The sequence below is a fragment of the Pinus tabuliformis genome, chromosome 5_1, assembly GCF_031772625.1.
Source record: "Pinus tabuliformis cultivar Carrire ecotype Pingquan chromosome 5_1, CPIR1, whole genome shotgun sequence".
Taxonomy (NCBI): Eukaryota; Viridiplantae; Streptophyta; class Pinopsida; order Pinales; family Pinaceae; genus Pinus; species Pinus tabuliformis.
Window position 1 is genome coordinate 896,861,365 of NC_142305.1, and position 144,179 is coordinate 897,005,543.

Here is a 144,179-nt window from a genome sequence, read left to right on the forward strand (position 1 = left end):
TATTCCTTCCTGGGGTCCCCCTGCTCATCCTTCTTGGTCTATGCCTCCTCCATGGTCTTGCCCACCTCAGTACCATACTCAGCCCACTACTCATTCGTTTCATTCACATGCCCAGCCATAGCCTCAGTGGAATGCACCTCAACCGGGGTGGAGGCCCCAGTACAATACTCCTCCCGCCATTTTGCCTCCACCACCAGCTCAACCACAACCATTACCTCCTACTCCTCCAAGACAACCCCAAATGCCTGCTCAACCGAACCCGAACCCAACAACCGACAGGCCCAGCAGGTATATACTGGGGAAACAACATGCCCTACCTATGCTGTGGAGATCCAAGAGATCAACCTGCGATCAGGAAAGACTCTTCCGAATCGTCAACCTCCTCCCCCAGAGGACGAGGAAGATAAACAGGAAAGTGAACCAAAAGCCGTTCCACCCTTTCCGGAGAGACTAACAGCAACCACACAACCCAACCCGGAGGAGGATGAGCTTCTGGGAGAACTCAAACAGTTGTGTGTGAAAATACCCCTTCTCCAGGCCATCAAAGATGTACCGATATACAACAAACTGGTTAAGGAAAAGTGTTTCAGATACCCAGGCAGGCGAAAAAGAGACGCCTCAACCATCAATGTCATAGGACAACTGTCTGATCTTATGTTGGGGCAAGTAATCTGCCCAAAGTATTTGGATCTTGGGAGTCCGGTAGTTGATGTCCACATCAATGGCACCATCATACCACACACATTGATTGATCTGGGGGTTGCCATTAATGTGATGACCAGAGATACCATGCTCAAACTCAACCTTCAGGGTTCCTTGAGAAAGACCTCGACAGTCCTGCAACTAGCAGATCGCTCCACCGTGACTCCCAAAGGGATTGTAGAGGATGTCTTGGTCTCTGTTGACTCTTGGGAATACCCTGCAGACTTCTTGGTTCTTCAACCAAAGGCAAAGCTTACTGGATACCCCCTTATTTTGGGAAGGCCTTGGTTAGCCACTGCGGATGCTTACATAAGCTGCCGTGCAGGAAACATGACCATCAAAAATGGTCCTATGTCTAAGCAGCTAGTCCTATACCCTCCTGCCCAACCCTTATTAGAGCATGACTTACCACTTTAGTTGGAGGAAGGAGACGAGGATGAGGTGTACTCTGCACCCTTGTGCACCCTAGACACCACTAGGGGAGGCCCCCCAACCGAGGATGATTTGATTGAGACCTTGATTCAGAATCCACCTCCCAGTGCATTGTCCTTAGAGGAATTGGTGGAGGATGCCCAAGCCAGCACCTTACTGGACCTTTGTGTGACCAACCCAGTCGCTCCCAGAGTCAAAAATGTGGAGTTTGGCCCCGAGAGAACGTTAAATATCAGCTCCTCCCTATCTCCTTCCCAGGAAAAGGAGCTGTGTAGTCTGTTGGCCAGTCATCTAGATGCTTTTGCTTGGAGCTATAAGGAGATGAAAGGAGTCCATCCTTTGGTCTGTACCCATCACATCTACATCAAAGAAGATTGTAAACCGGTTAGGCAACCCCAAAGGAGAATGAATCCAGCCCTTAAGGACATCGTCAAGGAAGAATTGCAAAAACTTTTGGATGTCGGATTCATTTACCCCATCTCGGATAGCGAATGGGTGTCCCCTCTGGTGTTGGTTCCCAAGAAAAACGGGAAGTGGAGAATCTGTGTGGACTACCGAGAACTAAACAAAGCCACCAAGAAAGACCATTTTCCTCTACCCTTCATAGATCAAGTGTTGGATGGACTGGCGGGAAAGAAGTTTTTCTCTTTCCTAGATGGGTTTAGCGGGTATAACCAGATCCAAATCAGCCTGGAAGACCAAGATAAGACCACCTTCACTTGTCCTTGGGGTACCTTTGCTTACCTAGTTCTTCCCTTTGGACTATGCAATGCTCCTGCCACCTTCCAGAGAGCCATCTTGAGCATCTTTTCTAAGCTGGTCCATGATTCTGTGGAAATCTATATGGATGACTTCACTCCTTATGGGTCCCACTTCCAGGAAGCATTGTCCAATCTGGGAAAAGTCCTAACCAAGTGCATTGAGATGAACCTGTCCCTTAGTCCTGAAAAGTGTGAATTCTTGATGACTGAAGGGACCGTGCTAGGACATACCATTTTTCGCCAAGGGTTACAGGTGGATCCTAACAAAATTACTCTCATCAAGAAGGTTCCACCTCCTCAGAAGGTAAGAGATGTTCGAAGTTTCTTAGGTTTAGCAGGGTATTATAGGAGATTCATTAAAGACTTCAGTAAGCTAGCCTCGCCATTGTTTGGCCTCTTGGCAAAAGATGTTGAGTTTAATTGGACTGACGATTTTCAGAAGGCTCTGAATGAATTAAAGGATAAGTTGGTGTCTGCCCCAATCTTGAGAGGTCCAAATTGGGCCCTACCTTTCCACATCCACACTGATGCCTCGAACAAAGCCATAGGGGCAGCCTTAGGACAAGTTGAACAAAAACTTCCATACGCCATATACTTTGTCGGCAAAAACTTATCCAAGGCAGAACTGAATTATACTGTAACTGAGAAAGAATTCTTGGCCGTGGTCCATGCACTGAACAAGTTCTGACATTATATCACTGGCTATCAAACATTTGTACATATTGATCATGCTGCAATTAGATATTTAATGAATAAACCTGATGTGAATGCTCGTATTATTAGATGGCTACTTTTGTTGCAGCAGTTTGATTTGACTATCGTTGACAAACCAGGTAAAGAAAATGTTGTTGCTGACTTCTTGTCTAGATTGGATTTACCTGCAGGTGAGGATGGAACGGTGGATGACCAGATGCCAGATGAACATCTGTTTGCGATCTCAGTACTCTCTCCATGGTTTGCTGATATAGCAAACTACCTTGTCTCAGCACAGTTCCCTTCGCACCTATCCTCAAGAGAGAAGAGCAGAATCGTAAGGAAGAGTGCCTCATTCACTTGGATCGGGGGTAACCTATTCAAGCTTGGCCCCGATTAGATCTTAAAGCGTTGTGTAAGGGAGGAGGAAGTCTTTGATATCCTCCTAACCTGTCATGACGGGCCTTGTGGAGGACATTTTGCAGCCAAAAGGACTGCCTTCAAAATCCTACAGGCAGGCTACTATTGGCCCACGCTTCATCAAGATGTCAGAAGGTATATCAGCCAATGTGACCGATGCCAAAGGATGGGGAAACCGACTCCAAGGGACGAAATGCCTCTCCAACCTCAAGTGACTCTTGAGCCATTTGAGAAGTGGGGTATGGATTTTGTGGGTCAAATCAATCCTCCTTCGAGGCAAAGGTATTACATCATTGTGTGCACAGACTACCTGACAAAGTGGGCAGAAACCAAGGCAATCAAAGTAGCGACAGAAGAAAAGGTGGCCGAGTTCTTAAGAGAAAACATCTTCTACAAATTTGGCTACCCAAGAGAGCTAGTCACCGATCAAGGAAGCCAGTTCACCTCCAACTTAATTGAAGACCTACTCGCTCATCACAAAATCAAGCATAGGACTTCCACCCCCTATCATCCTCAAGCAAATGGGCAGGTGGAAGTCACCAATAGAGCATTGGAAGGGATCTTGACTAAGGTGGTGAGCAGCAGTAGAAAAGATTGGGCAGATCGCCTGGTTGAGGCCACTTGGGCTTGCAACACCACTTGGAAGACCACAACCGGCTTCACACCTTATGAGCTGGTCTATGGGAAGAGAGCTTTGCTGTCAATTGAGTTCGAGTACAACACCTTGAGGATGGCAGCTCAGCTGGACCTAGATCTCAGCCATGCCCAACAAGAAAGGTTATTGCAGCTGAATGGGTTGGACGAGCACCGAATGCAGGCCCTTCTCCACTCAGAAGTGGTTCAACTTCGGAGGAAGGTATGGCATGACCAACACCTCAATGACAAGAAATTCCAGCCAGGAGATTGGGCGCTGTTGTACGATTCCAGACATAAGGATTTCAAGGGGAAGCTGAGAACCAGATGGTTGGGACCATATGCAGTGGAAAAGTGTAATGACAATGGGTCTGTTCTTATTCGGACCATTGATGAGGAAGCCATCCCCATGCTCGTCAATGGGCATCGACTAAAGATCTACAAAAAACCTCTTTCAATGCAAGAATTCATCAAAACTGTGGAAAAATCAGTGCTGGTCATAGAGAAGGGTTCTACCTCTGTTTTGGGCATACCCTGAACATTAAAAAAAAAAAAAAATAGCTCTTGTACTAGCTGATGTACTAGTACGTAGGTACCGACCTACAGAAGGCTACAACCTTCTCTTTCTTCCTCCAGGGACCACATTTGATAAATTTTCAGACTGGATACTCCTGAAGCACAACACCATAATATGAAGGCCACGTTTCATCCAATTTTCATACTGGACCCATCAACAACATTGAAGCACAAAATTAATCATCACAGCAATACACCCATAAACTACACCCACATCATCAATCTTTGAAACACCCAATACTGAAACACTGAAACCCTGTCAACAACACAGTCACCAGAGCAGACAACAGAACTCTGCAACTCCAAATATCATACTTCATAATGTATACGCTACTACGATGAAACAAACCCGCGTACATACGCGCTTTTACCAAAGCTAACCCGCATACACATCTGCAAATATTAACTCAGAGCTTTGCAGCTGTTCCAGACATCAGTCATACCCAAATCATAACATTTACAGAACATTACATGCATCAGTATACAGATCTAGACTAAACAAGATCAAACCATATAGAGATGATTCATTCCAAGCCATTAGATCCCGATCTATCCTTAGATCTTGTTCTCCATCAACCGGTGAGATTCCTCCTTAGCTCAGATCAAGCAATGCATCATAAACCCATAACCTGCATACTGGATCTCATACTTCATCAGATATTCAAGACTTTCTCAATGCCTTTGCCTAATGATCTTCTTCTCCTTTTATAGTCTTAGGCCTTACTCAATACCATGGTCCAAAACCATTGAGAACCAATACTAGGGACCCAATACCTGGGTTCAACACTTCGGACGCAATACCAAGGACCAAAACCATAGGTCTAAATACCACAGACCCAAAAATAAGCTTTCCCACATGTACGTGCTTTTCCGTGCATGAAAGTGCGTGCATACGCATACACGACTTTTGATCAGCAATCCCGCGTGTATACGCGTCTTTGTATATAGAGAACCTGTGTGTATAACCTGCGTGTATACCCTACTTGGTATATAGCGAACCTGCGTATATACGCGACTTGGTACATAGTGAACCTACGTATAAATTGCCTATGTACGCGACTTGGTATATAGTGAACCTGCGTATATACTCATCTTTCTTCATTCTTTGTAGTCTAATCATCAATTCTTTGCTACTGACCTGCTGCACTATAATCTGTCATCTTGCCATCAAGGACAACACTTGTATCATAATGCCAACATCGCTGGTGGCTGAGTTGAAGGCTTCAGAATCAGATGCATGTTCCGACCCTGAGTCAAAACCTGACAAGGGGAATGACAAAGGGAAGTAGATCATTGATGCAAAGCCTAGCATCATTGTTGCCACTGCCAAGGTCCAGAAGAATGAGCCCGAAGATCGAGAGGAGGGGGAGCGTCTTTTCCACTCACATATGTGGGTGAAGGGTTCGCCGCTACGATTAATTGTTGATAGTGGGAGCCAAAAGAACCTCCTTTCAGCTGAGGTCGTGAAGCAGTTGAGCCTACAGACTACTCATAGGTGTGGGTGAAGGGTTCGCCGCTACGATTAATTGTTGATAGTGGGAGCCAAAAGAACCTCCTTTCAACTGAGGTTGTGAAGCGGTTGAGCCTACAGACTACACCACACCCACATTCATATAGTATCGGGTGGCTTCACGAAGGACGAGATCTCCGAGTCCGCCAGCAGTGCCGCCTTCCCTACAACATCAAGCCCTTCACAGATGAGGTATTGTGTGATGTTGCACCTCTTGATGTTTGTGATGTATTATTAGGCCAACCATACTTGTGGATGTGACATGTTGTGTATGAGTCAAGGCCTCATGCCGTTATTATTTATTTGGGTAATACATTATACAGGATACCGGAGGTAGTCCCACCTACCGCCACTTCTTTGATCTTTGCTAAGAAAGGCAGTAAGATCATCTCCCAGACTAGGAAATTTATTTTCTGTCTGGTTCACCCCCAAAGTAAGGGGAAGATCGTCACCACATCCATGACCCCCACAAATGGTTCCTCCATGCAGCAGCAACAGCAGATGGATATGATCATGAAAGAATATAGGAACAACTTCTCCTCACCCACAAGGGTATCGTTGCACTGTCAGGTCAAGCATTCATTCGATCTAACTCCTAGAGCACCTTTACCCAATGGGTCGATATATCGTCACTCCATTCTAGAAAATGGCAAGTATAAGCAGCGACATGATTAACATCAAGTACCAAACAAGTTTCAAGTGGGCGACAAAGTTTGGTTGCATTTGCAGAAAGAACGCCTTACAAGAGCCCATCAGAAGCTCATACCACTCTGATATGGTCCTTACACCATTACCAAGGATGTGGGAAACAATGCTTTGGAGCACAACATTCCCCCATTCCTTCGCTTGCACTGAGTGTTCAATGTGGACCGCCCTTGACCATGCTTCCCAACATTACTGGACACATTAGAGGTTGCAGAACAGCTCACTAGGGACCAAGTTTAGCAGAAGTTTCCTCATCTCATGGAGGAACTCAACACAATGGGGACCATTGCTTCCTAAGGGGGGAGGAATGATCTAGGTGGATGTTGGTGGCCACCCACCTAGCCCATTTGGACCCCCACAACTGTTTCTTTCAGTTTTTCAGTTTCCTTATTTGTAGCATAATTTACTATTTTTGGCAGTTTTTCGGGTCCTAAACTTCCGGAGCCATTTTGAGGCCCTAAACGACGTTTTTTGGGAAAACCGAGAGCAACATAGTGGGTTAATCATAGACTATGTTGCTCACTCAAAAGTTGTAGTCCTCGAATAGATCTTTCTAACGAGGTATTGTGCGCGTCAAACGGAGACCGTATGCCAAAGTTATGACCCCGGGAAGTTGATGTACCAATTTACCCAAACAGGGCCCATAGTTTGGTGTTTCATCTCCTAGGGTTAATTTTTTGGATGTTTAGGATTTCCATTGTTTCTCAACAATAAATAGGCCTTTGAGCCTCATTGTAAGACAGTTCAGAGGCATGTAGCCGCCACATCTCTTCTCGGAGATAAGCTACCATTGCCCTAGCTGGTTTATTTCCATTTCTGTTTGTAAGCATATTTCGGTATTTTACATTAATGAAATGAAGTATTATTTCTGCTACATCTTTGTATTTATGGTTATTTATGTAATTTGTTGCGTTCCTATTTAAATATGGATCACTAATCAAGGGAAACCACCTCCAGGCTTTACTGTATATCCCACTATTCACATGTTGAGGATTTCTAGGCCCACTGAGGCAACACAAAATCTGGCTTTACCACAACCCACAGTCCAGTTCAGGGGTTACTAGGCCATGTGTTCTATTATTCAGAGATCCACCTCACTTAGCTTCGAATCCATATGGCAATCCATCTCAACCAAAACATGAGAACCCCATCACACCATAACTATCTAGAAATGGAAAGGCTAGGTTGAAAACACTGTCACACCTGGCAAAATCCATGCCATAACAATAAAGAACCACATGCAATACCATGCATTCCAAATCTAGCAAGGAAAACACACATATAAATCGACACTTGCAAAGAATCTTGTTGTAGCTGCTTGATCCTGCTCTTCCTTGCTTGCTCCTTCCTTCCTCTTGCCTTCTTTGCCTTTCTTGATCCAATGCCAAAGTGCTCCAAGAAAACTCTAAGTGTCCAAGAGTGAGTGAGAGAGAATGATGAGAGCTCCAAAACTGAACTGACAAAAGGCACCAAATGATCCTTGGAAGCCTTTTTATCAATTAGGCCTCTATTTTCTTCATTTTCCATTATTTCCCTTCATTTTCCTGCTCACACACAACTTGTGACCTTTCACCTTCCCTTTCTCCTAATTTCCATTATTTTCATAAATAAATGTGCCAAAAATGGCATTTTGCCTTTCCAAAGCCTTTATCATTGCCTTTGCCAATTGCCTTAACCATGATAACTGAAATGAACACCATTAGGATGTTTTGCCCAACATTAAGCTTGGAATAAGTGTCCCATCAACCATGGTTATTATTTTGCATTTATTAACTTTTATTACATGGAATTTTTCACCAGGCTTGTTACATTTCTCTTCATATAAAAGGTATGATCATTCTTCTTTGAAAATTTGCCTTATATTACTAACAACGTTATGTCTAGGGTTTTGAATCTCAAATATTCTTATTTGGGTGATTAATCATTAGATTGAATCTACCCTCACTATATTATCATTCTTGTGGAACCTTAAAAAGGTTCACTATAAAACCCTAACCTAAGGGTATGTCGATGTTATTTATGAAACCTTAGTCTACTTAGGGTTATTTATAAAATCTATAAAACCTATTCATTTTGCATTTACGGTTTTGGTAGTACTATGGAAACCTTAGTTCTTTAGGGTTTGTTGTTAATATCTAAATTATACCATAAATACTTAAGGTTTGGTAAATTAGGGTTTATAAGCAAAACCCTTGTATTAGTTAAAATGAGGTCCTAGGAATGAATCTCTAGGTGTATGATCAAAACCCTAGCCTAGAGAAAATTTGTTGTATTTCTAATTTTGATGCTTGTGTCTTGGGTTTACCTAGTAGACATTGATGAGAAATGTTAGTACATGAATATGTGAGTATGCGAACCTAATTATTGATGCTCATGTTTGTGAACTCTAGGGTTTGTAACAAAAACCCTAGTAGAGATTAATATTCTAGGATATGATGATATTGATTTCCGATATGATTTAGTTTTGATGATAAATCCCAGGGTTCGCAACAAACCCTAGTAGAGTCTAACATGTATAGTAGAATTGTTATTTGATTGAATATCTTGAATATGAAACTTAGGGTTTAGTAGAGTTTGTCATATATCTCTTAAAGTAATATTGAGGTCACAAATATAATGAGATTGATATCTTGATTGATTTTCTTTAATTCTTAATGATGTGGTCTAGGGTTTATGACAATAACCCTAAAAAAGGTATGTGTCTCTTACTTATTATGAACCTAACTAGGTTTAGGTATTTGATGTTTAAAGTATTTGATTGTTTTGACGCTTCCATTATATTGACATAACTTTGCTATTGTTAACTTCATGCTTCTATATATGTATTTAGTTGTACTTGCATTAAAGTTTTGCAGGTACACAATCTTCAAGATAATGAAGATGTCTGTATGAGCATGATGAAGAAAGTTATAAGGATGATGATGATCAAGATGACCTTGACATCGTAAGAAGTGTAGAAATTCTCACTGTAGATTAAACTGATTATGCAATGTACTAAAGAAAAATACTTAATCTACTTCTACAATCAAACTTGCGATAGCTTAATCGATTTTGAGCAAGATCAAACAGAACACATATAATAGAGAAGAAGAAAAAATCACACATGAAACACAGAAAATACTCTGGGGAAAGCCTTAGCTAAAAACCCCGATCTTTGTATTATCATACAAGTGGGAATATCTCTGGATTACACAAAGTTCTAGCTCACAAGCTATCCAGCTCTCAGTACAATCCCCCAATGCTGCTCATAGACAGAATAGACAACACATATGCCTTCCTTCATTCCTCCAAGCCTCCTATTTCCTTGCGCAGTTTCTCCTGGGTCCTCTGGCTGCCACCTATGTGAATTCACCTCTCACACAACTCACCAAACTCAGAAATAACTGCGCAATCCTGAAGGAGATAATTCCTTCTGCATGGATGAGTTTCCTATATAGAAAAAATCCTCCAACTAATAGTACACTGTCCCTTCCTCTGATCTCGACTGGGTCTTTGACTGAACTGACGTGCAAGAGTTATTTATGAGAGAATATTCAGTTATCTGAAGTACACTAGTTACATGCATGCATGCATTAACTAACTGAACTCACAATCAGTTCCACAAACTGTTGGAACTAATCTAACTGGACTTAACTCAGTTAACTGAGCTAACTAATTACAACTCAAAGTACAACTCATCCTGATCTCCTTAATTAAGGTATAACTTCCTCAATCAAAGGGATAACTGTTGCATGTCTTCACATAGACTTCATGTTTGATTTTCTCTAACTAATTAACTCAAGATGAATTAATTAATTATTTTACAAACAGCCGTTGAGCTCAAATTCAAATTTCAATTCTCAATTTTAGTTCAGGGACTAACTAAAATTGGAATCTATCATGAAATTCTATTTATAGCAATGCTGTTTTTAGCATTTCTATTTTATCATTCCTTGTTGCTATCTTCAACTCTGGTACCTGAAATGCTATTTATAGCATTTCTTGTTGCTATTTTCAACAAGAAGGACTGGAGTCATGAAAGACTCTTTGATGTTATAGAAAAAGGAAGTAGTTGATCTCCTTAATTTGAGAGGGAGTGTGGATAGAAGAAATAAGAGAATAAATGAAAGTACCACAATGTATTGAGGATGTCTTGATGCTGCTGAAGAAATGAAAGAAGAAAAGCTTTCGACTAGTTGCATATGAATAACTTGATATAAGTGGCATCATGATGATTAAGGACCCCAAAGGTTTGTGTTTACTTGTATATGTATATTTGATAATTTATTGCTGATTGGGGTTTGTGTTTGTACCAATAAATCTCTCCATAGGAAGGATGAACTCTCTGGAAGCATGCTTGGACAAATGGATATATCTAGTTTGTTAGGGAGAGATGAAGCATCTAATGACAGAGGCTTGGGAGGACATCTGGTTGACGTATGTGTGTTGATGTCTAGAGCCTTAAGAGGGAGGGTGGCATTGGTCTTGGAGCTCTGACTTTGGATGCACACCTAGATCCATGGGTTGATGGTTAGTAGTAAGCCTGATGGTACCTAGACTAGTTGAAAACTTTAGTCCATCTTAGTCCCAATCGGATAGATTATCCTGGTCAGTAATCTAGTCCACAACACTGAGTGTGCACTCTTCGTAGTTCATTTTGGAGACCTTCCATGTACTTATATATATATGTAATTATGAATACCTCCCTAGTTAAGAGGGAGTGTTGAAGAATGTAGCTAATGTCAATATTCATAATTGTACTTGAGTCATAATGAAAAGTATTTATAAAAAGAAAGAAAAAGAAATTTTATTATTAAATAAATTGACTTATTAAAGCATGGGTTTCATGCTTATGTCAATTGTTTTTAGGTAAAATCCTCCATTGAAGGCTTCTAGGGTTTATATAAAGTCTCATTGTCCATGTCATAATGTAAAGAGCCCTTCTTGGGATTTATTTGTCAAAGAATAAATTTATTTTATTGTAAAATAGGTCAATTAGGTCTCCTCCACCAAGATGGCCTCAATTTGGATAAGTCAGCCTAAACTAGGCAGCAAAATCACTATATAAAGGCAACAAATCGACGTAATTTGTCACTCACTCACAACAAGTTCGCTCTGCACCTTCTGGGGCCAGAAAAAGTGTGAATTCCAAGGAAGAAGAAGAAGAAGAAGAATGAAGGAGAAGGAGGTTTCTCATAAGCATAAGAAGTCAAATTTCTCTCTCTTTTTCCCACACGTATGAAGCTGCTGGTAGGGCTGAAATTATGCAGTTGCTGGGAAGGAAAAAATTCTGAAGCTGCTAGTGAAGCTGAGGTCGAAATTTCTAGGTTGATGCTAGGTGAAGTTGCTGGACAAGAAGAGACTATTGAAGAGAGTTAAAACATATTGGAAGGTTGACTTGGTGGAGGAGGAAGGTTTGTTGGTCTAGGGTCTTGGTATATATCATTTGAATTACTTAAGGAAGATTTCTTGACTCGGTTTTTCCCTGGTTGAGTGCCTATGTCTAGTGTCCCTGATCTTTGTGTTTTGGTTTTTGGTAATTACTTTATGAACTAAGATAAAAAGGAACATAAGAAATATAATAAGAATTTAAAGATATCACAAGTAACTATCAACTAGAGAAAATATTTCCATCTTTATGATTTTTTAACATCCTCTTGGGGTGAAAAAGCATGTAATGACTTGGATATTCAAAATTTACTTATCATTATAACCCATGTTAAAATGAAGAAAAAGATTGTGATTAAGATCACATGGAAAGCATGTGAAGCCATCAAGCATAAGCTTATTTAGGAAGGTGATTCACTTGGGTTACACTCAATTTGATGGTTGCCTATACTATGATATGATGTCAAAGATATAAATGCATATAAAATTTTGATTGATTGGTGGGGATAATAAGTAAAAACTAAAATGCATGTATAAGTAAACAATTCCTAAAAACATTTGTATCTAAGATACATGGAAATCCTCCATATCTCTCTGATAGCTCTGGTCAATGACGCTCTAGGTGGTGCAACATGAGACTATTTGGCTCCTCTAATGCAATCAATGTGGTTGGTGGGATGGTAACTAAATTTGAATTTTGGAATTACAAGCTTTTAAAGATTGGGACAATAGGGAAGCGTCGTCATTGTGTCTTAGTCTTGGAGGAGAAGAGACAAGTGGTTGGTCACATATCAGGTGAAAATGGTCAGGCTCTAATTTGGTCGAAGGGAGCCTTTTATAGACAAGTGCCTATAGATGTTAAAATCTGATCAGAGTATATTTCTAAATCTTTATTATACAACATACAATGTCTTTTTGGATCCTACCATCCAATAAAGATTCATCGGTGTAAAAAAATTGGGCTATTTAAATGTTCATTGGATGTCGGGAATAGAAGTTCTGAAGAGGCGATCAACTAATCATGATTGGACATTGACTGCGGGGTCAGAAACATATCAGACCCAATTTTACTTGTCAGTGGCGCTACCAATCTCTATCCTGGTCCACATGTTGATTTCAACATTTGAAAGGCGGGATACAATAACTTGTTCTGATTGGCAGGTTCTTAGCATATAATCAGGGGTAGGTTGTGTTTCTAGATCACATCTCCACATGGGCAGTCAACAAACACTTTTTGATCATATATCCAACGTGGAGAAACTCATTGATGTCATAATAACAATAGAGAATGAGTTAGCCTCCTAGGATAGGAGACTCAAACCAATGATTGAAAATCAAGTCCACTTGGATATATCTCCTCAGGCTGAAGATCGAGTTGTCATGGGAAATACTTCATCTATTGATTGTCCCCAGACACAGAATGCTAGAAGAAAAAATAAGAAGCCAATAAAGGCATAGGAGGAAAATTCAAAAAATCATCCCGGGGGTCGACGTATACTGGGAAAGTGTCATAATACTGAAGAAGAGAGTTTTGGTGGGGTGATGGGAGTACGTGTCCCTGAACATGGTGCAGATGAAGGAATTGATTCAGAAGAATTGGTCCTCTCTACTTGGCTATAGGCTTAAAGTAAGAGTGTTGTTGAATGGCTGGTTTTGATTCCATTTCTTAAAGGAAGAAGATGCCATTAAGATGTCAAATCTACCATGGGTGAAAGGACGTGGCTTACTAGTATTACAAAAATGGAATATTGGATTTGATCCCATAATGGAGTACCTAAAGAGGAAAATACTTTGGGCCAAACTTCCTAGAATCCCCTGGAACTATGGTCAAAGAAAACAATCATGGAGATCGCAAACTGGATCGGAAAATTTTATTATGTGGAGGAGAGATGTGCCGATCTTTTGGATAAAAGGACAATGTGGTTCATCATTGAAGTGGAACTTTTACGTGGGCTTCCAGAGGTAATCAAAATTTACTAGGGGAAATTTTCTATCAGACAACAAGTGGATTTTTGGGGTATTCCATTTAGATGTATTGGTCGTCACAAAATTAGACATCTAATTGCAGGGTGCCCTCTTCGGTTTAAAGGAGGACATATTGAAAGAGACTAGCAGTCTACATGAGACAATAAATATCCTCTGGGGCATGAAAAATTGGAGGGGAGTAGAGGAAACATCACAACTTCATAGGGGCTTGAATCAAATAGATCCTCGACTATTCAGATCCATCACAATCCGACTTCAAAACAGTACAACAAAGCCCCATATAACATAGGATCTAATATGAATATTGAGGCTCTCAATTCCTATCAAAACAAAATATCACCCTAGACCCAAACTAAACATCAATCAAGTTCTATTCAAAGTCGTCTGAAACCCTCCTTATTATCTCCCATATGACATAGACCCAAATTGAATGTGGATCTCTCCCCACTGTCTAAGGATGTTGATTTAGAGAACCTCATTGGCATTTCTTCAATGGGGCTTGAACCTATGTTTACAAATGTTTTTTTTTTAAGAAAGGGACCCAAAGGCTGCCTAGGAACAAAAGAAAAATGGCCCTCCTAGAAGAAAAACAAGGAAGGAAAGTATAAAAAAATCTCACTTTGTGGTGGAGTTGAATATGAGTTGAACGGTCGTTTCTTTGAGACTTTAGAGGAGTCATTATTCCCTCCTTTTGACCCCAGGCCATCCACTGAAGATAATGCATTTTAGGAAGGCACATAATTTTGGGACCTTAAAGAAGAGTTTCTCGACCCTTCTACCTCATAATGAAGATAATGTATTTCAATATTAGGGGGTTGGGATCTCCCCAAACAATCAAATCTCTAAAATTAAAGGACCCGACTCTTGTTCTTTTGCAGGAAACTACAATAGTAAAGGAAAGGGCTTGTGAATTACTGTTGAAAATGCACCCTTTTTGGATTGCATGTGCTACTAGTTCCTTTTGCATATCTAGTGGGCTCGCAACCATGTGGAACCCTAAAAGGTGCTCATTCAAAGCATACAAGACATGTACTAGCATCATTTTATCAAGTCATTGCAAATGGACATGTTAGTGTATTTGGATTTTGAACATTTATTCTCCCTACAACAATAGGAAATCCTTTTGGGATAAAATTGATGGTTGTCGCATTCTGGACATTCAACATCTTATTGTAGCTAGGGATTTGAATTCCATTATGGAAACCATAGAATACTAGGGACATAAGGTCATGATGGATCCACTTGATGACTATTTTAAGGATCTCTTCAACCGTACGCTGCTCATGGACATAATCCCTAATTCTTTTTCCCAACTTGGAGAAATGGGCTCACTAGAAACGAAGCAATCACTAAAAGACTTGATCGGTTCTTTGTCCACTCTTCTCTACTTTTGAGAATGGAGAATCTTGAGTCCACAACTTTCTTCCTAAAAGCCTTTGACCATGATGTTATTTCGCTACAATGGAGTGGGGCAGAGGACTAAATTTTACTGCCTTTCAAATTCAATCACTTGTGGATTAATGAGCCAGAGTTCATTGAGTTGGTACATAATTCTTGGAGTCAGTTAATTCTACTAGCTAACATTTCGCAGATGGAAAATATCTGTCTCAAGCGACTTAAGCAGAAGGTTCGGTTATGGATAAATAAGCATAAGGAAGAACAAATCAAGGACCTTTGCGAGATCGAAATTGAAATCACTTCTCATATGGATCCTTCAAAATATGATATTTCTTGGAAAAATTCAAGAAAATCGTGATGGATCTAGTGCAAAGGAAGAATAAAATCCTAAAATCCCAAGAAGAGGAGTGGCGCCTAAAGAGCAAGTTGGCATGGATTAAACGAGATGATAAAAGCACCATATTTTTTCACAAAGTTGCTTCCAAAAGAAAGGCTACAAATTCCATTTGGTGCATTCGAAATGATGAGGGCAGGTTACTTAACTCATTCAAGGATATTAAGAACGAGGCCTTAAGATACTTTAAACAAAAATTCAAAGAGTCGGAGGAGGATAACATATTAGACAAAATGGAGCTGAAAATTTTATTTCTTCATGTGGTCAACGATGAAGATATCAGCCTCATGGATTGTCCAATCTCAGAAGAGGAACTCTTACACACTTTGAAAGAGATGGCGAAATATAAGAGTTCGAGCTTGGATGGATGGCCCATTGAGTTATTCCTCTCCTTCTTCGACATTATGGGCTCTAAGCTACTTCAAATGGTGGAAGAATCGCAATGTACTGACCTCATATTAAGTGCCATCAATGCCACTTTCCTTACTCTCATTCCTAAAAAAACACATTCTTTTCGCTTTTCTGGTTTTAGACCTATATCTCTTTGTAACTCTGTTTATAAATTGATATCTAAGCTAATAACTAATAGAGTTAAAAAGATCCTTTCTCCACATATCAATTTGGAGCAGTTCGGTTTCCTTCCTGAAAGAAGAATTCAGGATGTTGTAATGTTTGCGCGAGAAAGAATTCACTCTATTAAATCCTACAACCTAAATGCTTGTCTCATGAAAATATACCTTATGAGGGCTTACGATTGAGTTGAATGTGATTTTCTTCGTATGATCCTCCACAAAATTGGTTTTCCTCATAGACATTTCAAATGGATAATGACTTGTGTTACCTCGACATCCTTGACAGTCTTAATCAATGGTGTACAAACAGATTTTTTCAAGATCTCCAGGGGGCTAAGGCAAGGAAGTGCCCTTTCCTCACTTCTCTTTATTTTGGTTATGGATGCTCTTAGCCAAGGTATAAGAGCAATGAAAGAATCTAGATCTATCTCAGGTTGTAGGGTCTCTAATAATACCTCCACCACCCACCTCCTGTTTATGGAGAACGTCCTTTGTTTTGGAGCAACCAAGATTTCATAATGGGAGGATTTCTATCAGGTTCTCATTAAATTTGGTAGGGCCTCTGGCCTTATTCTCAATAAAGACAAATTATAAATCATATCGGATGAGAAGGACTTAAAGACAATTTAGCAAATTGTGTCCTTTTTAGGGTCAAATCCAATTCTCTATCTGTTGGATTTAAATACTTGGGTTGTTTTATAAAGCCATGAAATTATGGAATCTCGGTCTAGAGTTGGATGATCAATAAATTTGAGAAAAAAACTTTCCCTTTGGGACCACATATGGCTCACTCTAGGGGGCATATTGATTATGATTAAATCGATCCGTTAAGGGATTTAAGTTTTTTGGATGCATTTATTCCTTCTTCCTTCAACGATCGCCCGAAAAATCGATGCCATCATTGCAAAGTTTCTATGGTCCGGAGTTGGAATCACTAAGAAATATCATATAATTAGGCTTGATTCTCTTACTAAACCTACTGAGTTGGGTGACTGGGGAATGAGGGACACCAAATGCTTTAATTTGGAACTTCTTTCTAGAAATTTATGGAGGGATTGTAACGATCATGGCATCTAGCATGAGATTATATATGGGAAGTATCTACAACACTTTCGATTGGAGGAATGGGAAGATAATCTTACATCTGACATAGTCTGATGTCGACCAAGCATTGACTTTGTGGAAACTTGCATTGGCAAGTAGGCAATGGTGAAAACATTCTCAATCGATTGGATGCGATTAAGGGCCTGAATGGAGATCACATTCTCTTGCCTCAAATCATCCTTTCATTACATCAACTGGGTGTCCACAATTTAGCTAATTTGCGTGATCGGGTCCCATTTCCACACTCCTCTTCTTCTTGGCCACACTTGTGGGAGATCGATCTTTCAACAAAATTCGATTTTGAATGGGAACATTATTGTCACAAGCCGTGCAAAGCAGGGATTGCTCTATCTCACAGACCAAACTTCCTCGCTTGGGGAGGACGTGCTGCCGATGGAAACATCTCTGTTAAAAAATTCTACTCTTATATTTATGGAATTTCCCAACTAAGCCCTTTTTCTTATTGGACCGCACCCATGTGGAAGTTGGATGCTCCTTTAAAACTCAAATGTTTTACTTGGTTGACCCTTTACAATCACTTCCTCACTCGGGAGAATCTGATGAAAAGGGGTTACCAAGGTCTAGGTAGATGTCATCTGTGTGGTTTAGGCTTTGAAGATTGTGTGCACTTGTTCTTGGCTTGCCCATTCACCAATGCCATTTGGGAAGTAGTCTTTGATATGCTGAAGCTTAATGTCGAAAGGGATTGGTCCACCATTATTTTGTGCCTCCTGTACTAGTCCACAAGGTAGAGATCTCACAGAGTGATCCTTCTTTATGTTTTATGGGTGATATGGTGTTCCATAAATGCCTCTGGTTTTGAAACTAAGCCTATAGATATTATGTCTACTGGTCTCAAAATAGTTAGCCACTTCCTTGAGATTGGCCTTTGGGTCCCTAGACCTCCCCTGCACGTTATCTCTTTCAAGGATTTGGGGGACTCCTACCCTATTAGATTCTTTGATGGGGCGTCGACAAGGGGTCTATGTTGATGTGGAGCTTTTATCAAGCTCTGCCTTGCTTGTGCATATCGTTTCTACTGGCACAAAGGTTGTGGGACCAATTGCCACACTGAGGTTGTGGCTCTGTGGCGGGTGCTCTAGTGTGCGGTATGGCTTGCTATTGATAAGATCTAGATCGTCATGGATCCAAAAAAATCATCGAATGGGTGCAGGGGATGAACTCTCTCGAGGTCCCTCTCCTTCACCATTGGATGACCAATATAATGTCTATTCTTCCATCCTTCCTCAACATCTCTTTTCATCATGTGGATCGTGAGAAAAATATGGAGGCATACACCCTTTCTAAGCATGGGGTTCCTCTTCTCCGTGGACTGATATTTTTTGAATTCCTGCTTGACAGATCGGTTTGCGAGTCAGGCTCCTTCACAACCTAGAACAAGATGGTTTTTGCCTCTTTTTCTGGTCTCTTTTTGTCATGAGCCCAAGATGTTTTCTTTTGGCTTTCCTCTGATGCCCCTCTTTGGGTGGGCTCGGGTCCTTTTTGTTTTTTCAATGTATTGTAGCTACATTTCTGTTTTAATTTTGGTCTTGTTTGGTTCTTTGTAGATATACACTTGTAATTCCTGAGATGTATGCTGTTGTTGTCCCTATCTTTTTCACAAATGTATGTAAACTCCTCTTTAAATTTTAATCAAGGATATTTTGTTTTTGTTTTTGTTTTTGTTTTTGTTTTTGTTTTTTGTTTTTTTGTTTTTTTGTTTTGTTTTGTTTTTTTGTTTTTTTTTTTTTGTTTTTGTTTTTGTTTTTTTGTTTTGTTTTTGTTTTGTTTTTTTTTTTTTGTTGAAAAAAGGTGGCATAAAAAGTGTCACAAACCTCTTAACATTTAGGGCGAGGACTAGAAAAGCTGGCCAAATTTAAAGGTTGAGTTCCATCTAACCAACCCTATAATGTTAATTTGGAATAAATAAAGAACTTTATCCTTCAAGGTTTCAATGACCTAGTGGAGCGACAAGAGTTGTAATCATAACAAGGACTTAAAAAGTACAAGCCAACAAATGGTCGCATATGTTTGAGCATAAAACTTGCACTAAATGTAAGATTGAATAAGTTGTAGAGGCTCAATTTGAAATAGAAAGTTGGTAACATAGGCTTCAATCGATTCAGAAGCCCATTTTGGTGATGAGAAGGCTTTCTTCTCTTCATCATTGACCCTAGGTGGCCTAGCTTTAGGACATAATCTCTAGTATCTAGGAGCGCCTTAGATCAAGTGCATATTATATAGAAAAAAATGAATTGTAAAACATCTCTTCGAGTTATGCGACTTTACTGAAATAGAATATGATTGGGTATAGAAATTCTGCAACTCTTCTCTCCCTCATTTATCGAAAAGGCACCCTATGAGAGAATATACTTCCTTAGGCCATTCGGTGCAGTGTGACATGACATATTATTATAATTAAAATCCTCTTTTACCAATGGGATAGAAGGAATGCATGCCTATTTAGGCATTTTTAGTGTAACAAGTGCTTTATTTGCCAAAATACACTTTAATTTGTGCAAACCTCCACATATGGATCCAGGGACATGTCTAAAAAGTGGAAATAAAGATGACTCATCTATACCAATTATTGAAATTTTGAAACAAAGTACCTTCCACCATAAACATGAAACCCCTTACCAACTCCTTACATATTTTGCTCATTTTCATTAATTAGAAAACCTTCCTTGACATTCAATTAGTCATTTTTCTTTTTATTTATCTATGTTAAAGCTATTTTTAACCTAGTGGAAGTTAAAATAGTTTCATTCATTCTCCTATAATGTTAGAGTTCACATATTAGATATCTTTGTTGTTCCACCCCCAAAAAGACATTGCACCATACATATATATGGTTTTGAAGGAGATTTCGTTAGAGTGCAAAATGCCACTCATTACTCTTGTCATCATGGGAGGATTTTGTGAAGTTAATAGGTTAAAAAATGACGCGAGATATCGCATGGACACTTCAATGTTTCTATACCTGCGTGGACCTCGTGCATCACAATGGCACGCTGCAATTTGGGCATCGGTTGTGTGTGACCCCACCATGTTGGTGCACATAAATCATCGCTGTGCCAAAGCAAAATCGCTGTGCCAGAGCAAAAGCCAACCTCATTTTGACGTGGCTCAGTGGAGGGGCGACGAACCAGAAGGAAGGAGAAGGTGAACCAGAAGGAAGGAGAAGGCGGGGTGTTGCCTTAGACTCAAATTGATGCCACAACAAACTGGAGACAACATTGCCTTTGGAATTTAATCGAAGTGCAGCATATGCTTGTCCATCAATTGCTTCTTCAGTTTCAATTTCATTTGGGCGAAAGCTTGTTTAATTGAGGATCAATCAGTGAAGGATGCTGGGAAGAAGCACGGAAAGGAAATTTGGGAGAAGGGCATCGATTCAACCTCTCCCTTCCCTCAGGGATAAAGATAAAGAGAACGAAGATCCCTCCTCTCGAGGAGTAGGAGGGCCGGAATTAGATGAGGATGGTAGTGAGGAGCAGAGGGTGGTGTTGCCACAATCGAGTTCTCGCATAAGTAGAGACACACAGGAGCCTTTCATGGGCATTAAGGCGCGCCGCAAGACTTCGATGAACCGCCAGTTCCGGGGAGACTATCTCAATGTCGCATCCAATCAGGTCATCCTCAAACTCCTCGAAAAGCAAGGTTCTCTTCTAAATTCTCTTCAACCCAATTTAAGTAAATTCATTCATTCATCTTTTCTTTTGAAGCATTATCCCTATGACTCTAGAATTTCATATTTTCATACAGCATTCGTGGCAACTATCAAAGAAAATAAGCTGACAAGAGACCAGGCAAACAAACTATGTTCATCCCCTATGATGAACTGACTAATAGTATTCTTCTAAATGATCAACCATGGAAATTCCAAGTATTGCCCAACCAGGTTCAAATTGTCAATTGAAGTATGAATTACCTAACCCAAGAAGTATGAATTGATTCATCTGCACTCTCATCTTCTTCTTTTATTGGAAGTGCTTCAATAAACATGTCCCAACAGGCTGCACCACAAGGATCAGACTTCCGGATCTAAGGGTATTCACTATTTAGTCTACCCCTTCAAATTTTCCCAGAACTAACATCCTGCCTCATCTCGTTGAAATTTATGTATTCAAGCGGGGCAAATCGCAGTACACTATATTTGTTCCAGCATCTTTGTTTAATTTGTCCAAAGCGGGACTTAAATTGTGTCTTTCACTCTGGCATACAAGTCCATTATGTGGAGTCAATAATATTTTCTGATCTCGTCCTCTAGTTATGCTTTCTTTCCCAAGAATTAATTTGTGTATTTACGAATTAGGTATCATGTCTAAGTTCCCAGAGACTTGTTATTAATTTGTGGCCTATGGCATCTTATGTAGCGTTTCTAGGGATTTGTGATTATAAACCAAACCTTAATTTTTTTACTTTTGGATCTGGTTAGTTAAATATAGCTCAACGATCATGTGTTGACACCCTTCCATATATGAGATCTGACATGCAAGCATTTGAACCAGCATAATGGTTGGTTACGGGACTTGGGGGCTGCATATTCCTATAAAGCAGTTATCATGTATTCATATTGGATCATCTTGGGTCTGGTTATGCATAGCTCGTATGGGGATATGCTGAAAGGCAAGGACGTTTTTAGAGTCTAGACATTATATAAGTGAATTTGAAATTTGTTCATATTTCATGTACAATTATTACACTAGACAGCTGTGTACTCTGTTATCTACTGCTAGCATACTTTGCTTGTTATATTCTGTTCTCCTGGTATATGCTTCATATTATGGTCATTTTCTGTTCTAATTATATATACAATATCCAAATCTCGGGGCTCATACTTGAGTATTTTAGCAAGAGATCTTGCTACTACTGGAGAGTAAAGTAAATATAGAAAGCTGCAGATATACAGAATTTTATCACCAACAATATGAAATGTACTACTGTTTTTGTCCTTTAAATCTCTCTTTAGCTTGCTGTTGTGATATGTTATCTTCAACTTCAAAGTGATGGTTGGTTGATGATTGATTGGATGCTTGTTACATTTTGTCTCTCTACGTTTACAGTTTTCCTTAAGAGTTTCTTGCACCTTTAGATGGATATCACTAATATGTCTGACAAGTTTCTTTGTAGTGCAACTTCTTCCTCTGAACGCTTGGGCTGAGTGTTCTATACGACCATGTCCAATGGTGCTTGAGGTTGGAACCCTAAAGATGCCCAGTGCATTCACAAGAGATTTGTGGATGATTCTGTTGTTACTGTGCTCCATGTATGGTGAAGTCACACAACTTGGAGTTGCATGTAGAATCAACGACTCAGGAAAACTAGACATAAACATGACTATATATTGGCTTCTAAAAAACCATGAATGATGAAACATAAATAAAAAACAGGGAAGGTAATCTCAAGAAAACAAAGTGAACTTATTGACCAAAATCAAGTCTGACTGAGTTTGACTAGTAGTTTTGACTTGGCTTGCGAGCTCAGAGTATTGAGTCAACTTGGTAGTACTCACAGAGTTATAGAGTCTGGTTTCTATGATATATTTTAGCTGTTCATTCCATGTCTTTAAGTGTTGATGATTGTATCTTTAGGGCAGTTGCTCTATCTTCCCTACCACTTTTGTCTTTCTGTTATTTTGTAGAGGAAAGGTAGTGCTCTTCTTGATCTTCATATCCATGAAAATCAGTTTTTTTGAGAATGACCTAAGGACCTGCTTTCCCTGTTTGATATTATTATGTTAGCAAACTGAATTTTGCCCAGACATGTGTAAAGAACAAGTTGCAGTTTGCTGCCTTGCTATGGTATTCCTGATTGGAACTAAAATTGGCATCTGTATCAAGAATAACCTGGATGTAGGCATTCTTCTTCAGGGCAGTTGAGCATGGAGATAGATTCCCATAGTTGGCAGTGTCAACAAAGTATCTATGGCCAACTTTTTAGTGGCTGATTTAACAATGCTACAGAATGTATCCCTTCTGACTGATTTCTCTATTTCTATTTCTGTTTTAGGCAGTGTTGCATGAAGTGGGTCAAAAGTGCCATTTTCCAAAAATCTTCGGAAGCGAAGTGTGTGTGTATATATATATATATATTTATATATTATTTTGCATTTATATTAAAAACCATCCAGAATGCCAAATTAGTTGCAGAAAATACGAAAACATGCATATTTGTACATAAATCAAGATAGAAATGACATCCATAGTACATTAATGATTAATTATTCGAGAATCACCATCTAGATTCTAGCAATTACCAACAAACATCAATTTTTAAAGCATATCACAGATAGTAAAAGGTAAAAAGTATCAAAATTTCAAGCATATAATAAAAAGCAGACCATTAAATGTTAAAACATTCAAATAACTTATCAAGCAACTGTCAACATGGCCAAGTAGTAATGCTTACAAAATAGGCCACCACCATCTGCACACTGTGAATCTATTTACTAATCTCTGCTCCTTGGTACACCACCACGACTGCTGTGTGGGCCTCCATGTGGTGGCAGTGAAGTAGATTGTGGCCATGGAACTAAAGATGAAGCCCCTGCTACTGATGTTGAGGGAACAATGGCACTGGATGGGGTTGACATCTCAATGTGATCATCATCGTCTTGAATAAGAGCATCCTCTAATTGCTCTAAATAAAACACCTTGTCGTCCCAATTATCCTTCTTTGGATTTTTATCCCAAACCTTTAAGTCTTTATTTGTCGTTGCCTCCTCATAGTAGTGGGACAACAATCTCAAGTTGTAATGAACATAAACCAAGCTCTTTGCTTGATTTAATACAACTTGTTTCCTTTGACACCGTGGATGAAACTATAAGTGCTCCAACACCTCTCAGTAGAAGAAGTGTTCACCACCTATGAGAGCACCCATATTGCCAAGTAGAATTGGAGCAGCATTGCCATGCATGTTACACCACTCAAAGAGAAGACAAATTGCCTTGATCTGTAACTACATGATTGGTCCCAAAGGCACCAGTGCCAAGGATGTAGTTGCTCAACTGTCTCTGTATGGGATCACATTCTGCCTCCTCAGGGACTAATTTATCCAATGCTTTTATATAATCAACCTGAACCTCTAGATCTTGGTGTCGTTTTCTTTTGGTCCCCCCACTAGGTGTTGGTGATGAAAGTGATGATACATGAGAGTATTTAGGTGTAAGAACCCTATGCTAAGGCATGCAGTGGGATGTTTAGCATTTCTTATCGTTTTTCCACCTTTGAACAAATATAATTATACAAGTTGATATCTTTAGGCTCAACAATGTCTTTAATCTGCCCCAACATGCCATCCATCTGCCTGTACGCCTCCCCAATTATTGGCTGATCTGAATCTGTAGATTTAATCATGTGATAAATTGGCTTGGTGAATTGCAAAACTTATTTAATCTGTGACCAAAAGTGGCTGTCAAGAACAGTGTCCTTCACTACATTAACACCATCTCTATCAGTGCTCATGTCATCCCAAGAATTACATGTCACCATAGCACTTAAAGCTTGTCTCACCTTCAATAGGTGCCTAAAAGTGAGGTAATAGCTTGCAAATCTAGTTTTTGCAATCTTAAGTAGCTGCAACTTGGAGTAAGTGCCATAAAAGTAATTAACCCTTGTATGCCCTGTGACAAATTGAATGAGTTGCTTCCCTTTGTTGTACAACTGATTAATCCATCCACATTCTTTATGCTTCACAATATCATGCATCAAAAGGTTCAATGTGTGCACCAAGGACCTCGACCGAAAGATGTGTGGTTGACACCGCTCAATGATTTTTCTTGCTCCCTTACAATTTGCTGCATTATCGATGATTACTTGAACCACATTATTAGGACCAACATCATTAATTGTTTTCAATAGGAGATTTGTGATGTTTTGAGAAGACGTAGTGATGGAGGAAGAGTCATGACTTGCAAGCAACACTGCACCGTTAGCAGAAACACCAAGAACATTTATCAAATGTTGGTTTCTAACATTTGTCCAACCATCTGATATAATGGATACTCCACAATCCACCCACTCATCTGTAAACTGTTGATTTTTGTAGCTGTGGTTGGTCGTCATAATTAAATATTTTAGCCCTTCAAATATATAAGACATGTTCTTCATGTCAGCGTCAAAAGAGAGGGAATTTTGAATTTATAAAATTGAAATTTTGGCTCCAAAACATAAAATCGACCCTCCAAGAAGTCAGGTCAGGTGCCCCTATAGTCACACCAATTCTGTTTTTTTTATCTCTATATAAAGGTCATTTCGTCCTCCTTTTGACAGACCAACTCGGATCAAGTAATATCTTCTGTTTATTGCGTACTGCGTACGAAGGAGAAGAAGGAAGGCCAAGCTCATCTGAAGAAGAAGAAGAAGTTTCTGTGACAGCAAACCAAAGTCTCCTGAGGCAGACCTAGTTTGAGAGAGAGCCAGTTGAACAAGTTTATGCACAGTCTGAGGCCAAACCAGTCTTTGAAGCAGACCGAATTTCTGAGGCTCTAAGTCAGGCCTAATCTCTGTAGAAGGCCGAATTTCTGTGACAGGCAAAAGGCCAAATCTCCTGGACAGTTTGACCTCTGTTATCTAAGGCCAGTTATTGTCAGTTTGACCAGGTGTGACCTGGACTTTGTTTTGACTGAAAAGATTGTTTGTATCTCCTGTTGAACTGAACAATTTCTCTAAGGAAAAGGTTGCTGGGTTTTTCCCCCATGTGGGTTTTCCCAGGGTAAAATATTGGTGTCTCTTGTTTTGCTCTCTTTATGATCCTACTGTCATAAATGTTATTGTTGATGTCTACTGTGTAATTGCTTAATGATGAATAAAAAAATATGAAAAGGATTAAATTAGTAGAAGTAATTATCAGTTTATGAGACCTATGAAAATCAACATGGTATCAGAGCATGGGTGAAAGAGCAACCTTACCAAGTCTTGAAGAAAACTAAGGAATCCTCAGTCAAGTAAGGAAGTTTGCCCTAGAAGTAATCAAGCTACCTGTCTGCTGTTCAAAGCAAATCCAAGCCTTTATCTCTCCTTGAAGAAGGGCTGAATGTCATAGATAGGAAGCTGAGAGACCTTAAGATTAAACAAGGCTGAAAATATCTGAGGTAAAGGCTCAGCCCGAGCCTCAGAGGGATGAAATTATCAGAAGGCTGAAAGGCCTTAGTTTGAATCTTAGGTAGGACGTAAAGGCCTCAGAAGCTGGGTGCAGGAGGCTGAGAGACTTCAGATTGTCCTTAGGAAGATTGATCAAGGCCGAAAGCCCTCAAGGATTGGGTATATTAGGTTGCAGATCAAGGGAACTCAAACTCTTGACAATTCAAATCAGTAATGCCTTAGAAAATTATGGACAGAAGGTGCAAATGATGATTCTTTGAAGATCATTCAAATGTTCCTACTATTGTTGTAATCAAGAGAAGGCCTGAAGACATCATTTGAAGCAGTCTGCAAGAAGATCAAGAATGCTAATTGGAGGTCAAATTCTTTCTCCAAGATCAGGCTAAGTACACCTTACTCCTAGGCATGATTTCTTCTATCTGGCAGACCAATATTGTTTAGATAATCCTTGTTTGATAGAGTGAAATTCTAGGCGAAATTCCTTGCATTTCTGAACTGAGACTCGTGGCATTTATGGACAAGATTTCTCCTTGATTGGAAGGCCGAGAGCAAGAGCAATTATGGGTGTGATTATCATTGTTTGAAAGGCTGAGAATTATTACTTTTTCTAGACATGATCTCTTGCTGTTGATAGGCCGAAACTCCATTTGTTTGAGCAGGCCAAGAACCTTATATTGCTGAACAAAGACTTGATCATTGTTTGGCCAGAACTTAAAGTCAAATTTTGGGCATTCATTCACAGGAGGAAGTTAAGAAGGAATGAACATGAGCAAGCAGTATTGTCATAAGACTGACTGAGCCAATAGGACAAATTGTCAAGTATGGATGTTGCATACTGTTATTCAGGAAGATGTTGCAAGGAAGCTAGTCAAGCATGTCACTAATGTAAGGGATGAACTATGCAAAATTCCTATACCTATGCCAAGAATATTTGGCAACCTGAAGTGAGATATATTGGATTGAAGTTTTGAGGACCTATGTTTCCTTTGGAAATGTTGCATTACATTTCATAGTGTGTTCAGAAGCAGGATGTTGTGAACCTTGAAAGATGCCATGCATATACTGCTAGTTGAGGTTATGTTGGAAAAGATATGTTGTAATGGACTATTAACCTTGATACGTCCTTGATTGATTCATGACAATGATGGATTTCATCACAGGCATAAGGGATTTTATGGTTTTGGGCATTTGGATATGGAAAGAAATCTTGCATATGACAAAGGTGTAGATAAAAATGGAAATCTAGGGTTTGTAAACCCTAGCAGACTAGAAGGCTTGGATAAGAAAGCCCTAGGGTTTGTAAATAAAACCCTAGAGCTAGACCTAGATCCATGTTTCCGCTGAAAGAAGAAAAACCTAGCTCATGCAAGGAAGGAATGACATCATGCTGATGATGAGGACGAGGTTGATGATAAGTTTGTAGATGGATTTCTGTGATTTCTGCAAAGAAGGCAATGATCAAGAGGGAGCTGACAAATTCCTTTCAATCCTCAAAGATAAGTATTTTATATCTCTCTTCCTTGATTATTATTGCTTTATTATTAGTTAGCCTCTTGTCTTTGTTTCTTTTTGCTGGGTCATAATCATTTCTTCCATGACCTCCTAGTGAGGGTTGCAGGTACATCATAAAGGCTGCCAAGGCTTTGGCAGCAGATGAAAGCATTGGGAAGAATGAAGCAAAGCTTGTGACAAGAGGATTCTCCTAGTATGATTTGTGTTCAAGAGGGAGAAGTTGTACTAACATCTAGAACTATGCCTAATAACTGGAAGAGATCCTAGTTTAGAGGGAGTAGGCAGGCCAACAAGTTTGAAGGATGCCATAATGAAGACTGTGTCGAGATCCAAAGAAGGTCAATGGTGAATTCCAAGTAGATCTACAAGTATGCAGTAGATGGCAACATAGAGAAGTACAAAGAAAGATTCGAGTATTCTCCCAAAAAGAGGGAGAAGATTATGACAAGACATTTACTCCAGTTGTCAGGTACACTTCTGTTAGAACTATTATTATTACTTTGAAAATTGCACCAGGTGGGTGCGGAGATTGCTTTCCTCAATGGAATAATTGATGAAGAATAAGTGTACATGGAGCTACCTCAGGGCTTTAAGGTACATGAGAAGAAGTCTCATGATTGTAGACTAAAGAAGGCTTTGTACAGACTTTGGTTATGGTATTCTTGGTTTGATGGATATCTGATGAATCTTGGTTGATCTTATATGACTTGTTTCAGACGGGAGCAGAAGGACTCACATGACATAGGAGCAACAGTGGCAGGAGGATTTTCTTCCGTGATAGAGGGAGCTGTCAACCTCCGCTTCAGTGTGAGAGAGAGTTGACCTCTTAGTTTGATATGAAGGATCTTTGTTGGATACTTTACTTCTTAGAACTAGTAGTATGGCAAAAACAGGAGGGAGTAGCCAAGATTGCCACAATAGGATATGTTTCAGTGTGAGAGGAAGCACCCAGTCATGGTGACCAAAAAGTAGTTGTGGCACATGTGTTGAGGTACCTGCATGTACAATTAGATGTGCATTTAGGAGTACAACTGCAGAGATATATAGATTCAGATTGGGCAGAGAGTGCTGAAGACAGGAAGAGGAACATCGGGATGATGATTCAGTTTGGATTTTGCTTAGGTAAGTAGCAGACATCTGTCGCACTCAAGACTGCAAAGGTTGAGTATATTGCAACTAGTTTGGCGAGTTGTGAAGCAGCGTGGCTTCAGTAACTACACAAGATTGTTTGATTAGGTGTAGGAGACGACCATGATGATAGGTCGAAGCGCATTGAGATCAAGTATTCAACATGGTATAGAAGGGAGTAGTGAAGTTCCAATGCATTTCTACTATCGAGCAGGTTGCTGACATTCTCACAAAATCTCTATCCCTGGGTGAAGTTTGTATACTTCAGGGACATACTTGAGAAGTTTGTACGCTTCAAGGACAAGCTTGAGAAGTTTGTACACTTTAGGGACAAACTTGAGAAGTTTGTATACTTCAGGGACAAGTTGGAGTGGTTAAGAATGTTTTTCTTGGTTAGAGGGGGTGTTGATGTTGTTGCATCAAGGGGCAAACATTCTCCCTAGGTCAGAACATAGACAGGTCAAAGTATTGACCAGGTGCCACAAAATGTGGTTAGGGAGAATGGCCCAAAGAGCATCAAGGCCTGGAGTGCTCCCTAGGTGGGCGAGTGAGTGCCTCTAGCATCGGGCAGGAGGGTTACCATTCAGTTAGCATGTAGGACTAGTAATAGCCCAGGGTTTCACCATATGTCACAGGTGTTGACCAAGTTCCAAGGGACGACTTGGATAATTGGTGAATGGCAGGTGACGACTTGTTGAGCATGATGCTGATGCTGGATGCTTTCCATAGGTGGTGGATAGATACATCAACATAACTAGCTCATTCAACCTTTTCCTAGAGAATTATTTCAACAAGAGAACATCTGATGAAGTCATTATGAATACCTTACTAGCTAAGAGGGAGTGTTGATTTTTTTGTAGCTATGGTCGGTTTTCATAATTAAATATTTTAACCCTTCAAATATATAAGACCTGTTCTTCATGTTAGCTTCAAAAGAGAGGGAATTTTGAATTTATAAAATTGAAATTTTGGCTCCAAAACATAAAGTCGGCCCTCCAAGAAGTCAGGTTGGCCTGCCCCTATAGTCACACCAATTCGGTTTATTGGATCTCTATGTAAAGGTTATTTCGTCGTCCTTTTGAGAGACCAACTCGGATCAAGTAAGATTTTTTGTTTATTGGATATGAAGGAGAAGAAGGAAGGTTGAGCTCATCTGAAGAAGAAGAATTTTTTGTGACAACAAACCAAAGTCTCTTGAGGCAGACCGAGTTTGAGAGAGAGCCAGTGGAATGAGTTTATACACAGTCTAAGGCAAAGCCAACCTTTGAAGCATATTGAATTTCTAAGGCTCTAGGTCAGACCTAATCTTTGCAGAAGGCCGAATTTCTGGAATAGGTAGAAGGCCAAATTTCCTGGACAGTTTGACCTCTGTTTTTAGAGGCCAGTTATGGGCAGTTTGACCAGGTGTGACTTGGATTTTGTTTATGATTAGTTGACCTTGTTTTGACTCAAAAGATTAGATGTATCTCTTGTTGAATTAAACAATTTCTCTAAGGAAAAAGGTTGTTGGGTTTTTCCCATGTGGGTTTTCCTAGGGTAAAATATTGGTGTCTCTAGTTTGGCTGTCTCTTTATGATCCTACTATCATAAATGTTACTGTTGATGTCTTCTGTGTAATTGCTTAATGATGAATAAATAAAATATGAAAAAGGATTAAATCATTAGAAGTAATTATTAGTTTAGAACACTGTTTTAAGATTCGGCCCGCTCGGAACCGACTCGGCTGAGTTGGTCCGAGTCTCACCGGGTTGACTCAGCCTGTGAACCGGTTCGGTCGGCCGGGTTATTACCGAGCCGGTCGAGTTGTCTAACAACTCGATCGGCTCAGTAATAACCCGGCCGGCTCGGCCGAGTCCGAGCCTACTCAGCTGGGTTGGAGACAACAGTATAAAAGTGATATTTATGACATATGTTTATGACAATATTGCTTGACAGCAATATAAAAGTGATGCATGGTTATGATGTATGGTTAGTGATCCATGGAAGTGATGCTTGGGCAGTGACTGTAATGCAAAGGTTGAGGTATGACAGTCATGTTTCTCTTTTGAGGTATGATACATCATACAAATTGATATGGCATTGACCTTGTTGACATAGCAATGACCTTGACACATGATTGAGTGTCCTTGAAACTTAGTAGTAGTAGGTCAATCATCCATGACTTGGCTTGACAATGATACATAGGGCAGTAATCTTGTATGTAACATAAATTTTGTGATATAGCAACAACCTTGTGATATGACAATAATCTTGGCAGTAATTTGTATGATATGTAATGACAAGTATGATAGTATTGTGTGATTAGACTTGACAATGAAATGTAATGGCAGTCACCTTGATATATGACAGTGCTCTTGATATGACAGTGCCCTAGACATATAACAGTGACCTAGTATATGACAGTCATCTCTATGTAATCTTGAAATGATATGACAACAATGAATGGCTTGTCCCTTTGACTTGATAGTGATAACAGTAACCCCATATATGATGGTCACCTTGTTATATGACAGTCACCTTGGTGTATCTAATTAGACTGTTGAAATTTTCTGACTATAGCAACTTGGTAGCTGATTGCACATCTAGGGATACATCAACAATGGTTGGATACTTAGATTGTCTTGAAGTTTGCATTGAAGGATATGACAGTGAAGGTGTATTATGCTACAACTAGGGTTTGAGTAGGGTTTGTTCTATAGGTTGAGATGATGAGGCAAAACAACAGAATTGTTGATAGCAGTATTTGAGCATTGATAACAAGATGCTAGGGTTTACATGTTGAGCAAAGCTAATGCTGTGTGTTTGGAAACATGAATGAAAATCTTTAAAATTATGTTTTTTTATAAAAAAAATAAATATTTAATGTATTTTTTACAACGACCGAGTCATTGAAATCGAGCCGGCCGAGTCAATACCGAGTCGGAGTCGGAGTCAGAGTCGACCCTCAGCCGAGTCGGAGTTTTAAAACATTGGTTTAGAAGACATATGAAAAATCAACATAAATTGTGTCAAAGCTCTATGAATTTTTGCTTTTTCTCTGTCTAATAACAAAGTTCTAGCTTTCTCATAGTTGGCGCTCTTATATCCTTTTGGGGCTTCAATGATGGCCTTAACCAAATCATGCCAATAGGGAGAGCAAAGCACTGTAATGTCCACTATTGATTAATTGCCTAAGGAAGGACGAAATAACCTATCCAAACCCATAGGCTATTGTCACTGATAAAGGGGGAACCCATTATCCAATGTTTTGGGGCAACATTGGGTAAAAATTGGGGTAGCTAGGGCATAAAGCTTAAATTGGGGGCTACACATGTAACCCCTCACATTAGATTAAGGAAGAAAGACCCCATGAGGAATTTATAAATAAGAGAGAGATATAATCATTTTATCATCATCGTGGATTGGATTATTTCTATTTTGTGAGCCCGAGGCTCTGAGGGTGACCCCTTCGTCTTGACTCTTGATTAGTTTCAGTGGTGATGTTCCCACCCTAGCTAATCCTTTCTCTTTGATCAGCTTCGGTAGTAGGAGATTCCACCCTAGCCAATCTCTATTTCTCATTTTTGTTGCAGCTTACGTCTTGAGGTATCTCTTACCTGGTTTGACAATAAAGATGTGATCTCTCTGTGGGTTTTATTGGTCAACAAGCCCTGTTTAAGAGCAATGAAGGTCTCTTTAGAGTGTGTTTGGTCATCAAAAGCTTGTGTGGCAACATATGCTGTAGGTCGCAGGTAGGGCTGAGGGCCCCAGGTTTGACATTTGGTCACAGGAGTAGCGAGCTGTTTGCATTCGTTTTGCCTCCTTGAGGCTCGTAGGGCAGCAACAAATACCTTTCTTAAGTTGACTGAGGTTAAATCGAGCTCTTAAGATTAAAACAATTGTTAGATTTGAGCAACATCCAGTGGTTCATTGAGTGAGGAAGCAATAAGGTTAGCACACGCAAGGCCAAAGGAACCTCTCCAACTGTAGTTGCATATGTGGGATTGAATATGGCTATCACAAGCGCTTAATATCAAGTAAGTTAGGTGGCAACACAGTAGACAATGAATTAATTATTATAGTAACAATAATATTGAATAGTGTTAGAGGAGTTATAGTTGGAATGTTGGTCTATTGAATATTGACATTGCAATCAAAATTTTATTGGTGGGTTATTGGTTGAATACATGCACTGTTCATTGGGCAGTCAACCCTAACTCATTGTGGTTCGTTGAGGAATCATATTGCCATTGAAAATATATTATATTATTCGTGTATTACATAGATGAATACCTACTGTTAGATAATGTGCATTGCTGTTATATAGTCCCTTCTGATTTATTTGAAAAACCCTAGTCAAAATAGAATCCTAAGGCCAAAAATCCCCTTAAGATATTACAATTGTATCAGAGCTAGCTCATCTTGCCAACTTGTGATCAATTGGGTTGATGCCACTGACCTAGGATCTTCAGGGAGGCTTCAATGGAGGTTAGGAAGAAGCAACCTCTAGAAGAAACCATGCAAACTATGAGTACTCAATGGCAGCAACACCAACAATTTATGACTCAGCTTCTTGCCCTGTTTGTGAATAATGCCGGTAGCAATTACCATGTTTCTATTAAGCCTAATACACCTGGATAGACTAGTGCTGGGATAGCCAGTCAAAAGACTCTAAGACCTTGGCTTCCCAAATTCCTAGATGAGTGGAAAACAAGGAATTGTGGGCCACCAGAACAGAACAAAGATACTTCAGATTATTGGGGGAGTATCAAACATTGGGAGAGGGCACTCAGGCAGCCCTGACCTTTCAGAAATTTTGTGACATTAAGTACTAAGGTAGGCCCAAAAATTGTGTTAAGGGCACACAATAGAAAGCAATCATGAGGAATTGGAATGATTTTTGGGCTAGATGCAGAAAAGATAGATTAAATAATACTAATGATAAGCCAAAGACGAAAAAACAAAGTGCAAAGGTAGCATCATTAAGTGTGAAAGATGGCATGGAAATTCTAGGTGAAGGAGAGGTTGCTACAAAATTGCAAATTCATGAGAAGGATTGCAAGGATCAAAGACATGTGACTCCCAAGATTGATCAAGCTCTTGAATTAGAGAATGAGAGACACAAGGGTGAAGAGGTAGAAATATATATCTCTCGTGGTAAAGATAAATTGGGTCATGTTGTCAATGCTCGGGCTCCGCACTCAAGCCATTTGGATGGCTCTGTGACTCAACTCATTAAGTGATCCAAAATGGATCTAGAATAGACTTCTAAGTCTAAAAATCTTTCTCACAGAGAAAAATGAAAGTCAAAGGATGCCCTTGGGAATAGTCTCATTGCATAGATTTCTTCATTCTGAATCTAATGCAATTTGAATGGGCTAAAACGGACTTTGGATGAAGAAGTTATTGTAAAAAGAAATTTGCCCATTATCCTTAGAAAATGAGGCAAATTCTTATAAAAGTGGACTTAAGGCTTTCTATGGAAAAATCGCATCGGAAAAGTTAAAAGGTGCACAAATGGCACAAATGCATGTAAATCCGAGTTCGGATAAGCATAAGGGCAAAGCGGAGGATCATGGAGATAAACGCTTTTACAAGCAAACCTTATTAAGGCTGCGGACCAATCGACGGTGCGGAACAGGGGCTTGTATATATATATATATATATATATATATATATATATATATATATATCGCATTGCAATAACATAAAGGGCAGACAACAGGTCTGAAGCACATGCGACATGCGATTGCGATTTCCGCTTTATCGCATTGGAGAAAAGCCAGCGGAGTGGACTGGACCTTAAGCCTTGAGCGATTGCGATATGCGATCAACGATGGTGCCGATATGCGATAGCGCCGAAATGCGATGGGGCCGATAGCGATACACCGATGCGATCGGCGAATCCCCAATACAAGGGCCAATGCACGTTGCGACTTGCGATATGCGATGCGCCGATAGCGCGATCGACAATCAATGAATTCCAAATATAAAGGGCCGTTGACACAGTGCGATTGCGATTAGCAATCAAGGCATGGACCCGATAGGTTTATGGACGCGATTTCATATAATTTGAAATTCGGATTTACGGGATTTTTGTGTATTTCTGTGTATTTGGGTTTTTGGCCATACGCAATGCGATTTGCGATGAGCAGAGCTGAGAGCCAGAGAGCCAAACGGCCAGGGATAAAAAAATTGGTATTTTAAACACATAGGTTCAGTTGTAAACCAATGGAGTTGAGTGTGGAACTTGTAAAAGAAAGATTACCATAATCCTAGAGAGCCTAGTCGAGTTGACTAGAGCTCACGGAGACGTAGCCCAAGAGGTTTGGGTGAACTCCTAATTATATTGTTGTCTTATGTGTTCGCTGATTTGATGCTTTATTAACTGTTATGTGTGTTTAAATATCAACATAAGCAAATATACATAAGCACTTGAATAATCTAAAGGCAAACACAAGCATACACCTATTTCAAGTTCTTTTAATTCTGCATTTATCAATCATATGCATAAATCTTGGGAATATATAAGCTTTGGAGTGGGAGAGGTTCTTGTAAGCATGACAAGAAGCCTTTAGGTGCCCCATTTTAGATCAGGTGGTATCAGAGCCATATATCAGAGCATCAGGTTGATTAACCCCACCTTCAAAGAAGGTGGTATCAGAGCAGTTATATCAGAGCATCAGGTTGATTAACCCCACCTTCAAAGAAGGTTATATCAGAACTAGTTATGCTAGAGCAGTTGGTATCATGAAGCAGATGGTATCATGATGCAAGTGGTATCAGATCAGAATGCTTGATTGACAAAGCAATCTATTTGCTTGTTTAACTTGAAAGGTGTTTAAACAGTCAAGGATTGATTATTTGATTGTTTGTAAACTGACTACTGTTTGAGTTTGCAAAGGTTCAGGGAAAGCTATTGATAAGCTAAGTCCAGGAGAGGAAAAGAAGCAAGAAGGGCTGAAGGCATTCTTCTTATCCCAAAGGACCTCAAAGCAATCCTTGAAGCACAAGAGTTTTGTTGCAAAAGGTTGCTTGAATAAGCTCTTTGTTAATCTTGTTTGAAGTTCTTTTGTTCATTCTGATAATGACAACTTCTACAAGTGAGTCCTCAAATTCTTCTTTCTTCACAAGATTCTTTGATGAAGACATGAAACAAGACTTGTTCATCATGATGGACATGGTGAGAGAAATGTATGAGGATGGAAGGAAGAGCATCATACATAGAGAGCAGTTGAATTCCATGAAGGAAGAGAAGCTGTTGCTTTTTGACAAATTGTAGGAAATGGAGAGACAACTTCATATTGCAAATATGAACCTGGAAAGGATGCATGAGTTGGAGACACAACTCTTTGTTGCCAAAGAAGCCTTAGTCAAGTATCAGCTTGAAGAAGAGGTAAACAATTCTTGTTTGTCTTCAAATTCTTCTAAGAATGATTATGTTGGTTCTTTTGAAAAACATACTAGAGGCATAGGGTCCAAGTTAATGTCCAAGATGGGCTATGAAGGAAAAGGCTTGGGCAAACATGCACAAGGTATTGTTGAGCCAATAATGGTTGAGGAAAGGCCTAAGTATTTGGGTCTTGGCTATGGACAGTCTTATGGAGAAAGTTCCAAAGCTGCCATGAAGGCCATTGAAACAGTTCCAAGAAGGAGTTTCATTTCAGGTCTTCTACCTCAAAAGTGTAAGGATTGTATTCATGGGGAATGCAATTGCTTGAAACATCATTTTCAGAAAGAAGGTGTTCATAAGCATACACTTGAACCAGAGAGTTGTGGAAACTCTGAAAGCCTTGAAGAGGTTGATGGTGTTCCAAAGGGAGCTACTTCTTCATTCAATTCACCTCCTCATGAAGGTAATAAAGGTGAAAAAGAAAGGTATAAATCTGGTTCTAATCATATTCCTTTTGATTATGTTAAGCATGGTAAATTTCCATATAAGTATGGGAAAAGAATTGCATGTTCCTTTTGTGGTTTGGATAACCATAATGTTTCTAGATGTTGGAAGAGAATGGCCACATACAAGAAACTTTTGAAGGAAAGGAAGCAAAAAGCCAAAGGTCCACTGGACAAGGCAAATCATGCTGTCAAGAGGATGCACATGTGTTGCACTTACTGCCATAAGCAAGGACATATTGCTGCAAAATGTTGGACTCTGAATCCAACAATGCTTCCACGAAACTTGAAGAAGGTGGAAAGAGAGAATGGCAGGAATGGAAAGAAAGATTCCATGATTGATGTGTTTCAGGATGATTCACATGTTGATGCTGATGTGCAGACAAAGGAAGGACCTTTGAAATGGATTGGTAAGAAATGGTTAGAGTTCTTATCCAATTAAGATTGCATGTCTATTGATATAATGCATCTATTTGCATTTCTTTGTTAATGGAATGCAAGTTGCAGGTTTTTACCAAGAAGGTGAATGGAAAAAGTTGAGTAGGAGACTCACTTTATTGCTGCAACATTATATTCATTTCAGCTTCGAAAGTACAGTGTACTTAAGCGAAAGTTGAAAGATGAAATGCATGCATGAGAATGATATGCACGAACACAGGGATGTTAATGATTTCCTTGTATTTAAACATGTATGTGTGATTAACTTGAAGGGTTGATTACTTTGTTGTAAACATGCATGTAATGCAATATTGACTTGAGAAAAGTTGATTTGGTCTCCAAGATGGAGATGATGATGAAGTGTTTCATCTTTGAAAAAGAACTGTATTCTACATGCTTGACTTGAAGGGTCAATTGTTTTAAAGGCATGTTTTGTTGGCTTGTTATTTAGTCAATCATTTGTATGCAGATGTAAAGACATGGAGGTAATTCACAAGATGTGAAATCTGTTTCTTTTGATGAAGCAAGAGTTTAGACCATCCAGTTGTTGTCTGTAATTCTGTTGTTATTGACAGTATGTCAAATAGATACAAATGAAAATTTCGTGATGTAGATGTAACTTCACATTGGTTTGAGCCACCTTGGATCAATGATCAAGGCAGAGAAGTTCAACTACCTTCTGTAACCTTCTCAGCAGGAGTTCTATAGGAAGTCAAGGAGGAAGACAATTCTTCCCAGGAGGACAAACACATATAGGAAGGAAAGTGTTTAAAGGCTTTGGTTCAGAGGCACTATGCAAGGCAAGTGTATGGAGGCTGAAAGAAGAGGGTGAGGTACTCTCAATTACTGTTCAGATTAGTATATCAGTCTTTTGGAGACCAAAAGCTTTTTAGTGGGAAGGTGTGATCCAAAATGGATCTAGAATAGACTTCTAAGTCTAAAAATCTTTCTCACAAAGAAAAATGAAAGTCAAAGGATGCCCTTGGGAATAGTCTCATTGCATAGATTTCTTCATTTTGAATCTAATGCAATTTGAATGGGCTAAAACGGATTTCGGATGAAGAAGTTATTGTAAAAAGAAATCTGCCCATTATCCTTAGAAAAGGAGGCAAATTCTTATAAAGTGGACTTAAGGCTTTCTATGGAAAAATCGCATCGGAAAAGTTAAAAGGTGCTAAAATGCCACAAATGCATGTAAATCCGAGTTCGGATAAGCATAAGGGCAAAGGCGGAGGATCATGGAGATAAACGCTTTTACAAGCAAACCTTATTAAGGCAGCGAACCAATCGATGGTGTGGAATAGGGGCTTGTTGTATATATATATATATATATATATATATATATATATATATATATATATATATATATATATATATATCGCATCGCATTAACATAAAGGGTGGACAACAAGCCTGAAGCATAGGCGCCATGTGATTGCAATCTTCGCTTTATCGCATCGGAGAAAAGCCAGTGGAGTGGATTGGACCTTAAGCCTCGAGTGATTGCGATATGCGATCAACGATGGCATCGATATGCGATAGCGTTGAAATGCGATGGGGCCGATAGTGATACGCTGATGCAATTGGTGATCGGTGAATCCCCAATACAAGGGCCAATGCACGTTGCGACTTGCGATATGCGATGCGCTGATAGCACGATCGACGATTGGCGAATCCCAAATATAAAGGGCCATTGACACGACGCGATTGTGATTAGCGATCAAGGCACAAACCCGATAGGTTTATGGATGCGATTTCATATAATTTGAAATCCGGATTTACGGGATTTCTGTGTATTTCCATGTATTTGGGTTTTTGGCCATACACAATGCGATTGGCGATGTGCGATAAGAGCACGGAGCCGAGAGGTTTATAAATGTGATTGCATATTATTTGAGTTCCGACTGTAACGCTCATGATGGTGTTTTCGTGAGTTCCCTGTGTATTTCCATTATGTGGTCTAATTCGGGAACCATATAGGAGGAAGGCCAAACGACCGGGTTGCCCGTGCCCATCGGTTCATTTCCATTGGGAAACACCCATCACACTTGTGCCACGCTATGAGCGGGCGTTTCTGTAACAGGAATGCGTACGAAGCACGAAGAGACAGAGCCGGAAAGGGAATGATTCCTCATGATTGGGGATAGAGGAACGGATGGAAGCCGCAGAGTTGGAGGATTCCTCAAAGGCCAGAGAGCCAAGCGAAGAAGCGAGGTCTTTTCCCTTCAGAGAGCTGATAGAGGCAGAGCCACCAGAGGTGGGAGGCAGAGCCGTAGTTCCAGAGAAAGCCAGAGAAGCCACCAGAGGTTGGGGGCGATGGCAAAGGGGTGATTCCTCAGAGAGCCAAGAGCCAGAGCGAGAGCCGAGAGCGAGAGCGAGAGCCGAGAGCGAAAGCGAGAGCCAGAGCCGAGAGCTAGCGCTGAGAGCCACAGAGCCAAACGGCCAGGGATAAAAAAATGGTATTTTAAACCCATAGGTTCAGCTGTAAACCAATGGAGTTGAGTGTGGAACTTGTAAAAAAAAGATTACCATAATCCCAGAGAGCCTAGTCGAGTTGACTAGAGCTCATGGAGACCTAGTCCGAGAGGTTTGGGTGAACTCCTAATTATATTGTTGTCTTATGTGTTTGCTGATTTGCTGCTTTATTTACTGTTATGTGTGTTTAAATATCAGCATAAGCAAATATACATAAGCACTTGAACAGTCTAAAGGCAAACACAAGCATACACCTATTTCAAGTTCTTTTAATCCCGCATTTATCAATCATAAGCATAAATCTTGGGAATATATAAGCTTTGGAGTGGGAGAGGTTCTTCTAAACACGACAAGAAGCCTTTAGGTGCCCCATTTCAGACCATTAAGTTACCTCTTATTGGAGGAAACTCAAAGGACAATGATGGGATGACTGATTGTTCCTGTTACCGCTCAAACTAGCAGGGGTCCTAGGAGGGGATCCTATGGAGCAACTACTAGGTCAAGGGGCAATGATGGAGCAATAGCCCACTGTCACCTCAGCCAAAGCTCCCTGCTCTTTACGGACTTTCACTGATAAGAGGAGACTTGGTATAAGGGGAACCACTAGATGAATGGATCAATAAGAGGATAAGGAGTGATTCCCAAGGCCTATTCACAAGAGAGACTCAATTAGATAGCTTGCTTGCTTTGAAAGCAAGGTGATGGGCTCTCTAGGAAGGGCTATGAGGATTCTCGAGGCTAGGGTTTGGGAATATATCTTGTTAAGATGGTTCCTAGACCGGAAAATCCTTATGGAGAATTGGCCTTTATGTGATCTTTGTGAAATTAGAGTTATAAAGTTGCAGAACCACAAAGGACCAAGTGGACCTAGAATTAGGTCAAGGGTATGGAATTGGTCAATCAAGGAGGGGTTTGACCTAATTAGGGAAGAGGAGAGGACCAAAGGACAAATTTTCTTTTGAGGACTAAATACAATGATCCAAATGAGGACACTAGCCAAAGGAAACCTAGGGCAAGAAATGGTCCTTGAGCTATAAAGTTTGCTATATATTGGGATCCCATTTTCGAAATTGCTTGAAATTTGGAGGGCCTCTAGAGGAAACCCTAGCGCAGTTATGGACCAAAAATCAAGGTGTTTTGATGGCTACAATGGGATTTATGTGATGCCCTAGGTGACCTATTAGGGCTAGGCCTAGAAAGAGAAAGAGGAGGCAAGAAAAATAAGTGTTTAGGTGACCACCAATGGATGGATTAGTGCCTTGCCTTTGGGAGAGATGGAGTCAAGGTGAAATTGTGATTTGGAGAGACTATACCTAATCAAGGAGGCCTTTAGGCAACTTCGCATGGCAATTAGGGCATGAGAGCAGCTACCTAAGGACTTTATACTTCGATGTGCAATGTTTGATGACTTATCAAGATGTATTCAACAAAAATAATCTCTAGGAACATTCACCCATTCATACATGACACATGCAATGATGCAACGCTTCAAAAGATCAAAATTTCCACAATTTCACATAGAATAACAATAAATTTCAGACCTAGATAGTGAAAATCCCAGCAACATTCATGTGACAAAGTAAATAACAAGAATAAGCATGAAAAAGATCACTTACATGTACAAATGAGTATATCCAATCATCAAATTATGCCAATAATGAAGCTCCAAGACAAAGAAGATAGAATCTAAACATCAAAATTCATCCATGAAACGAAACTTGTCCTCCAAAAGGGAATGCACAATTCTCAAGTAGCCACTAATTCCAAATCCAAGTGATGATCAGAGAAGTGAATCACCTCTCATCAATTTATATGATATCTAAAGAGTTCGATTTGCTTAATTAGCCTAATTAAGCCCTAAATAATAAAATAATGTGCAATAACAACATCACTTGGTGACAAGCCCACCAAGATAGCTCATTAACATAAAAATAACTTCTCAAGAGGGCAAAATAATCAATATAATGAGTCCTTGGGCCGTTGAGAAAGCCTAATGAAGTCCAAAGTGTGCCATGGTGAGAGAATGGACTCCAAACATAGTGGACAAGGGGTTGTCCCCTCGTTTCCCAAGTAAGTCACATGTGGTGCTCCCAAGTGGGTGTGGGGACACAAGGACATCCTCATGGGTCTCCAAGTGGTTTGATAATGCTTGTAAACCATCTGTAATGGCTAGGATGATGACATAAGCCCTCCCTTTGTCTCCCGCAGTGAGACATCCTCATTTGGACCCTGGAACATCTGCCAAGTGTATAGTGCAAGTGTGGAGCCGAATGGGCATGGTGAACCAGGTGCATCATCCTCATCCAAAAGGTGGAACACACGCAATCCCTGCATGGTGCTGGGGATCCATGAAGTACTCTCTGCTATGGTGGAGGCCCATGGCTCTCAATGCTCACCTTACAAGTGCCAATGTGGCCCTTTGGAGGGCTTGGACCTCGTATACAGAGACCAATCCCCAAATGGAGACCCACTTGCAATCATGCATAAGATCCAATGTGTCCCATTGCCCTCCAATACAACAAATCATTAGAATAATCAGGTAAAAGAGCTCACAACTCATGGAATCAATGGGGCACTTCATGGTGGCATGCCCTTCCATAGTGGGCTTTGGCATATACAAGTGTCTCCAAGCTTAATAAGGGGGTTAACCATGGACCCTATTAGGTGGTTTCAAGCTTTAAAAGGGGTGACATGTCTAGGGTACGTCCAACAGGTGGGAGGTGGCAAGCGATATAGTCATGGAACAGAGTGGGGATTAGGGGAATGCTCCATGCCATATGTCATGGTACAAGGGTAACTATGATGAGGGAAGCCCACACTTGGGTATATGCGTGTAGGAGGGAGAAAATCGTGGTACATGAGTTACCCTGACCTTTGTTTTTCCACCCTTCTTCATATGCCTTTTGCCTTTAATTGATTTTTCTTCATAACTGCTCGGGGCTCTAGGGGATGAGAGCATGATGTATAGAATATAGCATTAGATACCCCCTTTTAGGTGGGGCATTTCATTGCCCACCAGGGGTTGGGACAATCATGGGCTCCTTAATGTGGAAGGGGGCTCATCTAGAGCCCATAGGAAACAGGGTGATGACCATAGATAAGGGGTAGAGCTCATGTTTGGCTTTTGCCCACGTGCTGAATTTGTATGTTTCGACCATCTTTTGCATTTTGTGGTACATTTTCCAATTGAGATGTCAAATTATGCTTTTCCTTTTCTTTTTAGCTGCATCAACCTCCCAGGCATTGTTCCAGGTCTGACCCAAGGTGTGGACAAGGGCAGGGGGAGGCTAACCCTATGTGGACCCGAATGGGAAAAGAGATGAATGGAGCTAAATTGAGGGGAGGGGAGTGATGTATATGGTGTCGGGAAGCGAATCACGCAACCAAAATTGAGATTTCCCTTGTAGTGCCAACCCTAAAGCTAGTGGCCAGTAAAGGAGATTCCACTGGACTAGGATACAAGGCTAACCACCAAATCGGGCAGAGGAGACAAGAGTACAAACCTATCCCCAATCTTTCTGTTGAATCCCCCCACCAATCCATGTCCAAAAGTGTCCATGATAAGTAAGCAAAAGTTGTGTTGCAGGAACTGTCCCCCCCTAAGGATCCAAAGGCAGATCCGCGTCCCGTACGGATCCGCCACTGCTCCTTCGGCGGAACCGCAGATCGGAAAATCGGATCCGCAGTTCCTCCTTTTTTTGACGATTCTTGCAAATTTGGATTCGTGGGGGCTCGATCTGCGACTCCTACTGCCCGATCCATAGTTCCTATTTCCCAATCTGCGGATCCGGAAAGGATCGGGTGTGGACCTATGGAGGTTCGGGCGTGTATCCACCGTGGATCGCGGGCAGATTCGAGAAAAGGTGGACGGTTCTGCGGGGCTTTTTTTGTTTTTTTGTTTTTGGAAATTTCGAACTGTTCTGTGAGGAACTACACTTTCTGAATACTCCCAAGGTGCCCCTTGATGCTCCCTAGACGCTTCCTAGATGCTCCCTAATGGTAATGTTAAATTCTTAAAGTAAAAGTGACATTCTCCTTTATCTTTCATTTCCATCCTTTTACTTAAATTTTTAACATTACCATGAAATGACTCAGAATGTTTGAGAGGTTCCAACGTCATCAGAATTAATATGGAGAAAATAGAATTTCATATCCCATTCAAAATTCAACAGACTTAACAGTTTTCAGGATCAATGAGATTGTGGTGTTTCATTGGATTATATCACGTATGAAGGCATGTGATTGACATTTAATCAAGAGCAACAAGCCCTATATGTACCCCAGTGTTGGTGTTATTGATTGTTGAACTCCTTTGTCATGGCCTTAGCAATTATGTACCTTTCACTCAAGTCAAAATCATTGATTAGGCATGTTAAGCTTTCTCTACCATATTATAAGGCTTGGATTAAGCTGTTTGATCAAAATTAGGCAATGTTGACTAAAATCCCTATAGAATTGAAGTAGAGGCAAAGGCTAGACAAGAGAAGAGGAATTTAGATTGTAGATGGTTGATGTTGGAATAATTAATCATTGATGTACAATGGATGCCATATCTATCTTGATTTATGTAAAAATATGCATGTTTTCATGTCTTCTACAACTAATTTGGTATTTTGGATGTTTTTTTAATATAAATGCAATATATATATAAAATAGACGCTTTTGAGATGCTTCGCTTCCTAGATTTTTGGAAAATGACGCTTCCGCGTCCCCGCTTCGTGCAACATGCTGCAAAACCATTCAACTACACCAATGAAAAGTCATAACTTTGGGGTCGGGAGGCCCACCTTCAAACATACGATCATAAAAAATGGGCAAGGGACCACATGGTTGGCTCAGGTGGTGGAGATAATGGCACATCGAGCTATCTGGTGGCTGCAATGGGTTGTCGGCTGACGACCATCTAGGAGAAATTTTTCTCCAATGCATACTACCCACAGGTAATGGTTAACAGTTCCGAATCTTTTGACTCACCCCCTGCCACAGATCGAGACAAAGTTGTCCCTTCTGAGTCCCAAGATGTTAAGGAGATAAGTAATGGAACTTTTCTGAGGCTCAAATCTGCTACTGGAGAGGAGGACGATCCATCAACCATGGGTAGTGGAAGAGAGAAGAATTTACATGAGACCAACGGGGGTGATCCATCCAAGCATGTATTGTATTGTTAGACTCGTGGCAATTCCTATAGTCAACATAGAAGTGTTACTAAAAGATGTCTGAATCAAATAATGGAGCACAAGTTTCTCAACCACACTCACTTTGGGAGTATTTCAGATGTGGAGTCTATTTCAAAAAGACACATGGGAAAGTCATGTTGCCAAGTAAAGAGACAAGAAACAAAGGAGGAAGTGGAACAAAGGGCTCTAATTGCTTCTAGTGAAGACGAAAATAAGAAGCCAACCGATTCCACTTTGAAAGAGTTTCCCAATTCAAGGAAAAAGTAATTTGTGGAACATTTTTTGAAGATATTTGATGTTATGTCAAAGTAATATTTTGACGGAGGTCTCCCTTTTGAAGAAGAGAAAGCTATCGGTGGCAAGTCCTGCAACCAAGCTATAGAGCAAGGAGATGACATTGTTCTAAGGGCTGATCAGATTGGAGAACACATTGCGGGAGGAGAATGCAGGGGAAGAGTTTACCCACAATTTATTGTGCCAACCCTGCAAAAGATCAAGACAAAGAAATTCACTGGGGGGAGACAAAGAGATGGAAATGGAAAGGGTGCTAGAACATTATATACAGTTGATTGCTCAGTACAGGGCCGAGGGAGAAGTAAAGAAATAGGAAGAAGTTCATGTTGATGGGTTTGAAAAATTTACTAGTGTCTCAATCACTATAAAGAAGAAAGCATGGTGAAGCCTTGTGAGTCCACATCTGCCAAGTCTAGTTTTTATGACACTGAGAAGTCAGTTTCCAACCAAGCTCCTAAAGTTGGAAATGAAGCCATACATGTAATGCATGTAAATGAATAAGAAACGTGTTTTGTTAATAAAAGCATGCCTTCCATTAAATTCAATAATTCTTATGGACAAACTTGCAGTTTTGGTTGCTCTTCTTTGGACAAGGAAGACTCTATAGAAGTGGAGAAATTCTCAGTTAAGAGTGATAGTCATCCACAGGATATTCCAATAAGGAATATGCAAAAACAATGCCCAAGAAATGCATGTGTCGAGCATACAAGAAAATAAGAACAACTAAGAAGGACATTTGAGAATGATGCCCATCATCCTGTAATGGGCTTAGAATGTGCTAGCAAAGAGAACTTAACAAGAAAGTGTGACACAATTGAGTGACAAGGTAGCAGTAAATGTGGTTGAACCTTTCTATTAGGGCAACAGGCGAATGGTGACAGGAAAACCAAGTCATATACCTGAAAAGCCCATTTTTAGTATAGCTTCTTCGAATGCCCATTTAGCACCATCTGCTTCTATGGTTCATGCAATACACACAATATGTTTGTTCCCTGCAAAGGATACTGCAGAAAGATTGCCAGATGATATGCAATCTAGTAAGATGATGAATATAGGACCTGTAACACAACCTCTAGATACAAAAAAGCAATTGACAAAAGAAAATGATCAATCCTCAAATGAAGTACTGGAAAACAAAGTTATATTTACAGAGATGGGGAGGTTTGAGTGGAATTTACAGTTTGATGAAGATACTCACAATATTGTAATTGAAGATGTCTTTGAAAAGGACAGTGAGGGTCCAGGTCTTGTCAAACAAGGTAATGTTGCTGAAGCCCTAGATGGTTGGACTGAGGTGACGGAAATGAATATAGATGTCGGTAATAAAAAAGCAGATGCGATGTCATTTTTTGTTGGTGACTCTGCAAAGTTTACAGAACGAAAATGGATATAGATAAGGCTAAAAACCTAACAGTGAGGAAACTTCTCTACACTGAAGCTATGGAAGTTGCTAAGAAAATATACCAGATACAAAATAGAATTGAGCATGAGAGTATGTTTTTATAGGAAGAGAAATAATTGCTACGTGATATGGAAGGGACATTTAGCCACATTGATAAAATTCAAGAACGTAGTAAAATTCTGGATCAAGGATTGAATTCCCTGAAAAAGTGGATCTTTCAAGCAGAAAGGAATGTGCAGGCCATTAAGAAAGAATTGGGGACCTTGAATTTTGGGTTAGGGAAATTGCAAATCAATCCCACGGTGCTACTTCTATTAGGAAAGAAGCATTAAAGGCTCCAAAGAGGCAAGGGGATGAGGTATTTGCTGAATTTGTTCGCAGAATTGGTGTAGCATATCAAAATTGCCTTACAAAAGTGGTTAGGAGAAAGACTCTCGCGAAATTGCATATAAGGCAGGCAAGCTACGAAACTAGAAGGATGACTAGAATAAGAGGGATTGAAGTGTAGAAACAGACCTTAAAACATTTGCTTACATATGCCCTAGCAGCTGACAAATCGAGGCTGGGTATAGTTAATATGACATCATTTGGCACCAATTTGACCAACATCAATATTGGTACGCTGAAGTACTTGAATGAAGAAGATTTGGCAAAACTGTTGCCTTGTTGAAATATTGTAGCTGTGGTCGGTATTTAACTCATCACAGTGAAAGGAAAACAAATTATTATTGTATAGTTCATGTAGGCTCCAAAACTATCAGGTCGGCCCCACCAGTTGAAGGGGATTGACCCTTGGTCAAAACCCACATGATAAGACACATATAAATTGACATTTTGACCTCCTCATTTTGGCATCATATCACCAATTCAGATCTGCTCAAGAATGTTTCTGTTCACACGTGCAAAGGAGGAAGAAGACACTTTGACCAACGAAGTTTGACCTATTCTACTTCTATTTGACAAGCGTTAACTTGTCATTTTCTGGATTGCTTTGACCAAATCTTTGACAGGTTATTGGAGCGAATATTCTGCCATCTTTGACTGAATCTGTGGTTGAATTATGGATGTTGACCAAATTTGTTTGACCAGTGTTGACCATAGGTCAACTATGACAGTTTGATTGAAATTTCTGAGGAAATTGCAGGGCTGAAATTTGGCCTTTTTGACCGTAGTTGACCAGGATCAGTAGAGTTCGAAATTCGGCATGTTTGACTAGATTTGTCTAGCCATACAAAATAATTTTCTCTCCTTTGACTAGGTTTGACTTGGAAAGTGGTGTGGTCAATTAGACTTTATATGATTGGAAAATTCATATGTATTTGATTGAATTGGACAATTTTTCCTAAGAAAAGATTTGCTGGGTTTTTCCCTGGTTTGGGTTTTCCTAGGGATAAAATTTGTTGTGTCTCTTGTGCATCATTATTTGACTATGATCTCTACTGCCCTACTATTCCTATTGTTGAAATTTTCCCTTAATGATCTGGAATGTGCTAAAGATATAATTGTATCCTTGGAAGTAATTATTTCGCTGAAAATTGTCCTCATCTTATTTGCACCTTAAAAATCAACATGGTATTAGAGCTTTGGTGAAGGGAAAAAGGGCATTGAGATCACTCTTGAAGATATCTACTTCTGCAATCTGATTGTTTGACCAGATCTATGACCATGGGTTCCTATACTAAGACAAAAAACAAGTTGGAAGGTGCTACAAACTTCAGGGCATGGAAAACAAGAATGGATCTTATTCTTACAGAGAATGATGTTTTGGAGCATGTGAAAGGCAAGGTTATTGAACCACAAGATAATGAAGGAAAAGCAAGGTACAAGAAGAATGAAATCACAACCATGAGGATTATTGTTGAATCTATCAGAGATCATTTGATTCCATATGTTTCAGGTTTGGACTCTTCAAAGAAGATGTATGATGCCCTAGTTGGATTGTATACCATCAACAACATTGGTTAGAAAATGAGTTTGAAGAATGAACTTTGTGATGTTAAAATGACAAATGACGATACTTGTGCTTCATATTTCATGAGGATCTCTCAATTGAGAGATCAACTTCAAGCTCTTAATGAAGTTATTTCTGATACAGAACTTGTGACAACAACATTTAATGGTTTTCTGACTCATGGGATTCTTTTGCATCTAGTATTTGTGGCAGAAAGGATATTCCAAATCTTGAGGAATTATGGACCTTATGTACTTGAGAAATCCAGATTTGTCTCAAAGGGGAAGATTCCAAGACCTCAAGATGGTGACTATCAAGCTTTTGCAACCCACTCTAGAGATGGCAGAGGAATGAGAAAATTTGGATGGCTTCAAAGAAATGCAGGAAGAAGACCTTTTCCCTCTCAAGGAAAGAAGGATATGTCGAAAATTCAATGTTTTCGTTGCAACAAGTATGGCCACTATCAAGACAAGTGTATTGAAGGAAATAATAATAGGAAGAGGAAGGGAAAGCATCATGCCTCAGCTATAGACAATGATGATGATGAGCATCCACATCAGAAGAAATCTAAGAATGACACTACAAAAACATTAGTAGCTGATGATAAGGACGAGGATATATTCTACTAGGGTGATCAAATTGCAAATATATTTTAGTAATTTCTGCAAGTAGGCAAGGAGCAAGAGGGAGTTGACAATTCCCTACAATCCTCAAAAGATAAGTAATCTATATCTGTCTTCCTTGATTATTATTGTTTTTGATTTGTTAGCCTCTTCTCTTTGTTTCTTTTGCTGGGTTATAATTGTTTTTCTATTGGCCTCCTAGTGAGGATTGCAGGTACATTGTGAAGTCTGCCATGGCTTTGGCAATAGTCGGAAGCATTGGAAGAACGAAGCAAATTTTGTAGAAAGAGGATTCTTCTAGAAGTGATTCGTGTCTGAGACGGAGAAATTGTACTAACCATAAGGGCTCCAGAAGCAAGCAGGCTAAGAAGTTTGAAGGATGTCATTGTACCAAGATCTGTGATGACTTTAAGGTGGATTTACAAGATGAAGCATTTGGGTGATGGAGAACGAGTCCATAGCCATTCCCATGGTATCCAATCTGATGAAGTTGAGTGGCAAAGGGAGCAACTTGGATTGTCTTAGTAGGATTTGTTTTAGCATTAGAGGGAGCACCTAGCAGGGTGACTAGAAAGCAACCGTAGTAATGGATTCAAGCTAGTTAGTTTATGATTGAGCCAATGTATGTGGCACAACATGTGTTGAGGTATTGGCATGGGATAATTGGATATGCATTGAGATGTGTCTTGTACAACTATAAGGATTCACAGATTTAGATTGGGTTGACAATGATGATTTAGCTTGGGGGCTGCTATGATGAATAGGAAGATGATAGCATATGAAGCATAATATATTACAGTTTGGCGAGTTGTGAAGTATTTTGGCTTTGGAAGCTACTCACAGGATTGGTTGATCATGTGCAGGAGGCGGCCATGATGACATGTCAAAGCATGTAGTACAAAAGGAGCAGTGAGGCTCCTATATATCTCTATAGTTGAGCTAGTTGTTGACATTCTCACAAAGCCTTTGTCCCCGGTTGAAGTTGGCATACTTTTGGTACAAGCTTGGAGTGATTGAGAATGCTTCCCTTGGTTGAAGGGAGTGTTGATGTTGTAGCATCAAGGGGCAGATAATCTCCCTTAGGTCACAGGTATTGACCAAGAAACCTTGTAATATGGTTGGGCAGGTCTCCCTTAAGTCATGGGTATTGACTTGGAAACCATGTAATATGGTTGGGCAGGTCTCCCTTAGGTCATGGGTTTTGACTGGGACACCATGTAATATGGTTGGGGAGATTGGCCCAGTTAGCATCAAGGCTTAGAATTGCTCCCCCATTCAGTGGGGTTCTGACCATATTGCCATGGGGTTTGGCTAGTGGATTGAGCTTGTGCCTTATAGCATTGGGCAAGTATTTTTTCCATTCAAAAACATGTGATGATGTTGAGATTGCAACAAGATGATGGAGCTTAGTGAAAAGAGTCGCCTTCACTAAGTGGGCCTGCAGGCAAATTATGGTGCAAGTTCTATTTTTGGATCCCAGCAGGGATGATCACAGCAGGAGTGACCACAGCAGGAGTGATCACAGCAGGAGTGACCACAACAAGGATGATCACAGCAGGAGTGGTCAAAGTCTATTTTTAGACTGGCTGTCCAAAATAGAAAAGTCAAATATTATTGTCTCATAATAATATTTGGACTATAAACTTGATCTTATTCTCTTGGAGCACTTTAGTTTGAGCTACAGATGTGGCCCATGCAGCTGTCAGAAGGAAGTACGCTTTTCTTATGAGTCAGTTGAGTTGTTGCATGCATGACTTCAGTTAGAACTCAATCAGTTGAGTTTGGTGGAGTTGATTGTGGAGTTGATGGAGTTGTGTTCAGTTTGACTTGGTTAAACTAGTTGTAGTTAGTCTAACTGCAAATAGACTAATGATGAGTTGTTAAACTAATTATTAACTCATAATACAACTATAGAATACATCAGTTAACTCAGTTGCATGTCAGTGCATGTTCAGTTCAGTAGGGACAGGTGTTAGAGAATCAGATTGCTATCAGTTGTGACTATAGTTGTGCATCAGATCTTGCACAATCAAGGGATTGAGTATGCCAATGAGTTTGCTCATGTATTTGCCCAGTATTATAGCCTCTGCTCACGTCTAACACAGTGTGAGTGATTCTTTGGAGGTGAAATACGAGTTTGGTAAACCATTTTCATTCATTCTTGAGCAGGTATTGAGCAGTGGAGGCAGGCAAGCAGTGGAATAGATTTGGAGATCAGATCTTAGCTGTATTGTGTGTAACAGGTGGAGCTGGTATGGATTGCTTGTGATAAGCATTGTACTTTGTAATGTTACATGGTCTCAATCATTAATATACAGATAGTTGGGGTTTTTAGCGAGATGCTTTCCCCGGGTTACATACTGTGTTAATGTGTGAATGCTCTTGATGTTTTATTGTTATTGATGATCAACGTAGAGGAGCTTATGTATTGTGTATGTATTCCGCAATAGTACATGATCAGGATAATCTCCATTGAATATGTGTTAAATTATTCAAAATTTCTACATGGTATCAGAGCTAGCTGATTTGTAGAAAAAATTTCTACATGGTATCGGAGCTGTTGATCATCAGATCTACTATTCAGGAAGTGTTTACATTCTATTTCTTCAGGCAGAGTCTGTAATCGGGCCAGGTAGCCTCTGGATTCATCCTTCCTTTGGAAGGTGAGATATTCGGTGAATGCCCATACAGTCAATCTCTGTACGAGAAATATTGTGTTCTCACGAATCTTAGATCCGAGGCGGTTGAGTTGGTTGCTGGTGGAATTCGAATTTGCAGCAGTGTTTTCTTGGTGGCAACGCAGTAATGTCTTTCAACGGATTGCGATTGGAGTATGCTCTTGAGGGCAACTCAAACTATATTCCATGGAAGGACAGGATGGAGGCAATATTGGATGATAACGGGCTGAAGGAGTTCATAGATACCGATATCCCAAAGCCTACTGATGCTAATCAAGCTGATGCTTGGTAAAAGAAGACCGCAAAATGTCGAAGGATTCTGTTGGAGGGCGTGAAGGATCACATTGTGTCCAGCCTCCATGGAAAGGCTACTCGATATTTGATGTGGAAATCATTAACAGAATTATTCCAAAGCAAGAGCGATTAGAGGAAGCTGGCGCTCAAAGAGAAACTCAGAAACATCAAATGCGAGAAGGGTGATAGTATGCCCAAGTATCTCACGAAGTTCACTTAGTGTCGAGATGAGCTGGGAAGTGTGGGGGTTACTGTCGATGATGAGGACTTGGTGAGCTTGGCTCTCCTTGGTCTTCCGAAGAGTTGGCATTCCTATCAGGACTCTGTCAATGGTCGGGAGAAATTGCCAGGATGGGAAAGACTATGGTCAGATCTTGTGCAGGAGGAGATCAGGCGGAGTACCAGGGACGGATCTTCGTCAAAGGGAGCTGATGAAGAGAATTGCGCTTTGGCTGCCAAAGCAAAGAAAGGGAAGAGCAAGAAAGCTTCTCAGTCTGGTGTGAAAGGCAAGAAGCTGGATATGTCCAAGGTGAAGTGTTTTCACTGTCACCAGCACGGACACTATGCCACTAATTGTCCGCAGAAGAAGAAGAACAAGCAGGGTGGTGGATCGGTAGCAGGAGAGGCTCTAGCCTCGCAGTTTGAGCTTGATTTTTCATTGATCGCATGCTTGGTTTCAAGTGTGATGGGATCAGTGTGGTTCTTGGACAGTGGTGCATCTTTTCACATGACGGGAGATAGAGATTTGTTCTCTGATCTGGAGGACAAAGATCGTGGAGTGCACATCGAGATGGGCGATGATGGTAGATACAGTGCGACCGATATCGGTACCATTTCCTTTGAGAGGGAGTCTGGTAAGCCCTTCGTATTGAAGGAAGTCATGCATGTTCCAGGATTGAAGAAGAATCTTATCTCAGTGGCAATGTTGGAAGACAAGGGGTATGATGTTGTTTTCAGCGAGGGAAAGGCCTTCCTGCGCAGCAAGACAACTGGTGAGACCCGCAAGATAGGGGTTCGAGTGAGGAACCTTTATCAGTTGCATGTAGATGGATGTGCAACAATGGCAGGCAAGGTAGAAGGATTGGTGAGCCAGGATGATGGCGAGTTGTGGCATAGGGGATTGGGTCACCTTCACCATGGAGCCTTGAAGATACTGCAGCAGATCACTACAGGGCTTCCTAAAGGCACACTTGCGTAGTCAGATCAGTGCAAGGGGTGTACTTTGGGGAAGTTTGTGAAATCCACCTTTCACGAGAAGGATAGTCGCGCCATGACGATCCTTGAGAGAATTCACACAGACATGTGTGGACCTTTCTCAGTTGCTTCGACAGCAAAACACATGTATTATGTGATTTTTGTTGATGATTTCTCTCGTAAGTGTTGGATCTTCTTCATGCAGAAGAAGAGTGAGACATATTCAAAGTTCTGTGAATTCAAAGCACTGGTCGAGAAGGAGTCGGGGAAGAAGGTGAAGGCTCTTAGGAGCGATAATGGTGGTGAATACATCTTGGACGAGTTCAAGGATTTCTGCAAGGCAGAAGGGATTCGTAGAGAGCTTATAGCTCCCCATAACCCACAACAGAACGGGGTAGCTGAGCGGAAGAACAGAACGATTGTGGGTGCTGCACGGGCAATGTTGCATGATCAGGGCCTACCCCTTCACTTGTGGGCGGAAGCATGCAATACAACAGTTTATGTGCAGAACTGTTGTCCTCATAGGATACTTGGCATGAGTACACCCGAGGAGGCTTATTCTTGTAAGAAGCCTGATCTTTCTCATTTGAGGATTTTTGGTGCTAACGTTTACATGCATGTGACGAAGGATGCCAGGAAGAAGTTGGAGCCGACCGCAGAGGTTGGGATATTTGTGGGGTACACTGATACGCCCCACAACTATCATGTGTATTTGCTAGACAGTGGTAAAACTGTCGTGCGACGGGATATAAAATTTCAGGAGAAAGCCATGAAGTGTTCGCTTGAGAGGGAGCTACACTTGCATGCAGATGAGGAGCTATTAGTTCCTAAGGATGAGCTTCAGGATGTGGATCAGCCACAGGACAAGGTTCAAGGAGTGGAAGAGACCACTCATGCAGCGCCAACCATCAGAGGGCGAAAGCGCTTGACAGAAGCTGAGCGACTGGCTCAAGATGCAGAGAAAGTTGTAGGACCACCTACAGCCCAACGCAGGGAGAGACAGTCACCTGATCGGTACACTGGATACATGGCTCTTATGAGCAAGTGTGTTGTGACTGAGCCATCCTCTTTCGAGGAAGCTGTGGAGGATCTCGCATGGGTAGACGCCATGGTGGAAGAGTATGATTCTATTGTCAGAAACAGTGCATGGGAGATTGTTCCTAGACCGAAAGGGAAATCAGTGGTGGGTTCGAGATGGATCTACAAAGCTAAGCAGGCAGCTGACGGGAGTGTGGAGAAGTACAAGGCAAGATTTGTTGCCCGAGGCTTTTCACAGATAGAGGGGATCGATTATGAGGAGACCTTTGCACCTGTCGCAAGGTATTCTTCCATACGGACGATTCTTGCTCTCTCAGCGCAGATGGGATGGCACATTCATCAGATGGATGTGAAGACTGTGTTCCTCAACGGAGTCATTGAGTAGGAGGTGTACATTGAGCAACCCGAAGGCTTTGAGGTCTTCAGCAGCGAGTCGCATGTGTGCAAGCTCAAGAGAGCGCTGTATGGGTTGAAGCAAGCACCACGTGCTTGGTACACACGGATAGACAGCTATTTCACAGGACTTGGATTCTCCAAGAGCGAGGCAGATCCTAACCTATACCAGATTGTGGTGGAGGGTAAGTTGCTTATCATTGTACTGTATGTTGATGATTTGATTCTAACGGGTGATGAGCTGTTGATACTGTCATGCAAGAAGGATCTTGCTACAGAGTTTGAGATGAAGGACTTGGGCCTCCTTCACTATTTCCTAAGATTGGAAATATGGCAGCGCAGTGGTGGACTGTTTGTTTCTCAGGGCAAGTATGCTCGGGAGATACTGGAGAAGTTCAACATGCATGGCTGCAAGCCTGTTGATACTCCTCTTCTTGGAGGTTGGAGGAAGGAGGATGCCACTTCGGGAGAAGAAGCGGATGCCACTGTTTATCGACAGTTGGTGGGGTCGTTGATGTATTTGGTTAATACACGACCCGATATATGCTATGCAGTTAACCAGCTTTCACAAGCTATGGTTAAGCCTACCAAGCTCTTCTGGAAGGCGAGCAAGCATGTATTGCGCTACTTGAGAGGCACATCGGGATATGGATCTTGGTACAGACAAGAGGATGCAGATTGGGCAGGGAGCTCAAGAGGCCGAGTATATGGCAGCAAGGACATCAGGTACCATCATATCAGAGATTGTGTGCAGCGGAGGATCATGTTGCTTTCATACATTCCAACGGAGGATCAGGATGTTGATATTCTGACGAAGGCTCTCACCAGGAGCAAATTCGAGTACCACCAAGGCAGGATAGGGGTTGCTGATAATCCATATCTTGTCGAGAGGGAGTGTTGAGATTGCAACAAGATGATGGAGCTTAGTGAAAAGAGTCGCCTTCACTAAGTGGGCCCGCAGGCAAATTATGGCGCAAGTTCTATTTTTGGATCCCAGCAGGGATGATCACAGCAGGAGTGACCACAGCAGGGATGATCACAGCAGGAGTGACCACAGCAGGAGTGATCACAGCAGGAGTGATTACAGCAGGAGTGACCACAGCAGGGATGATCACAGCAAGAGTGATCAAAGTCTATTTTTAGACTGGCTGTCCAAAATAGAAAAGTCAAATATTATTGTCTCATAATAATATTTGGACTATAAACTTGATCTTATTCTCTTGGAGCACTTCAGTTTGAGCTACAGATGTGGCCCATGCAGCTGTCAGAAGGAAGTACGCTTTTCTTGTGAGTCAGTTGAGTTGTTGCATGCATGACTTCAGTTAGAACTCAATTAGTGGAGTTTGGTGGAGTTGATTGTGGAGTTGATGGAGTTGTGTTCAGTTTGACTTGGTTAAACTAGTTGTAGTTAGTCTAACTGCAAATAGACTAATGATGAGTTGTTTAACTAATTATTAACTCATAATACAACTATAGAATACATCAGTTAACTCAGTTGCATGTCAGTGCATGTTCAGTTCAGTAGGGACAGGTGTTAGAGAATCAGATTGCTATCAGTTGTGACTATAGTTGTGCATCAGATCTTGCACAATCAAGGGATTGAGTATGCCAATGAGTTTGCTCATGTATTTGCCCAGTATTATAGCCTCTGCTCACATCTAACACAGTGTGAGTGATTCTTTGGAGGTGAAATACGAGTTTGGTAAACCATTTTCATTCATTCTTGAGCAGGTATTGAGCAGTGGAGGCAGGCAAGCAGTGGAATAGATTTGGAGATCAGATCTTAGCTGTATTGTGTGTAACAGGTGGAGCTGGTATGGATTGCTTGTGATAAGCATTGTACTTTGTAATGTTACATGGTCTCAATCATTAATATACAGATAGTTGGGGTTTTTAGCGAGATGCTTTCCTCGGGTTACATACTGTGTTAATGTGTGAATGCTCTTGATGTTTTATTGTTATTGATGCTGCTATATTGATGATCAACATAGAGGAGCTTATGTATTGTGTATGTATTCCGCAATAGTACATGATCAGGATAATCTCCATTGAATATGTGTTAAATTATTCAAAATTTCTACAGATGACATGTGGAATGGTAAATGGGCCTTGGGTTTCACCATGGGTTAGGTGGGGTTCCTAACAAGACTCCAAGTGGTAACTTGGCAGATTGGTGTGGCTTCACCATGGGTTAGGTGGGGTTCCTAACAAGACTCCAAGTGGTAACTTGGCAGATTGGTGTGGCTTCACATGGGTCAGGTGGGTTCTTGGCAAGAATCCAAGTAACTTGGTAGATTACTGACCCAAGAACTAATGGGTAGCTAGTTCCTCTATTTAATGCTGATGCGAGGATACTTTCCATATGGTTCTGGTATAAAACATGAGGTGGATGGATTCATCAACATAGTTGAACGCTTTCAAATCTTTTCTTGGAATGGAGAAATTTTATTCATCAGATGTACATCTGTGGAATTCAAGGAGAAATATCTCCTTAGTTAAGAGGGAGTGTTGAAATATTGTACCTGCGGTCGATATTTAAGTCAACAAAGTCAAAGGAAAACAAATTATTATTTTTAGTTCATGTAGGCTCCAAAACTGTCAGGTTGACCCCACCAGTTGAAGGGGTTTGACCCTTGGTCAAAACCCACATGATAAGACACATATAAATTGACATTTTGGCCTCCTCATTTTGGCATCTCATCACCAATTCGGATCTACTCAAGAAGGTTTCTGTTCACATTTGCGAAGGAGGAAGAAGACAGTTTGACCAATGAAGTTTGACATATTCTACTTTTGTTTGACCATTGTTGACTTGAATTTTTCTAGCTTTCTTTAACTAGTTATTGGAGTGAATATTCTAGCATATTTGATTGAATCTTTGGCTGAATTTTGGATGTTGACCAAACTTGTTTGACCAACGTTGACTGTAGGTCAATTGTGATAGTTTGACCAAAAATTTTGAGGAAATTGTAGGGCCAAAATTCGACCTCTTTGACCGCAATTGATTGGGAGCAACAGAGGCTGAAATTTGGCCTATTTGACCAGTTTTGACTAGCTATATAGAAGACTGATTTTCTCTCTTCTTAGACTAGGTTTGACTTGGAAAGTGGTGTGGTTAATCTAACTGGAAAATTCAAATGTATATTTAATTGAATTGGACAATTTCTCCTAAGAAAAGATTTGTTGGGTTTTTCCAGGATAATTTTTTTTGTGTCCCTTGTGCATCATTATTCCGCTGTGATCTCTATTGCCTTATTGTTCTTATGGTTGAAATTTTGTTGAAGTGTAATTGCTTAATAATATGGAATGTGCTAAAGATATAATTGTATCATTGGAAGTAATTATCTAGCAGAAAATTGTGCTTATCTTAATTGCACTTTAAAAGTCAACATGCCTAATGGTGATTATGGTCGGTAAGTAAAAAGTGCAATCTGCCTAGACAACAACCACCGCTTAGTCCCAGAAGAAGGGGAGTATGAACCCCAACTAATTGGTGAAGGATGTGTTAGTGAAGAAACTGTTAGAACAAGAAAAATGGAAGGGGAAGATGCATGGCTGAGAACAAAATTTGCCTCAGCAGTGGCATGTATTTGTCCTCTTAACTCATATTTGATCTATGAATCGATGAATGAAGACAGTGACTATTGTAGGATGACATCTCTCACTAGCATGTTTGTTATTGGGTTTGCAACAACCAAAGAAGAATGTTGTAAGGATTGAAGAGAAGTTCTCATTCTTGAAGATAAAAGGGAAAATTTTGCAGCATCCAGGTTTGCAATTGCTTGGCGACAAGCAATGTCAGGAAAGGGGGACTGCAATGTCCCCTTTAATTAATTGTGCAAGGGAGGATGAAATAGCCTATCCAACCCCGTAGGCTATAGTCATTGATAAAGGGGGAACCCATTATCCAATGTTTTAGGACAACATTGGGTAAAAATTGGGTAGCTGGGGCAACAAGTCCAAATTGGGCGCTACACTTGTAGCCCCTCACATTAGATTAAGGAAGAAAGACCCCATGAGGAATCTATAAATAAGAGAGAGATAGAATCATTTTGTCATCATTGTGGATTAGATTATTTCTGTTTGGTGAGCTTGAGGCTCTGAGGGTTTTAAGACCCTTTCTTCTTGATTAGTTTTGGTGGTGATGTTCCCACCCTAACTAATCCTCTCTCTTTGATTAGTTTCGGTGGTGAGAGATTCCACCCTAGCTAATATCCTCTCTTTCTCATCTTTGTTGTAGCCTACGTCTTGGAATTTCTCTTACTTGGTTTGGCAAGAAAATAAGTGATCTCTCTGTGGGTTTTCTTGGTTAACAAGCCTTGTTCAAGAGCAGTGAAGGTCTCTCTGGAATGTGTTTGGTCATAAAAAGTTTGTGTGGTAGTAGAGGTTGCAGGGCCACAATGCCTAGGGCTATAGGTGCAAGGGTCGTAGGGCCGAAGTTTGGTTGCAGGAGCAATAGGATGTTTGCATTTGGTCTGCCTCCTTGAGGCTCGTAGGGTAGCAACATATACCTTTCTTAAGTTGGCTAAGGTTAAACCGAGCTCTAAAGATTAAAACACTTTTAAGATTTGGGCAACAGCCAACGGTTCGTTGAGTGAGGTAGCAATAAGGTCAACACAGGCAAGGTCAAGGGAACCTCTCCAACCGTAGTTGTATACGTGGGACTTAACAGTCACAAGCCCTTAATAACAAGTTTGGTGGCAACATAGTAGACATTGAGTTAATTAATATAGTAACAATAGTATTGAATAGTGCTAGAGGAGTTACAGTTGGGATGTTGGTCTATTGAATATTGACATTGCAATTGGAATTTCACTGGTGGGTTATTGGTTGAATACATCTACTGTTCATTGGGCGGTTAGCCCTAACTCATTATGGTTTGTTGAGGAATCTTATTGCTGTTGAAAATCTTTTATATTTAATGTATTCAGGCTTCTGTGATCCATAATGAATTAAGCAAAGTCTTTCGGTAGAAATCACATAAGAGAATTTTTTGGCTAATGTGTTTCGAACCAACAAGTGTGGTTCATCATCAGGTCCAGATGAAGAGGTAGACCATCTGTTAGATAACGTGCACTGTTGTTGTATAGTCCCTTCTGATTTATTTGAAAAAACCCTAGTCAAAATTGAACCCTAAGGGCAAAAAGCCCCTTGATATATTACAAGCACATTGAATGGTATACCACAAGCACAAAGAAACCGCACCACTTCTGTGTCCACATCATCCCTCCCACCATTATTAAGGAAACCTGCTATTGTTTCTCTAGATTCAAAGGTTCTAGAAGTTCCAAGAGGAGATGAAGTATGGCCACCACTACCAAATCTAGAGGTTGCATTTGCATTAGACTAAAGGTTTTTTTTTTTTTGGTGCATCCTCCTCTATTTGGATGTATGTTTGCCTTTGTTCCATTGATACCATAGGGCAAACTGAGATGCCTATGGCACCCTTATTGTCATCACTCTCTTTACCCCACAAATATGTCTCCTCACATGAGAATATAAATTGTTACAAGGCTTTTCACCATGAGAATCACAAGGGCATATAAATTTGAAGGTTCCACCATGTCTTAGCCCCTCAAGTTTTGTTAGAAATTTCCACAAGGTTGTTAATGAAGCTTTTCTCTCATGCATTTCATTGTGCTCTTCATCCCCTTCTCCTTCAAATCCTTCCTTGTCATCATAGATTGGGTCACTATGAGTGTCACCACTATCCTCTTCTTCCATTTCTCCCCTTTGATGCCTACCCCCTATCAACACCATGGAATCCAAAAATGGAATGATAAACCAAAAGAACATCATTTTTTGCAAAGCTAGGATGGACAACTTGCAATAGAATGAGGAAGAAGGAGGAATGGGAAAGAGTAGGAGAGGAGGAAAGAAAAACACAATATAAATACAAGAAACTGAGGGAGTTGGGGTTTGCACTTACCTCTTTAGTTCTTCAGAAGTTGAGGTAGATGGAAGCCCTTCAATCTCCTTCTTGTTCACTCCTCCAAGCTCTCCTTTGCTCTCTTCTCCAACCTCTCACAAATTTGCTCTCCACAACCTGCTCTTCTCTCTTCTCCGGGCTCAAGCCAATGATGCAAGAATGAAGAAAAGAGATGGGGAAGAGGCCTTTTAATCTTATCCTCTCTCTCCCTAACTCACCCTAGGTCCCCACCCAAACCTTGGTTGAGGCAGAAAATATTAAAAAATTATGGTCCCGTGGAACTGTGCGTGTTCCTTCGGAACTGATTGAGAACCGTGATGGAAACGTGGCAGAACTGTGCACGGATCTGCAGTTCTGGCTTGTGGAAACGTGCATGGAACCATAAAGGTTCCAAAAAACTAGGAAGTGTCTTTTTTTTTGTCAAAGCACGGTTTTGAATTTTAGCCATGGATTGGGCACAGATCCACACGGTTCACAGTTCTGTCCTTTTAAGCTGGGGTGGGGGGGAATGGTTCCTGCAACACCGGTTTTGGGTTAGTAGAAATACCTTTGGAAACTTGCCAATGCCGTCTCCATTCCCAAGTAAGGCATGACCTTAGAGTGGTATACTTCTTGTATCAATTGGATTTGATTTGTCTAGGGTCTAGACTCTAGAGTACACAGTCTGTTCAGTATGCCATTCACTTAAGTATTGGTCTCTATAGTCCTTTGCACATTTTGCAATCAACGTCTTCAAAACAATGACCACATTGACAAAGTGCTTGTCCATGTCATTGGCTTATAAAAAGCATGTACTTAGTTTTTCTATTTGTGATCTTTAGAGGAAGTTGGCAACCTTGCTTTGTGTCCTGTTGTTAACATAATTATGAAGTTGAACTGCTTTAGGTACATGACCCATTTCAGGTTTTGACTATCCTGCAACTTAGACTGTGCCTGAAGATATTATAGTGGTTTGTGGGTTGGTGTGCTTTCAGTGCCCTTATCCAGCATATATTGTTGCCATTCCTTCATTTCTTGCATAATATGTTCGAATTTTCTAATACAGGTTAGGTACTTGACCATGGCGTCAGAGATTTCTTGAAAGTTTGAAACAAAACAACCGTTCTGTCTTATTGAGTGAACATAGCCTCCATGGCATATCTTAATGCCTCTGTTGGTAGATCAAAGAACCGCATAAGATTTGGTTGTAGTAACATTTATGATTGGTGCAACATGGATTTGTTTCTTTAACTTATTGGAGGAGTTTCTATTGCTTTTCAATCCAGATGAAGTCAGTATTTTGCTTTAGTGAAAGTATTAAAAAGTAAAGTAACATTGGAGTAGTGAGATATGACCTTACGCAAGTAATATTTCTTTTCCAAATTTCTTAACTCAAATAGATTATTTAACATTGGCCATCTTTTCCAGATTGATGTGAACATTGTGAAGTCTGTATTTTTCATCCTTTTGCTGAAAAAAACAAGAGACTTGTACTTGTTGTGTTCTGTCAATTTCCCTTGAAAAATATAACTTCATTCTCCATCTTAGAAATCTATTTTACAGGGTATTATATAGTTTTTTGGTTGGTAGCTTGGTTCTATCCAATGTTCTAAAAGTTGGAATGAAACTTGGGATCCACTAAGGGTTAGAATGGACTTGGATTGGAATCAAATTGGAGTTGGCCTATGATCCAATTTATAAACTGGTTCATCGAAAAACTATAAAATATTAAATTACAATAAAAATAGTTGGTTTTGATCCCTTAGAGTTATTAGTATCAGTAAAGAAGAATTTTTTCTTTAGCAACTGTGCACCTCTCTTTAGGAGTAAGGTGCATTGCTTGGAATGTAATTATAGGATTCAATGGGTTATGAGAGGCACATTATATATGATCCTTGGACACTCCAATACTTGTTAACGGTAAAACTTCTATATTGAAAATGTTTTGGTGAGATATCCACTACATATCCATGTTCCAGATCCATGGAATGGAAGGTTACCATAGATATATATCCATATGAATCTATAATTGAAATAGAATGAATGGATCAATATCCAGCGAGCTATATTAATCTCGATATACAACAACCTATATATATGTGTGTGTGTGTGTGTTTCTATTGAGATATCTATTGTTGATATATATAGTAATGATAGCTTCAAAATAATAATAATTATCATCATCATCTAATGTTAAGGTCACGGCCAAGCCAGACACCAGATTGGTGTATGAGACCACCCTGGTTTGTGGGACAAGGGACCCTGCCCTCTGTGCATCGATTTGACTTGGAGGAAAAATTGGATATTACACCTTACCTCAAAGCTAAGAAGTTGGACAACTGGGTGAGACATTAGATGTATATTTCGATGACATAGGTATATGCCAAAGTCCACAGAACAGTGTTTGCAAACTAAAATTTACCAGCTAGTTGTGCCAAGAGGTGCTCTACAGCCCAGTATATGAGGGAGATGTTGTCACTTAACGTTACATTAAAACAATTAAAAATATATGTTGGCTGATTAATGATTAATGAAAAATTAAGAATATGAGGGAGATTTTGTCATGTAACGTTATGTTAAAAAAATATATATGTCTGCTAATTAATGAAAAATAAAGAATATGAGTTACATGTTGTCATGACAGTATGTTAAAAAAATTAAAAATATTTGTCGGCTAATTAATGAAAAATAAAGAATATGAGAGAGATGTTGTCGCGTAACTTAATGCTAAATTTTTTTTGAAAACATATGTAAGTTAATTAGTGAAAAATAAAGAATAATGATGAATATGTTGCTCAATTAATTTTTTTAACAAAAAGTGCACATATAAAATATATTGTTAATCACAAAAGGAAATTAAGTGTGGACAAAATTCAAGAAAACAAAAAGAGTATAAGGTTCATTTAGCGAAGCAGTATCTTGCCGAAAATTTCAGTTAAGGTATGTTTTATCTTCAAAAATTCTTAATCTATATAATCTGTAACCTATAGTAATGAAATGATATTATTTATTTGTAAATTTTGCCTTGCTTCACATTGGGACAACAAACTCACCAGACTGTAAATCTTACCAACACCCCATTCCTCATTCCAATTAGATTAGGTTTTGTCTGTAATGTAAAAAATCAATAGAAGATTATTTGTCAAAACGTGAAACTAATAAATCACAAGTCAACTCTTATTGCATGTAAAATGTTACGTGAAATTGGAATGCTTACACAACTAAAATGCCAGCTCCTATTATGTGTAAAATGTTGTATGAGATTGGCATATATTTATAGAATTAAAATGCTGTGTGTTACATGTAGAATGTTACATGAAAGTGGAATTGGAATGGTTACAAAAATAAAATGTTGTTTGAAAAATTTACGTTGGTGTGAGGTAAAAAATAATTAGCATATCATAGTTAAAAACGTATTTGTGTGAGTTAAATTTTCTCAAAGTAAAAAATAAACCAACATAGATCCATCTTAACTCCGGATCTACCAAAGGATGAGAGGGATCAGATACCTTAATATGCAAACCTATTTTTGAGTCCAAAACTTGAGGAAATGCTTGCATGTCAAAGTATTTGATCCCTCTTGGTGCTTGGTAGATCTAGAGTTAAGATGGATCTATGCTGGTGTGAGAACTTCAATGGGAGATAAAGGCAATACACCATTAATGCTCAGTGAGAATTCGAACAAGTGATGAGAAAAAATCTTATTCTCTGAGGTGCAAGCACAACCTGAAAATCAAGTGACAATTCCTAAGATAGACAATACATCAAGAAGTTCAACCAATATGGAACAACAATAAGTTTGACCAATATATCATCAAACTAAAGAGCCAAGAATTTAAGGACTGCTCTGTGTTGAACTACATTAACATACTTAACACCCCAATCCAAATAAAACTAGAATTGTTTGAGGTAACTAACATTAGAAGATGCACACGGAAAAGCCATGGCCTTTGAAGCCAAAATCAATTAACAATAGAAGACAACCTGTCCTAACCCAATAAAGTCCAGTGACTCAAGAAGAAAGACAAGTGAACAACAATGACAATAGGCACCAACTAGTCAAGCATTGACAAGTTGTCCAACAAGGCAATACAAAAAGAAATCAAAGAATATCAACCCCAAAGGCAAACACTGCAAGAAGGTGGGACATGTTAAAGACACACTCTTGTTCTTGTATCTTGATAACAAATGTCAAAGGCTCAACAAGCTGTATTCACCATTGAGTAGGCCAACTTTGATAAAAGGTTGCTATAGCAACAAATATTGAGGCAGATGATCAACGAATGTATCCAAGGAAGCAAATTTTTTGAGATGTTCATATAAGTGAAAAGAACCTTGTTCCGGCAACTGTCCATCTCGTTAGTTAAATGAACCTAATTAAAGAAATCCTGGCTGGGCAACTTGGTCTACCAACATAATGATGACAAACTCTAGTTCTTTTATCCTGATAACAAATGTCAAAGGCTCAACAAGCTCTATTCACCGTTGAGTAGACCCTGAAGTAGGCCAACTTTGATAAAAAGTTGGCTTTAGCAACAAACATTGAGGCAGATGATCAACGAATGTAACCAAGGAAGCGAGTATTTGAGAGTTCATATAAGTGAAAAGAACCTTGTTCCAGCAATTGTCCATCTCGTTAGTGAAATGAACCTATTTAAAGAAACCACCCTGGTTAGGTACATGGTCTACAAACATGACTGCATCTAATTTTTTACGAATTAGGATGGCTATACGAACTAGAGATGGTCATCACTTAGGAATTCTCACTTACACTTGCAATTTTCTCAGCATTAATGGATCAGGTAGAGTGCAATCATTTTTTTTTCTGAATCAGGCTAATCTATTATATTACAAAAAGTCAAAAATTACATCAGTATTACAACAGGGTCTTAGCCCTGTAATTCCTGTCGAGTGATTGACAGTTTGCCCAAGTTTAGACATATCCAAAATTGAACAGGTACAGAAATTGGGACGATAACAAACTAACAATACGACACATGACATTGCTTATGGCCGACACATAGAACATATGGATAGCTAACACATAGATTTTGAAATCTGGACTGAAACCAAACACATATAGATAATGATGAGCGAAAACAGAGATAAGCTTTCCCTTCCCGGCCACTGTGAGCGAACTGTTGGTGGAATTATTCATCGTCGGTGGTATATGGCTCGTCCTCCGCTTTGCCCCTGAAGTGCTTGGGGTCGTCCGAATCAGAGAGCCGGGTCCTCTGAGCCAATTCGCTTGGGCCCGCAAGGGCAGCCTGAGAGTTTGGGGAAGAGCTTTCCTTAATTGGGCGTTGCAGATCGATAGTAGGCATCTGCATATCAATTGTGGGAACATTCCCTAGAACCGGAGGAGGGTTTCTCTACGGAGCTTCCACTTGACCTCTAGAATTACCACAATGCTCAACAGAAACCGAGACGATGAATGTAGAATTTGCCAGAGTGCAGGGAATTCTATACCTGACAGCGGGATGCGCTGTGTGACCACATTCCATGATTTCGCCATACCCAGGTGCCCTGCCACGGCCTGCTGCCCGACCTGAGGAGCGGTGATGATCCGAAGTGACCTCAACTGAGGAAGAGGGAGAAATTGCCGACCTCTGAGCAGAAGCTCGACCCCTTGAGCTTCCACGACGGCTGCTCATTCTCAGACGCTCGCGCTGCATTATCAAATTTGCCAAAGAGCAGGAAAGTCCTTGCGCAGTCCCCCACAGAACCAGAGGATTTTCCAGAGCTGCCGCCGAGTGCCCAAACTCTATGAAAGAATGCGGGAAAATGACAGAGGTTTCTGGCCTTTGAAGCGCCATCTCACCAATTCGCAGGAGAACCATTAAGACTGAAAGGACTGGAATTAAATTTCGTTGAGGATCGACCACCGTCACCCTTAAGAAACCGACTGCCAGGTACTGCGTGGCTCGTTCGGGCTGACACTTGCCCATGTGACGAGCCATTGGGCTGCTACGCGTAAGAGGTACCCGCATCCGGGAAGGTAGAGTGCAATCATTAGTCAAGTGTCCATTCTTTATTGGATAGAAAGGTCAAGTGTTGATGAAGACCAGATCAACTTAGATCTGTCAAGGATGGTGGGAGCTTCATAATAAACATATGGAAGAAGCAAAACTCAGGGACTCTCTTTAGGGAATCCCTAGCAAAAACGTTGATCAATGCATCTTAGAAGTTTGTATTACTCGAGTTTAAACATCGAAATGACAGTCCACCTACCGTGGAGAGGTTGACCATGCAAACATTTGACACGATCGGCAATGGTGAGGATTATTGTAGAAGTGTTATGTCTTCAAAGAACCGAGGAGTACTGCTGGTTAGAACAACTGAACATAGTATAGACTTTTTCTATAAAGCAATGCCAAAATAGGTTTATACAAGAGTTCCATACTTCATCATACAAAAATAAATATGCTAATAAAATGGGTCACATTTAACCAAGCTCATGCAAATGTGCATAATTTGTTGTGTTAGTTCCCAAGCATGATTCTAGAATGCATATGTGCATGGAAGATACTCTATAGAGCTTTGAACAAACCCAAAATTGAGTACTAGTACTCTATTCTGTGCATTCAAGACCTACTGCATCATTTGCGGGAGAGTGCAATACTGTGAGTGAAGGAAGAAGATGTGAAAGATAACCTTTAAGGCTTAACATGGTTACAAGTGGTTGGTCAGAGCATTCACCTTTGTTTCCCTCCAAATTCACACCTGAGCTAACGTGGATACACTCTTTAAATCCACTTGGTGTGGCCTTGGGGGCAAGTCTCGAGTTGAGCAACTGTCATTCAATTCTCAACTCCTCCGTTTAGGCTAACTCCTAGCGAAGCCAAGGGGGGTGGAGCCTATGAGACAACTAAGGCTTAACAAGCTTTAGCAAAAAAAAAGGTATTAGTCTAAGAAACCAGATTCGACCTTAACCCCTTGCGTGTCCTGAATCGCAAATCAGACACGATTTAGTTGGACACATGTTCGATCGGGACACGATCGTGTCAGTCGTGTCTCGATTCTGGGACACGTGCCCCCTTGAAAGACGTGTCATGCGGCCCATAAAGGGCGGTTTTGGGCCATTTCACCTTCACTTTTGACTCTCTCTTGTTGTGGGTGTGTGAGAGCGAATAACAAAGGGTTTGGGAGCATTTTGGAGTCGATTCAAGCAACAAGTAAGTGAATTTTGTTTCTATTTTTTTGCATTTTTATTACAGACAATGTCACATGGTTCGGGTTCAAGTTCGGGTTCGGCAATGATTAGGTTCGGTTTGAGTTCGAATGTTTTGATGAGGTTCGCCATTAGGTTCCTCTATATATATATATATATAATGAATTATAGGATAAAATAGTAAGAAATCAACATCAGTAAACATTAAAAATGCTATCACGGACATGGAAACTGCAAGGATAAATTACAAGCTTAAGTCGTGACATGAAGTTATGAGTTTTGATCTATGGACTTGGTCAATGGCTATGAGGTTCGATGAGATTCGTCAAACCTCAAATTTTTTTTAAGGTTTGCCAAAATTCGAACCTCAAGGTTAAAGTTCGACGAACCTTGTGACATAGATTACAACAGTTTGCATCTGCATTTTTTCTTTATTTTTTTACAGTGTTCTCGACTCAATTAAAGGCAGCAGGGAAGGGGCAAAGGAAGGGGAAGAATGTCCCCATTGAAGATGCCCCTCTTGTTCCAATTTCATCAGGGTCTGCAAATGTTCCCTCTATTGGAAGAGGGGCTGCAACAACAACTTCAAATGTTGAGGGAAGACAAGAAGCTCAAGATAACAAATATCCCTTGTGGAAGTATGTCACAAGAGAGCAAGGGTCAGGCAACAAGTTGAAGGGAGGAGGCAATGTTGCTTGGAAATGCAACTATTGCAACAATCATTTCATGAGCACATATTACCGTGTGAAATCTCATTTGTTGGCTTTACCAGGTTGTGGAATTGCAGCATGTACACATGTCTTTAGCTAAGAGGAAAAAAATGGAAAAATAGGTCAATGTTGGTATGGCAAAGGTGGCAGCAACATCTAAAAAAACCAAGAATGATGATCCCCTTCCATTCTTGAGGAAAAACAACAACAAATTTCCATTTGAGAGTTTTGGTGGGGGACAAGCAGCAAAAAGAAAGGCAGTGGCACTTGGTCCAATGGACAAGATTTTTCAGAAAGAGAAACAGGAAGAGCTTGATCTCACCATTGCATTCTTTTTCTATCAGAACTTCATATCCTTTAATGTTGCACACTCACCTTTATTTATTGAGATGTGTCGAGCTCTAACTCAAGGGGCTCCATCAGGGTATGTGCCTCCTGGGTCAAAGAAGCTTAGAACCACATTGTTGACTAAGGCAAAGAAAGAGGTGGACAAAATGCTTGAGCCTATTAAATCAGCATGGCCAACATCTGGGGTTAGTATTGTTTCTGATGGATGGACAAATCCAGCACGCCACCCACTCATCAACTTCATGGTGTCTTCCTTGAATGGTCTAGTTTTCTTGAAATTAGTGGATGCACTTGGACAATACAAGGATGCACAATATATGGGTGAGTTGTTCATTAAAGTTATTGAAGATGTAGGTGTTGATTCTTGTGTGCAAATCATTATAGATAATGCACATGTTTGCAAGGCTGCTGGCATGATTGTGGAAGCTAAATATCCACAAGTATTTTGGACACCTTGCATTGTCCATTCCTTGAATTTAACACTTAAATCTATTGCTTCTGATGTGCTTTGGATTGGAAGTATTATTGAGGATGCACGACATATCCGCAACTTTGTACAAAATCATACAAATGCCCTCACAATCTACAAGGAGTACACCAATCTATCATTTTTGAAGATTGCAGATACACGATTTTCCTCTTCATTCATCAGGTTGAAGAGATTGAGGGAGGTTAAGACTGCTCTTGGGGCCATGGTTATTTCAGAGTTTCGGTCTTTTTGGAGAAAGATAGATCAAGCAGCCTCAAAAAGAGTGAAGGACACAATGTTAGATGATGCTTGGTAGGAGAGGGTAGATCTACTTATTAAGATCATGGACCCTATCATTTTTTGCTACAATTTGCAGATATAGAACAACCCATCCAAGGAGAGGTTTATGAGGGGTGGGATTCCATGATTGAGTCTATGAGGAGCATTATTTTATAGAGTGAGTGCCCCGAGTATGAGACATCATCAGAGGTCTTCTTCACCACCATACATGATATTCTTGTCAGCAAATGGGACAAGAATTGCACACCTTTACATTGTTTGGCTCACTCAATGAACCCAAAATACTATAGCCATGAGTGGCTGAATGGTGGACCTTCTTGCAAATTCCCTCCTCACATGGATGGTGAAATTTCATAGGGGAGGAAGGATGCATTGAGGCAGATTTTTCAGGATAGAGCATCCCTTGATGAGGTGGAGGATGCCTTTGTAGAGTTTTCCACTGGTACTGGTCGATTTGCAGGAGATGATGTGATTAGAGACAAGGGGGCTAAGAAGCCTTATTCTTGGTGGGCAACTCATGGGGAAACAAGCCCTCCTCTACAATAGTTGGCCATGAAGCTCATCTCTCAGGTGACTCCATCCTCATGTTACGAGAGGAATTGGAGCACATATGGGAATTTGTATAGTGTCAAGAAGAGTAGGCTTGAGCAGTCCAGGGTAGAGACAATGGTGTATGTGCACACCAACCTTCGTCTTATTTACAAGCAGAGGGATGAGTGGTTGAAGGGAAAGACAAAGATGTGGGATGTCTTTCCTGATGATATGGGTTTGGACAACAGTGTTGAGTTGGCATTGGCCAACTTGGATCTTAATGAGCCAGTGCTAGAGCCTATCACTTTTGATGATGGTGATACTGTAGAGGGGTCATCCTCCACACCAGCAGATGCAGAGATGACATTGGATACAGAGGAGGAGGATGCAACAAAGGAGAGTAGTGGTGACCATGATGATGACAATGATGCTGATTTTGATGATGATGATTGATGACTCATGAGCTACCTACTGCCTTGAGGCTTGTAGTTGTTTTGTATTTTCTATTTCTATTTGCCATTGGCATTGCTACTACCTATGTAACACATTTTGATTTTGATGACTTAATGAGAAAACTGCAGTATCTTGTCTTTCTCCTATTGGATCATTGATGAATATGTCACAATTGTATTTGTATGCATAATGTTACTTTGTAAAACTTACATCTAGATGAAGATCTATGTTTGAATCAATGAATTTGTATCATGAATGAGAATTTGTGTAAGAAATATCTAATTTTTAATATATATATATATATATATATTTTAATAAAATAATATATAACGTGTCCTGTTCCGGGGGTTCAACGTGCTTGTGTCGGACACTTGAATCCTCGTGTCCTTCGTGTCTCGTGTCCCCTTGTCAGGTGACTTAGATATTAGTTCTAGGAGTTAATTGAGATTGATTAAGACACATTTAACCATCAATATTTAAATTACGACATGTTAATTCAAAGCATGTAAATAAACTCCATGAGCATAAGTAATCATAATCATTAATAAACAAGAGATATATCAATGATGATCAATAAATGAAGAACTCTCAAAGCAAAAGATGTAACAAGTAGAGACCAGTGCCAAATAAAGAGTACTTGAATGTTCGAAGGGAGAAATAACGCTTGAAAGTAAAGTGCTTGAAAAGTAAATACTTGGAAATTGAAAGCTCAAAAGTAAATGCTTGAAGAAAAGGATGATTGCTTGAAAAGTAAAGTACATGAATTCATAAATGTAAATGCCCCAAAGTAAATGTGCTTTGAAAATAAATGTGGCAATTGAAGATGACGAAGTACCCAATGTTGTAAATGAAAGTGTTGTGAAATGTCTCTTGGTTGATTTTAGTTAAATTAGATTTTACTTGGGTTTAGGTTAGCTTAGTGTGTGGGTGCACAACAAGAAATGTTTGATTGCAATAATCAAATCTAGCTAAGGTTTGTGTCCTCGTCGAGCCTTATTCTTGTTGGGTTAAGGAAAGCCACAAGAAGATCCAACCGGAGGAAGCTTTGTTTCAATGAGTACTTCTCGTTTTCACAACTCGACTTGTTCGCAAGGAGGTCCAACACTAGGGAAAACAAGTCCCTAGCCTTACTTCTGTTGAAAAATTGGTAGTTGTGGTTTGTATTTTCATTGGCAAAGCGAAGGAGAAAATTTGAATTTTACTTGTTGACCAAGTTGGCCTCACTTGCACAAGTCGGCCCCACTCAATGAAAGGGTTTGACCCCAAGGTCAAAACCCACCTCCTAGCACATGTATAAATTGGAGTTCGTTGACCTCATTTGGAACACACATCTCACACATCCATTCGATCTGAAATAGAACAACAACAATCCACACGTGTGAAGGAGAATTTTTTGCGTTGACCAGCTGTCTTGTTTTTGTCTTTGACCAATGTTGACGTGGGATTTCTTGCTGCTGTTTGATCGAGATTTTGACCTGACTTGGAGGTAGAATATTCCTTGGTTCATTATCTGTTCACTGTTTTGTTGTTGACCGAAGTTTGACTCTGTTTTTGGGCCGTTGACTATGGGTTAAACTCAGAGCTTTGATCGAAATTATGAGGTAATTACAAGACCAAATTTTGGCCCCTTTTGTTCAGCTATCTCAGGCCAAAATTCGACCCCTTTGTTGCAGTCTTTAACTTGGACCAATGTTGACTATTTTCTCTCTCCTTTGACTGGTTTGACTTGGAAAATTTTGAGGTCAGAAATTGGAATCTTGTTGGGAATATTTTGATGTACATTTTGATGAAACGAATCCTCTCTCATAAGGAAAGATTTGTTGGTTTTCCCCTTGTGGGTTTTGCCTTGGCCACTAGCCTAAATTTTGGTGTCTCTTGTCTTATTGTCTACTGTGATCTCTATTGATACTCTATTGTTATGGTTGAAATTTTTCATGTATAACTTATATCATTGGAAGTAGTTATCAATTTGAAAAATTGTACTAGTCTTGATTGCACTAGAAAATCAACACAGTATTAAAGGTTTGGTGAAGGGAAAAAGCATTGAGATCACCTTGAAGAGATTTTGGATTCTGGTTTTTGTTTTGATTGGTCATCTTCATCATGAATTCCTTCATGTAGACAGAGAACAAGCTTGAAGTAGCTACAAATTTCAGGGCATGGAAGACTAGAATTGACCTTGTGCTTGCAAGGCATAAGGTCTTGGGTATTGTATTGGGAAAAGTTACTGAACCAGCTAACCAAGCAGGAAAAAACAAGTTTAAGGAAGATGACATCTTGGCTAGTAGCATCATTGTGGAATCTGTTAGGGATCATCTAATTCCCTATATTGCTGATCACAAATCTTCCAAAGAGATGTATGATGCCCTCATTGGATTGTACACCATCAACAACATCAATCAATATACAAGTCTAAGGGGTCAACTTCATGAGGTCAAGATGACAAAGAATGATATTGTGGCATCATACTTCGTAAGAATATCTCAAATAAGAGATCAACTCAAAGCTATTGATGAAGAAGTATCCGACAAGGAATTGGTAGCTGTGGCAATGGGTGGTTTGCCTGAATCTTGGGACTCTTTTTGCAGCAAGCTTTAGTGGCAGAGAAAATCCACCTTCCTTTGATAAGCTATGTGCTGCTTACACTCAAGAAGAATCAAGGCTCCTTTCCAGAGGCAAGATTGCAAATCCAACTGAAGACTCTCAAGCTTTTGTAGCTCACTCAAAGAATAACAAAAGTTGAAGAAATTTTGGAAGATTTCAAAGAAATTAAGGTAGAATACCTAATTCAAGACCTGCCCTATGACCTGCACCAAGAAGAGGATCTGCTTCACAAAGAAGATCTCCTCCTCCCTCTTAAGAAAGAAGAGACATGACAAATGTTCAATGCTTCCGTTGCCAAGCATATGGTCACTATCAAAATAGGTGTCCTCAAATGAATGATTATCAAAGGAATGAGTATTAAAGGGATGATGATTGAAAAAGGAAAGGGAAGCACTATTCTTCTGTCACTGATCCTAATGAACCCTCACATAAGAGGAGACCTAAAAAAAGAGATTCTGATGATGAATACTCATTCTATTATGCTTTTACAGGTTCCATTGCAGGTCATGATGAAATTTGGCAGCTGGATAGTGATGCCTGTAGGTACATGATTGGAATTCGTGAACATCTCTCTGAGTCAGTTGAAAAGAAGATAGCACAAAGGGTTGAGCTTGGCGACAATGGCAAGTACGAAGTCAAAGGCATTGGTTCATCATCCTTCCAATTGGAATCAGGAGGTAATGTCTCTATTAATAATATTTTATATGTTCCTGGTTTAAAGAACTTGTTATCTATTTCATCTCTTGAAGACAAAGGATATAGAATTACTTTTGTTGATGTACAAGTTCTAATATGGAAAGACTCCTCCTTTGAATCTGCCAAGGTCATTGGTGTGTGAATTGGAGGCCTATATCGTCTCCTTGGACGCTCAATTCAAGCCTTGTTACACAACACCACTGATCTTTGTGAGCTATGGCATCGAAGGTACGCTCATGTTCATTATAAAGCCTTGTCTAGAATGAAATATTTTGTTAAAGGTGTACTTGAAATCAAGATTGAGCATGATGGAGTTTGCAAAGGATGTGCTCTTGGGAAAAATAGCAAAGGACTATGTATGAGCAGTGATAGTAGATCTAAAGGAATCTTGGATCTTGTGCATTTTGATGTTCGCGAGCTTATGTCTGACAAATCCTTGGGTGGTAATTTGTACTATGTCATGTTCATTGATGATTACTCTTATAAAACATGGATTTGTTTCTTGAAATACAGGGATGAAGTATTTGAGAAGTTTTGGGAATTCAAGGCATAGGTTTAAAATGCTACAGGAAGAAGGATCAAGGCTTCGAGGTCTGACAATGGAGGAGAATATGTATCCAATTAGCTGATTGCTTTCTGCAGGGTTGTTGGAATTAAGAGGGAGTTGATATTTCCCTACTATGCTCAACAAAATGGAATTGACGAAAGGAAGAATAGGACTATTATGGAAGTTGCCAAGGCCATGCTTCATGATCAAGAGCTGCTGATGCTTCTATAGGGAGAAGCTTCAAAGGCAACTGTTTATGTTCAAAATAGATGTCCACATCAAATCTTGGATTACAAGACTCCTGAAGAAGTCTTCATAGGTGAGAGGCCCAATGTTGAGCATTTGAGAATCTTTGGTTGTCCTGTTTATGTCCATGTGTCCAAGGAGAAAAGGACGAAGTTGGAACCTTTCGGGAAGAAGGGAACTTTTGTTGGCTACGATGAAAATTCAAAGGCCTTCAAAGTTCAGGATCTGTGTACTAGGATAACGTTCTATTGAAACTTGCATGGATGTCATTTTTGATGAAGATGTTGCTTTCTAGAAGTCCAAGGGATGGCACTTGGACTATGATGATGAGATGCAAGTGGCTCCTAAGAATGTGGAGTTGAAATCCAGAGAACCTAAACTTATGGAACAAGATCCCCATGAAGAATCTGATGATCCACATGAATTTGTTGACTCACCTAGAGTCACTATACCTGAAACTAGAAAGATACCTGCTTGGCTTGAAAGAACTTTGAAGGAAGCTGAAAGACATGCAACACCCCGTGGGACCTTTAGGGAAAGCAAGACGCCGAAGAGGTATTCAGGTTATGCAACAATGATGTGTAAGATCATTGAGTCCAAGCCATCTACCTATGAAGAAGCAGTTGAACATCAAGTTTGGAAAGATGCTATGATTGAAGAGTACCAATCTATATTGAAGAATGATGTTTGGGAAATCGTGCCAAGGCCTGAAGGGAAATTTGTTGTGTCTTCCAAATGGATCTACAAAATAAGCATGCAACTGATGGAAGATTGAGAAGTACAAGGTAATATTTGTGGCCTGACGATTCTCCTAGAAAGAGGGAGAGGATTATGAAGACACATTTGCTCCGGTTACCAGTTATGCTTCTATTAGATTTGTTATTGTTCCTGCTTCTATTGCAGGTTGGAAATTGCATCAAATGGATGTCAAGATTGCCTTTCTGAATGGAGTCATTGAAGAAGAAGTTTATATTGAGTAACCTCAAGGCTTTGAGATTCATGATAGAGAGACACATGTTTGCAAATTGAAGAAGTCTTGTATGGGCTTAAGCAGGCTCCTCATGCATGGTACTCTCACATTGATAATTATTTGTCGAGCCTTGGTTTCAAAAAGAGCGACGCTGATATGAATTTGTACTTCAAAGTTGTTGAAGGTGAGCCCTTGATTTTGTTGTTGTATGTAAATGATTTGTTTCTGATAGGGGCTGAGGTTCTCATTGTCCATTGTAAGAGGGAGCTGATTTCTGAATTTGAGATGAAGGATCTTAGTCCTATGCATTACTATTTGGGGTTGGAAATATGGCAAAAGCCTGATGAAATCTTTGTTGGATAAGGCAAGTACATTATTAAGATCCTTTAGAAATTTGGCATGATGGACTGTAAGTCCATGGACACTCCCATGGTGACAAATTTGAAGAAGATTCTGATTTGATTAATCCCTCTATGTATCACAAATTGATTGGCTCGTTGAACTATCTGGTGAACATAAGACTTGATATTTGCTACGTTGTTGACATGTTGAGCCAATTCTTGGTTGATCCCTGACATGTGCACTGGGTTGCAGCGGAACATAATTTGAGATATCCGCATGGCACCATTGACTATGGTATGAGATATGTTTCTAATGGAAAATGGTAGCTGCATGGTTTTACTGATGCTGATTGGGCTAGAAGCACTGATTATAGAAAGAGCACCTCAGCTTTTTGTTTTAGCTTGGGCTCTGCTATGATTTCATGGTCTAGTAAGAAGTAAACTTTTGTTGCTCTTAGTACGCCTGAGGCTGAGTATATTGCTCCCTGTTCAACCTATTGTGAAGTTGTGTGACTTCGAAAGCTATTTGCTAGTTTGTTTGATTAGGTGCTGGAATCGACCATTGTATATTGTGATAATCAAAGTCGTGTAAACCTTTGTGAGAACTCAGTTTTCCATGACAAGTCGAAACACATTGAGATCAAATATAATTACATCCAGAATATTGTATAGAGAGGAGTTGTGAGGATCGAGTATGTGCCTACTGGTTAGCAGGTTGATGTTTTGACGAAACCATTGTCCCGGATGAAGTTTGCTTATTTTAGAGAACAACTTGGAGTTGTTGAGAATCCTTCTCTCAGTGAGAGGGAGCATTGATTGGATAACATCATGTGATTGACAATCTTCCTTGGGCTTAGTTGAGAGACCAAGGTTTATGGTCGGGAAGATTGTCTTGGTTACTCCCTTGGGTCATTGAGATTGACTAAGAAACCAATATGGTTGGGGAGTTTGGTTTTGAGGCTTGGAGTGATCCCTTAGGTCATTGTGTTTGACTGAGAGACCAGTGGGTTTGGTCGGGGACATTGATTTTGAGTTCTCTCCCTTGGGTCATTGTATTTGACTGAGAGACTATATAGTCAGGGATTGAGATAAGGATTCCTCCCTTGGGTCATGGACTGAGAGACCTTGTTTATGGTCGGGGAGATGGACCCTGTGTACTCTCTTGGGTCATTGTGCTTGACTGAGAAACCATTGCATATGGTTGGAGAGTTTGGCCTCATTGATTGATCCCATGGTCAGTTGGGCACTGACCTTGATGCCATTGGGTTTTGGCTTATGGGATGAGTTTGATGCTATGTATCTTTCCTTATGATGAGACTTGTACATCTGATCTCTCCCTTGGATTGTTACTGAGAGACCAATGGATTTGTTAGGGAGATTGATCTTGACTCTTGAGAGACAATGAAAAGTACCTCCCTAGCTAAGAGGGAGTGTAAAAAAAGTGGTAGCTGCGGTCGGTATTTTTATTGGCAAAGCAAAGGAGAAAATTTGAATTTTTACATGTTGACCAAGTTGGCCTGACTTGCATAAATTGACCCAACTCAATGAAAGGGCTTAACCCCAAGGTCAAAAACCCATCTCCTAGGCTCTAACACATGTATAAATTGGAGTTCATTGACCTCAATTGGAACACACATCTCACACATCCATCCGATCTAAAATATAAGAAAAATCCACACGTGCAAAAGGAGAAGGAGAATTTTTTGCGTTGACCAACTCTCTTGTTTCTGCCTTTGACCAGCGTTGACTTGGGATTTCTTTTTGCTGTTTGACAAGGATTTTGACCAGACTTGGAGGACAAATATTCCTTGGTTTGTTGATTATTCATTAATTGGTTGTTGATTGAAGTTTGACTTTGTTTTTGGGCTGTTGACTGCAGGTTTGATCGTAGGTCAAGCTTAGAGCTTTAATCGAAATTCTGAGATAATTACAGGACCGAATTTTGGCCCCTTTCTATTTAGCTACCTTAGGCCGAAATTCAACCCCTCTGTTGCAGACTTTGAATTTGATCAGTGTTGACTATTTTCTCTCCTTTGACTGGTTTGACTTGGAAAATTTTGAGGTCAGAAATTGGAATCTTGTTTGGAATATTCTGATGTACATTTTGATGAATTGAATTCTCTCTCATAAGGAAAGATTTGTTGGGTTTTTCCCTTGTGGGTTTTGCGTTGGCCGCTAGCCTAAATTTTGGTGTCTCTTGTCGTATTGTCTATGATCTCTATTGTTGCTCTATTGTTAATGGTTGAAATTTTTCATGTAGAACTACTTGATGATTGGAATACTCTAAAGAAGTCGAATTGTGTCATTGGAAGTAGTTATCAATTTGAAAAATTGTACTAGTCTTGATTACACTAGAAAATCAACAACTTCATGAGTCGAATATTTACCAATTTCTCCCATTCTCGCAATAAGAAGATATAGAAGAGGTTTTCAACTTTTCCCTATTTCGTCTAATTCAACCAACAAACCATAGAGCCGGATGGAGGTTCGTTACTTTGTAAAATGAAACTAATCTAAAGTATATATATGAAATCTATTCTAGATAGCACAAAAGGAAATCAGATTAGTCTAAGTGAAATGAAAATTGAACTAATCTAATTGCATAAATGAAATTAAATATAATGAAATTGAAGTCTATTCTAGTTATGTGATATAATTAAGTTATTCTAAGGTTAATTTTAATCCCACAATAGAAGCAAACCAAAAAGGAGGCACAACCACAAGAGATCCGCATTGGGTAGGGGGGATGTTTGGGAGACTCTCCTAACTCCCATGATGATTACAATGCTTGATGCGTCCCTCGTAAATGAAGGGATCAAAAAGATGGATTCCCTTATGAATAAAGGGATCCAAAAAAGGATGGATGAAGTTACAATGGTGAAATTTTATGGTTCTTTACAAAGGGTTCAAAATCGATTGCTTCTGAGTGCTTGAAATATTTGATTTTGAGCGAATTTCGGCAACATCTCCCCTTGTAAAAGAAAGGGTATGCTAAAAACCAGTAAGCTAATTAGTTCAAAAGTGATGAAAGTGACTTTAAAACAATCGAGAAATGTTAGTACTTGCAAGCCTAAAATGCCAAGTGCGTTGAGAAATCTAGGACATCATGAATTAGGTGATTTCTCTTAATTAGTAATTGCTTGTGAGTGCCTTATACTTCATTAGATTAGGATCTTTTGCTTAAGTTATTAGTATTCTTCATCAAACAACTACCAATGCATGAACATTAATAGACAAGAGACACAGGATGTAGGCTATCTGCCAGGGCCAAAACCTCTCACGCTTTGAGAGGAAAACCGGCACAAATTCTTCTTATAGAGATTCCAATCGACAAATACCAAGACCAAGACCCTTGACCCATTTTCCACTCCATTACCAAGACACAAGTCCTCTTCCATCTTCTCATTTACTCTCTCTTGGTTCCTTCTACTTTATATTTCTCACCACAGGAGATCACTGTGGTAATGTGATGACACCAAACTGAGGTCACTGTAATGATACTGAATTTTGTGGTCACTGAGTTTATCAAGGATACCAAACCTCTCCTTCAACAGTAGCACCGAATCTTGAAGTCACACCACTGAACCATAGTCACTGTTCTTTGAGGTAGCACCGAGACCTTCTTCATGTAATAACACCGAATCCTTGTCATATACTTGTGACCTTCTTCCTGTGGAGGCACCAAATCCTCTTTGCTGTAGTGGCACTAAATTCTCCTTTTCTGTGAGACAGAGATTACTCCGAGATTGTTACTGTGATATAGCACCAAGACAGTGAGGGGATGTCACTATGGTATCATCGAAACTTTGTCTAACTTCTCTGCTCCAATCCACACTATGATCTTTGCAATTACACCGAGATTTTGTCTACCCTTATCCGAGCTTCATTCCTGAATTGATATCCAACTTGTCACTGCACTTGTCTACCCGAATTTTAGAGAGTTATCTGAACTTGTTGACTCTGGAAATGCAAATACCCTTTACACACACACGCATATCTATATCTATATATATATTGGTTTTTCTATATAAATAAGCCGACATGTGTATATGAATAGATGTGTCTCCTTAAGGTGAAGCCGACATGAGTTCTTCACTTCATCTAGAGGCCAACTTGAAGAGGAGTGACTTGTGCTTGTCTTGGAGGGCTTCTTGACAATTCTATAGACTCATATACATTTGTAACATGCCCAAGAAGGGTTCTTCATACATGACATTGAATCTTTTTGACTTTTAAGACAAATCCTAAAGGCTCTCAATGGGAGCCATCTAAAAATAAAATCTCTTGCTCATGAAACCCATGAAGCAAACATTACAATAATAATTTTATTTTTCTTCTTTACAAAAATCACAATTACATGTCATTATGAAGACCGAACCTAGTTACACTTTTCAACACTCCCTCTTAACTAGGGAGGTATTCATAATGGTACTTGGTCATTCTCAATCTGAAGAATTTCTCATAAGAAGAATCAGATTGGTAACCCATCTGTATAACATCATATCAACCAACATTGTCACATAGCAAGGCCTTGACTAACAACTCTATCTCTCCACAAGATCTGAGCTTAATGCTGGCGAGACCAATGATTTATAAACACTCTTATCATTATCTCTCCCGGAACATACCCCGCCTAGGTTCTCAGGGTGTGTTCCATTAGGACTATTCTTATCTTGGATTCCCAATCCTCAAAGAATATCGATCCTCTATGACTACTCTTATCTTGGATGCCCTATCTCATCCTCAAAGAGCATCGGATGCCAGATGATTACCCAATCCTCCATTCTGTCTTCCCAAGTGAAGACCAAAATGATGTGTCTATCTCTCCCTCTCAATTAGGGAGGACATATCTATTCCACTAAAGGAATGTACTTAAGCTCCCTCTTGGCTTAGGAATTTCCAAGTTTCTTCCAAGTAAGAAACTTGTTTTTCAGGTTCCCTCTTGATTAGGGACCTACAATAGCTCCTCTGGTGGAGATGAAAAGAAAACCAGTTGCTTGAAGAGCTCCTTCCTTTGATGTCATGAATTTCTTCTTCGTTATGGAGTCTTCATCTTTTGGGACTTCTTCATAGGGCACAAACCATCCATCACTTTCATCCATGAGTTAGTCATGTCGTCATTCCTTTCATCAGAAAGCGAACCACCAATCTACATCTGGCGTTGCTTCATGTCATGCGACCTTCTTCATGCTATCTTCTTTGGAAGGATTTTACATCCTTCTACATGGTCATCTAGGAAGACATCCACAGTTCTTCCCTTGGCAGTCTTGCATAAGCCCATCCAGATATTTGTTCAAAAATAAAAAATGAACACTTAAATCAAAATTGCCTTTGTGATGGTCTTTTCTCATGACATCTTCTTGTAGACATCAACATCCTGCATACATGTTGACACATCTTCCAAATATATTTATATTTTCAAGGGTCTCTTTCTTTTTCCGATTCCATCAGAGTCTTCAATTCTTCCATGGAGATATCCTAGTCAAATCTTCTTGGTCTTGGATGTGAATGCCTTCTTCCATGGTTGCATCGTCTATGATCTTTTCCTTTCTTTTTCCACACATGACATTCCTAGGAGCTTCCAATAAGAGTTCTTCCAATTATTACCAATCACCTCATATTCCATATGAGGACATATTATGCTGATTTCATCTAGTGTGACCCATGCCTTCCGACTTCCTTTCATAGGAAATTCCTTTCCTTTGATCATGCTTTTCGAGATAGAGCAGTGATCCATGTTACCTGCAACCATACAACATGACTTTATAATATCGAATACAAGCATACATACCTCATTTAACTTTAGGTCATCTAGGCTTCTTTCAATAGCTTCCTTGATTGAAAAGAGCTTCAACCCCTTGATCTACTTCATCTCTTATGTCATCATACCATCATCTCATGAATTCCACAAGTTGGAGTTCCTCATGAAACACTTGCTTCATCTTTGGATTGGTGAACCTTCCGATGAAGATTCCATCAGAGAATATTGAGGATCTTGCATATCCCTATCCAACAGATGTTACCTTTTGATACATGATGAGCCTTGTCTTGGATGACTTCGTCATTTCCTTAAGTTTCCAATGAGGTTCCCAAGAGCTATATCCGTCATATATGACTGCCATAGATTTTGTTCCAGTCATTCATGTTTCCCTATGGTGATGTCACGAGCTCTTGCTTCTAATGCTTCTATGATGCCACGATGCATCCCATCATTTATTATAGCCATATCCTATAACAGAAGACTTAGGAACTATGAAATGAACTTTGGTGAGGAAGACTATCTCAGTCATAGTAGAGATCTCTTACTTCCTCTTTCTTGGATTTCTTCTTTTCAGCTTCCTCCACTTCTTCAATGATATGGGCTTCTTCTCTTCCTCCTTTATTGTCCTTCTTGACCTTAGGTCAATCTCTTTTGTAGTGCCCATATTCCTGCTCCCACATCGGATTTGGCCTTTAGTCTAGATTCTTCAATCTTGCATAGTGACCATAGATCCTGGAATGGTAGTAGCTTCTTTCTTCCCATAGATGCTTGAAGTAAAGTTACCCCACTCCTCCGGTAGTGCATTTAGTACAACTGTAGTCATTTCTCTATCAAACATGACTTCTCCTCGATCTTGAAGTTGATCCCTGATATCCTCATAAAGTATGAGGCTATTCCATCTTCTCTTGACATCTTCAGCTTGTAGAGTTCCTGCCTTAATGAGATGACTTCTCCAACAATGCTTACGGAATACAACTCTACCAGTTTGTCACAGATTTCTTTTGAAGTTTCGAATTTAGATACATATGGGATGAGGGGATCCTTGATGGATTCTATGAGAATCCTTTGAGCCCTCACTTCCCCTTTCATGAACCTAGCAAGTGCTTGAGCATCTTCTTTTGGAGATTTGGTGATTGAGCCCTTAACATGTTCCATGACCTCATTCTCAATAAAATTCAGATCTGTCCTTTTTCTTCTACGCAAGAAAGTTTGAAGCCCCAACCAATTTGTTGCTTTCCTTGCAAAAAGACATTTTGACAAATTCAGATGAAGTCATAAATATACTTACTTGTGTAGATGCTTATTTTTCCACTTGCTTCCTCCTTGAATTTGATGATGATATAGATAGTAGAAAACTCCTTCATGAAGATAGTTTTCTTCAAGAGTGATTCTTGACTCTACAAGGAGATAGATCACCTTAGACCTTTGATGATAAATGTCCTTGATGATGATGATCAATGATGGCTTGATGATGTCTTCAATGATGGTGACCTTGCTTCAACGAGAGGGAGACTGCCTTAGAACCTTTTGAAGATAATGATAGTGACCTTTGATCTTGCTTCCCTTGAATGAATAAACTTCAAGCTACCTTGATTTGTAGATCTCTTCAACTTGATGAGGATCTTTGAGCTCTAGGTGAGATGGCTTGAGGGTTTCACCAATATTCTTTGATCGAGGGTTATAATGCTTCTTTTGTAGATCTTGACTTCACGATGATCTTTGCTTTGATGCCTTCCTTGAAACTTGATCCTTGAGTGTCTCTTGATTAGATGCCCTTCCTTGACTTAGTCACCTTAGCTCCGATACCATGTTGAGAAATCTAGGGCATCATGAATTAGGTGATTTCTCTTAATTAGTAACTGCTTGTGAGTGCCTTATACTTCATTAGATTAGGATCTTCTTTTGCTTAAGTTATCAGTGTTCTTCATCAAACAACTAACAATGCATGAACATAAATAGAAAAGAGACACATGATGTAGGCTATTTGCCAGGGCCAAAACCTCTCATCCTTTGAGAGGAAAACCCACACAAATTCTTCTTATAGAGATTCCAATTGACGAATACCAAAACCAAGGCTCTTGACCTATTTGCTACTCCAAGACCAAGACACAAGTCCTCTTCCATCTTCTCGTTTACTCTCTGTTGGTTCCTTCTACTTCAGATTTCACACCACACGAGATCAATGTGGTCATGTGATGATACCGAATTGAGGTCACTGTAATGATATTGAATTTTGTGGTCACTAAGTTTATCAAGGATATTGAACCTCTCCTTCAACAATAGCACTAAATCCTGAAGTCACACGACTGAACCATAGTCATTGTAGTATCGAGACCTAGACCTTCTTTGAGGTAGCACCGAGACCTTCTTCATGTAATAGCACCGAATCCTTGTCACACACTTGTGACCACCTTCCTGTGGACACACCGAATCCTCTTTGCCGTGGTGGCACTGAATTCTCCTTTTCTGTGAGACAGAGATTACACGAAGATCCTTACTGTGATATAGCATCGAGACAGTGAGGGGATGTCACTGTGGTATCACCGAAACTTTGTCTAACGTCTCTGCTCCAATCCGCACTGTGATCTCTGCAATTACACCGAGATTCTATGTAGCCTTATCCGAGGTTCTTTCCTAAATTGATATCAAACTTGTCACTGCACTTGTCTACCCGAATTTTAGAGAGTTATCCGGATTTGTTGACTGTGCAAATGCGAAGACCCTTCACACATATATATAGTGGTTGTTCTATATAAATAAGCCAACATGTGTATATGAATAGTTGTGTCTCCATAAGGTGAAGCCGACATGAGTTCTTCACTTCATCTAGAGGCCGACTAGAAGAGAAGTGACTCGTACTTTGTTTTGGAGGGCTTCTTGACAATTCTATACTCATATACATTTGTAACATGCCCAAGAAGGGTTCTTCATACATGACATTGACTCTTATTGACTTTTAAGACAAATCCTAAAGGCTCTCAATGGGAGCCATCTAAAAATAAAATCTCCTGCTCATGAAACCCATGAAGCAAGCATTACAATAATAATTTTATTTTTCTTCTTTACAAAAATCACAATTACATGTTATTATGAAGACCGAAGCTAGTTACACTTTTCGACAAAGTGAAATTCTATACTTAAAATGCTAAGTTCCTACATTAATTAGCTAAGGAAAGACCAAGATAACTTGGTCTTTTCTTAGCTAATATGACTGCTGTTAGGATAACAGTGAATAAAAGCCTTTAGATGCTAGATATGCCAATGAAATTACTTGAATAAGAATCAAGAATTGCTGATAGAAATTTTGTGACGAGAGAAGAGAGACTAGGGGCGCTTTTGAAGTCCTTTGAAGCCATTTGAAGGCACTTGATCCAAGTGGGACTAATGCTTTTTTAGGTGCTTGAAGATTGGCTGGTTCAACCAAGAATTTCCCCAACTCCAAGCTTGAGGAACTTGTAACACACTTAATATCTTGCAAAAGAGATTAGTAGATGTTATTCATGTTATTCGACCAAGAAATGCATGTAATACTAAGTTCTAGAACACACACTATCAAGAGGATACCAAGCATTTGCTATCTTCTCTTTTAGGCAACAATGCCCCTTTCAAGGCCTAAACTACAACCCTTAAGCAATTGAATTGAAAGCACAACAAGTTACCTCATGCAGAGCAAAGCAAACCGCACAAAATGCTAGATCATGTACCTCCAAAGGCTTCTTGTATTATTATCAAGATGGAAAAAATTACAACGACATTTCCCCAAACTCAAGCTTCCAACCCTTGTTTGCAATGAGAGAGGGGGGTTACATGTATAGAGAAAAGGGAGAAGATCCCAAGAAGTTTGACAATCCCAATGAGAGCCAACAAAATCCCAAGTCTCATGGTGACGATCTCCAAGCAAAGTCGAATTGCTCCAAGTGTCCCAACAGGTGTTGCGTATGGGCTGTTAAGGGACAACGTAGATCTCCAAGATGGGCTGCGTATGGGCAAAGAGAGGCAGTGTATACAAGTGAGCTGCCAAGTGTGGTACACAAGGGAGTGATCTCGCATTAACCTCTAGTTAGCCAACAATCCAAGTGTTAATTAGTTGTCCAATAAGTCGCTGCGTGTGAGCTGTTAGAGGGAGTAGTGTAAATCTCCACGAGTGGCAGCGTATGGCTAGGTGGAGTGATGGGGGAGTTGAAGTGGGAGTGGGTTGCCACATGCCTCACTCAATTCTCCCTCATCTCAACCCTTCTTTAAGTGAACTCTGTTAGTTTTTGGATATGGTAGTAGCAGACAAGTGTTCTAGTCTCAGATTGTGTCTAAGAGGCTAAGGAACACGAGATCTCCAAAACCCAGAAAAGGTTTCGCAAGAAAAGACTTGGAGACGCCTTAATTAACGTAATTAGTCATAATTGAAATATTTCCTAAGTATAACTTAGGAAAAGTGGTTAATTAAAGTGTATTAATTAAGGAAGTCCAACTTTTCTACAGAGGCTTCTATTGATGAAGTCAAATTGATCTTAGCCATCGGTTGAGATGAAATTATGGCCATTGAGGCTCCAACGAGAGATTATAAGAGTAGGCTGAAGGGATTGGAGAAGGTAGTGTATGAGTTGAGCAGTTGTACTACTTAGTTGCAGGTATTCAACAAGGGTGCAATTGAAGCCTGGGTAAGCATCAAAGCAAGGGTTCTAGTATAGATTTGAGAGCAGGAGTCTGGAGGAATTTTCTTCAGTATTTTCCAGTGTCTGGGAGACAGGAAAGAGGAAGCCAAATTCATCTGCAGAGGAGGCCAAATACAATGGTGCGATTTAGCCAGTTTAACTAGTGCGAGTTGTCGAAGGAGCCACGTTTTCAGTTGCTAGTTGCTGGATCAATCTCTCGGAGGCAGAGCGAGTGGGTTTCATAGGCAGCAGCAGGCTAGACAACTTGCCTGGAGGTGATTCGAGAACTATAATATTTTACTGTGAGTAGTAGTGCACATTTCCAATCAGGCAATGCGAATAGCCTCGAAGTGCGAGTTGCCGGGAGAGGGCTAAATCAAATGTAGAGGGAGACAAGGGTGTCTTCTAGTTTATTTTGCCAGTAGAGATAGCCGAAGCTTTGCCAGATTAGCAAGCAAATCATTGTACTCTTGAATTGCTAAAGAATAATAATAAAATTGTCATTTGGTGCACTGGTTTTTCTAGGGACATTTGTCCAAAAACATTGGTGTCTTATTTTGTGTGTGTGCATCTATTTTCTTAATTCCAGTTTTATATTTCCTCGATGTTTTTTTGTGAAGAATGCAATAGTGAATTTATCGTTATTTTCCAAATAATAATTCTGAAGACAAATAAATTGCTAACAGCTAGAAGATGAATCTCTAGTTTATTGCATTCAAGGAATTTTCACATGGTATCAGAGCGACAAAGATTGGACCAGAGGCTCTAGAAGCGAAGGAAGCGAGATTTGTGTAGTTCAGAGGGAGATTTGAAGCACAAGATTCCATATCTGCGCAGGCCTAGCCAGGCAATGTGTATTGCAGAAGGGACAACAGATCGATTTCCAGTCCAGGTCGGAGGAAAAGTTCGATTTGTCTCAGAGCAGTAGCAACAAGCAGTAGAGGTTGCCAGAAAGGGTTTCCAGTGAGCAAATCAAAGATTCGCAGAGTAGATCTAGTACAATGATTTTGCAGCAAGGTTTTGCAACAACAAATTTGTGCAAGGCAAGGAAGAGAAAAGCACATAAAGAAGGAATTTCCAAAAATTCTTAAAAGGGTTTCTAGTTTTCCAGTAGCAGGAAAGGAGACTGTGATTTCCAGCGACAAAAGAGGCCATAGCAGGCAAAGCAATTTGTCAGTGTGAGCTTGCCAGTTGAGTCAGAGCATGCTTCAGGGTCAACAATGTGTGCCAGTATCGGAATAAGTTTCAGAGGTAGAGTGAGTTGCCCAGAGGAGTAGTAGGCAGTGCAAGTTCTTGAAAGAGAATCCAGAGGCAAGTGCGAGTAACCCAGAGTAGATCCACGCAGTCCAAAGAGGAGTGCAAGTATAGAAGGGGGGCAAAGTTAATTTGTCGAAAGGAGAAGGAGATTTCCTAGTTTCTTTCTCCAGTTTTTTAGTTTCACAGAGATGGCCGCAACAGGACTCAAAGATCAGGACAGGTTGGATGGAGCCTCCAACTTTGGCATCTGGAAGGCCAAGATGCAATTCCTATTGGACGAGCATGGTCTAAAGGAGTTTGTGACAACAGTGGTTGCTAAGCCAACAGATCTTACCCAGTACCATAAGTAGAAGAAGGATATGACCAAAGCTAAGAGTATGGTCCTTGACGAAGTTCGGGATCATATCGTTCCACATATCGCAAAAAAGGCGACAACTAAGGACATATGGGATGACATCGTGAAGCTGTACTAGGATCCGTTTGAGAATCGGAAAATGATTCTCATGGAGAAGTTGGGGTGCTCAAGATGCAAAAGGGCGAGAACGTTACATCCTATCTCATTAGGATTCAGGCTATCAAAGATGAACTTGCAGCTGTTGGAGAGAAATCGTCAGATAATGAGCTGGTGCGTGCAACACTCAACGGGTTTATTACCAAGGAGTGGCGTACTTTCGTCCAAGTGATTTCTGGGTGAGACACACTTCCTAGTTGGGAGCGCCTATGGAGTGACTTCACTTAGGAGGAGCTGAGGCTCAGTCTCGTAGATGGTACCACCGGTAGCAGGGGCAAGGGATTGAAGGTAGACAAGGAAGAAGAAAACGTCGCTCTAGCAGGGAAGGGAAAAGCGAAGAAGGGTCCTAGTTAGGGACAAGACTTTAAAGGAGAGAAAAAGGACCTGCCGAAGGTCAAGTGCTTCAGATGTGGTGAGCTTGGTCACTACGTCAGCCAATGTCCGAAGAGAAAGAAGGACAAGAAGGGGAAGCAAACAATAACTTCAACAAAGATTGACGACTTGCCCACTAGATTGGAGGATGAGTTTGCTATGTTTGCAACATTATCCTCAAATGGAAGAGTATGATACTCCAGTATGCCAAATTGGGCACGATCCAAGGGTAGAGCAACAAGAGGTATAGATCTAGCCAAGGAGGGCTCGATTAGTAGATCATATCTAGTTGCTGAGTGTTTCCCAGATGGATCATAACCTTTACTATGGGATCCCATAATAATAGAGTAGTAGGAGGATCGAAGTATCAGAAAGGTGCAGTCAGATACTTGAGAGATAGTGTAGATCTAGGGAGGCATAGTCAAAGACTCAAGGGATAATTGTAGAGCTAGTTGTAGTGATACAATAGATTAGTGAGAGTTTGAGACTCAAAGGGAGTCTAGCTTTAGAGGGAGCAACCCTACAAAAGCTTAATCTTCATGTTTTGAGAGATCAGTTCGCACTGGTGTAGTGATGGCAACAACGCAAAGATAGGTTGGAAGATGTGTGAATTGGCCAGTTACAGAGAGCGAGGTGTAATTCTAGCCAAAGAGACCCTATCGCAGAGGCATCAACAATGTGAGATTAGAGTATGCACAATAGCATGGTGGACAATGATTGCCAAAGTGTTTTCTTCACAGTGATTTCAAGTGACAGGGAGTCAGTTCAGTTTGAAGATGTGAAGAAAGGAGGTATCACAGATGTCAGACATTAGCAACATGGATCAGTTCGACTACTACATGTTCCCACAGACAAGCAGGTCGTTGATATACTCATGAAGGCCCTAGGGAGGGCTAAGTTCGTCTATTTCAGAGGACAAATGGGTATAGTTGGGAACACCTTCCTCGTTAAGAGGGAGTGTTAGTTTTTGAATATGGTAGCAGCGGATAGGTGTTCTAGTCTTAGATTGTTTCTAAGAGGCTAAGGAACATGAAATCTCCAAAACCCATAAAAGATTTCGCGAGAAAAGACTTGGAGACGCCTTAATTAGCCATAATTAAATTACTTCCTAAGTCTAACTTAGGAAAAGTGGTTAATTAAAGTGTATTATTTAAGGAAGTTCGATTTTTCTCTAGAGGCTTCTATTGATGAAGTCAAATTGATCTTAGCCATCGGTTGAGATAAAATCATGGTCGTTGAGAATCCAACGAGAGATTATAAGAGCAGGTTGAAGGGATTGGAGAAGACATAGTGAATGAGTTGAGTAGTTTGACTACCCAGTTGCAGGTATTCAACAAGGGTGCAGTTGAAGCTCGTGAAAGCATCAAAGCAAGGGTTCCAGTAGAGATTTGAGAGTAAGAGGCCGTAGGAATTTTCTTCAGTATTTTCCAGTGTCCAGGAGACAGGGAAGAGGAGGCTGAATTCATCTGCAAAGGAGGCTGAATACAACAATGCGAGTTAGCCAGTTTACCCAGTGCGAGTTGTTGGAGGAGCCATGTTTCAGTTGTCAGTTGCCGGATCAGTGTCTCAGAGGCATAGTGAGTCGGTTTCAGAGGCAGAGGGAGGCTAGACGACTTTCCTGGAGGTGATTCTAGGACTATATGGTTTTTATGTGAGTGTAAGTGTGAATTTATAGTTAGACAGTGCGAATAGCCTGGAAGTGCAAGTTGTCGTGAGAGAGGGCCAGATCAATTGTAGAAGGAGACAAGGGTGTCTTCCAGTTTATTTTGCCAATGGAGATAGCCAGATTTTTGCTAGATTGGCAAGCAGATCATTGTACTCTTGAATTGCTAAAGAATAATAATAAAACCCTAATCTGCTGCATTGGTTTTCCCTTCAGGGTTTTTCTAGGGACATTTTTCCAAAAACAACAGTGTTATATTTTGTGTGTGCATCTATTTCTGAGTTCCCATTTTTATATTTTCACAACATCTTTATTGTGAAGAATGCAATAGTGAATTTGTTGTTATTTGCTGGTTAATAATCTAGAAGACAAATAAACTGCTAACAGTTAGAAGATAAATCTCCAGTTTATTGCATTTGAGGAATTTTCGCAAACTTGACCTGTCTTCTAGTGTCTAACTCGGCCCCCACATAAGAAGGAACTCATCCCCATTGACTGGTAGCCGTTCATTCTCCCAAGTGGCCGTGGACTCGACCCTCTTAGGTGGCCTCAAACTTGTGCTTAACTCAACCTTTGATGCTTTGTCACTCCATTGTCTGGATGTAACACTTAGTCCAATAAAAACTTTTTTTTGGGCTGTCTCCAGTTATTTAGTTTTGAATTTTCTTGTCTTTTTCCTCAATTTTTTTTGAGTAAAAGTGAATTTTGGTGAGGAAAAACCAATTTTTTGTACCCCAAAGTGGGTACTAGGATAATGCTGTTACTCTTAGTATGAATTTTGAGTACTCACATGCCATATAACATGTCCTAGTGCCACTTTTTTTGTTATTTACATACAATTTAATTAAAATTTCCTGTCCTGTGGGAAATTTCTAATTATTAAAAATTCCTAGCAAAAACTAATGCAATTCTGTAAGACTCTGGATAATGCCTAGCATGGTAATATACATTGACCGTAGACTTTGAAAACACACTCAAGGCGCAGTTATTAAGATGCACTCCAACTTTGGAGGTTATGAGTGAAAAAACTCAATTGATTATTTTTTGCTAAAAAACGAAAATAATTAATTAAGTGAAAAAAAATCTCTGGAGCAACTTCCTTAGTAACTAGATCCCAAGGGCCTAAGTCTGTTACATAAGTTCATCATGCTAGTGTCATTTTATACAATTTTCCCATAGGGGTATGGAATTTACATAGAAGGAGAGAGAGAAGATAGAGAGAGAAAGGGGCAAAATTTCCCTGATGCCTTCTAAACTTCAAAATATTTCACTGGTGCCTTGTCCATTAGGCAATGGAGTCTTCATTCCCTGCTAGGTACATTTGAGCAGGTGACATTTGGCTTTAGATGGGGATGTGTGCTTGATCTTCAGGAAAGCATGCAAGAACTCCAGAATCTGCAATAGTCGAAAACATCTTGCCACAAGAATATTAGAAGCACATGCACTATATAAAGTCATTATTATTCTATTATTATTCTATCAGCTGACATAAGAAGAAATGACAATGTTGAAATGAAAATGCTGAAGTAAAATGCAATAAATAAAAGCAAGGAAAGGAATACATTACGGGGGATGCCCTTTGGGCATCAGGTGTTCTTAGTGAAACACAACTTGAGTACCTACCTGCTCACAGGCAGATCCATTGGTTCTTTTTCTGATGTGCCATTTCCAATCCTGACCATTTTGGGATCCCGATCCGTCCCAATAATAACCTCTATGTGGCCACCATATTTTTTTTTTTCTTTCTTTCTTTTATGACTACCAACTTCGTTATGATTTATACTGTTTGGCACTGGTTTCTACTTGCCACATCTTTTACTTTAAGAATATTTCATTCATTGATCATTATTGCTATATCTCTTGCTTATGAATTATTATGGTTATTTATGATCATAGAGTTTATTTACATGCTTTGAGTAACATGTTGTAATCTACATATTGATGGTTGAATGTGTCTTGGTCAATCATAATTAACTCTTAGAACTAATATTTCTTATTTTTCTAAAGCTTGTCAAGCCTTAGTTGTCTCATAGGGTCCACCCCCCTTGGCTTCTCTAGGAGTTAGCCTAGATGGAGTTGAAAATTGAGTGACAACTACTCAACTCGAGACTTGCCTCTAAGACCACAAGTGGATTTAAAGATTTTATCCGCGTTAGCCCAGGTGTAGATTTAGGTGGTTACAACCCTCACCAATGTAACATTGGCATTTCAAACTTCTATAAAAGGGGCGGTCACAAGCTTAGAAAGAAAGCCTTTGCACTTAGGTACATACATGTTGTTACTATGTTTTGCTTTGTCTCTACCTTGCCATTGAAACTAATTTTGAATTTAACTTTCTAAATAACATAATTTATTTTGCCAGTGGGTAAAAAACCGTTGTATAAAGTTGTGAATAACATGTGCATATGATATATACATAATGTCATAATAATATGTGGAAAATTGAAAGCCTTGCGATATGCAAGGCATATGCAATGACATGTGGCAAAGCTAAGTTGCTTACAATACTTGCTAAGTGGCTTGATCCAAACTGTTTCACCTTTTTAAATGGTAGAATGGATGAAAAAAGAATGCTGTCTCAAAAAGTATTGCATGTGTCATAAATGTGCAAAATACTTCCTATAGAAACTTGAATTTTTGACATGGGTGTTTTTACACATTGTCATCCTTGCACTCCAAAGTGCAAGCATTGGCTAGGTTAGTGGAAATTTCTAAATGTTATGTTTGCTGTAAAATTTTGGCAGATGTTGGTTCTGTTGCATACCTGATAGCAACATTATAAAGGCTTCGATTCACTTGTTAGACCTAGTAGGAGTTGTGCAGTGTTTGTTATCACGTGAAGGGAATTGTCTCCAGTATTATTCTTGTACTTATTGTTAGATTGCTCCTGGTTAGGTGTGTCAGATGGGTATGGAAACAACAACTTGCTGCACGTTATCCCTTGTGCAGTGAGATGCTGACAAGGAGTTTAACCATTGTAAGGTGGGATGCTGTTATGAATAAAACACATATAAAAGTAATATAAATATAAATAACGATGATAATTGTAATAATGATTAGTTAATTAGTAATTAGTACTGAAGAGGCATGTATAAATGGAACATGACCTTCCATGAAGAGGCCCCTGCCTAGGGTATATAAGCAGGCCCTCACTCTCATTTGTATCATCATTTTCATTCATACATTTTAATATATATTCTTGTATCTTCAATGGAGATCTTCATATTCTAAGTCTTCTGGAGTATTTAACTTTTGATTATATGAACTTTGTTCGTTACATTGGTATCAGAGCATTCCTCTGAGTATACGAACTTTAATCGTTACATTGGTATTAGAGTTGTTTGATCCTCTGGCTACTCAAACGCTGCACAAGAGCCTCATTCTCCGATCTAGGCCTTTGGCCGTTGAAATTCAACAACTTTGTTGCTGTTGAAGCGTTTTGCTACAAGCTTATGGAGGTTCTCCATTTTTGCTACCAGAGCCTTGGCCATTAGAAAAATAAATAAATAAATTATAGAAAAAAGGAAAAAAAAAAAGAAGAAATAAAAATAAAATAAAATAATAATAATAATAATAATAATAAGGGAAAACTATATACCCCCGATTGGGGTGTAACACAAGGGAGGAAGTGGGCTAGGGGAGATGGGACCGTGAGGAGGGAGGAAGCGTCCAAGTGAGCGAAAGGACAGGCGAGGGAAATGGAGTGAGAGGACAGGGGCAAGGGCAAGTGGACAGACAGGGTAGGGAAAGAACAAACCCCGAGAGAAGGATGGTGGAAACGGATAAGGAGGACAGCGAGGATGGCAGGGGGCCAGCAGGAGGGCAGGCAGAAGGACGCCAACAAGTGGCAGGGCGAGGGACGAGATCATACGGCAAGAGCAGCCGGGAGTAAGTGAGTATTAATGAGAGGAAGTGGAAGTCAGGATGGAGGGTCACCATTCCAAGGTGACAGCGTAGGGATTAGTGAAGGGAATAATGATAGACAGGTGGATGAAAAGGGAAAGGACAGAAAGGGGAGGGGAATAAAACATAAGGGAAACCAGTCCATAGACAGACACATGCAGAGGGAGGAGACGAGAACCAGAGAGAGGAAAGGTGGCCGAAGAACGACGTTGTAGCTTGCGGACGGAAGCGGAACCAGTTCTGCGAGTTGGTATGTTGATCCTCTGGCCCTCAGATTCATAAGGCATAGGATGTCTTTTTGCATTAAACTAGGAAATTTGTTCAGGTTAGGGAATGAGTCTGGTAAGGAGGAACCCAGGAATTCCTGGGACCCTGGTTGGTTGAAAACTGTAGAATGTGTAAAGAAAATCCTGGGGAGTAAGTTAGGAGTGGAGGGGATAGCATCCAGGAATGGAGAGGTCTCCACCATAGTTACCCCATGAAACGAAACGCGAGAGAGCGAGGCCATAAGGACTCCTGTTGGGGACTCTGTGATAAAACCAGAAGGAAAAAATGCAAAACCTCGGAGAGCAATTAGAACCGAGAAAAGAGGGAAACAGGGAAACAAAATTCCACTAGGGGCGGAAGAGAATAGGGCCAGGGATCTGAGGCCTAGACCCCTGGAAAACATCCCCATGACCAAGACTCCCTGCGATGCAAGGAACAATAAACCAGCCTACCTGGAGGCGATCCTAAGCGGATGCCTCTGTCGTGTTGCTTGAGCGACGTATGTTGCCGAGAGGAAAAAACGATGATAAGAGATGTAAGAATTAGAAGAACCCATAACTACGAGAGGAGATGGGAAATTCTAAAAGAAATCTCGAAAAGCATTAGTTCTGGCACTGAAAGGGATAGTAAATGTGACACAGGTAAATGGGAAATTGTTTTGATGTTTGCTCATTATCAAACTGATAATCGTAATGGTTATGTGATAGGTCTCACCTCACATTACGCCCAGCACAGTGAGGAGGACAAAAAACAGAAAGAAGCAACCAACAACAGGTACATAGACAACATGGCGACCAAGAAGAGCAAGAGAGACAAAAAGATGGCAGAGGGGGCGAGTGGCTCAAACAAAGAGCAAAGAAAGAGAGGGTGAAAGTCTGGATGTGAACATATGAAAACCCTCATCGATGCCTACATGGCAGGGAACCCACCAGACGTTAGAGCCCAAATTGCTGGATGGGAGCGAGAACTAAACGACAACATAAGGAACCAAGACATCCCCATGGAGGAATGGGAGAGCATGGTTCCGGACCCAGGGAACTCTCGAGGATGACACTCTCTCTTCAGACAGACAATACAACAGTATTGGGTCATGAAGAACGTGGTGGCATGGGCCATGACTCTTAATCGGGAACAAGCAGCAAGCAGAGGACTGGAGGTAAAGGAGGACACCAAGGAAAAGGATCTCGTCAGAGCATAACTCCTTAGGGAGATAGCAACAATCCAGATACAAACTTACAGAAACAACTTGGCATTGGGGAGAATTGAACAAACACTTCAAGACATGAAGAGGAGCGAGATGCTCGGCTCTAGTGCCAAAGCACCAGCCCCAGTAATATCCTCGGACGAGGATTGAAGCAGAGGTCTAGTACATTTTTGATGAAATTTTATGATGAACAACTTTTACTTGTTAAACTAGAACAATAGTATAGATAGTAAAGATAATGTTGCTAGATGGATAGAGAAAGACCTTTTCAAATTTTGGACAGGGTTTAATGCAGACATGTGGCTATCTGGTTTCCTTCGGGTAGGTAAGCCACCTGGAACAAATGGAAAATCTGATTTTGAATAGTTAATATCAATAGAGGAAGCACCACCAAGTTTACAAAAAAAGGAAGGGAAAACTATATAAAAAAATATATTAAACAAAAACAAACATAGAAAAAACATTAACAAAAAACTAAATTGTGTCAACTTATCTGCGATAGCCAGTCAATAAATGCAACCCTCCACTCCTCTGATGCCCACCAGAATATTTGTTGCTGCCGCAACCATGTCTGAGACACCCTTCTCGCTGAGAGCCGACATACTGCAGTTGCTATACCAATACCTTCCGCAGCTTACAGCTTGCCACTCCACCCTGCTGCCGAACCACCTTTGAATTTCTCCTGCTGCTTGCAACATTCCCTCGGTGCCCTTCATTGCTGTTGGAACCCGTCCTACCTTGTCACCGACCAATCGCCACCACAATCGTCGACAGATGCCTACTAACAACAAGTGTTCATTCCACCTCAGACCACCGTGAGTGCCTACCGCTTGCTACACAGCTGCCACTCCTTCGACCAATGCCCACTCCACTGTTTTTGTTCCTGTCCTGCACTGGTCAAATTCATTGCAGAACGAAGCTCGTCTTACTGGTCATCGTCACGGTTTCTCCAATTCGATCCACTGTCATTAACATTGTCCTCTCTAACTGTATCCTCGCAAACCGACATAACCATTGTTGACTGATCAATTAATTAAGTTAAAATTACCATCATCACACCTGTGGGTATAAAAACCAGACAACCATAACCAAGAATCGTGGTTGTTTGATCAACTCTAAAATTAATGAAAATTTTAGTTATTATAAGTTAAGCAAGGTGCAAAAATATCATTCTTAATTGGATGATATTGAAGTCCAACCATAAAAGATAAGGTAAATTATTTAATATAAGGTTTTATATTAAATAACTCAACAAAAATATTAGTAAAAGAAAAAAAAGGGTAATTAAGGTCCCCTTGATATTTTTTACAAAAAGGGTATTTCTTAAAAGGTCCATTTTTTGAAAATTGTGGAAATTACAATTGGTTATAGTATAAAGTACAAGATGCATGAGAGTATTGAGTTATTTACTCATAATATGCCATCAAGTTTATAAAAAGTACTATTGGAAACAAAGGAATTATTAAGTGAGATATATATAAAGAAAAATTATAAGAAAGAAAAATAGGTATTACTATAAAGTTTAAAGGGGTTATCATTAAACCCTAAGCCCATCAACGAACACAAAAGAAAATCCATTTTTCTGAAGGAAAAAATGGAGACCAGTAATGAAAGATTTTCTAAAACCTTTAGTAAATCTGTCAGTACACTATTTAAAATCAAAGGATCACTCGCAGGAAGAGATATTATAATCTCTATCATTCCTATTGAAGAGAGTTATTATGTTAGTCCTAAATGTGCTAACCAATTAGTGATTCATGAATTGAGTATAGTTGAAACAAATTTTGTTGACACAAGTGACAAACAATACGACATAAGCAATCCACAACTAAGTATTGGGGATTATACTTTTACCTCTTAATTCATTGTGAAAACCTTATTTTTTGACGATAGTGGCATTTTTTGGGCTGACCCTAGATGGAAACTCTAGGGTCCTTCATCCTAAATACGAAAAATAAGTTTTTGACATTTCCCAAAAATAAAATAATAACGCTACAGGACGTTACCTTGAAAAGCCATATTCAGTGATGCTAGAAGACATACAATAAGTCTCAAAAGTAATTCTTCAAGAAAGTAAAAAAGTGATACAAAATATGCAAAGGGAAATTGACAAAGTCACCGCTAACTAGAATGAAGAAGTTACTTGCCTGAAGGACAACAACAAGAAATTATTGACGCAAATTAAGAAACTTAAAAATGACAAGAAATCCTTGAAAAACAAACTAGAAGAATTCAACATGAAAGACATATCGAAGTCTTCAAACATAACCATCCAAGTTGAAGAAAAATGAATGAATACCGAGCTAGTCAATATCAGAACTCAAGAAGATGACAACCCAGTTGAAAGGAAAACATATTCAGAAGTTGCAGTTCAAACGATGAAAAACCCAAGTGAAGATTTTGTAACCAACTCGATGACATCAGAACCTGAAGTAAATCAGAATCTTGCCACACACATGATAAAGGAAGGACAAACCAAAAGAACTCCTTATCTACATCCGAATCACAAGAATAGACATCTCAATCAATCTACGAATTCGTATCACTCAGAACATAAACAACAAACTTATGTTCTGAAGGATACTGAAGTGCGCACAACTCAGTCCAGTGATAACAATTCATCACAAGTTTCCAGTAATCGAAAGATTCCACAGAAGATTAATTTAGGATGGTCAGATCCTTCCTCCATGCGACAATTTTATATATCACTCCAAAGATCATATCAACCTGTATCAACGAAGATGACAGTTTCGAGACAAGGAGACATTCAAAATAGGAAAAAAGATCAAGCCTTTTCATTAGCAAGCTTTGAGGGCAAAGCTTTTTGAAGAGGAAGGCAATGTTATGAATAAAATATATATAAAAATAATATAAATATAAATAATGATGATAATTGTAATAATGATTAGTTAATTAGTAATTAGTACTGAAGAAGTATGTCTAAATGGAACATGACCTTCCATGAAGAGGCACCTGCCGAGGGTATATAAATAGGCCCTCACTCTCATTTGTATCATCATTCTCATTCATACATTTTAATATATATTCTGGTATCTTCAATGGAGATCTTCATATTCCAAGTCTTCTGAAGTATTTAACTTCTGAGTATACGAACTTTGTTCGATACATTGGTATTAGAGCATTTCTCTGAGTATATGAACTTCATACGTTACAGATGCTAGCAAGGAGGTCCTATCCAGTGAGATGCTAACATGACCAATTGTTGATCTGCTGCAGGAGTGTCTGTGGAGATTCCTAGTACGAGAATTTTATGTACTTGGGGAGATGCCAGGACAAGAGTAAACAGTGTTGGGTGAGATGCCAGCACAAGAATTGCCAATGCATGATAATATACCAGCAAAAGAATAGCCAGTTTTGCTGGTTTTCCTTGAGTGATGGAATATGCAATGACATACAGAGCATATGTCATTGTATTGCTCTGAGCTTGGGAGTAGCATGCGTGGATGTAAGAGAAGGACATGCCTTGGAAATCACATCTCCTGTTTTCTGTCTTATAGAATTTTGCACATTTGAAATTATGCATCGTGAGATACCATCAAAAGAATAGCTTCCAGATTGGTGCAGCCCCATTCGCCCTGTAGACCTGCAGTTCGCAGATTGGTGCAGCCCCATTCGCCCTGAAGACCTGCAGTTCGCAGATTGGTTTCCACCAGGGCCTTGGGAGACTTTGGTCATGGCATGGTTCAGTTACCCACCCCTTCACCATATTGAGTACTTGAATCTCCACTACCACTTTATTCTTGATGGCCTCGAGTGTGGAGAGTTGTGGAAGATGGTTACCATCTACCTTGGATCACACATCCTAGTTCCCTTGGTGTAGATTTCTCTTCATAAGGGATTATCGGACAATCTGCTCCTTCTTGGTGATTGAATAACTCTGCCGGGGAGTTTTTGTTGAGCATTATAGCTTGGGCAGGGATTTGCGCACATAATCAGTGTGAAAATGAGAGTAGTTCCACATATTTTTGAAAAGTAATTCTATTTTGTAATTTAGTTTAGTTAAAAAGTAGAGTCTTATACTTAGCAGTTGAGTCCAAAATTGCATCTCATGCATGACTTGACAAGGAGTAATTTTAAAAATGGATTATCTGCTAAAAGTATGAAGACAGGGCAAGGTTATTGGGTTTGAAGTTTGAACATGCTTGAGCAGTTGAACAGGTTGAGAGAGAGAGAGAGAGAGAGAGAGAGAACAGGCAGCCAGGAAAGAGGCATTTCTGGGCAGTGCACTGTCCCATACAGCTTATGGATGTCAGCACAGTAGTATGGATAGCACCATATGGATCTGTACAGGTGTATGGCCAATCCATACAGGCACCCATACAGTCCATATCGACAGGCTGTACATCCCAGTCACTTCACTCAGTTCAATATGTTTTTGGTATCTGTGCAGCACTTTTTTCCTGGGAGCATGTGGAGGTTTCCTTATAAGTTTTTCAAAGGAATGAAAAGCTGATTTGAAAGAGTAATTACTCGTGCATGTGTGAAATCAATTTTTTTATGCTTCCGCTATTTAATTTCTAGCTATTGTGTGATTGATGCTATTGCCTGAAATTTAATTTCAGCACTAATTAAATTAGCAATCTACTTGTTTGATTGGGATTGTAGGGACATTAGTCGCCTAGGACTTGAAATTCTCACAGTCCCCTTCTTCCTTTTGTCATCTGGCTTCTAGCTCTGATGCACCTTAACATCTGCATTTTATGTTTGACATAGTTTTTGCATCTGTATTGCTTTTTATCAGTATTGGCTAGCACTTGTCTCCTTTTTTCCTTTTGTAGAATAATGATATGAGTTTCTTTTGCACTCCTGCTATTTACCTTGGTTAGTCATACTGCTGAGTACCATTGGCCTAATATGGTGGTCATTGTTGGGCACATTAACTTATCTTATTGTATCTATCTTGAGGAGCAAGGTGCCTGCAAGGAGGTCTTCACTTATACATCGAGATGTTGGCAAGTCAATTTGGTGATGACTATATATTTGCTTATAATTCCAGATTGCATGACTTGGTTTGGCATTAGTTGTTTGTTGCCTCCACTGCTTGCCTATTCAAGAGAACCCATGTCATTTCATTGCTCTCAGCTTGGGGGTAGCATATGTAGAGATATGCCTGTGGCTGGGAGTTGAGGCATTCCTTGGAAATTACTTTTCCAGGCTCTTTACATACATAAGTATTTTTCATCTGAAGCTGTAAATATCTCCTGTTTTCTGTTTCATAGAATTTTGCACATTTGAAAGTATGTGCATACTCATTTTTTTAAGCAGTGGAGTATATACTATATATAGATGTCTGTGTGTGTGTGCTGGCTTGATAAAACTGATAAGCAACTAGATAGCCGCAGGGCTGTGTTCCTTTTTGCATTTCAAGAGAAAAGGAACTGTAAATGCCCGTCTACTTCTTGCTACTCTATCTTCTTAACAGTATTGAATTTGGAACTGAAAACCACACCAATGGGAAGTTTTGATTCTTCCATTCATCTTTTGTATACTGGAAGGGCTATATTTGTTGATAAATGACCAAGATATGGCCTTTTGAAGTTGGCGCCATTTTACTGGGAAAAAAAAGTTAAATGGCAGAAATTTATTTGGAATTATAATGACCTTGGACTCTGCTAGAAATTGAGTTTCAAGCTAGAGTCTGCAGTATATTTGTATCAGAAGTCCCCGGAAGAAGGTAAAGCATAAGAATCTTAGTGTCGATTCATTCCCCACTCTCTTGTTGGAGGCCAGGTACACGACAGAAAGGAATAGAAGGAACATTTTGAACAATATAAGAGGTATTTTCAGATGAAGCAAAGACTCCAAGTGAACAAGAAGAGTTCATCTATCATGGACTCCATTAGTTACCTAGGATAAATGGACCAATTCTCTCATACATGTGGGAATCAATAAATATGGATATACATGAATGGACACATCTATATCTACAATAATAATGTTGCTCTTGATCAAATTCACATATTTTAGGTATTTGCCTAAGTTGCATGATACGGGGAAACGGAAACGTGCTGGAAACATGACCTTTGAAAAATTAGGAAATGGGAAATGCGATATATATCTATATATATATATATATATATATATATATATATATATATATATATATATATTGAAAATTATATTATATTATATAATTATATTGAAACTTGAAAGAAAGTTTTTAAGTTTTAAGTTTGAACGTTATGGTTTAGAATACAGATTCATGATTTAAAAGAAATTTTTTATTTCTAGAGGCTTCTAGAGATTTCCAAAAAATATCGTTAAAACCTAATCACTAAAATATTGATTTTTAATCATTTAAAATGAATTTTAGTGGATCCTAGGCCAAAAATAGGCAACACAAGTGTGTTGTATGGCCATACACGTACCATACGGACACTGAAACACATTGCATGAATGCTGTAATGCAGTGTATGGTACCTGAAATGTGGTTCAGAGTTTCTCTACTGAAACTCAGCTGGTACGTGGTGGGGATTTTCTCTACTGAAACTCAGCTGGTATGGGAATGGGTCCACATTTCCTGCAACATAGGTATTTACAAACGATGATGTATTTCTGGAACTACTGGATTGTGCAGTGCTTGTTTCGGCTTACATTAGTTGCACCAAAAGATTAAATTTATCCATGCTTTTGATCTATAAAGTTATGTTGCAAGTCATGGACTTGTCCTTCAATTTTGTTTTTCTGTTTGAATTTTCTTTGTGATTGACCATTTCTTTAGTCAAATGTTCTGTCTGCCCTTATAACATAGTAGTTTGGGATTTGTAAGTACATGTACTAAGTTCTCATCCTACTAGATCAAATGTACTCTTCAATGTCATTCTCTTCACATAAGGTTTCAATGTTCATATACCACAGGTTGTTGAATGTGCTTCCATGCCATAGTTTAATCAGCCTCTTGGTGTCAAATGTGACTTCTATTTTTCTTGCCCTGACTCTTGAAAAATAGGTCTGTGATTATGTATTTAGTCTGAGCATGCCTTCCAATGAATAGATAGTAGACTTTGCCAGTGGAGATTGTGGAAATTTCTTGGAATTCAGCAAAATAGAAATTTTACCTTCAATCTAGAAGGTTTTTTTTAGATCTGAGACCCCAAAATTTACCCAAACATTGGATATTTGGGTTTTCTCCCTTTATCAATGACTGCAACCTATGGTGTTGGATAGGCTACTTCGTCCTCCCTTAGGCAATTAATCCATAAGGAACATTACAGTCCCCCCTTCTCGACATTGCTTGTCCTCAAGCAATTGCATGTTTGGGTGCTGTGTAATTTTCCTTTTCATCAAACTTATCATCCATACATTTCCTACATTGCTTTCATCACTTTCAGTTCTACTAGTGCAATGTCTGTTAGCTTCATTGCCCTCATTTCCCAGACCTACTATTGCTTCATGTTGACTTCTGCACTCCTTTGTTGACAGCAATGCTTGAGATGTGCCTATATGACCAGCAGAAACTCAAGGGGACCAATCATCTACATTTTTAGTCCAACCTGCTGCTAGTGAAATGAGCCAAATGTTCTTCTCAAGTTCTAATAGAGATGCCTTGATTTCTTTTGTTGTAGAAGCTTGTACAAGACACTTGTGCCAATGTTTACTGTAGTCCAGATTCCCCCATGGGCCAGCCACTAAACCATGCAAGCAATCTTCAATGTATAGTATATATGCAACAACTTCAGGAAGATGACCGTCTCCATTCTTTGTTGGGTGAAGACCACCAGTTACATTTGCAGCACCTGCCATAACATTACATGCAGCCAAATTCAGTGAGCAGGTTCTATGGCAACTTGCAGTTGATTTGCATGAAGCACACTACCCACATATTTTCTTTGGTGGTTCCATTGATTTCTTCTTATAAATTGGCCAGCAAAATTGAACAGCTGCAACTGAAAATATTTTTACTTGTTCTGAGATTGTTGCTGAAGGAGTATTTTTAAAAGATCCCTGCCTATTCACTAATCTATTGTCTTCAACTGAGATGGACGCCTGATTAGCAGCTGCAGATGCAGCAATATCACCTAGAACATAATAATTGATGTATGCATTTTGTTTGAAGCTTGTTTTACAACTAACCTATTAGTACACAAGTCCATCTTCACAACTGCTTTGCCAATATCATCAGTTTGCTTATGCACAACAGGCACGTTCATTATACTCCCATCCTCTTGAACAGCTGTCCTAACATTGGTGTCTTCTTTTGCTGCCAAGCAAAAGCCTTCCAATGTCCCATTATCAGTAAACAACCTTATCATGGGACTGAAGATAGAAAATTTGCCCCCTCTGAAAATAAGTGACACAACAGGGACAGTAAGAGAATCTGGTTACTCAGATCCTCCACTTACTTGATTAGCAATGATACCAAAGAAGATCATCATAGTAAGCTTTTGGGTAGGGCACCTGTGCATCAAATTCTTTGGTGAGGTATTTAAATGCATCCCTAGGAAGATACATGAATGAAGTTCCACTAGCAACCTAGAATTTGAAACCTATGTCTTTTACCACTGCTGAGCCAACATGAATATCTTAAACTCCAACAATATATGTTGGATGTGTCCCATTAAAGGATAGGAAAAGTGTAGTCTTCGGGCCTGATGCCCTTTGATCCCCCCAAAAAATCCTACCAGAATCATTAGATTGAAAACACACTGAAAATGATTTTTGGGTTTAGAATCTAGATTCAAAAGCATTCACTGGACAACTTAAACTAATATACTGATTCTTCATATGCGTAGGTTCTGTATCTTCTCTGGCTGAATTAGAATTAAACATTTGCTTGCAATCATATTTTGGGTCTGTCTTACTCATTTTAGGCACTTTATCCCTGTTATTTTAATCATTTATGCATTCCCTTCTGTCTGCCCTCATTGAGGGGGCATAGTCCAACCCTTTTCTCCTACAAGATGTTGCAGCTCTTCTGTTCAACTCTTCCAATTTTGCAAGAGCCCTTCTGTTCAACTCTTTCAATTTTGCAAGAGTTTTTGCCATCTGCTCTTCCATTCCCTCCTCTTCTTCTTTCTGTAGTTGTTTTACATGGTTTGTGGCAATTTCCTTTATCCTCACACAATGGGCCTCATAATCCATGTCTCCTGTAGTGTCCAGCTGATTATTACTGTGGTTAAGTAGGTGAATGTTATCCCTCGCCTTAAGGGTTTTATGTCAGACATTAATTGACCCTGCTTGCTGATCAAGTGCTTTGGGTGATCTCATCTTGGCATCTGCCTTTGGAGTCAACAGAGATGACACCCTTACTTGCATAGGTTTTTCATTAACGGAAAGACTAGATACACCATATTGCACAAAAGGAGAAGACTCCCCTCTTTGACCAATAGTCATCTGAAGCATTGCCTGAAGAGTGCTAAATGGCTTGGTTCCATGTCGTGATGTAGTGACAGGAAGCTGATTTATCAATTGCTGGTTCTGCTGCATTTGAGTAGCTATAGTTTGCCTGTTTTTTTCCGATGTCTGCTTCTGCCAATCCTCCATTGAAACCTTCCCTGAAGATCTTCGTCAGTGACATTGACCCAATTTCTCACAGGCTGGCAGGGTGAGCTAGCTCTGATACCACTGTAATATCCTAAGGGAATTTTTGCCCTTAGGGTTCTAATTTTGACTAGGGTTTTTCCAAATGAATCAGAAAGTACTAGGTAACAACAATGTACTTTCATATAATAATGGATATCATTCTATGCATGCATGAATCTAAAATTTCCAGTAGCCATATGATTGTTCAAAACTTCAACAAAATCACACTGAACTAGGGCTGACCGCCCAATGAGTCAATAATCCACCAATATAATCCAACCTTTGCTGTCAATATTTAACAGTCTAACTGTATCCCACTCTTATTTAATTCTGTATTACTGAACTACGTAACAGCCCATTGATTAATTATCTATACTACTGCCACTCGCTTGTACTTATAATAACCAGTCTGCCTTGCTGCTACAAACTACTTGACTGTGGTATAAAAAGGTTCCGTTTTACTGCTGTGAAACCCTAACTGTAGCACCGTAGTATGTACCTTTACTCAGCGACAATGTTCCGCAGAGGGATCATAGGAAACTCTAACAGTTGCCGCAGGAAGCCTTTAATGTTTACGACAATCACTGCCCAGGAATCTTCACAGTGCTGCCACACAAATAGTCAGGACTGGTGATGCTGCTGCCCTCAAAACTTCACTTGATCAAACGATCCCTAATTTCTTCACAGACAAATCTTGCTGCCAGAATCTCGCTGTTTGCAGATGGAGCCTGTTGACTAGACAAATAACTTTAGGGAGCTGCTTCTTAGCCCAGAACAGATCTGAGTGGTTTCCAAGAAGAGGTGCTGTGCCAAAACAAAGAAAATAAGTGTCTTGGTGTTGAAATTCTAGTGTAGCTAGGACTAGAATAGTTTTTCACAATTGATAATTACTTCTTTTGATGCAATCAGTTCTTTTTTTATACTTTAATCGACAAGTAGCTATACATGAAAAACTTCAACCATTCAAATCTTCAACAAGAGCAGTAAATAGAGATCACAGTAGACGAACAAGAGACACCAGGATTAGGCTCACAGCCAGGGATTATATGCTTGTATGACAATAGTCCTTTAAATGTATTTGGCTACTGTATGTGATGCATCCTGTAAAGTGGTTCTGTTGTTTTTTTTGAATCAATGGAAACTGGCTGAATAATGTCAAAAGATACAAGCCACTAAAACTGATCTAGGGCAATAAGAGAAAAAGAATTCCAGTGTAACTCTAGAGGAAAAAACATTGAGGATGCATCTAGAGAAGATTGGGATGCCCATCAAGGGTCATGAAAAATATGGATACTAGGGACACATAACATCAGATTCAAGAGGTGGAGATGTATGTGACCTTCTGCCTTCACATATATAAGTTAACCTTGCAACAACTATTATAAAAAATTTCAAAGAACACTTGGCACTGGGAGGGTTTGTAATGATATAAATAGTGTCTTTTCTTATGGATCCATTCTTTCATTTCCTCTTTTCTTTATAGCATTCTTTTGAGAATGCCGGCAACTTGATTTATAATCAGAGGCAGGAACTCAAGCGACAGCTATGCCTTGAGCCTCAACAAATCAAATTATGGTTCCAGAACAAATGTACTCAAATGAAGGTCTGCATTCAAATTTATGTATTTCATGCTTGGCTTTTAACTTGTAATGTCACTGATAAATTGTAGAATGTAAGAGCTATATCCTTTCATGCACTACTGTGTATTAATCTCATATGAAATGGTGGTTTCTAGCATCTAATTGTGTTTTACCAACATCCCACAAAATGTCCTGAGACATAACACTAACCCTCTCTTTCCTCCTATTCCAATAGTCCTTGGGAGATTCGCTTTATATATTAAGACTACTTTGTTTTTGCCACATGTCCTATTTGGATTAGCGATTGAGATTTTTATTGGAACACTGAGAGCTCTATTAGAAGTTCCAGCTGTTGTTGAGCTTGTGTTGGTGTTGATTTGTCAATCAGTGGACATCTCATTATCTCCTCCTTCACATCCTCTCAACATATATTTAATGACACTTAGCTCACTAGAAGTTCCTTTTAGTTAGTTATTCGTAAACTTTGTCCAACAGGTCCTCTATTTTGTTATTCCTGGCCCATCCCTAAGGAACTTCTCCTTTCTTTGACTAATGTAACCAACTTGATTCACTTTGGAATTCCCTTTACTCCACTTAAGAGGTATGTTAGTTATTTTTTTAAATAATTAAATAGATAAGACACTAACAACAATAAATGGATTATTGCCAACTAGAATAACCTATTGTCAAAATAATTTTCAATTCATGTTCTATAAAAAGATACCATGCATTATTTCTATATGATATGAATATATATTTGTTTCAAATACAATTTTGTATTTAATATTTATCAAGGTACTTACTCATAGGCTTATGCAAGCTTTCTGGTTGAGTATTAAATTTACTAGCCTGCATTTTGCGACAATGTAATTTACTTCATGACGAACACACATTATGCCCATAGTTTTTAGTCATGATAACAATAAATGGAGAATTGAAAAAGACAAAATATTAAAGGGCAGTTTTTTTAAGCATATTGTTTTTTTAATCCTTTGACCATGGATTTCAAGAATGACAAAATATAAGTTAAATTTGTTCTTTCTGAAGAAACCATGCTTCTATATTCATCCATGTTTGCCACCACCCAATCCCATTGATGATATATAATTATTGAGAAATCAATTGCTGTATATTGGGGCTGATTTCTCTTGCATGATAATTACTTGTCAGTGTTTTTTGGTTTTTTATTATTATGTTCTGTTCTTATTTATCAAGTAATTACCAAAATGTACATTAAAATCACAGAGAAAGAAAAAAGAACACACAAGAAATGAGGCTCTCTAAGCCAGGGAAAACCCAGAAAAATTCCTCTTTTTATAAAATCAGATCAAAGTGAGATATTCATATCCAAGACCCAAGACCAAGACAAAAACTACCACACAGATGGTAGACCCAAGTCAGCCCTCCTTTAATACTTCTTTATCAAATCAAAGTCAATAAAGTCAATTCTGGTCAAACATTTGAATTCTGGCCAATCCCTGAAATTTCGGCCTTCCTGAAATCTCGGCCTGTAATACCACAGACTTTGCTGAAGTTCTCCTTCTGCACAGAAATCGAAGTGGATACCAAAATGTGGAGCACACTTGCCAATATATAGCTGTTCGACCATATGAAGAGACACAACTTGTGGGCTAGCCGACTTGTCCATCTGGAGAGCCGACACCCTTTTGACTCAAAATAATTTTTTTTTCTTACAAATACTCCAAATTGGACTTTGACTCATGACAAATTTTCTTTTGGCTCAATTATCCCTAACAAGCATGAAGAACATGCTTTGACTGGAAAAATAATATTTTTTTTTCTTCTTTTTCTTTTTTGCTTTTACATGAAAGATATATTGATTTAAGTACAATTACAATTATGAAGACCGAACCTAGTTACATTTCCAACAATAATATCCATGGAAATCGATCATGACTCTCATCTTAGATAATTTTAGAACAGGATAGACAGAGAATTGATTATCTTTGTGTTTTCGATTTTATCTTGCATGCCTGAAATTCACTGTACTTTTTATTCTATAATTCTATGTTTTCTCCTCAAGATGGCTACTATGGTTCTTGTGTATCTGTTGTTCAAAATTGATGTAATGAATCTCTTCACGCTAGGGCTGCAGATTGTTTTTCCTACCTGTTCTTGCCTATCTTGGAATACTCTTAATTTAACATAAAGAGTATAGTGTATACTGATTGCTAGCTTTGGTGATACTAGCTGGTTTCCATCTTTTCCTTTAATGTTTTTAACTTACTCATGAATCATGCTTGGACATGATCATGGATAAGTACGAAGAGAAGTAAGGTGCAGTGTACAGTTCAGAGGAAGATGCATCACATCCATTGGTCATGCTAACAAACTCGAACAAAAAAAAAGTTAAGGTTCATCATCTAATGTCAAAAAGAAAATAAAAATGGCCAACAATTTGTTAATTATCATATTAAAATGGAAAGATAGCGTAGATCTATCCTAATCCTGGTTCTTTTTAGCAGAGAGATTTACACCTGTATTTTTAATCCCACTCTATGCTTAATACAGTTGGGGTTAAAATGAATCTATGCTAGTAAGTACTTTGATTGATGATGTTGGTCAGTTCTTAGTTGTTTTAGATACTATGTTGTTAGATGAATTGCCTGTGTAAACAAATAAAATAAATAAAATATAGGTTCTTTATAAGCTAGAGTTTTGATTAGAAGAATACATGGTGCCCCATGCATGTGTTTTAACCTTCTAGTGCTACATGCCTCCTTTAAAATAAATTCAAATTTCAGACTGGTTAACAACATCCTATTTTTAATCTACTTTAACAGGGGATCGACATGTTTTGTTTGCCGACAGTGTTGTGAAGCTTAGCAGATCGGGTAAGGTCAAGCGGCAAGTCTTCATGATAACTGATGTTGCCGCCTATATTTTGGATGCACAATGGGGCAATCTTAAACGCCGAATATCGTTGCAGGCTATTGAGAAAGTCTGTTTAAGTGAGCTAAGTGACAATTTCTTTGCCATTATTGTTCCTAGTGAATATGACAATCTTCTGGCAAGTACTCGTAAAACAGAGATTGTAACAGTACTTGTTGAAGCAACTAGGAAAGTTATGGGTAATCCTCTTGAGGTTGTTTTTTCGAACAGGTTGATCACCAATCCTTGCCCTTGAAACAATTCTGAATCTTCTTGTTTTTGATTTGCCCTGTGGTTGGAGTCTGACTGATGCATCAACTGCTACAGGTTTGAATACTATGTGGGCTCAGATTCAGTTAGAGAAGTTATCTTTGAGCAGGTTGAAGGTGAGAGACTCTCTTTGCACTTCTTATTGTTTTCTTTTAATTTTTGGCAGAAATGCTTTTGTATGCCGTTTATCAAGTTCTATAATAATTAATTTGTAGGTGGTGTGAAGACAAGATTTGTTCAGAAGTGACTTAATGGAGAATGTGGCAGAAAATTGTAATTGTTTGGTCAATCTTTCATAGTTGTAATTGGGGGTGGGAGGTAAGAAAGGGTTACGTCCTTTTTACAGATTCAAAATGTAATTGGCACAGATTATTCTTCAATAGTCTTGTTATAAAAGTCATGTGATTATTTGTTAGCAACTTGAACATGCTTTATGACATAGAGATTATTGGAAATTTATTTGTTCTTGGAGCTACAATTTGCTTGACATGTTTTGTCTGTATTGAAGATTTTCCTGAGGAACAAATAATTCTAAAGGAAAAATATTCTTCATATAAAAAAGTTAACCAAAAGAAGTTTGAAACTTAAAATGAACTCTCTCTGGAAAATTAATGCGAGCTGCATTTAATCATTCATGTGTGTCATGGAAAGCCCCATTTAATTATTCATGTGTGTCATGAAAAGAGCCGTTATCTCTCGTTTGTGTGTTGCTTAATATATTGGTGACATGCTAACATGATTTTAGGTATTTCTTTTATTTAGCATTTGTGTATAGTTGATATCCATATGAGGTAGAATAATCTCCATGGTAGCAAAATTTGTCTTTTTTTCTCTATTTTGTTACCATATATTTTTGGGAGAGGCTACATTAGGTCGCCGCATGTTGATGGGAAGAATGTGGTATTATGCAAATTGTTAGACATAGTCTTTTGTTTTGTTCAATGCAGTACCTCATGGAATTTAAAGGTTGATTTGTAGAACCGAAATTGTTCTGCATAGTTTACAAGAAAGATCATTGGTTTTGGGAGGATGGTCTGCAATTGTCCATCGAAAGCAGGCTAGCAGCCTCTCCCATATAGAAGAAAGTTTTTTTTGTTGCCACTACTCCAGAGAAATCGGTCCTCTAGTGCTCTCTGCCACTAACTCATGCCATAAAGAATGTTCTTCATAATTACACCAGTCCTAATCTGCGTGCGGAAAACATTAAACAATTGACCATCATAAATATTTTTATTAAAATAAATTTCTAGTAAAGTCCTTTCTTAAAAGTCTTGGATTATAAAATAAAAAGAAATTACTGGATGATATATTTGAAAATTAACTACAAATTTTTGATTGCCTGGATATTCAGTTTTATATACCATGTCTACACAGTAAACCTTTTATATTATATTGTGGACTTTCTGCTAAGATACAATTTGCCATCTTTTATGCCAAGCACGGTGAGAGGAGAGACACTGTCAACTATATTGGTCCTTGTACAAAATGGAATTTACAGGAAAATCCTCCAAATTTAGGCTGAACTAAGTAGTTATGATTTATTGATTTTGATATCTTAAACACCTTGCTTTTCAGTGTAGAAGATAAAAATGTGAGTTGTGAATATTTTATAATTAGCTAAAATGGTTGGAGTTCATTTTGTTTCTATCAAATATGCTTCTCTATGATGTTAGATGTTATCAGAATTTAATGAAACTTTTTTCTCTAGGTAATATATTCGCAGGGAGCAATTGGCTCACTTAGAGAAAACATGTCAAGAAGTCGGATTTGAACCTGGGTGGGGAGGGTAACAACTTTTCTTCATAATCCTTCAAGCTACAACTGATTGATGTTTTAATGAAACATATCGAATGACTCGAGATATATTCTTTTGGGCCCACTAGCTTTATTATCTTTCAGAAAATTCCATTATATTCATTAATATTAAGATGAGTACAACAGTCCCTCCCACATATTACAATAGAACCAAAAAACACATTCTAATAGTTCATCTAACAGACTTCTTTAAGTGCATTGAAGAGGCTGTAAATCTTAGTCAGAACTGCAAAACACTACTTGTCATAGAAATACAAAATATTAATAGAACAAAGATGATCTGTTGTTCTGAAACTGAGTATTTTAAGAACATCCATTGTAATGCGTTGAAGATCCTAAGGGTTCTCCTGAGAGGGAGAATTAAGGGAATTTAGCAAGTGCAAACGATACCTTAATGTTGCAAAATTCTTTCTAATTTCGATTTAGTTTGCCTCCTTAGCCTCCACCTGTTTGTTGACTCCCACCTCAATTCATCTTCCGTCTTCATTTATGGACCTTTTCTCTCATCCCATTAGAGCTTGTAATCAAGAGTATTAACATGGTTGGAAACACACAATCCTCCAGAGTCCACACTACTTTCGACAAGTATGAAGCTTAAATCAGAATAGACCCTTATCTTAATCTTGACAACACTGAACTCTGCATGCAACTTTAGTTCATCCCAAATATCGTCTGTTATTTGAAATGTCGCAATAGGATTGAAACCCTGTTCAAGCATAAGGCTACTCTACAACAATACATGACTTTTCCCAAATATCGTCCGTTATTTGAAATGTCACAATAGGATTGAAACCCTGTTCAAGTATAAGGCTACTCAATGACAATACAAAAACTAATTATATCATTTGTTCTTTGAATTGAATTCCAAGAATTTAGCTAATCATACCACAATCTCCACGAATATATTATGCCTACACTGAAAGTCTCTTGCATGCTGTAGAACCTAGCAGCTAATTCTTTCCCAACAGCAAACATATAAAATAACCTGAAGTTGCTGAGTACTTTTGCTTCCCAAACTAAGTAGCTCAAACTAAAGGAGGCATGTGCTCAATATGGCATATCTAGTACCCATATGGTGCCCAAGACTTGAGATAATCAATTGTACACCCTTTCCCAGGCTGATTTACTTGGTCATGTGAGGTCCTAAGAAGCTTTATTATTTCGATAGCCAATGATCAAATCTAGGGTTGGGTCTAATACTTTAAAGCCTAATCACTTGTAGCCTTCCAGGTTGAGAAGTGCATCGGAATCAACCCTTAATTGACAATGGGGAATATCACACTTGCATACAAATGAGGTTGCAGGCACTCTCCAATTTGTTTGAACAAGGACATATGACAAGAAAATAGCAATATAGGTGGATGCCAATATTGCAAACCATTGAAGTTACCAATGTTTATTGGAAGGATACTTCAAATTGTTGAGCTACAATTAGACACGAGACAATCTATACTTTGTTCTAAATGTGTTTTAGCCATGCTAGACTAGATCATTTAGTTCACACAAACAATGGTTGTCATAAAACATAAAGGTCACCTTTAAAAGAGTAATTGCTTGTTGCATAGTTTAGAGATGTTTACTTGTTCATTTTCTACAAGAGGTTTAGAATGGTGAATGCAAAAACTGCACGCTGTATTGCATGTGTATGAGAAACAATATTGCAATATGGGAAATGTAATGACCATTACATAAAATTATTGGAATGTGGTATGGAAGATGTTATGGACCACTATATTTGCTAAGTTGTACACAACTTGAGTGTATAAGGGGTGAAATAGTGTCCTATTAAACCAAGCACGAATATTGTAATTCATTTTAGTTCTCTTCCGCCATCAGTTGTGGCACATTTTAATGCACTAACATTGCCTAGTAGTGTACATATGGTGTGATATATCTCATTTATGATATCCATAAATGCACCCAAATCTCCCATTTATCGCACTTGCCATGGGAATACTTACAAAATCTGATTATTAAATTAGGATCAATTTTACTTAATATAAGAAGACCAAAAAACGTAAAAGTTCCAAAAAGAGACAACTTTTAAAGAATACCATTAGATGATAATGGTGCTAATAATAATAACTATAATAATTGAAATTTAGGTCACGACCTAGTTGTATTTCAAATTGATGTATGAGACCCCACTGTTTGTGAGACAAGGAATGCCATCCATGCAACAATTTCACTGCTTAACCTATGGAGGTGTTGATCACTCCGCGTCAACTACCCTATAGCAGTGTACATTTTCGCAAGAAGATTCCATCATGCTTGAGCAATGAAGATTATTCAGATTTCATCATCATCTTCAGTAATCATTTTGTTAAAGTTGTAAATCCATTCTGCAAGTTTATAATGTAAATGGTCCTAGTAAAACCAGATATATATGTAACAACTTAGGTAATCCTGCTTTTTTGGCGACGATTTATATTTTAGGAGGTTTTTCGTCTTACCGATTCATGTGTGTTTCTAAACAATAATGATCGACATATTTTTTCCCTCCAACCTCACTCCAAAGCTAAGGTGGATTATGTCGTCAAGATCTTAGGTAGGCCTTAATGTTATAATCGAGTCTCCTGTAGAGTGATTTGAGAATAATTTTAGCTAATTGGCTAAATTATTTTATTAAAAATCACTGGGTCTACTTGATCATATTTGAGTTGCAGAATTAGGTAAACAATTGAGGGTCCATAACAAATGGGTGTTCCCCTTTCATGTATTAAATTGTAATATCTTGATATAAAAAATATTTTAGTGCATGGTCTCTCATATTTAGACACCATGACTAAATTATTTGATGGTTGGAAAAATTATTAATCTCCTTATGAGTTAATTAATTAAATTCTCTGGCAAAAAATAAATTAAAATCCAAAGTCAGAAATTTAATAAATTTTAAATCCTAGGAAAAATTAATTCTCTAAATTAAAAAATTTGTGGGTTTTAGAAGAATTAATTTTTGGAGGTCTTTGGCCAAGGAAATATTGAAAATTTCAAAAGATTTTGGACCCCTGCGCCTTGGTAGTTAAGTCATAGTCAAATTCATTTTTTTGAGGAAATCAACTCAAAATAATTAATTTTGAGTTGATTAAAATTCAATTAAATGAAAAATTTGAATTTCCTCTAAAATAAAATAATTTCGACGGAGGAGATTAAAAGCTAATTAAATCTTTTTCAACGGTTGAGATTACTTTGATGAGGATCAAGCCAACTAGCGTTTGAAGAATTAATCTATAAATTAGAGGCCATTTGTCACATTAAAAGATTCGATCATTGAGTCGTGTACTAGCTTTTGAAGCTCTCTTGTGATTGTTTTTTTAGAATAATACGACGAAAAGTCTTTGGTGTTTTATTTGATGATAGTGTTCCTTTCCGATGCTTTATGGTAATATTGTTCTTAATATTATGTTGATCTTATTTGATAAGTTGCTGGTTAATAGCTTTCATAGAGTAACTTGTTGCACAGGTATCTTGCTTAGATTATTGAGTTTAAGATAACATTATAATTTGATTAGATTAACATGGATCTCTAATATTTGAAAATTTAATCGTTATTTTGTATTTTTATTGATTTAACAACTTAAATTTTAAGTGTGCAAAAATCATTCGTATTCAGAAACTAGGTGTTTGGGGAAGTCCTCGGTTGGACCAGCTGACTCCCAAAACATAAAATATGGAGAGCTTTCTTGATTAAAACCCTAAGATTATTTGAAGAATTTTTTCTTGAAGGGATTTTCTGGGTTAGTACCTAAATTAAAATTTTTATTTATCCTTAATAAATTGTGTTAAATAGTTAGATTTGACTAGCAAGAGTTTGAAATCTATAGCTCTGGGAGTGGAGTTAGACTCATAATCCTCAGATCTGATAGATTTGTAAATTTAATTGTGTAAATATTTAGAAATTTTAAATTTTATTTTCTAACTTGAGATTTGAGTTTCAATTCATTTTTTTAATATGTGGGATCTAGGGTTTTATTTTTGTTTTGTGCAGGTTTAGATATGAAGATTGTCAAGGAAAATTTGGGGTTTTGAGGCAGATCTAGTCTCAAACTTTGTGTGTAGGGATTAAACGACAAAATCATTCATTTGAAGGTTCAGATATGAGGTTTTCACAGTGAATCCTGAGAGCAATTCAAAGCAGAAATACATCAGTTTGAAATATAAATTTCTGGGCATATATATATATATATATATATATATAATTTTTTTGAGGGCAACCCTTGGCTTCCTCAAGCTCTTTTTTTCCCAGTGTTTTTCATTGCTGCTCAACACTATCCCCTCCCTCTTCTCTAATGCATTTTTCATCATCTCCCTTCTACCTCAATCCCATTCCTCTGTGTTTTTCTCTCCTCATGCAATCTTTTTTTTCTCTTCTCTGCAACACGCCCCTTTCCCCTTTGCATTTTCCTTTATCCCTTCTCCCTCAATTCCATTTCTCTGCGTTTTTCTCTCCTCATGCAGTCTTTTCTTCTGTTCTTTGCAGTGCGTCCCTTTCCTCTCTGCGTTTTCCTTTATCCCTTCTCCCTCAACTCGCATCTAACTCTGCCCCTTGCGTTCCTTATCCTTTGCGTTCCTCTTCCTAGCCCGCGGCCCTAATCTTCTACATTCCTCTTCCTAACCCACAACACTAATCTTTTGTGTTTCTCAGTGTCCTCTCTGCTCTTCTCATCCTCAGACCCGCATCTCCTTTGCTTTCTTCCCTCTTCCCTTCGCTGCTCGATCCTCCTCCTAGCCCACGTTCCTCCATCTGCGTCCCTCTTTCCTTGCTGTCCCTTACTCTCCTTGCTCCGTCAACCTACGTACCCCGTGTTGAAGAATCAAGGGAAATTAGGTGTAGTGTGATTCTTCTTTCTTTATAACAATTTGTGGAGTCTTTTTACTTAATCTTCTTGTTCTTCTTATTAATGCATGTGTGTGTACTTCATCAAATTGCTAACAAAAACATAAGAACAAGAACACAAGTTGTTGGCTTTCTGCCAGGGCCAAAACCTCTCTTCTTTTGAGAGGAAAACCCTTTAGTAAATTTCTCTTATTGAAGCTTCATGTTGATCAATGCAAAACCCTAGACCCTTGGCAAGAATATCCTCCAAACACAAGTCAAGTCCTTCCTCCTTTCTGCACTTTGTTCCTCGGCACTTTTTCTAACACTTCGTTCCTCGACACTTCCTCTTCCTTTTTCCAGCACTTCATTCTTCTTTCAATTGTTGGTAAGTCTTCTTATACTTGCTCTAGAAGACATACCTTTGATGAGACCCTTCCCTTCTCTTCACCAACCAATGAACTTGTATGTTTGTAATGGGAGGGATGTTATAACAGCAGGGACAACCTCCTCCTTGCTCGTGTGACTCTAATAGGCTTTAGAACAGTCCTATTACCTTCACTCTTCTTCCTTACTTCTTCACTTGAGTGGGAGACCCTTTAGGCCTATGTTCTTAGCCCAAATGATGAGATATGTTGACTGTAAGTTGCTGCTGTTCTGACCGCAGGAAAACCCTTCCCTTTTCGCATGTGTGATTGCATTTTACCCTAGAAACAGTCCTTAACCCTTCAGTGATGACTTCCCCTTCTGCGCATTGGAGACTCTTCTTGCGTCCTTCAACAACCCTTTATCTGACCTTCTACCTTCGTTGATTTCAGAGTGAATGCTTTACGTTGTAATGGAGTGGACAACCTTTATATATAGAGGACTGTCCCTCCTTTTAGGCCGACTTGTAGGTCGACTAGAAGACTGTAGGCTGACTTGACATTTATAATTCGGATTGCTTCTTTTGTAGGTGTCGTTGCATGGAGGAGACTTGTTGACTTTGTTTGGAGGTATTCTTTTGACTCCAATACATAAACATACATGGTGTAACATGCCCCCTTACAGTCTTCAATCAGTTTCTTTTGACTCCTTGACTCACCTATAGCACTTAACATGTGCTAGACCTATTTCATTGAGCAAGAAACTCAATGACATATATTATAAAAATATTATTTCATTTTCTTGAATAAGTACAAATATCAAAAGTACATTTATGAAGACCGAACCTAGTTACATTTCCTTCAACACTCCCTCTTAACTAGGGAGGTATTCATACAACATTACGAGGTGTTTGGCTATGTTTCAATCTTGAAGAATTCACATAAGAGAAACCGGATTGGCTATCCATATGTTATAGCATCATAGTAACCAACATTGTTTCCACGACAAGGCTTTGATTGGCAATTATATCTTTCAGTAGATCAGAGCACAATGTTGGCGAGACCAATGACTTATAGACACCTTAGTCATTGTTTTTCAAGGTGCATACCCACCCGGGTGTTCACTGAGTATGACCTTCTAGGACTATTCTTATCTTGGGTTCCCAGCCCTCAAAGAATATCGATCCTATTCCCTACTCTTGTCTTGGATTCCCTACACATCCTCAAAGAGTATCAGATGCCAGATGATTACCCAGTCTTCCCATTCTTTCTTCCCAAGTGAAGACAAGAATGTTGTGTCTATCATGCCCTCTCAATTGAGGAAGACATACCCAAGTATCCTCTAACAAGGTACTTGTCAAAGTTTTTTTGTAATCGAGAACTTGTTGTAACTCCCTCTTAGCTAGGGACTTGTCCATTCATCAACAATTCTTCTTCGTGGGTCCTCCAACTGCTTGATCTCCTTCTTTCCTTTGATGTCATAAAGTCTTTGTGTGGATTTCTTCTTGGTAAGGCACCATCCTTTGATCACTTTCTTTCTTGGTTAGTCATGCCATTGCTTCCTTCATGGAAAGTACCCTTCTTGTCATATATCAGGTTCTCTTGTCATCTTGCTACTTCTTTGTCATATGTCCATGTTTTAGAATACTCTTCTCATAGATGCTTCGTTGTACTTGCTTGTTTACATGCTTCGATCTAGTAGCCCTTCATGACTTCATCTTGATATTGCTTCAACATTAAATGGTACATTTTTTGGATGGCTTCTTCATCATGACATCTTCGTAGAGTAGAATCAATTATCTGCACCTTTCATATCTCCAGGGCCTTCATAGGCATCAAGGGTCCTTTGATATTTTCTTTTCTTAGTTAGAGTTGTCCCGCCTTCTTTTGGGAGATGTCTTCATTGTATCTTTGTTAGATAGTGATTCTTTGTGATCATGGTGTTCTTCACATGCTTGATCTCTTTCTTCATTTGATTCTTCTTGGATAGTTTGGTCAACCACCTTATGCTCCTTGTGGGAGCACTTCTTCATTGCTTGCTTCTAGGACTAGTCAATGTTTCTTCTTCACTTGCTTCTTAGTCAAAAATCTTATACTGCTTATGTGAGTATTCCTTTTTGTTGACCTTCATTGCATTGTAGTACATGCCTTCGAGCATGTCATTGGTGAAATAGATTCTTTCCTACTTGATCATATCATAGAACCATTCCCATGACTTAATAATATACATATGATAACATGACTAAACTTTGATGCATACATACCTCATCTTGATTATCCTTTGATCATCTTAGATTCATTTGGTTGACCTTGGTGTGGCCCTTCTTGCTTCATCTTAGCTTGCGTGCATATCATCCTTTTCTTGAATCCTATGAATGGGATTCCCAAAGAGACATCTGCTTTTGTTTATGAATCTTCTTTTGAAGATTCCATCATAGGATCTTGAAGACCCTTACCCTGCAAATGTTTGTTTCTTTTTTATGATGGAGGTCTTCTAAGATTCCTAATCATGATCAATTTTCTTTCATTGTGGATGAAGTCCTATACTAGGTATGCTCATTTTACATGAATATCTCGAGCTATATCTACCATGCTCCTATATTCTAGAAGATATTTCTAACCATGCATTTTGTTCTATTATAAATTCTCCTTCTACATGAGTGTTTTGAACTCTATGTACGTCATGCCTCTAGATTTTAGAATATGTTTCTAGCCATGCAATTTTATTCTATTCTTACATGCTCCTATACTACTCAAATATTTAAAGAAGTAAAGAAGTACCTTAAGTAAAGAAGTATACTTAGTCATAGTAGAGATCCGGAGGATATTCCTTCTTTTGCTTATTGTCTTCTTCTTTCATTTCTTGAGTCACATGAGCTTATTCTCTTTTTCTTTTTTTGTTGTTGTCCTTCTTTAGTTTAGGACAATTCCTTTTGTAGTTTCCATATTCTTGGCATCCATAGCATTGGATTTTGAACATATCTTTGTTGTTTTTTCTTCGTGGACCAAATTTGCCAAATTTTCCCTTTCTCTTGGTCATGGTAACAAATGCTTGCTCCTTTGATCCCACATCTTCTTTTGCTTTGAGTCTTGTTTCCTCTATCTTGCATAGAAACCACATTTCACTTAGTGGGGTGGCTTCCTTCTTGGCATATATGCTTGATGTGAAGTTGCCCCAATCCTCAGGTAGAGCATTGAGTACTACGGTTGTCATTTCTCTGTCAGACATGACTAACCCTAGCTCTTGAAGTTGATCCCTCATCTCATAGATCTTCATGAAGTAGGGAGCTATTCCTTCCTTTGATATCTTCATCTTGTACAATTCATTTTGTAGAGATATCACTTCTCCAGCCGTGGTTACCGAGAATAGTTCTACTAGTTTATCATAGATTTCTTTTAATGTTTCAAGTTTGGAGACATAAGGAATGAGAGAGTCTTTGATGGATTCTATTAGGATCCTTTGAGCTCTTGTCTCATCCTTATTGTACTTGGCTAAGGCTTTAGTTTATTCCTTAGCAGGGATAGTGATATTCCCTTCGATGTGTTCTAGGAGTTCATTCTCCTTGAGAAGTAAATTAATCCTCTTCTTCCATGCAAGAAAGTTATTGGTACCTACCAATTTGTTGCTTTCCTTGCAAAAATACATTGATGTAGATTTAGAAGGGGACATATACTTTCTTGATAGATTTTGAGATGTAGTAGACTTTCTTTCTCCTTGAAGACTTTATGGCTTGCCTTCCTTAGATTTTGATGTTATTCAAGTTGCTTTCTCCAAGCGAACTTGCTTGATGACTTGTAGCTTAATGTAGGTCCTTCTTTGATTTTCTCCACTTGTAGGTGCCTTTATGTAGGGCTCTTCTTCTTGCTTTGTAGTCTTTCTTGATGAAAGATAGATGGTAGAACTTCTTGAAGTGATTGAGACTTCTTGGCTAGATGCTTCAACTTTTGTATATGTCCTTCCTTGATCAGTGTTCTTGAGATTCCCTTTCTTTGATGTGTCACCTTAGCTCTGATACCATGTTGAAGAATCAAGGGCAATTAGGTGTAGTGTGATTCTTCTTGCTTGATAACAATTTGTGGAGTATTTTTACTTAATCTTATTGTTCTTCTTATTAATGCACGTGTGTCTACTTCATCAAATTGCTACCAAAAACATAAGAACAAGAACACAAGATGTTGGTTCTCTGCCAGGGCCAAAAACTCTCTTCTGTTCAGAGGGAAACCCTTTAGTAAATTTCTCTTTTTGAAGCTTCACATTGATCAATGCCAAAGACTAGACCCTTGACAAGAATATCCTCCAAGCACAAGTCAAGTCCTTCCTCCTTTTTGCACTTTGTTCCCTGACACTTCTTTCGACACTTTGTTCCCCGACACTTCTTCTGGCACTTCATTCCCCGACACTTCGTCTTCCTTTTTCTGGCACTTCTTTCTTCTTTCAACTGTTGGTAAATCTTGTTATACTTGCTCTAAAAGACATACCTTTAATGAGACCCTTCCCTTATGATGATCCCTTCCTTCTCTTCACAAACCAACAAACTTGTATGTTTGTAATGGGAGGGCTGTTATAATGGCAAGGACAACCTCCTTCTCCTTGCACGTGTGACTGTGATAGGCTTTAGAAAAATCCTATTACCTTCGCTCTTCTTCCTTCTTCGCTCGAGTGGGAGATCCTTTAGGCCTATGTTCTTAGCCCAAGTGATGAGATATGTTAACTATAAGTTGCTGCTGTTATGACTGTAGGAAGACCCTTCCCTTTTTGCATGTGTGACTACGTTTTACCCTAGAAACAATCCTTAACCCTTCGGTGATGACTTCTCCTTCTTCGCTGCCCTTGGAGACTCTTCTTTCGTCCTTCAGCAACCCTTTATCTGACCTTCTACCTAAGCTGATTTTAGAGAGAATGCTTTACGTTGTAATGGAGTGGACAACCTCTATATATAGAGGACTGTCCCTCCTTTTAGGCCGATTAGAAGACTATAGGTTGACTTGACATTTATAATTCAGATTTCTTCTTTTGTAGGTGTTGTTGCATGGAGGAGACTTGTTGACTTTATTTGGAGGTATTCTCTTGACTCCAATACATAAACATACATGGTGTAACATGCCCCCTTACGGACTTCAATCATTTTCTTTTGACTCCTTGACTCACCTATAACACTTAACATGTGCTAGACCTATTTCAATGAGCAAGAAACTCATTGAAATATATTATAAAAATAATATTTCTTTTTCTTGAACAAGTGCAAATATCAAAAGTACATTTATGAAGACCGAAGCTAGTTACATTTCCTTCGACACGCCGCTTTTCTCTCACACTATCTTAAAAAACATTTCATTTTTTTTTTTTAATAAGTAGCCTTTGGCCATTAAAAAGAAAATTTAAACTTAATTTTTCCACAATAAAAATGTTCATCAGTTTTGCCCCTTTACAAAATTTAATTTTCATTTATCACATTAAAAATCGTTTCTCACATTGGTCCTCATTTTTTTTTGATCTCTTTACAACCATTATCACATTAAACTTGTTAAATTGTGACATAGATTTTAATCTAAAGTTTTTTTGAGTTTTTGTGATAAGGGTTTTTTGTGGGACTATAATCTTTAAAATTTTGTGGGGTGAAAATTTAAATTCTTATATAGTCAAGGCAATATATATATATATATTTTTTTTTTTTTTTTTTTTTTAAATTTTCTATAAGTCTCATTATAGGAGATTTTTTTTTTTTTGGGATTTGAGACATTAGAAAAATTAATAATTTTCAGAATTATTTGAAGAGGTGTTTTGGCATTAATTAGCATCTAAATTTCATTGTTATCCTGAATATTAAATCATTGAAATTTAAGTGCTTAGGCTTTCATTATTTGCATGCTTCAGCTAAGTTTTGTGATCATTGGTTTTAATGCTTGATAATTATTGAGATCACTCATTGTCTAAGAAGGAAATTAACTCTAAGTTTGGATCTATTTACTTGAGTTATTATTATTATTTTTTTTTTTTTGCTGAAGCAAGTATGGATCCTTCTATATCATTGAGTAAAAAAAATAGTATACAGTATGTACAAACGTCCACCCGACGTCAAAGAAACAGAAAAGAAATAAAAGCTTAAGCCACTCAGGGCACAACCATATGGCTTTACATCTCAAAGTTCGAGCCTAAGAATTAACTAAAAAACAACTAAAGTCTATCCCTCGGAAAGCCCGCAAAAACCCAAACTAAAAGAACCGTCCCATCAAATCAAGAAGATCGACGGCAGAAGAGAAAGACGCCAAGCTAAAGAGACCGATGATTAACGGTCCTGCCCCACCAAGTTGCTCTAACCAGGTCAACCGTTGATTCACAACAACTGAATCCAACGGATGAGAATGATTTCGCGTGGGACAAGAAGGTGCAACTTTAGTCAGTGATGGAGGGTGGTTTTCGGGACCCCACCCTGCCACGTGTCGCAGGATGAAAGGAATCGCTGCGAAAACGCCAAAACCATTACCACTTTGAGAGCGGCGCGATCGGTCGAAAGCTGCCTGGGAGGCGGTTTTGCAATTCTGGACCCCAAAATCAGAAAACTCCAGTTGCCGAGTAACCGGGATCCTCTTGCAGATGTTAAACTTCCTCGCCATAATTTGGGAGGTAGTGAGGTTAAGAGTCTTTCCACCAAGCAAAGACTTGTGGGAATCAAAGCGTTGCCCATGATGAACTGAGCTCTTCATCACGTTTACTCCCTGAGTTTGGGCGACCAGCCTTGGATCTCTTCTCTTCAAAGACCAGCAACTCAGAAAATGAAGACACATGCAGGGGAAAATCAAATCGAGCTAGTCTCCATGGATTTGAGTCTAAAAACTTCCCTATCTTCTTCCACCTGCTCGCAGCATAGAGCTTTCAGTCTGCTTGGCCACAACTCCTGCCACTTCATCAACACATTATTCTCTATGAAACTAACTCCCTGGTTGGCCAGAAGATCTGCCAGCTTATTTGCCTTTCTGCGAACATGGTGGAAACTGACAGTGTGCAAGTCTTGTAGATGGGTTTGAATTCTTTGGAAGACCCGAATTAATTTCCAGTGCTTAAAGACTTTATCCGGCGCAGTTCCATTATGTATTTTTTGCACTGAGTTGATAATACGAATCTGCCTCTATCATGACATTGAGACGGTTGACCTGCTTCAGTGAATCCAGGCATTGTTCCATAGCCATTAGTTCAACCATGTTGTTGGTGGCTGTACCTAGGTGGCAATGGAAGATAAAGACAATACTTCCTTCTGCATTTCTGAGGACTCCTCCATACCAGGCTGTTTTTGGGTTCCCTTTTGAAGCCCCGTCAATGTTGTATTTTAAATAGCCATCCGGAGGAGGATGCCAAAATTCCTTCTCTGTATCCAAAGAAATCACCTTCTTGTTTGGGCCAAGGAGGGTGAGCCCCTGCATCCCCAGCTGCCTGAGAATATTTAAATCTACATCAGAGGGAGGTTTTTTAGGGAAGTTGCGAATAGTGGTTCTCACAGTCTCCTTGAGCTGTTTCAGGATTATCTCCAGTAGGTGTTGTGGGGGATTTTTTTCCTCCTTAAAAATTCTTTTGTTCCTCTCCTTCCAAACGTTCCATATAATGAAGCTTGGTGTAAGAGCCCACGCCGAGTTTAGAATTTCATTATTCGAAAATTTTTTCCTCCAATTGATGAGGGTGCTAATGATGCTTCCTCTGTCTCTATCAGATTGTTGAAAGATTGTAGCAAATAAGTCCCATAACCAGGATGTGAAAATGCAGTTGTTGAGTAAATGTTCCAAAGTTTCTTCTTGAGCCTCACAGAGCAGGCATCTTGAAGGCCCCTGAACACCTCTCTTCCTTATGTTATCCCAAGTCAGAATTTTCTTGTGGTACACTACCCACATGAAGAGTTTGATTTTCATCCACCCTTGGTGCCTCCAAAGGTTTTGCTAGATTTTGTCTAGAACCAGGGGATCCAGCTCAAGGAGAATGCTTTTTGCTTCCTTAAGATTAAAGGTGCCCTCTTTGTTATTTCCCCATCTCAATTAATCTTGTCCCTCTGCCACTAAGATTTTCCTTTGCTCTACTATTTTCCTGAGCTCCTCTGCTTTTGTTTTCAGGAGATTGTTATTTCTGCAGTCTATGTTTCTCCATATTCTCCACTTATCCGTAAGATGAGAATGATTCCAGAAATCCTTAACCTTTATTAAACCTTGGGAATTTGACTCCTATTTAAGATCAAGGAAGTCTTCTTTTAACAGAATTGATTCTTGTTGCCACTTGTCTTCCCAGAAAAGAGCAAGATTTCCCTCTCTAATTTCCCAGAAGCTATTCTCTTGTACTAGTCTTCTATTCTCCCAGGCTTTGTTCCAAATATATGAACCCTTTATATTTCCTGACATTCTTATAAGATCATGGTTCTGCTAGGAACTAGCATATTTTTCTTTCCAGATATTTTCCCATTGAGTCTCTGGATGTTGAACCCAGCGCCACCAAAGTTTGGCCCCTAGAACCTTGCTGAGAATCTCCTGATCATCCAATCCTAGCCCACCGTGGTTCTTGGGCTTACAAATTTTTTCCCAAGACACCAAGGCCCATTTCCTCTTAGTCTCCTCCTTGCCCCAAAGGAAGTTTCTTTGAATATTTCTAATTTGCTGAAGGACTCCTTTTGGAGCTGGGAGGGCTGATAACATGAAAATAGGGATTGCTTGAAGAACTGCTTTTGTAAGAACTAACCTGCCAGCAAGGTTTAAAGATCTGATGGTCCATTTACTGACTTTGTCCTGCAACTTGTTGATCAAAGGTTCCCATATACTTTTGAGCATAGGTTTTGCAGTTAGAGGGACTCCCAAATATTTTGAAGGAAGGGAATCCCTTTGAAAGCCAAGAATTCTGGAGATGTTTTTCTGAATAGCAATATTGGTATTGAAGAAAAATATTTTAGATTTAGAGAGATTAACTTCCATACCTGAAGCCGAGGCAAAAAGATTCAGAATTTTTTTGTAGTTTGAAGCTTCTTGGACTGTGGGAATTCCCTGTAACATGGTATCATCTACAAATTGCTGGTGAGTCAGGGCCTTACCATTATCAGTAAGCTGCAGACCTTTGATCTTTCCTGATGATTTCGCCTGCTTTATAGCTCTACCTAGTCCTTCCATCATGATGATAAAAGAAAGGGGGAGAGCGGGTCCCCCTGTCTGAGACCTCTTGAGGGACTAAAAATCTCTGAGGGAGAGCCATTAACCAATATAGAAAAACTGGAGGAGGTCACCAGTGCCATTACCCATATAACCTAGTTATGATCAAAACCAAATGCAATTATCATTTTCTTGAGGTAGACCCAATTAACCTTGTCATAAGCTTTGGCAATATCCAATTGCATGATCATACCCGCCTGCTTCTTGCTAGTTAAAGAGTGCACCACTTCTTGCGCTTGAATGATGTTATCAAGAATTTGTCTGCCTTCAACATAACCAGATTGCTCCCCTGAAACAAGAACCGGAAGCAAAGGCTTGAGTCTGTTAGCAATAATCTTGGATATAATCTTGTAGATCACGTTGCATAGGGCTATGGGTCTGTATTTATCCGGTGTATGAGCAATCTCCTGTTTGGGGATCAGGGCTATAAAGGATGTATTAAGCGCTTTTAGAATGGTGTTGTTTGACTTGGAGTCCTCCATGACATTCAGAATGTCCTGCTTAACAATATTCCAGCAAGCTTTGAAAAAGTCCACATTGAAACCATCCGGGCCTGGTGCTTTTCCATTCTGCATATCTTTGAGGACTACACTTAGCTCCCCTTTCGTTGCTGGTCTATTAAGGTTGAAGTTGTCCTCTTTGGACACCAGTTTCAGAACATTACTAATAACTTCCATGATGGATTGTTCTCTATCTGAATTATTCTCTTGTGTTATACCTTAGAAGTGGTGGATTAGCACAGATTTTATAGCATCATGGGAGGTCTGTAGTTCCCCTGCTTCATTCTTGATCGAAGAGATTCTGTTATGAGCTCTATTGGCCATGGTGGTTCTATGAAAAAACTTGGTGTTACACTCTCCTTCTTTGAGCCATTGAACTCTGGACTTTTGTCTCCAAAATATTTCCTCTTGTTTACATAGATTCTCCCATTCTTGATAATGTTTATCCGCTTGATCACTAATATCTTTATCAAAGCCATCCTTGACTAGAGTTTGGTTGAGAACCTGCATTTTGTTTTCAACTACTCTCTTTTCTTCAAAAATATTACCAAAATCCTTCTTGTTCCATTCCTTAAGCCGGAGCTTGATGTGCTTTAGTCTTTTGTGAAGAAGATACATTCTGGTCCCTTGAATCTGCAAGTCTTTTGACCACCATTTTTCCATGTTGCTTGTGAAGTCTGGGTGTGACAGCCAGATATTTTCAAATCTGAAAGGTTTGTTCCTAGGAGTGCCAATACCCTTGATTTCCAATTGAATTGGCTAGTGGTCTAAGCCTGCAAAGGGAAGAACTCGCGCTTTTACCTCTTTACCATTCAGCATAAGATTTTCAGAGATGAAGAATCTGTCTAGCTTTGAGGCAACAAGGGAATCTCCTCCCCTCCTGTTATTCCAAGTAAAGAGGCCAGTATTCCAATTAGTGTCAACAAGATTTATATTGTCAGAAAAGGTTTGGAAAGCCATGGAGTCTTTACTTAGAGATCTTGTTCCTCCTTTTTTCTCTGAAAGAGATTTGATCATGTTGAAATCCCCTCCCATGATCCAGGGTATATCTGCATGTCTATCCCTGAGATCCACCAGGGTATCTAGAAACCTAAGTTTGTCATCTAATCTCTGAGGACCATAAACATTTGTGACCAGAAAGGTGTCCCTTTCTCCAACTGGTTGAATAACAACCGATAAATAATTTCTGGAAGCCTCAGCATCCAGAATGCCTATTTTGTGGGGATTCCATAGAGTGAGTATGCCCCCTGCTGTATTCTCTGCTTTTACTTCAAGAAACTCATAGCTGCTGAGCCATTTGTTGTGAATTTGTCTTACCTTTTGAATGGAACATTTCATTTCTTGGATGAACATTATATCCGATGTTTCTTGTTTCATTCTGTTACTAAGCATTCTCTGCTTTCTCTTACTCCCTAGACCTCTAATATTCCAAGATATCCACTTCATTATAAAAGATTTGTAAAGGAGTAGCTGGCTAGATCTTTCATCTTACCTGAATCAATCATCAACTTTCCACACTCCATCAAGAGTTCATTCTGCTTTTTCCTACCTCTTTTCTTGCTTGGGTTTCTAGTAGCTAGTCCCATAGTAGTTTTCATCGTTTTCACTCCTCGGTTGTCCTGCTTATCTATGTTGTTCCCTCGCTCTAGCTCCTCAGTCTGCGTTTTCCATAGAAACAACTATTGTATTCTGCTGAGTTCTTCTTGAGGTAGCGAATCCACTCCCCCCGTAGTTCCCTGCCTCAAGAATCCTTCTAGGTCTAGGTTTTCTTTGTCAAGAATTTCTAGTAGTTCATGGTCCTCTGGGTCGGTATCATTCTGGGTCATTTCCTGATCCATTTCTTGTTCAACATCGCTCATAGTGGCTTCTTTCTGGAACTCAATATTGTGTGTTTGTTCCAGGTTTTCTTCCTTCTCCTTTTCTACAGTACTCCCTTCCATTGCTTGATCTTCTTTAGTAATCTCTTCCTCTTCCTGAAGCACCTGGAAACTGTTCTGCCTGAGTTGTTGTCCTTCTCGCTACTAATTTTTCGGTCCTCTTTTACCTCCTTTACTTCGATTAACCTCTTTCTGGAAGCTATTTGCTTCTTTCATTGTGTTTATTTTGCTTTTGTTTATTTCTTTGTTGAGCGGACAGTCTCTGAAAAGATGTCCATGTTCATGGCATTTTTGACATCTGAATGGAATGTGCTCATAATCTACTGTTTGCACCCATTCTTCATCAAAAACTTCCAAGATGACCTCATCCGGTAAAGCTCCTGATAGATCCATTTCCACACATATTCTGGCAAAGGAAGTATATTTCCCCCTTCTAGTGGCTTCAGAGGCTTTAACATAGCGACCTAATTTATTGCCTATGGCTGCTAACGATTCATTTTTCCAGTAATCAAGAGGTAGAGAATAGAGCCTTACCCAGACCGGAACTGAAGTAAAAGTTTCCCTTTCTGGAACAAAGTTCATCATCCATGGTCTCATGTAGAGCCTCGCAGCAGCATAGAAGTAAGGCCCTCCTTCAAATATTCTATCCTTGTCTTCAATATTTGTGAACACCACCGTAAAGAATCCCTTAGACCCAAGATGAAGATATATGCTTCCTTTAGGTTTCTAGTGGTATTTAATCCACGACTGTAAAGCTTTTTCAGTGGGCCATAGTCCCATGAACTTACAGATGATGGCATACGTCCCCATGTGCTCCCTGTGTGCCTGCAGCTCTGGATTATTTAAAATAACCCTGGGAGTTATTTCTGCTTTGGGTTTGCAGGGTCCCTTGCTTTTCTTTTCTTTAGTTCCCTGTTTTTTGTCTTCTACCTCTTTGTCTTTTGTGCCATATTGATCCTTATCTATGGGTTCTTCTGTCACCTCTTCCGTAATTCTTTTTCCTTCCACCCCTGTTACCCTGGCATTTTCTAGAGGCTTCTTGCCTTTGCTGGCCATGGCCTCCTTGTAGGAGGGAGTGGAGCCCCCTCCTCTACCACCCTTCATAGGGCTCTCTGTCTGCCTCTAGCTGCGCTGATCGTTGATCGCCCTTCGTTGTCCGCTCCCCGATCCCCTAATACACTTCTCACATGTTCTATTTAGTTGAGTTATTGGATATTTCTTGAATGATTAATTTTGAGATTTTTCAAGTAATTGTGATCATCATTTTTATTGAATACTCTATCGTGGACTTGTGGAAAATTGTATATCTTTCAGTTCTTGAAATTGAGTTTTTTGAGCATCTCCAGAGTTGAGATTTTTCATTAAATTTTCGCTTAAAGTACTTAGCGTTTATCTCAGAATAAATTGTAATCTAAGTGCTTTGAGTCTTTAAAATCTCGCTTCACTAACACATCTTTTAATTATCCTTTCATTCCGCATTCTAAGTTAATCTTGCATTTAATAATTGACCTCCAAGCATAAGCTTGGTTGAAAGAAAATTGGAACACCTTTGTGTCTTTTCTTGAGAAGTCTAGTCTTTTAAGTGTCTAAAACGGTGACCTTGCAGTCGTCAGAGCCACAACCTCTATAGCACTGTAGGCACCGGGTACCTTAGATTTCAAAGAGAGGGATCGTTAATCACACCCTCATGTGCTTCACCTTGTCTTCTCTCTGCAATTCACTATCAAGTTTAGTCTCAATATAGACAAAGATGAAATGACACACTTAAAATAGACATATAATTAAAATTAACCAAGATCTCGCATTTCACATTAGTTTTAGGAACTCCATGTCATATAGGTTAGTTATTCATTAAAGCAACAATTATCAATCCAGTACTTGTTCTAAATTTACTCAGCAAGATAGTTGACTCCATAAGGCATTGGTATTAATCATCTAAATCTAATCTAATTCTTTAAAATCTTGCTTAATTTAAAATGAATATTTCGTTGCTTAACCGTGTCTCCCGGATTGGTTGGTTCTCAATTAGTCCTTCTTACATCCATTTCCGTAGGGTCAACCCCCCTTAGTCTGCTGTTGGGAGGAAAATTAAACGGAGAGATTGGGGATCAAGGTGACAACCCCCGATCTAATTCGTTGTCGTAGTGCTTAGACATTCTGTGTGACAACATTTTTTGGCGTCGTTACCGGAGACCAATTTTTTGGACCTTGGCTTTATGACATTCGTCTTAATCATTTTTGTCTCCTATTTTCTCATCCTTTCATCTCTCACCAGGATAAGTACCTTGTCCTTAGTTCCTTTTACTAACTTCCTTTCTTGCATCTAGGTTTATCAAAGTTAGATTTCTATTCAGGCGACGACTCTATTTATTTTATCCTCTACAAGAGTGTGTACTAGAAGAAATCCAATTTTCTTGGTTAGTCTTGCTCCTGATCCTAAAAGGGATCTCAGAGTATGATTACATAAGTTCTTTTACCGTACATTTCTTGTTAATGACAAGAAACTCTCTCTGATATCCATTTGTTTTTTCCTGACCCGACTGAGCAGGACATCATGGACATGTTTTCCCTTTGTAACTTTGCTACCATTTAAGGTTATCCTAATGATCTTCCGGAGAATGGGATTAATAAATTACCTTCTTTTCAGGGAAATAATGAAATTAGTGCTAATTCTCATACGAAAGCTTTTGGTTCTTAGGTATTGTTGTAGCGGCTACAACCACCCTCCAAAATTTTGGCTCGCATGCAAATTTCGGAGCCTACTTTGGATCCTGCGATCGATCATCCTTGGTCATTTGTTGGTAAGCTGATGATTTCAAGCTCCCCTCCTTGATCCTAAAGAGTTGTCTACGTTCTCATATTTTTGTAGCATATGTCATTTTCAGGCATAACGGTTGTTGTCTGTCATGCAAAGGGAATGTTGTCTTGCTTCAAGGGAATTGTGTGTGTATGAGTGGTTGTCATCACATAGACATGTTTCACACTCACCTCACGCACTCACATCATGAAGGTTTTTGCATCAAGAAAAATATGTATTACGTATTCTGGATGGTCTACGTGTTCGTGTGCGATCACAGTCGAGTCCTATCAATGTTTGCATATGTTTCACTGATCTCACACTTAGCCATTTTCCCAAGCAACCTAGCCTCATCCATCTTCCCGAAACTATGCGCTTTGTTTTTGCAACCATCAAGCTTCCTCCCTTGCCTGCTGAAACCACGCAGTGCGCAGAGACACCAACCTTCCTTTCCTATTGAAACCCCACAATGCGCAGAGGCCCCAGCCAGCATTTCTCTCTGGAAATGGGTAGAGCATTCCAATAGCACTGCACTCAGAAATTGCGCAGAGGTGTCCTCCTGGGACCCCTGTCCCACAGTAGTGCTTTGAGCCTCAAAACTGCGCAGTGTTTTCCAAGTTGTCTTGTCATCCTTGCATGCATAAATTGTGTAGACGGACCTCCCAGGGCCTCATCCTGGCAGCAACCACTGTTCGCTGAAATTGTGCAAACCTACCTCTTAGTGGCTACACGAAAAAGTGACATGCTGAAATCTCTTCCAAGGAGTTGAGGAGAAGGACCATGGAATTGAGTAATGGAAAAGATCAGGACCGCATGCAAACTCCATCGGATGCATGATCATCTAGAGGGTAAGTATGGTAAGTACATAACATATTTCGAAGTACAACTCTTAGTTGAGTTTGCAGCACTGCTTCTCATTATCATATCATCTGGTCCTCAGTAACATGCATGTGCGCAAATGTGAAAAGTCACTTTATGTGTTGCTTCTACATGTGCTTCTTTTTCACTTGTTCGACCAACTGTCATCTTCTACATGTTGATTTCTATGTCATGCTTACGACCATGTTCTAGTTGTGCACAAGGTCTTTGCTTCGTGTGTACATGTTGTGTTCGCTATGAAAGCATCCGTTGTGCTCACACACGAAGTTGTATGCATTGTCGCACAAGCGTCGTCGCAGTCATCCAATGATCAATCAAAAGCGTCACGCTTATCGATTCACACCGTCGGTTAGTCATGTTGATCATGTATGTCTGGATGGTTTGAGTCGTCTCGTCGTCAATTCATGTAAGTGTGTGTTTGCAAGATCGCATATGCACCTTTTCACTCGCTCACACACTTAGTTGTTTTGCTGAAGTTAAGACGACCGGATCTCCCTTTGACAACCAAACCTTCACCCCACCATCAACTTGATCGATTGTCACCCAGAACAGCACAAAAGCACCAAGCAATCCATTTCAAGCCGCGCTGCCCGCAAGTTGATCAATCAATCCTCCAACTGGTCAACTGAAGAGTTTGATCCGACAGTCACCTCGGGACTGACTCCCCTCAAAAATTGCGCAGAGGCTGTAGACCATGCCGACTCCATTGACTGAGAAAATTGCGCACACAGGCCAGACAACACCTAGTACCCGTCCCTGTCTCCCCCAGAAAATTGTGCAGTTTTCCCAGCCAGCCCACTAGTCAGCCGACCGACTACTCACCTGGAAAACTACACATATTTTATGAGCTAGCCCTACGCTGCCCAACAGTCCGCTCGGCTTAGAAACTGCGCAGAGGTGATCAACAGGCCTACCTCCCAGCATCATCGCAGTTTCTCCCTCCAACAGTAACTAGTAGCCCGTTGCCAGTTCCCTCCAGGAATTGAGAAGTTTTTGCTACCAAGCTCCCGGTAACTTGCTGCCATTTCCCTCTAGGAATTGCGCAATTTTTGCTGCCAAGCTCCCGGTAGCTTACTGCTAGTTCCCTCCAGGAATTGCACATATTTTTTCTGCCCAGCCTTCCTGCAACCTAGACTGCTCCTCTCAAAAATTGCGCAAATTTTTCCTCCAGCCGAGCCAGATCCCACGGGTAGTCACTATCGATCCATATTTCATGTCACCATCTCCTAGTGACTTCTATGCAGTTTTCACCAGTACTTCCTGGAGCCTCCATCCCAACTCGAAGCTTTGCCTTGCGCAGTTTCGTAACCTTGTCCTCTCTCCTGGTCGCTTGCATCCGAAATGATCATGCATCATGGTAGACTAGGAGGTTTATGGATTTGATGTCATCTTGTCATGAGTGACTGCAGATACAGGTACACAAAAAACATGGCGCGACGAAGGATGGGATGAATAAGGGGAGTACATGCAAGAGGACCTGTTTGCGAATAGACGAACAAACAATGCATGCAAAGAGATGTGATCGCGAACAGACGATCATGAAAAGATGTGTTCAAGGAAGGACGCACAGATGAACATGTGAAGATGTGTTCGTGGATGGACGGGCGAATGAGCATACACCTTTCGCGAATGGATGAACTGTCAAGCATGCCAACATATAAGCAAACGACCATTGAAAACTCTGCTCACCTTGCCATGCGGAGATGAGCTGTGACACAGCATGAGGACATCCATCATCTAGCAACACTGCAGCTCGACATGCACATCGGCAACAACATGAATATACCAGCACGATCATGTCGAGTCTTGTCATGAGTTTTGTGGTCCACATCTCTACTATGGGCCATACTGTCAATCAATGTAATGTAAAGTGGAAGTCCGAGAGATCCACTTGTCATATGAAGAGTCATGTAAAGTTGAAAGGTCATGGAAGTCAAACAATCATGAGGGAAGTCGAACAACCACAAGGGCTAGTTTCACCCTTGGCTATAAATATCCCCTCATTTGTACATGAAAGGACTTTTCACCTCGGCTCCTCCCACATAGCCTTGAGAGTATGTAATCTTTTCTTTGAGGAGTAAGTAGTGGCTCCAACGGCCCACCCACGGGGTTAGTGATGTATGGTGTAACAATGTTTCTTGGAACCTTCGCTTAATTCAGAAGCCTGCTAACAGGCCAACACATTTTCACACGTGTTGTAATTATTGAAAGACTAATCTTGAACACTTGTAATGCATGTTGCTTTAACTTGTGCTTAACGCTTGAACTCATTAAATTGTTGTAATACATATATATTAATGAAAATGTGTTGTATGAGCTGTTAACGTTGTCTTTCCCATGTTGGTTACCTCCCTGGACATCAGACATACCTTTCACGTAAACTTTCTATAACGACCATCACACTCGCGCAGACTCCTCCACTGTGTGTTGTACGTGTTATCTTTCCTTGTATGTTGTGACTGCCGCATCTGTGTGGACTGCTCCTTCGGAAGCTCTGCATGTCCTGTTGTGTTGTGTGTTCCTAACAAAGTTGGGAATTCCTCCCATCCGACTTGGGACTCACTCTCACCCTCTCCCTCTGTGGCGAAAGAACCATTGACACAAGTAACACTAGCAATCACTAGGCACACAAACCTCACTACTCGAATACAAAGCAGACCACTGTCCTGTGTTGTCATGCAAGAGCTGAGGCAAACTTTTAAGATAATGGCAACCGAGCCATCGTACTGGATGGGAATCCTACACCTAACGGTGTGAGGTCTAGTTGGGACTTCATACCGGGGAGATCCCTTGATGATGGCAGGTCCAACACCGTCAAAATTTTGGTGATAGAAGGAGGGCCAGATGACAAGCTAAGCCTGTAAATCTGGGTTGAATCTCTTACCTAATGAATCATACACAATTCGTGCTCCTTGGGTGTTTCTCTCATTTCTCCCTTAATCATCTATCAATCTCCGATGAGCTTCTCGATCACTTGTCCTTGTTAAAGTTTGACAGTGAGGATAGAATGTCCGTAACCGAACACATTTATGATTTTCTTCATTTCTGTGAATCTCATGAAATCCATAGTGATGAGCTTGTTTGCGTACTCTTCTTCCTCACACTTGAAGGTCGTGCTAATTGGTGGTGTCATACCTTGCCACCTGCTTCCGTCCATTCCATTCTCACTTTCCTCAAGGATCTCCATCAAGCCTTTGATGAGTGTGACCACTAAGGTGTCTATTAAAGAATCTCTCATTTAAGAATGAAGCCTGGAAAATCAGTTGAGGACTTTGCTACCCGCTTCCTTCACTTATGCCACGAAATTCTTGAACAGTTTTTGGACCTTGACTTCATGAGCCAAGAGCTGAAACACTTGGTTCATGTCTCCTAAAACGGTGAACCTCCCGATTTCCCTTCTTCCTTGAATCTTGCAGATCATAAGACACCTCATGTATCGAAGAGGGTGCCCCTCGCAACGACCACAAATCTAAGAAATCTGCGCAACAGGTACCCCCTTGCAGTGGTTGCAAAGCTGAGAAATCTGCGCAACATGTTCCCAACCCATCTGCTCGCATGTCTCCCGCCCCAACGGAGGAAATTCAAAAATGGTTCAGAAATCCTATGACGAAAACTCATCCCTCCATTCCGTAAGAGGACATCACTGTTCATAACCCAAGTTTTGAGTCTAATATGCATCTTTTCCATCCTCCATCATCTACAATCCATGACTCCTTGCACCATGACTTGCTTGAGCGATCTGCTTCACAAGCTAGATGCACACACTCTCTTGATTCTCGAGCTGCTGGCTCATGTTGTAGTCATGTGCAAGGCAGTTTCATCATACAAACAGAGGAGCAGGACAGTGAAGACACAATCAATTCCTCTCAAGACATTGAGCTTCCTTCTTGATCGATTCTCGATCCACGAATCTTTGGTTAAATATCATGCATAATTAATTCTTTCAATCAACCTCTAGTCTTAGGCTGTCATCACTCCCACACTTCCGTATGTTGTGATGAACGCCCAAGCACATCATATGATCTACTGTCATCTCATGTACACTCTAACTCAGATCTGGAATGCGCACTAGTCAAAGCAGACATCCATATCGAAGCTTCCTCTACACCTCACTTGCCCGTGTGTCCTATCATTCACAACGCATCAACATGTGTTGGAGATATTCCACGTTCTCTTGCTTCTTCATCTTATGAGTTATCTCCTCGATCGACACAAGGAAATGAGGTTGTCCATGATGAAAATAGTCTCAACACACAAGACTCTTCCCACTCATCATCATCTTGTGTGTTGCATGAAGACAACTTGTCAAGTCAACTTGCTGAAAATTTTGATGAAGCCTGTGACAGAGATGGCTGTCATCCTAAGAGCAGTTTTGAAATCAGTAACAACAACCATCCTCAAGCCATGCATGATCTGGTTCACATCTCAAAATGAAAATTTTCAATTCTGGAAAGTTTCGGGATGTGCCAGGGAGTCGAGGCACTTCAATGTTCGTTGATGGTTATGTTAGGACCTCGTGACTCTGGTAAGCCCACCAAACCAAATCAGATCTCATTTCTCATGCACAATTTGTCTATCTGCATGGTTGCACTCGACATCGATTCTCGTGTAAAGAATATTTACTATTCTTGGTGTGATATTTCAAAATTTCATATTTTTGCTAATGATCGAATCCACGAGTCCATTATAGCATGTCCCACTTCATGCACCTCTCGTACATCCAATTCGGGTTGGGAGTGTCTGTCCCTCATGCAATCACGCGACAACGAAGTTGATCATCTCAAAGACTATCTTTACCTCGAATCATACTTATCGGATGCTCTCTCTCATAATCATCTCCTTGGTCTTTTTGCAAATTTCGCACGTCAAATTTTCCCACTCATCACACCAACAATCTCCCTGTGTGATGACAAGCGCACAACCTATCGCGCGAATCACGTTACTCTCATTTCACCACACCCCAACTGGTTTCATACATTCACAGTGCTGGCATCCTTTTTATGTTTTTGTGATGACCATGATGCCTCCACACTTTTTCACCAGTTGCAAGTGGGTGTATTATCATGTCCAATAGGCATCAAACTTGGTTCGCTCATTCAGAGTGTTCGCAGGATTGTTCAAAATTTTTCTTTGTTCATATCAAACTGGGAATCTGGCATCTCGACCGAATGGTTTGAATTTTTTTCTACCTTGGGTGGCTGTCATGTAGTTTATCATTTTCCTAACATTACATCCAATGATAGTCGCTTTGCACACTATGATCCTCACCGTGTAACATCTTTATTCTTAGACTTATGTCAAGCAAGTGAGGCACTTCAGCCTGCGCTGATGGCTATGGCAGGTCCTCACTGTCTTGACATGACCGACGAGAATGACCATATCTATCTATCTGCATCAGATTCCCATTGTGGTCCCCTCTCTCGAATTAGGAATCCATCTTCTCAAAGATCACAAATTTTTCAAAATAACCATCACGAATTTTATGATCCAATCGCTGAATGGCTAGAACAATCTCACTTGGTGAGTCGTTTTGCAGGTAACAAGCTTCAGTCCTTCCTCGCACTCGCTAAGAAACGTGGTGCAAAACAACACACACTCACAAGAGGCCTCCAAGGTTTGTTGAAAAACGGTATTCACGAAAGAGGTAAGCATGTGTGTTGGGTGGTTGTGCCACATTCTTTCGCCCACATGCGAGACCTTCTCTCTCGTGTGCAAGTTTGTCAAGTTTTTTCATTTTCTGTTGCTCATTGTTTTTTATCTGTTTTAATCGCTGGTATCTTCATGATCGTAGGTCGGGTACGCCTACGGTGGCTTCAATGGAAATTTCATTTCACGTAACCCCGACCATTTAGCATAGGAGTTGGAGTTGTGTTTGCTTTCTCGCTTGTCTTTGCTTTCTGGTTTGCATGTTTGTTTGCTTGCTGACTTGGTTTAGTTTGTTTTCTTGTTTGCTTTCCTACTTTTGTTGTGTTGGCTTTTCTTACTATTTTTGTTTCGTTTGATTGATACCTTGATATTTTTGTTTTCTAGAAATAAGTGCTGCCATCTACTGATTTCTGGCTTTTGAATGAGTATGTGGTTGAAATCTAAGAGACTTGTGACATTGCAGCACTTGGCTAGTCTTGCGTCCGTCTTCTCTATGCTTGGTTATAACCTTCGACCGATGAAGTCTTGATGGAAAATATGAGCCATATGCAAGGGGAAATTTTGTCCAACCATGAACCTATGTCCACACTAGGAAACCCCATTCCTGTACTCAGCCTTCTGCTCTATGTGTTCAAGCTCCTCCAACTAGTAGAAATAGAGAAGGGGAAATCTAAATGAGAAAACCTATGTTATAGGTCTTACATGCTTCTCTGAAGGAACAACCTCTTATGCTCTCAATAAGTTGGGATCCCTCTTTCACCCAAAAAAAAATAAGTGCCAATGTATAGTCCTCTTAAAAAAAATACAAAGACGAAAGAAGAGAAAGACTTCTTGCACAGAGAGGTGAAGCATGCAACTCCACCAGGGTACTAACCAGGCTCGCTGGCAGTGGAGAAATTCATGTGACTCCATCGGGGTACTGTCTAGGCCTGTTGGCAGTGGAGCAACACTAGAGATGAAAACTTATACTATGAAAATCTTCAACTTGCGAGCCAAACTACCCTTCCCAATTTTGAAACACTGTGATCAAGCTGAACTTTTGTTATGTGTTGACCGAGTTGGAAAAAGGTGAACCATGTCTGTCCATGGGGTAAGTGGGGAAGCCGAAGTAACTCACACATCGATTCAATACTCCCTGAAAGACAGAAAAACTGGAGTTCTACTAGTGTGTCGCCAAGTGTTGTCGCAGCTACAAGCACCCTCCAAAATTTTGGCTCACATGAAAATTTTGAAGCCTACTTTGGATCCTGTGATCAATCATCCTTGGTCGTTTGTTGGTAAGTTGATGATTTCAAGCTCCCCTCCTTGATCCTAAAGAGTTGTTCGCATTCTCATATTTTTGTAGCATATGTCATTTTCGAGCATATCGGTTGTTCTCTGTCATGCAAAGGGAATGTTGTCTTGATTCAAGGGAATTGTGTGCGTATGAGTGGTTTTCATCACATAGACATGTTTCACACTCACCTCACGCACTCACGTCACGAAGGTTGTTGCATCAAGAAAAATATGTATTACGTATTCTGGATGGTCTTCGTTTCCGTGTGCGATCAAAGTCGAGTCCTATCAATGTTTGCATATGTTTCACTGATCTCACACTTAGCCATTTTCCCAAGCAACGTAGCCTCATCCATCTTCCCGAAACTATGCGCTTTGTTTTTGCAACCATCAAGCTTCCTCCCTTGCCTGTTGAAACCCCGCAGTGCATAGAGACACCAACCTCCCTTGCCTATTGAAACCCTGCAGTGCGCAGAGGCCCCAGCCAACACTGCTCTTCGGAAATGCATAGAGCAGTCCAAGAACACTGCACTCAGAAATTACCGAGAGGTGTCCTCCCGGGACCCCTGTCCTACAGCAGTGCTTTGAGCCTCAAAACTACACAGTGTTGTCCAAGTTGTCTTGTCGGCCTTGCATGCAGAAATTGTGCAGACAGACCTCCCAGGGCCTCATCTCAACAGTAGCCACTGTCCGCTGAAATTGCGTAGACCTACCTCTCAGTGGCTACACGAAAATGTGACATGCTGAAATATCTTCCAAGGAGTTGAGAAGAAGGACCAAGGAACCAAGTAAAGGAAAAGACCAGGACCACATGCAAACTCCGGTGGATGCATGATCATCTTGAGGGTAAGTATGGTAAGTACGAAACATCTTTCAAAGTACACCTCTTAGTTGAATTTGTAGGACTGATTGTCATTATCATATCATCCGGTACTCAGTAACATGCATGTGCGCAAACGTGAAAAGTCACTTTATGTGTCGCTTCTACATGTTGTGCTTCTTTTTCACTTGTTCGACCAACTATCGTCTTCTGCATGTTGATTTCTATGTCATGCTTGCGACCATGTTTTGGTTGTTCACAAGGTCTTTGCTTCATGTGTGCATTTTGTGTTCACTATGAAAGCATCCGTTGCGCTCACACACGAAGTTGTATGCACTGTCACACAAGTGTCGTTGCGATCATGCAACGATCAATCACAAGCGTCGCGCTTGTCGACTCACACCGTCGGTCAGTCATGTTGATCATGTATGTCTAGATGGTTTGAGTCGTCTCGTTGTCAAGTCATGTAAGTGTGTGTTTGCAAGATCGCGTATGCACCTTTTCACTCACTCACACACTTAGTCATTTTGTTGAAGTTTTGATGATTGGATCTCTCTCTGACAGCCGAACCTTCACCCTGCCATCGACTCGATTGACTGTCACCCAGAACATCGCAAAAGCACCAAGCAAGCCATTTCAAGCTGCACTGTCCGCAAGCTGATCAATCAACCCTCCTGCTAGTCAACCAGAGAGTTTGACCCGACAGTCACCCGGGACTGACTCCCCTAAAAAATTGTGTAGAGTCTGTAGACCATGCCTTCTCTGCTGACTGAGAAAATTGTGCAGATAGGTCGGAAAGACACCTAGTGCTCGTCCCTGTCTCTCTCAGAAAATTACGCAGTTTTCCCAGCCAGCCCACCAGTCAGCTGGCGGGCTGCTCACCCAGAAAACTGCGCAGATTTAATGACCAAGCCCTCTGCTGCCTAGCAGCTTGCTCGGCTCAGAAACTGCGCAGAGGTGATCAACAGGCCTACCTCCCAGCATCAGGGCAATTTTTCCCGCCAGTATTTCCCAACAGCCTGCTTCCAGTTCCTTCCAGGAATTGCGTAGTTTTTGCTGCCAAGCTCCCGGCAGCCTGCTGCCAGTTCCCTCTAGGAATTGCACAGTTTTTTCTTCCAAGCTGCCAGTTCCCTCGAGGAATGGCATAGAGTTTGTCTCCCTAGACTTCTTGCAGCTCGGACTACTCCTCTAAAAAATTGCGCAGATTTTTCCTCCAGCCGAGCCAGATCCGGCGGATAGTCACTATCAATCCAGATTTCCCGTCACTATCTCCCAGTGACTTCTATGTAGTTTTAACCAATAGTGCCTTGAGCCTCCATCCCAGCTCAAAGTTTTCCTTGCGCAGTTTCATAACCTTGTCCTCTCTCCCGTTCGCATGCATCCGAAACAATCATGCATCATGGTAGAATAAGAGGTTTATTGATTTGATGTCTTCTCATCATGAGTGACTGCAGACACATGTACACAAACAAACATGGTGCGATGACAGATGGGATGAAAAATGGGAGTACATGCAAGAGGACCTGTTCACGAATGAGCGAATAAACGATGCATGCAAAGGGATGTGCTTGCGATTAGACGCACGTAAAAGATGTGTTCGCGGAAGGACGCACTGATGAACATGCGAAGATGTGTTCGCGCATGGACGAACATATGAACATACACCTTTCGCGAACAGTCGAACCTGTCAAGCATGCCAACATACTAGCAAGGAGCAACATGCGAATGCAACATCAAGTGAACCCAACGACCATCGAAGACTTTGCGCAACTTGCCATGCGGAGGTGAAGCTGTGACACACCATGAGGACTTCCATCATCCAACAACACTGCAGCTCGACATGCACACCAATAGCAACATGAATGTACCAACACTGTCATGTCGAGTCTTGTCATGAGTCTCGTCGTCGACATCTCTACTCTGGGCCATACTATCAATCAATGTAATGTAACGTGGAAGTCCAACAGACCCACTTGTCATATGAAGATTCATATAAAGTTGAAAGGTCATGGAAGTCAAACAATCATGAGGTAAGTCGAACAACCACAAGGGCCAGTTTCACCCTTGGTTATAAATACCCCTCATTTGTACATGAAAGGAATTTTCACCACGATTCCTCCCACATAGCCTTGAGAGTCTGTAATATTTTCTTTGAGGAGTAAGTAGTGGCTCCAACACCCTACCCATGCGGTTAGTGATGTATGGTGTAACGATGTGTCTTGGAAATTTCACTTAATTCAGAACCCTAGTAATAGGCCAACACATTTTCACACGTGTTGTAATTATTGTCAGGCTAATCTTGAACACTTGTAATGCATGTTGCTTTAAGCTGTGTTTAACACTTGAACTCATTCAATTGATGTAATACATATATATTAATGAAAATGTGTTGTATGAGATGTTAATGCTGTCCTACCCGTGTTGGTTACCTCCCTGGACATCAAACAGACCTTTCACGTAAAATTGCTATAATGACCATCGCACTTGCGTTGATTCCTCTAATGTGTGTTGTATGTGTTATCTTTCCTTTTGTCTTGTGACTGCCGCATCCGTGTGGACTTCTCCTCTGGAAGCTGTGCACGTCCTGTTGTGTTGTGTGCTCCTAACAGAGTTGGGACTTCCTCCCATCCGACTTGGGACTCACTCTCACCCTCTCCCTCTGTGGTGGAAGAACCATTGACACAAGTAACTCTATCAATGACTAGGCACGTGAACCTCACTACTCGAAGACAAAGCAGACCACTCCCCTATGCTGACAAGCAAGAGTCGAGGCAAACATTTAAGATAATGGCAATTAGGCCATCGTACTAGATGGGACTCCTACACCAAAAGGTGTGAGGTCTAGTTAGGACTTCATACTGGGGAGATCCCTTGATGTTGGTGGGTCCAACACTGTCAACAGGTAGGTAAGTATGTGAGAGCTGTTGATTATAATCATGAAGATGTAAAAATGAGCCTCTTTGTTCTTACCTTGGAGGAAGATGCTTTGGATTGGTTTATGGAAATGCCTGATAACTCATTTGAATCATTACAATAAATTATTAATGCCTTTAATAAAAAGTATGGAGATAAGAGAGAAGAAAGGCATCTAGTTAAGGCTATCAGTGTCACAAAGAAGAATAAAAATGAAACTCTAAGATAATTTAATAAGATATTTAATGGTATTATTAAAGAATTACCTCAAGATTATAAGCCTCATGATAAATCTATTTTGATTTTTACATTGATTCTTTTCATCCTGATACTTCTTATGAATTGAGATGGGCTAAGGATCGTGATTATAAAGTTTCTCAGACTTTAGCTGAAGAGCTTGAAAAGGATAAGAAGGCATTTGGGAATTCTGAAATCCTAGGTTTTGATAAGGCTTGAACCAAATTGAAAGAACCTAAAGGAAAAGAGGTTAAAGAATCTGATGATGATCCTATGCAAAAATTGTTACAGAAACTTGAAAGCATGGAGTTAAATCAGGTGAAGTTAATATCTAACCATGCTAAGGAAATAAGTGCCTTGCAGTCTAGGTTGGTCCAAATAGAAAGGTCTCAAACCCAAAGTTCCCAACCTAGAAATAATAATAATAATAATCAAAATAATAATGCTTGGCAAAGAAAAGGCCTGTCTAATGACCATAGACCTCCAGATCCTCTCAAATCTGCTAATCTTGTGGATGGAACTCCTCCTTATTGTAGGGCCCGTGATGCTCTTCATGAAGAGGATACTTGCCCCATTGTTAAGAGAATTTTGGATAGTGGGTGGGTTGGACCAAGTAATCAAATAAATGTGGCTAGAAAGGAGTTTTCATTATCTATGGAAGACTAGATGGAATTTAAGGAAAATAATCAATAGGTTAGGCCTTCTACATCATCCTTTAGTATAAATAATTTTGATCATGAAAAGGATGTGATGGTTGAATTATTTCGTGAAAAACCTTCTCCAGAGAAAGTCTTAGAAATTGCGAAAGATAGAGGTTTGAATTATCAGAGAAGGGATAAGGATCAAAGTGGAAAGCAAATTCCCCCTCAAAGTTTTAACCTTGGTTCAAGCTCTGGATTGGATGTTGATTTTGGAAGTTGGTTTAATAATGCAAAAATCTGGGTTCTTGTCATCGAGATATTGAAGATTCCTTCCCAAAAAGCTAAGTTATTAAAATCCATTGAAGCTCCTCTTATGAATATTTCTCAACAGAAGGCTCCTGAGACTGTCTATCAGGATGCCCCCA

General features: G+C 39.7%; 1 protein-coding gene across 1 annotated transcript; it reads left to right on the plus strand.

The window, feature by feature from the left end:
* The first annotated feature begins 20,240 nt into the window (after positions 1 to 20,240).
* LOC149167701 (myosin heavy chain-like protein) lies at positions 20,241 to 110,630 on the plus strand. The gene is made up of 4 exons (XM_089433099.1): positions 20,241 to 20,916; positions 109,642 to 109,960; positions 110,057 to 110,115; positions 110,215 to 110,630. The coding sequence occupies exons 1-4, from the start codon at positions 20,604 to 20,606 to the stop codon at positions 110,244 to 110,246; spliced, it is 723 nt and encodes a 240-aa protein (XP_089289225.1). The 5' UTR covers positions 20,241 to 20,603; the 3' UTR covers positions 110,247 to 110,630.
* The last annotated feature ends 33,549 nt before the right edge of the window (positions 110,631 to 144,179 follow it).

Coding starts and splice junctions, on each gene's coding strand:
- LOC149167701 (XM_089433099.1), top strand. CDS start 20,604: ATGCTGGGAAGAAGCACGGAAAGGAAATTTGGGAGAAGGGCATCGATT. Junction 20,917..109,641: donor CAAACTCCTCGAAAAGCAAG/GTTCTCTTCTAA, acceptor CTACTTTAACAG/GGGATCGACATGTTTTGTTT. Junction 110,116..110,214: donor TATCTTTGAGCAGGTTGAAG/GTGAGAGACTCT, acceptor ATTAATTTGTAG/GTGGTGTGAAGACAAGATTT.